The following is a 144,179-nucleotide window of genomic DNA, read 5'->3' on the forward strand; positions in this document are numbered from 1 at the left end:
AGAGAAGTCATCAACAATAACAAGAACATATTTCTTACCTCCAAGACTCTCAACTTGTATGGGACCCATCAGATCCATATGTAGTAACTCAAGAACTCTAGAGGTGGACAAGTGTTGCAACTTTTGGTGCGACGCTTTGGTTTGCTTCCCAATCTGACATTCACCACAGATATTGCCTTCCTGTATCTGCAAGATTGGTAGTCCTCTGACAGCTTCTTCTGATATGACTCTCTTCATGCTCTTCAGGTTAAGGTGTCCTAATTTTTGATGCCACAGCTTAACCTCTTCATTTTTAGTTAAGAGACATGTAGATACATTACCTTCTTCAAAAGGGATCCACAAGTAGCAGTTGTCTTTTGATCTAACACCCCTCATAAGGATGTCTCCTTCATTATTGCTGACCAGACATTCATTTTTTGTAAAGTTGACTTTCATGCCTTGATCACATAGTTGGCTTATACTGATTAGATTGGCAGTTAGTCCTTTTACAAGGAGAACATTTTCAAGTTTTGGTAGACCATGGTCAATAAGTCTTCCAATACCTTTGATTTCCCCCTTTGCTCCATCTCCAAATGTCACAAAACTTGTGGCATAAGATTTTACTTCCTTTAAATATTTTTCAACACCAGTCATGTGTCTGGAACAGCCACTATCAAAGTACCAATCTTCTTTTGATGATGCTCTGAGAGATGTATGGGCAATCAGACTTTTCCCACTGCTTTCAGCTGTATACTCCTTGGTATTGGTTGCATCATCTTTTTGCTTCCATTCCATCTTTGTTTTAGTGATGGATTGATCAGATTCTTGTGGAATTTCACTTGGATAACCATACAGTTTGTAGCAATAAGGCCTTATGTGCCCCTTTCTTCCACAGTGATGACATCTCCATGAATGGTACCTGCTACTTGGTCTAGGTATAAACCTAGGTCTCTGCCATCTTTGCTGATGTGGTGCCACATGTGGCAACACTTGTCTCTGCTGTCTAGGAGACAGGTGTGGCGACATCCTGTCATGCATTTTTGGAGACGGTTGTTTACTCAACTCAGGCAAAAATTTCCCTTCTTTGTTGTAATCCATAATCCTATTAACATTTTTGTATTCATACCCAATGCCTGTTTTGGATCTACTAGGGGCAGGCAAAGTTTCTAGGATTTCATCTAGATCACTTCCTTTGAATAGCCTAAGAACATGCTTCTTTAAATTCTCAAGATGAGAGTTTAATTCAGTTACCTCTTCATTCAGATGGGCTATCTCAGTCAGTTGTTTGATCTTGTCAGCTTCTAAGTTGATGATAGTTGCCTTCTGTTGCTCAATGATCTTTAAACTATCTTCCCATTTAGTACCAAATTCAGAGATTCTTGACAAATTAGCAGCTTTCTCAGTTTGCAACTTAGTGATTGTCTCTTTTTGCTCTTCAGAGACTCTGCAGACTTCTGCACTCTTCAGACACAGCTTTTTATATGATTCAGCAAGCTCATCAAAGGTTAGTTCTTCTTCACATGATTCAGTGTCAGATGTGCAAACACTTGTCAATACATGTATAGCTTTTGCAGTATCAGCTTCTCCTTCAGAATCTTCATCTGACCAAGTTACAGTTAACCCCTTCTTTTGTTTCTTCAGAAAGGTTCCACATTCACTTCTGATGTGACCAAACCCCTCACATTCATGGCATTGAACACCTTTATTTGGAGCTGATTTCTCATCTGTTACAGGTTTTCTGAAATTCCTGTAAGTGTTGCGACCAATGTCAGCTGCACCTGTCTTAGAGCGTTTGTCCATTCTCTTTAGCACCTTATTAAATTGTTTTCCCAGAAGAACCATTGCATCAGAGATGCTTTGTTCAGATTCTGTGTCACTCAGTTGATCTTCTTCTTCAGCATTTGAAACAAAAGCAATACTTTTGTTTTTCTTATCCATCTTTTCATTTGTGGCTACCTCATAGGTTTGTAATGAACCAACTAGTTCATCTAGCTTCATATCTGTGATATCCTTTGCTTCTTCTATAGCTGTGACTTTCATGTCAAACTTCTTAGGTAGAGACCTGAGCATTTTTCTTACCAGCTTTTCTTCAGGTATCTTTTCACCCAAGGCATCAAATTGATTGTCAAAATCAAGTATGGTCATGTGAAAATCCTGAATGGTTTCATCATCATTCATTCTTAGATTCTCAAACTTAGTTGTTAGGAGTTGTAGCTTAGACAGCTTCACTTTAGAGGTACCTTCATGAACAGTCTCAAGAATTGTCCAAGCTTCCTTAGCACAGACACACTTTTTGATGAGTCTGAATATGTGCTTGTCAACACCATTATATAGCGCATATAATGCTTTTGAGTTTGCAAGAGCAAGCTCATCTTCTTCTTTGGACCATTCTTCAGCAGATTTCAACTCAAGAGTTGGTTTACCATCTTTGTCCATCTTCACAGGTGGAGTCCATCCTCTCAGAATTGCCTTCCATGTCTTGCTATCAATTTGTTTTAGGAAGGCCATCATGCGGGACTTCCAATAGTCATAGTTTGAAGCGCCAACCAAGAGAGGTGGTCTGGTAACAAAACCTCCTTCTTTGTCCATCCTTGCCAGAAACAATTTCCCTGGAGCTCACCCTAAAATTCAGAACAGGGTGCCTGCTCTGATGCCAATTGAAATTCCTGGCACATAGTGGACAGGTGTTGCTCAAGGTGTAGCAACACTTGTCTGTTGTAGACAGATGTTGTTACTGGTGCGCCAACACTTGTCTATAAACAGAGCAAATAACATAAAACAATACAAACAGTAAAGTAAATAACACACAAGAGTTTTTAACCCAGTTCAGCCTAAAGCCTACTCTGGGGGATACCAATCCAGGAATGAAGTCCACTATCAGCAGTATTACTTCGAAGCTAAACTCACCCGTTTACAACTTCTCACTTAATCACTACCCAATGACCCTTCTACCTAGGAACTCCTAGATATGAGACCCCGTCCCAATTCCCACCTTAGCAACACAGACAGCGCTGCTATTCAATTTCACAAACACAACAGGTGGAGACACACTCCTAAGAAACTAGGATTCACTCTTGCTTAAAAGCTTGCGAGTAAACCACACAACACAATAGAACAATCTCCGTACTTCAAAGCTTAGGAGAAGTTCACACTTACAACTCAATAACACTCAGGTCCTAAGCTTGCATCAATGAGACACAAGATAGGCTCACAATTAACACTCTAAAATCCCTAAAAACTCACGCTTTGTAAGACTCGATTTTAGATGCTTGAAACCATATGCTTGCCTTCGTATTTATAGTAGTAGAACGACTTGGGCTTCAAGACAAAATTAGGGCTTCTAGAATTGCGGCAGCAGTGATATATTTCTGAAAATAATAGTTATATTTTTGAAACCGCAAAAATATATTTTCCAAAAATATAATTCCTTTGGAAAATAAAACTAGGGTTTGGCTGCCTCATGAAACACATTAAACACGTGCGCCTTCCTCTGTAAGAAACCTTGAAACAATTCTTCAAACAGATCTTCAAAAGATTGAGTAGAAAATAATAACATCCAGCTGGCGCGCGCAGAACAGAGTCAGGTTGTAACGACCCGATTTTTAGTAAATCGATATTTTATATATGTGCTTATATTTTGGGTTAGTGTTAAATATTTATTTACGCGACCTATTATTATTTATCGCGAACATAAGTTTGTGAGCGAAACCTTTGTCGTGTTAGTGGGCTTGGGCGTGTGATAGAGCTTAATGGGCTTAGGCTATTGGGCTTGGTTCATGACCATTGGAGAGTAGTATAAGTACCAAGTCAAACCAATGAATAGTCTCACAATTCATTTTGTTCATGAGAAGTTAGAATTTGTGAGCTTAGAAGCAAGAGCAAGAACAAGCTAAGCTAGGGTTTGGCTAGAAGAACACAAGCAAGGAGAAGAGATTTAGAGGCCAAGAATCATCATTCAATCTAAGGTGAGAGTGGTTAAGCATAAGCTTGGGTGATCCAAGAGAGGGGAGGTGTCTAGCCTCCATTCCTAAACTCTCTCATCCAATTTCTTTGGGGTTTGGGTGAAGTTTCTTTATCATAAACATGTCTTTTCATCTTAGTATGCTTAATGAACATCTAGGAGGGAATATGTATATGTTTGATGATGGTTTTGCATGTTTATGCAACTTTGCTTATTTTGCAAGAAATTGACATGATTTTGTATGTGTGATGTGTTTTGGTGTTTTTGAATGTTAATACATGTATATATGTATGGTATATACATGATTGATCACTTGTTATGCATTTATAACATGTTATAATGTATTTTGGATGGATTTGAATGTTAAACCGCCTTAGAAACTCAAGAACAGATATTTTCTGGTGTGGTTCGCTACCTGTTCGCTCAGCGAATAGTTCGCTACGAGTTCGCTACCTGTTCGCTATGTACCTGTCACCCTCTGATGTTGTTCGCTACCTGTTCGCTCAGCGAATAGTTCGCTACGGGTTCGCTACGGCTTCGCTCAGCGAACAGCTCTGTGACAGCAATTTTTGTTAATATTTGTAAAGTGTGTGTATCCATGTATTTGGTTTCGTTTTGGTTTGGAATTATTATATGTTTAATAATTGTGTTGTGTGATGGCATTTATATAAAATGTCAAAGAAGTATATGTGTTTTTGTATATCGGGTTGTCCGATAAAGAAGAATATCAGTTTGTCTGATAAAGAAGTTTAATGGATTATGTTATCCATGTAGTGAGCAGTAGCTTCGTGCTAAGTGATTATCATATGTTTGGTAAATGCATGGCATTCATAAATTCATGCATTATTTAGGGATATCAGACTTGTCTGATAAAGAAGGATATTGGACTTGTCCAATAAAGAAGGATATCAATGGTAAGTTCCTTGATAAAGAAGATGGTACCACATGCATTAGTCGTGTCTAGGTTGGCATGACATTGAATGTTTGGCATTAGTCGCATTTGAGTAAATGTGCAATTATGTGTTATGTGTTATGTGAGTTCTTGTGTTGTCCGAAACGACGTGAAACTATCTGGTTGTGTATTTGTGAGTATGTGTTATCTGGTGTATTGCTTATTGAGGCATGTGTGTGAGTTAGTAATACGTGATAGGTTGAATATAGGTGCGTTTCTATATTCGTATGTATGTGATTATGTTTACTAACTCTCTACCTATTTGTTATGTGCTGGACCTTTGGGGGTTCAGGTATTCAGGTCGAGGTTTCGATCGAGCTTTAGCTGTAGATCGTTTTGGTGTGGAGCACTTTTGGTGAGGAGCTAGTGTAGGCTACCTTTGTATAGCTTTGTTAAGTTAGTTTGGTTGTGATGTATATTAGTGCTCTGGTAGTTTGTAACATCGAGTCGGGGATCGTTTGTATTCCGTCGTATATCGATGTGAACATCTTAACTTATGTTTTATGTAAATGAATTATCTTTTGAACTATTATGTTCATTGCTTTGAAAATCCTTTATCTAATGTTTTCCGCTGCGACGTTTCGTGTCGTGTGCACGATCGTTTTATAAAAATGTTTTTCCGTAGCGCTCCGGCTACTTATCTTTAAAAAGTTTTTAAGATCACGTTTTTAAGGGTAGTTAGTTCGGGGTGTTACAATAGTTGGTATCAGAGCAGGTCGGTTCATGTGAGCCATTAGGATTTTCTTTCTCTTGTATGAAGCATGTGTTGGGTACACTGTTAATACATTCTAACGTCGAGTTGTGATTCGTTCAGGAATCATGGCTGCTGCTAGGACCAACGCTCAGATTGCACAAGCTTTGACTGCTTTGACTACATTGGTGGTAAGGGATAATGACCCGGGAAGGGATAGTGAGAAAAGATTGGAAAGGTTTATGTCGCATAAACCGACTCTGTTTATCGGGGGCTATAACCCGGAGGGGGCTATCAAGTGGTTAGATGAGGTGGAGATCATCTTTGAAGCAATGTGTTGTTCTGAGGAGAACAAGACTACTTTGGGAACTTATGCCCTTAGAGAGGAGGCAATCGTTTGGTGGAGGAATGTGAGACTCAGGATAGGAGTGGACGGTGTTGCTATCGTTTGGGAAACTTTCAAAAGGGAATTTTTAAGGAAGTACTTTCCGGCTGATGTGAAGAATAAGAAAGTGATCGAGTTCATGGAGCTCAAGCAAGGAAATTTATCAGTCGCCGAGTATTCGGCTAAGTTTGAAGCTTTGTGTGTGTTTAGTCCACACTACAACACGGTGGAAGCCGAAGAGGATAAGTGTGTCAAGTTTGAGAGTGGACTTCGTCCGGATATCAAGCTTTTGATTGGATTTTCTGAAATCAGGGATTTTCCGACCCTTATGACCAAGGCAAGGATTTGTGATGAAGATAGCAAAGCTAAGACCAACTACTATAAGGTTCTGAATGATAGGAAAGGAAAAGGTTTGGATCGTGGTAAGCCGTATGAGAACAAGGGCAATGGAAGTGGAAAGAAGAAGCAAGGAAGTGGAAGTTGTTACAAATGTGGAGAGCGGGGTCATATGTCATATGATTGCCCGAGGAAAAGCGACAAGTGTTTCAATTGTGGGCAGTTTGGGCACAAGGCCGATGTTTGTCGGGTGAAAGTGTTTTGTTTCAATTGTGGCGAGGAAGGTCACAAGAGTCCGGTATGCAAGAAACCGAAGATGCCGCGTTGAGGGTTCGTTCTCTGTTTTATCTCTTAGGTAATTTCGAGGGCGAAATTCTTTTAAGGGGGGTAGAGTTGTAACGACCCGATTTTTAGTAAATCGATATTTTATATATGTGCTTATATTTTGGGTTAGTGTTAAATATTTATTTACGCGACCTATTATTATTTATCGCGAACATAAGTTTGTGAGCGAAACCTTTGTCGTGTTAGTGGGCTTGGGCGTGTGATAGAGCTTAATGGGCTTAGGCTATTGGGCTTGGTTCATGACCATTGGAGAGTAGTATAAGTACCAAGTCAAACCAATGAATAGTCTCACAATTCATTTTGTTCATGAGAAGTTAGAATTTGTGAGCTTAGAAGCAAGAGCAAGAACAAGCTAAGCTAGGGTTTGGCTAGAAGAACACAAGCAAGGAGAAGAGATTTAGAGGCCAAGAATCATCATTCAATCTAAGGTGAGAGTGGTTAAGCATAAGCTTGGGTGATCCAAGAGAGGGGAGGTGTCTAGCCTCCATTCCTAAACTCTCTCATCCAATTTCTTTGGGGTTTGGGTGAAGTTTCTTTATCATAAACATGTCTTTTCATCTTAGTATGCTTAATGAACATCTAGGAGGGAATATGTATATGTTTGATGATGGTTTTGCATGTTTATGCAACTTTGCTTATTTTGCAAGAAATTGACATGATTTTGTATGTGTGATGTGTTTTGGTGTTTTTGAATGTTAATACATGTATATATGTATGGTATATACATGATTGATCACTTGTTATGCATTTATAACATGTTATAATGTATTTTGGATGGATTTGAATGTTAAACCGCCTTAGAAACTCAAGAACAGATATTTTCTGGTGTGGTTCGCTACCTGTTCGCTCAGCGAATAGTTCGCTACGAGTTCGCTACCTGTTCGCTATGTACCTGTCACCCTCTGATGTTGTTCGCTACCTGTTCGCTCAGCGAATAGTTCGCTACGGGTTCGCTACGGCTTCGCTCAGCGAACAGCTCTGTGACAGCAATTTTTGTTAATATTTGTAAAGTGTGTGTATCCATGTATTTGGTTTCGTTTTGGTTTGGAATTATTATATGTTTAATAATTGTGTTGTGTGATGGCATTTATATAAAATGTCAAAGAAGTATATGTGTTTTTGTATATCGGGTTGTCCGATAAAGAAGAATATCAGTTTGTCTGATAAAGAAGTTTAATGGATTATGTTATCCATGTAGTGAGCAGTAGCTTCGTGCTAAGTGATTATCATATGTTTGGTAAATGCATGGCATTCATAAATTCATGCATTATTTAGGGATATCAGACTTGTCTGATAAAGAAGGATATTGGACTTGTCCAATAAAGAAGGATATCAATGGTAAGTTCCTTGATAAAGAAGATGGTACCACATGCATTAGTCGTGTCTAGGTTGGCATGACATTGAATGTTTGGCATTAGTCGCATTTGAGTAAATGTGCAATTATGTGTTATGTGTTATGTGAGTTCTTGTGTTGTCCGAAACGACGTGAAACTATCTGGTTGTGTATTTGTGAGTATGTGTTATCTGGTGTATTGCTTATTGAGGCATGTGTGTGAGTTAGTAATACGTGATAGGTTGAATATAGGTGCGTTTCTATATTCGTATGTATGTGATTATGTTTACTAACTCTCTACCTATTTGTTATGTGCTGGACCTTTGGGGGTTCAGGTATTCAGGTCGAGGTTTCGATCGAGCTTTAGCTGTAGATCGTTTTGGTGTGGAGCACTTTTGGTGAGGAGCTAGTGTAGGCTACCTTTGTATAGCTTTGTTAAGTTAGTTTGGTTGTGATGTATATTAGTGCTCTGGTAGTTTGTAACATCGAGTCGGGGATCGTTTGTATTCCGTCGTATATCGATGTGAACATCTTAACTTATGTTTTATGTAAATGAATTATCTTTTGAACTATTATGTTCATTGCTTTGAAAATCCTTTATCTAATGTTTTCCGCTGCGACGTTTCGTGTCGTGTGCACGATCGTTTTATAAAAATGTTTTTCCGTAGCGCTCCGGCTACTTATCTTTAAAAAGTTTTTAAGATCACGTTTTTAAGGGTAGTTAGTTCGGGGTGTTACACAGGTGTTGTTCCAAAGTGTAACAACATTTGTCACAACACTTGGGGTCAGCACACTTGTCTCAACACTTGGCTAAAATATGTTTTTGCAAAATGTAGCCAATATACAAAAACCCAACAGGCATAATATCACAGGCTGTGGTAATGTTGGTGTACCAACAAGGCCAAAAAAAAGGAAATATGGACAAGCAGGTAATGTAACTGCTGAAAATGATACAAGTAATGTTGCTGAAGCTGCTACAGGTCCTAATGAAGGACAAACAGAGGTTGAGTTGACAGCATCTCAACCAACTACTGAGCCTTCATCTCAGCCCATTGGTCATGCTTTTGCTATGGGTCCTAGCTCTCAAGTAACTTCACATGCTGTTAACTCTAGTGAAGTATTCCAAGTTGGCTTTGGTCAAGGTACATTTGATGGAGGTTTAATAGGGGTTAGACCACCACCAATTAGGGGACCTGCAAATATGTATCATGTGCCATTCCCTAGAGGTGCTGCAAGTGGAAATCAAGGATTCATGACCTTCATGCCTACACCAAGAGGACCACCAAGAGGGCCACCAAGTGTTCCACCAAGAGGGCCTAACTGAAGATTAAATTATAAAGACATTTTTTGAAGGCAACTTTTGATGTTTGAAGCAATAGTTTGAATGTTTAGATGAAAGACATGTAATTGCCTTAGTTTATATCTATTATTATTATTATGAAGACATCTATTTGCCTTATGTTTGAAGGCTAGTTTTAAGAATGCTTATATTTGAAGACATATATGTACTTTATGTTTGAAGGTTATGTAATGAATGTTAAGTTTAATTAAAGTTTAAGTAAGGTTATGTTTGGCGGCGTCTTCCTTTAGCAATCTTCAATTTCTTCTTCAATTTCTTCCCTATCCTGCCAACAGATTTATATATATAATCGCGCCCGCGCCCAGCTCAGGGGGGGTCTGCGCCCGGCTCAGATGGCAGAGAGCAAGGCTTCATTTTTCTTCTTCTGCTGAGCCCAGCTCAGGCTTGCTGCGCCCAGCTCCAACACCAGATGCAAAACTCTGTTTTTCTGCTTAATTTGAAGGCATAATCCAACAAAGAGCACAAGATCTCTTAACTAGTTTAGCAACACCATTAGCACTCTCTATTGGAGTCATATGTGGAGCACAAATATGTTTTGGTTAAAGCTAAAATACATCACATTCACTAATCAATAACATTACACTCACTAATCAACAATATTACACTCACTAATTTCAATCACTAATCAACAACCCTACTTGTGAACAACCATATACAAAAGTTGAATCACAATACAAGCAAATACAAAGTATTTTATAAGCTTCATGTCAACAACCAACATATCCAACTTTGAGTTTACATCTCTCTTGAACTTATCATTTTCATAATTGTTGTCAACACTAGTTTTCATTTCATCATCTTTTACTCCTTCTTTTCTTTCTACTCTTCTTAAAGATTCATTTGCAAGATAGTCTTCCCACTCATCAACCCACATGAAGTATTTGCAATTTGCACTATCTTCCTGCAAATTAACATAACATAGCATCATACACAAGCACAAAACTATAAACAAACATAAATTAAACACAACCACAAAAATGACATACTTTGTTTAGTGGGCATGTGTAGAATTGTCTCCCTGGATTCTTCAATGTTTTTGCTCTAAGCATCACTGTCTTTCTCTCACAAAAACAGTCAGGCCTCCGATCAAAACGTGAGGATGATGATTGACTTCCAATTTGGTTAGTTGAAGCTTCTCTTTGTTGTGAAATTGGTGGAACTCCTTTCATCTTTCAACTAATCGAAAATGGTTATGGAGATGAGAAGAGGAAGAAGATGGAGATGAGAAGTGGAGATGAGAAGAGGAAGAAGATGGAGATGAGAAGAGGAAGAAATGGAGATTGATTTAGGGTTTATAATTGGGGGTTATTTTCTATTTTAGTCAATTTAGTCCCTCAACGGTCATCTACCTTTTTGATTTTTTTTTACCTTCAATTTCGTCCCTGCCTACGTGGCTTCAATTTTTAAAAAGAAATGACACGTATTGGTCAATAAAGTCAACAAAACGGCCACATCAGCACTACCAAACGGTTCTTTGACACAAACTAACGACGGGGACTATTCTGACTAACGGAAGTCACTTTCAGGGATCGTAAATTGTTTTTTGATGATTCGGGGACTATTATGACAGCGAGTGCCACTTTCAGGGACGAAAGTGACAGTTTACTCGAATTTTATTATAGTGAAGTCAATGAAGCCAACTCTATCTATAAAGACGTGGCTCATAATTTAAAATGGAAATTATGGTGTTTGTTGGAATTATATGAGACATTGTAAAGTGGTTGCACAGCTACCGACAGGGTTGCCATTACGAATGCAAAGTATTAAACAAACAAATCCTAACATTTTCAATCTCTTTGGATGTCACAAAATATTCTTCATAATACACCCAAATTAATTGACATCCAAGTTGTTGCCTAATAGTCAGTAAACAAAGTTATTGGCAATTTCCTTTGGTCCTTACCATTATGGAGAGGAGAGTTTAAAGGCTATGGAAGAACAAAAGCATAGAGCCCTTGTTCATTTCTTAAAGAGGTGTAACAAACGTATTGAATTTCTCTTCCAATGTATGGATCAAGCGGCCGATGAGTTGAAAGACTCTTACATGTCACTTGATACCGATTGGAAAAATGACACATCAAAATTCCTTCGAATGATGATTCTTGATGGTTGTTTTATTTTGGAGATTTTTTAGTTTGTATTCTTATAATTTCTTATTATTAGGATAAAAAACCAATGGAGCTGTTTCAATGGAGAGAAGGGGTTTTTAATTGAGAAAAAAATCCGCACAACATTGTTATTGGTTAAGGTTGAACTTTGAAAAGAAGACAACACCCATTAGTGACATAGGAAAACCCAAATCATAAATAAAAGGGAATATGAAGAACAACATAGAAAGAGAGAACATCGAGAGCAGAGAGATTAAATCATGGTTCACCATGGAGAACATACATATGCAGGGTTTTGAGAAGCTAGGTCAAGAAGAAATTGAGGACGGTGAAAATTCTGTGAATCATGAATCACCAGCAAGATGGTCACGTGAGAGATAAAAGGGAATATATTGGAACCATCGGATCAAAACAAATAGACGGATATGATTTGGTGTCAACGGATCCTACACCAAGGTGTCAAAATTTATTTGACACAAAATCTAATCCATTCATTTCATTTAATCCAATGGTTTAAAACTATCACCAAAATAACTAATGTACATCAATATCACCTAATTTAAAACAAATCTTTATCATCATAAATGCACAATAAAATATTCTCTATTATTTTTTTTTGGACGATAAAATATTCTCTATTTGTTTTCCCAAACTTTTTATTTTCTCATTAGCATGACAAACTAATATTTTTATCTATTCTATATCTATACTATATATAAAGAGAATATATGAGTTTTTGTGTGGACTTTTCATAATACCAACAATACCCTTGATAGTTTTTTAGTAGCAACAAAAATCTTTTATTAACAAACTCACCATAACATAAGACACATTTTTTATATTTTTTTAGCAGCAAAAATCTTTTATTAACAAATTCACCATAACATAAGGCATATCATTCTAAAGGTCAAATTATTTATGCTTCTTTGTATATTAATCTAATGTTAATTTTCTGATATTGATTATTAATTTGTATTTTTAGTTAATAATCTCTTGATTTGATTTCCTATAATGATTATTAATTTGTTCAAATATTTCAGCAGGAAAGATGTCCCAAGCTATTGATTTTATCAAACACATCAACGACTCTAAGGAAACATGGACACTTCAAGTGCGTATTGTTGATTTGTGGTCTGTTGTCAACCTATCCAAGGGAACTGAACATATTGAGATGGTTGTTATGGATTCGAAGGTAAAGACTTTAAGTTTAATTGCATATTTGGTCCCTTATGTTTATTTTAAGTTTCAATTTGGTCCCTTACATTTAAAAAAGTTTCAAGTTGGTCCTTTTAGTCAAATTTTTTTAACGTAAGGGACCAAATTAAAACCTAAATTAAACATAAGAACTAAATATGCAATTAAGCCTATTTTAAATTTTATACCCTTAAATTTTATTTTTAGTTAAAAGATACAAAACATAAAAATCTATTTCATCCTATCAATATACCAACAATAACAATATATTAAAAGTAATTACTATCGAGCTTACTGATTTGTCCTCATCAACTTTAATAATATTCCAAATTTTCTACCTTTTTAAGTCATTTTAATCATTTGAATTCACAAAGTCTATTATTGTATTCGACAATATTGACAAACAGAAAAAAGTCTCAAACAAGAGTTCTAAAGTCCAACAAACAACATGGGTTCTATTGATGGTTGTCCACGGTGGAGTGATACTTAAAAATCACCCGAATGGCGCTCCACATAAGTACAATTTCACAGTCTTTTTCACCCTTACGGTTGAGACCTGATTGGTTTATGTTCAGCAAAAATACACACAAATGAGTTGAGTTTGAGACATAAATATTCATTCTCGTGAGTATATTTTTGTTGATCTGTCATCGATCAGTTCATTGTTTCAACCATGAGGATGATGAGAAATGCGAGTTTCTATTTCCAGGTGATTTTTGTTGTCGTAGGAGTTTCAAACGATTTTCAAATACTAGTTCACCATAGTTCACCATAAAATTTACCGAAAAACAAATAAACGCTAACTCAGCTAGAGTGCTAGACTACTAGTAGTATATAGAAAAAGTACGTACTGATCAGTTCCGTAACTCCATCCTGCAATGGTGGTGACTTAGGACAAAGCTTCCTTCCACTGTTTTATCCTGTGAGGATAATCTTGAAACCTTTTTTCTAACTCCAACATGGCTTCGCCAAACATAACATACCACTATGACGCCTTACATCCATGAGATGCACTTTGTAAAAGATTGGCCAAACAAGTTGGTTTTTCATCTCCATACACTCAAGGATGTTCACAAGTTCATCGAGACAACGTGTGGATAATGCATAGATTTCGGAGATAACAACAATAGAAATCCTTGCTTCCTTAATTGCCTTGAGAATAGGAGGTGAAAGTTGAAGTTGGTCGTTATCATTATGATAATTTTGATTTTGATGTGGGTAGGAGAATGTCTTGATTCTCTTGTTGCGCAGAGCATGATAGAGATTACCTGTGAAGGTACCGTAAGTGTCCTCCTGCCCTCTAAAACAAGGACGGATCCAGAAACTTGTTATACCGGGGGTCGAAAATAAGAATATAAAATTAATCTATATATTTATAATATACAAGTATAAGAATAATTATATTGATCCTTTATAAATATGTTTTTTATTAGTCATTTTGACTCAAACGTATCTTCATTTGTAAGTTTAGTTCCCAAATGTGAACTTTGAACAACACTTTTTTTTTTTGGTCAAGCAACCTAGTGGCTAAAAATTTCATTTTAAATGTGAATAAGTGGAGTGTCCCGGATTCGAACCCGGGCTCCTGCACATATAGTGCGATGTTCCTACCAACCGAACTAAGCTCACGGGAACGTAAGCAGCGCTTTTTTACCAATGAGGGCGGCTATGCGAAATTCCTAACATTAACAATGGACAATATATTGTCATAAACATGTATACTATTTTTTTTTGGACTAAAACATGTATACTACTAGTCACCATGCCCGTGCGTTCGCACGGGTCAATAATTGTAAATCAAATATATTATACACTACTAGAAATATGACATTTGGTTAAGGGATTCCACTTCAGGTATTGGTATACCTGAAGTGAAAAAATTTGGACAAGGGATTCCACTTCAGTTTTTTGGTATAAGCATGGTGGCAGTGTCGTAATTAGGTGGAAGTTTTGTTCTAATAGATTTCACTTCGGATTTGTATTTCCACTGAAGTGAAATCTCCTTCCTTGAATTAAAATTTAGAAAAACGTTTTCTTTAAACCTGTTCTAACCTGTATGCACGTTCTTTATATGTGGATTCTTGATTGTATATGCATATTCTTCTTCTTCTTCTTCTTCTTCTTCTTCTCACACACACGCTCATGCCAAGAACCCTAAATCCCCTAATCGTTGAACCCTCCATCAACACAAACGGGTTTCTTCTTCCTACTCACTCACTCACGAACCCTTGAAACCCTTACGAACGAAACCCACAACCAAACAGACGAAATCATAACCACACAGATTGAAACCCTTCGCAAGCCAGTATCAAGCTCACGTTCCTCACTGTCTTGATTGCCGTCCTCCTTTGCCGTCCCGATTGTCGTCCTCCTTCGCCGTCTCAATCACGTTCCTTTCAAACATAAGGTAAGCGAGTCACAAAACCCCCTTTTTATAAGCACTTGTTAGGTTAGGGTTTTTGATTGTGATTTATTTGTTGTATATTTCGCGTTGATGAGAGAACAGAAGCAAACCCACGAACATGACCGCTCTTCCTCATTCTTCAATTTCGAAACCCTAACACCAAAATCGTTCTTCCTTCTTCAATTTTGAAACCCAGCGTGTGTGTTCTTTTACTGTATTCAATTTTCTCATTTTCTTTAGGCTTTCAAATTGTTCAGAAACTGTGTTTTTTTTCTTTTCTGAATGTATTGTAGTTTTGCACTTTCGCTTGAATTTATTTCGAATGATTTAACCTGTTTGTGATGGAAGTAAAGCACATCAATGATTAATCTAATTTATAAGTTAATCAGAAACTAAAATAGATTTTAATGCACTTAATCTGATTAATGGAGTGTGTTTGATATCATATCATCCATTTTGTGGTACTACATTGTAAAATATGTACCAGATTGATATGAAAAATGTCTAATATATGAAAGTAATTGTAAATGTTATTCAATCGGTGTCTTCCTGTTACGGAGGTGGTGGATTACATTCAGCGGCTATCGTGGCAATGGTTTATGAACAATATTGCGAAGGCGCCGTGTTGCCTTTATGAATGGGTGTGGGATCCGGGTGACTGTATGCTGAGATGAGGCGGCGGTTCCCTGTTTTTTGGGTTCTGTTGCATAGTTGCTGCTGTGTTTCTGGTCATGTGTTGGGAGGAGTGGATGGTGATTTGATTTCTTCTCCTTTTGTGTGGACTGTAAATCAGTATTCCTGTGTATTGTGTTTTGGTTTTGCTTTTGTTGCAGCGCAATTACGTTTTGCGTGGTTGTATTTTTTTGTTTTCTGCTGAGTAGCTTCCTGTGGAGCCTTGCTGTTTGGGTTGTTCCCATCTTTGTCTTTCTCTTTGGCCTTCGTGTACTTCTTGTGCATGTTAAGTGCCTTTAATAATCGATTTTTTTCCTGCATCTTTACTGATCGAATTGTTTTTAAGTTTCATGGATTAATGTTGTTTATTATATGCAGCTGTTCTTTCTTCGCGTTCTAACTTCAAGACCAGCGTTCTTTCTTTGCGTTTATTGTTCTTTCATCATCAAGACTAGAGTTCTAACTTCATCGTTTCAGGTATGCCCCTTCCCTTACCTTGCATTTCCAATTTTACATATGACCAGAATATGTTGTTTGCTTAATGGAAGTAACAACTTGTATTCTGCAGTAATAATAGTAGCGATGAAAATTATTAGTAAGAGGATTCACCCTTGACAGGGAAGGACATGTTGGCAGCTAGTTATTGCAACCAGGGAAGGACATGTTGGCAGCTGGTTATTGCATGTATGGAAGCTCTTGCACGGTATAATATTAATAAACTTGTATCCTTGTTATTGCTCATGACTTTTTATGTCTTAATTCTGAAATTACAATGCTTAATTACTCCATGACAATTTGAGATCTATTGATTTGCAGCTTGTGTTAAGCGCTGGCAGTGGTGTTAATGGTTTCACCCTTGACCCTTCTCTTGGCGAGTTCATCCTAACTCACCCTGATATTAAGGTATTACTCTGCTAACTTATGGATCACTATTATAAATTGTTGTGTTATTCTCTCTTGATGTTCTCTCCCACCTGCCTGTTCAGTTCTTATTATAGTCGGGACCTTCTTAATTTCCTATTTGATGGATCCGGTATTAATAGGCCATACAAACTTGCTCAAGTTATTTTGAGGTGGATTCTCCTCTTCTGTCTGAATATCACTTTAATCTTTGAGTTTACTTGCTCTCCTTTTCTTTTTATAGTGTTCAATTGTGCAAATTTCTTTGTTGAGTAGGAAAGGATTGATGTTTAGGGCATTGAATGTGAATTAGGGGTTTATGAGACATTCACTTGTTTCAAATAGTCATGACACTGAATTGATAGATTTTGATAACTAAGGGTTGTAGAGTAGTGTGAACTTGATCTCTCTTTGTATTATAATTTTATGGACTTAATGTAGCATACTTTAGAAACATTTATGTTGAACCATCATGACTATTTTGTGTTTAATATCATATTAAGTTCAGGTTGTGCTAATGTGGATAAATATTGAAAGAACATACATGGTAAACTAATATTGAAAGAGTATATATTAAAATTAAGTTTGCATTTTATTATGTAGTAGTAGTAATTTAGTCTTGACGTTGTTGCTATGACTGTGTGTAGGTGTGGTGTCAAGGATCACTATGTTGAGGGGTTGGTGCTATTTGGTTTTGTGCTTCTATTTTCAAAGTTAACGGGCAATGATCCGACACATCACGAGGACCCACCCAAAGAGAGCAATTTCCCCAAACCTCCAACCACTTCGTTGAAACAAGGATTCTATCAATCCGACTCATCGCTCTACCATTAGCATGATACCAAGTGAACCGATGACCCAAAAGAGGAAGATCAACCAGCTCAAGATCGTTCAAGAAAACTCTAAAATCTCTCATCTCCGCATTTAGAGACGACTCTACATTCACCCCCCTTCGCTCCCCCGGCTCCCTAACCGCATTAAAATCCCCAACCACACACCAATTCCCACCACCGAAACCAGCCTTAGACATTAAAATATTATTCCACAATCTCCTTTTTGACAAAATATCACACTTCGAATAGACATTCACTATAAAGCAAATATTCTTCAACACCCCCCATTCCAAACAAACACCAACAAAACCTTCTCCCATAAAAGTAAAGACTAGATTAGAATTTACCTTATTCCAAATAGAAAGAATCCCACCACTTGAGCCTTCCGATGGAAGAAAAGCCCAACTACAATCTACCGAACCAAACAAACTCTGGCAAAACTTCTCCGAAATATCCCCCATCTTCGTTTCTTGTAACGCCAAAAAATTGACCTTTTGATCCCGCACCAAATCTCTAATTCTTCTCCGTTTCACCATCCCCCCTAAGCCACAAATGTTATAGGACATAACAATCATTGATAACCATTTCTTTGCTCCCATTCTTGTTTCTTCAACCTATCTCTCTGTTCATCCTCTGCCAAAACTTTTACCACCACATCATCTGGCTCTTCATATCTAAACCCCACATTTTTCTGAATATATAGCAGCTTAGAAGCATCAGAATTCAACTGGGATCGATTTTGATTCACTTCTTCTGTGTCAGCTTCCAACAATAAATTCAATCCAGAAGTAGGTGTTGGTTCAATTCTGGGCAAGACCACTTCCAAAATAATACCTTCCGCTGTTTCAGCAACTACTGTATCTTCCTTATCCACATTATCTGAGCAACACATCTCCCCACTCCCACTATCCTTGTTACTAGATTGAGACATCACAGTCTCTTTCCCCTTCCTTTTGCAATACCGTTTTCCCCCACCCTCTCTAACAGCTTCAAGCAAGCGCAAGCATCTCGGAGCACCCCGATGTGATGATTTTGGACGACCCCCTCTCCTTCTAGATCTTCCACGTCGAACTCCATTACTGTTAGGAATAATCTGTGTGACGTTTTCTTCATCAGCTTCAGAAAAATGGACTCCACCTCTCCTAACATCAGTAAGAGAAAAAGAGTCACTTAGGTCCAGCCCAATGTCCACTTCTTGGCCCAAAATAAAATCGGGTCCACCCGACCCAAAAGGAGGAAGAGAGAAAGATCTGACCCGGGTCCCGCACCGTCTTGGCTCCCAAAAAGCAGACCGAGTTACAACTTTCCTAGAGTCACAATGTAAATAATGTGGCCCACTTGTACATAAATCTTTTTCCACCATGTGACAAGTCTCCCTCACACTGTACCCAGCTTCCACATCCTCTCCCACCCTATCACCTTTTACCACCTTTTCACCTAGTGTCCCACCTACTTCCACCTCGTCAACATCAAACATCACACCCTCAGACTCAGTGTCCTTTTGAGCATTTGTTTCCTTGTTATCATTCAAATTACTTTCTGCTAACAAAAAGATAGATTGACTCTTTCCAACAATATTCAAGGACACATCTCCATCACCAAGTACATATTCCCCATGTGCCTTATGCTGACCTGGTTGAAAGTCAACCTCATCTTCTTCCTCATCCTCCTCATCCTCCACTGCACCTCCATGAACACCACCTCGAACCTCCATCGCTTCACCGGGAAAGTTTGAGGACTCCACCCAACTACACTCCTGCTCTCCATTTAACTGTTGTTGGTGAAAAACGTGTTCTCTAATATTTTGTTCCACAATCTGTAGAGTGTAAAGAACCCCCAAGGCTTGAACAACCAAAGAATCATCGATGTTACCTCTAAAATTTGTTGAAATTTTAATTCTTGCAACATCTAGTTTGGCTCTAGATGCTGTGTTATTATCAAAATCAATAAACTCTCCGTATTTATTCCCAATAGCTTTGAATAAAGATTCACCCCAAACATGGAGTGGGATTCCATACACTTTCACCCAAGTTTTTCTCTTATCCACAAAGCTAGATGGAGACCAAGGTCTCACTTCTTTAAAGTAGTAAGTCAGCCAATCAGCTTTGGCTTTACACAAAGCCTCCACCTCCCCCACTTTAGGACTATACAACAAGACCATGTTTCTCCCCATCTCAGAGATCGAGATATGAGCTAAACCCTCCATGTAGAGAGTTGTTTTAATCCTTCTCACCTCCACATCTAACGCCAACTTCCCTACAAAACTCCTCTCTAACTCCTCAAGCACCCTTCCATCCACCTCCACCTGTAACACTTCCTCCAGATCTTCACCCTTCTTAGTAACAACCTCCTGCCTCCTAGATTGCTGGACCAAAGCTGCTTTGAATGAACGGTTTGGTTGAGAACTCCCTTCGCCATTATTTCGCACATTCGATTCACCTATTTCCACGTTCTTCCTTGCCTCCTCCTTCCTCTCAAAGCGAGATTGGTTGATTCGTAACTTGAAGGAACCAAGCCACACCTCCTTCATACTTTGACTTAACACTGAAACCTCCTTCACATCTCGAAACTTCACAAACGCAAATCTCCTTCCCCACTTGTCCACTTTGTTAGGAATGTAAAGATCACCCACTCTCCCATATCTAGCAAAAGCCTTCCAAAGGTCCTCCGATGTACTCTCCGCCGGAAAATTAGTGACAAAGAAGGAGATAGAATCTTGATCAACATTATGGACGTAGCCATGAGGCCGACGTCTAGTTGATGGAGCCCTAGACCTTCCCCTCCTACTACCTCCAGCTTCTCTCTCTACCCTCTCTCTCTCTCTCTCATGATTCTCTCTTTTAGTGCAAGTATTGGTTATTTGTCTAAATCGGTTGAAACCTTAGATTTTATCTTTTGTGATGGAATAATTTGTAATTAAATTTTACTTATTTTTCGTCCGAATAAAAATCAATCAAAGGAGAAAAAGGGAAAAAAAAATATGCGCAAATTCAAAATTGACTATCAATTACCTTCTCCATGTCGTTTTCAACCTTGATCAATGTATGCAGAACTGTGATAGGTATTTGATTTTCAAGCATAAGAGAGTTTATATTGCAGTCTAATATTCTTGGGATTGTAAAAAAAAAAAAAAGGTACAGTAATCAATAGACTATTGCTTATGCTTATGATCAAATATTGTCTTTCATTCCGGTCTTTTACACCTATAAATAGTTCGTCTATTGTTGGTTTCTATTCATCAAAACCAAAACAAACATAAATTGTTTTTTGCATCGACCTTATTTACAATTTATAATGGCTCCAACATATGATTATGTTGCTTCGATAAATGCTTCAAAAGAGAGTTGGAACTTGATGGTTCGAGTTGTAAAGCTATGGTGTGTTAATGATATTGCTTCCAAGAAATTACCATTTTCAATGGAAATGGTAATGATGGACAAGAATGTAAGTGTTTTTTCAAGCAAACTCTTTTTTTTATTGTTTAATTACATTAATTAACTATAATATTCGGTGCTTCTTATTATGTATATGATGTTTTCGCTTCATTGTTTTTTTTTTTAACACATGCGGTTTTTTCTGGATATACATGATTTTTTTAGGTATGGTTTAGATACAAACTTTTTTTTATATATATGTATAAATTGTAAGATTTGTTTACGTTGCTTCAGTGTTTTAGATATGATTACGTTACTAAGACATCGTTTGTATCTAGAAAAAGAAAATCATGTATATCTAAAATATGCATTCATATGTAGCTATATTTGTATCTACATCATATACCTAAAAACAATTATGCATATCTAAAAAAGAAGCGCATATGTTAAAAAAAACAAAAAAACAGTGAAGCAAAAACATCATAAACATAATGATGACGCTTAGTCATTACAAGTCAATCCAAGCTAATCCAAGGCAAAAACTAGGAAATTATGTAAGATTTTGGTCTAAATCATGGAAAATCGCATGCCATGAAGGATGGAGTGCTGAACAAGAAAAGTAGTATATGCTTGGTTGTGGACCTGCGCGCGGCGCAACTATAGCTGCGTCCGGCGCAATTATGCTACTTTAGCAGATGGTTTCTTGCTGCTCTATGCGTCCGTCGCAGGAAGGCTGCGTCCGGCGCAGCAAGTATGGCGTCCGGCGCAGGAGGTGCTGCGTCCGGCGCAATTCAAGGAAATAGAAAGCAGTTTTGTGGCTGTTGGCTGCATCCGGCGCAGCAGATCCTGCGTGCGGCGCAGTGGATCTGACAGGATGAAAACTATAAATAGGAACCTGATCAGCTGGGAAAAAGGTTACAAAATTTGGTGTACTTTTGAAGAATTAAAGCTCAGATCCAAGGATTTACTCCAAGATTCCATTGAAGCTTGAAGTTCTATCCACCATGCTTGCATCTTCATTTTTCATGGCAGTTTCTAGATCAATGATGTGTAACTAAACTCCATGATTGGAGCTTGAGGGGAGTCCATTCCACCTCAATTGAACAATGTGAATATTTGTTTCTTTCTATATGAATTTGTATTGAGTTTCATTGATTGTTCTTGATGTTTAAAGCTTCATAGTATTTGGCCAATGTTATGATGAATTGAATGATTAATTGTATCATGAGAATGGAAATTAGTCATGGATCTAAGAACAATTGAGCAATTAGTGGTGACTTTAGAGATATTGAACCATTGATTGTGAATTTAGGATTAAGAGTTCTTAAAACCTCACTAAATCACCAATTCACCTAAGAGATTAGAGATTAGTGATATAGTGAGAGGATTATGCATCAAGAAATTGAGCATAATCACTTTGTTAATCCAATTCTTGAAACAAATTACTTAATTCATAGATGATTGAACATGTTTACCAATTGAGTGTGTGAATGGATGATCCAAAAAGGTCCAATCGATTCTTTAACCTTCGATTTACCTCCAATTTCTACGATTGCTAAGTGTGTGATTGAAATTCTATGATCATTTTCCCCCAATTATGTTTCTTGTTTTTACACTAAGTAAACTCGATTGCGTTGTGGTTTAAGACAATCCTCGTGGACGATATTTGATTGTACTACTTGACGATTATTTCGTGCACTTGCGAAAAACCATCAAGTTTTTGGCGCCGTTGCCGGGGATTGTTGATTAATTTCAACAAGGCAATCGGAGTTTTGCTTAGTTTTAATTTTGTTCTTTAGAAATTCAAAAATATTAGTTCATAACTTTCTTTCTTTTGTCATTGTTTGGCTTGGATATTACTTGGTTTTGTTGTTGTTTCTTGTATGCTAGGTACACCATCGAGCTCTTGGCCATTTGATCCCGAGATCGAAAAGACCGCGAGAGCAAACCGGAAAAGGGTACGCCTAGCTAAAGAGGCCGCAAGAGTAGCTGAACTTGAGCAACGAGGAAGGGAAGAAGAAATTAGTGAAGAGGAAATTGAAGAAATGGCAGAAAATATTCAAAATCCACCACCTCCACCTCAACCAAGGAGAACACTCGGTGACTACGGGCAGAGAAACAACGGGGAAGTCACGAATCTTGGTTTTCAACCGGTGAATCCGGTAGCATTTGATATAAAGAATACGGTATTGAGTGCACTCAAAGAAGACCAATATTCTGGTTCCGAGTCCCAATGCCCGAATCTACATCTTAGCCACTTTTACGAAGCGTGTGACTATACCGACCCACCCGGTGTAAGTGAGTCGGATAAACGTCTTCGTCTCTTCAAACACTCTCTCACCGGTCGAGCAAAGGATTGGTTGGATACGATTCCACCCAACACTATCAACAATTGGAGAGAGCTTGAAAGGAAATTCTTGGACGGCTATTTTCCTATTCATAAGTTTTTGGAAAGGAGGTCGGAAATTAGCAACTTCGAACAAGGTGACAATGAGACTCTATATGATGCATGGGAAAGGTTCAAGTTGTGTCTTAAAAAGTGTCCAAATCACGGATTCGACGATCTTAGCCAAATGCAGATGTTCACTCAAGGGCTTAGACCTCAAACTCGCATGATTTTGGATGCCTCAGCTGGTGGTTCTTTGAAGAACCGTGATGAAACTCAAGCAAGGGAGCTCATTGAAACCATGGCCCAAAATGAGTACCGAGCTCAAAATGATCGGGGTGCCAAGAAGAAAGCTGGAATTCTAGAGCTTGATGCGCAAAGTGCGTTGTTAGCCCAATCAAAGCTAATGACGAATCAAATGGAGGCAATGCTCAAACTAATGACTAATGCTTCACCTCAACAAGCACAAGCTAATCAAGTTCAAGAGCCTAGGTGTGATTTTTGCTTACAAGGCCACACCAATGGAGGATGTTTCCCGGAAGGTTCCGAAGAGGCTAAGTACTTGGCTAATTTCCGGAAGTCTTATCCTAACAACAACCTTGGTTATGGATGGGGAAACACTCAAGGGCAAGGTGCAACTCAAAACCCCCCTCCACCTAGACCACCGTCAAGAATGGAGGAAACTTTAACTCAATTCATGCAAATGACTCAAGGAAATTTTGAAGCAATGAAGAAGAGTCAAGAGGTTTCCAACAAAAATCATGAGGCTTCAATCAAGAATCTAGAGGTTCAAATGGGGAAATTGTCAAGACAATTCTCAAGTTTGCAAAATAACGGCGGATTTGGAGGTAATACTCATGATAATCCAAAGAATGAAAGTTGCAAGGCAATTAACTTGAGAAGCCGTGAAGTGCCGGATCCGAAGGTGAGTGAGAAACTTAAGAAGAAAAATGTGAGTGAGGGTGAAGTTGAAAAGGTGAGGAATGGTGTAGTTGAAAATGAAAGTGAGATTGAAGAAGTAGTGGAGAGTGACCAAGAAGAAGTAGTTGAAAAACAGAGGGAGAAAAATAGTGAGTGTGAGCAAGGTGAGGATGCAAAGAAGGATGTGAACCAAGAGACTAAAGACAAGGGTAAAGGACAAGAAAGTCTACCTCATGTTAGGGTACCATACCCTAGGAAGAAGAAGGTGAAGACTAACCATACCCATTTCAAGAAATTCATGAAAATGTTCAATAGTCTACAAGTCAACATTCCCTTGGCGGAAGCCTTGGAGTAAATGCACATCTATGCGAAGTTTCTAAAAGAATTGCTCACAAAGAAGCGCAAACCATTGGATGATGACACAGTCGACATGACCGAAGAGTGTAGTGCACTTATCCAAAAGAAGCTTCCTCAAAAGAAGAAGGATCCGGGTAGCTTTACTATTCCGTGCTCTATTGGGAACTTGACCATAGCACGAGCCTTGTGTGATCTTGGAGCTAGCATTAATCTCATGCCTCTCTCCATGATGAAAAAGATACCCGAAGCCGTTGCAACACCAACTAAAATGCAGCTCTCCTTGGCGGATCGTTCTATAGTGCATCCATATGGGATTCTCCATGATGTTCTAGTCCGGGTGGCAGAATTCGTCTTCCCGGCGGACTTTGTTATTTTGGATATGGAGGAGGATCGTGAGGTGGATCCACTTCTACTTGGTAGACCGTTCTTAGCTACCGGTCGTGCTCTCATTGATGTGGAAATGGGAGAGTTGATGCTTCGGACTCATGGAGAGCAAATAATGTTTAATGTGTTTGAAGCAATGAAGCGACATGATGACGATCCGGAATGTTTCCGTGTTGAAGTTGTGGATGAGGTTATTGAGGATGTGTTTAAAGTACAAACCCCTTCCCCTCCTTTGGAAAGAGTGTTAGTGAATTCAATCGATGACCTTGAGGAGGAGTGGGAAAGAGAGATTGACACATGCCTCAAAAACTTAAATGCTTGCCGGGTGGATGAGAACCCGAAGTTGGAAGAGATCTTTGAAGTTAAGGCTAAAGAAGAGATCAAAGTGGAAAGCATGGTTCCGGAGCTCAAGCAACTCCCATCTCACTTGAAATATGTGTTTCTAGGAGATGATGCGTCTTATCCGGCGATTATTAGTAGTCCTCTTACAAGAGTGGAAGAGGAGAAACTTCTAAGGGTTTTGCGGTCTAACAAGGAAGCCATGGGTTGGAGAATTTCTGATTTGAAAGGCATAAGTCCCACATTCTGTATGCACAAAATCAAGTTAGAAGAGGAATTTAAGCCCGTGGTCCAACCACAAAGGCGATTAAACCCCACAATGAAGGAAGTTGTGAAAAAGGAGGTTCTTAAGCTTCTTGAAGCGGGCATGATCTACCCTATCTCGGATAGTGCATGGGTTTCACCGGTGCATGTGGTTCCCAAGAAAGGGGGGATGACGGTGATCCGGAATGAGAAGAATGAATTAATACCATCAAGGACCGTCACGGGTTGGCGTATGTGTATTGACTACCGGCGCTTGAACTCGGCTACTAGGAAGGACCATTTTCCCTTACCTTTCATGGATCAAATGTTGGAGCGACTAGCGGGGCAAGAATTCTATTGTTTTCTAGATGGCTACTCTGGATATAACCAAATCACAGTGGATCCGGAGGATCAAGAAAAAACTGCCTTCACTTGCCCATTCGGGGTGTTTGCTTATCGACGGATGCCGTTTGTGTTGTGTAATGCACCGGCAACATTTCAAAGGTGCATGCTAGCTATCTTCTCCGACATGATAGAGGATACTATGGAAGTCTTCATGGATGACTTCTCCGTGTTCGGTAAGTCCTTTGACTCATGCTTAGCAAATTTAAATTCTGTTTTGAAAAGGTGTAAAAGCACTAATCTTGTTTTAAATTGGGAAAAATGCCACTTCATGGTGAAAGAAGGCATTGTCCTTGGTCACAAAATCTCTTCTAAAGGGATTGAAGTGGACCAAGCAAAAGTGGAGGTGATCAAAGATTTACCCCCTCCCTTGAATGTAAAAGGGGTAAGGAGCTTTTTGCGACACGCCGGGTTTTACCGGCGGTTCATTAAAGATTTTTCAAAAATAGCAAAACCCTTATCCTCTTTACTTGTCAAGGATGTGGCCTTTGAATTTGATATTGATTGTTTGGATGCTTTTAATTGTTTGAAAGAGAAGTTGGTGACCGCTCCCGTCATAGTCGCACCGCAATGAGATCTTCCCTTTGAAATGATGTGTGATGCGAGCGACTACGCCGTAGGAGCGGTCCTAGGCCAACATCATGGGAAACTTTTCCATGTGATATACTATGCTAGTAAGGTCCTCAATGAGAACCAAGTAAACTATACCACCACCGAGAAGGAATTACTAGCAATTGTATTCGCATTGGAAAAGTTTCGGTCTTATTTGATTGGTTCCAAAGTGATTGTTTTTTCAGACCACTCGGCACTTAAGTACTTGCTCAACAAGGGTGATTCAAAGCCACAGCTTTTGAGATGGATTCTACTCCTACAAGAGTTTGACTTAGAAATCAAAGACAAGAAGGGAGTGGAAAACGTAGTGGCGGATCATTTGTCTAGGTTGAATAATCCAAAGGTGACCACCAAAGAGATGACAATTGATGCGGAGTTCCCGGATGAGCAAATTCTGGCCGTATTCGAGATTCCATGGTTTGGTGACATGGCAAACTTCAAGGCAAGTGGGTTGGTACCGGAAGACTACACTTATCAACAAAAGAAGAAGTTTTTTGCGGATTCTCGGCATTACTTTTGGGATGACCCCTACCTTTTCAAAGTGGGTCATGATGGCTTGATTCGGCGGTGTGTGGCCGATGAAGAAATCTGAAGCATAATGTGGCATTGCCACAACTCACCATGTGGAGGTCATCATAGTGGGCCTAGAACGGCGGCAAAGATACTTCAAAGTGGTTTCTTTTGGCCCACATTGTTTCAAGATTGTGTAGAATTTGTGAAGGCGTGCAATGAATGTCAACGAACGGGGAATATCTCCAAGCGGGATGATATGCCTCAACAAGGTATGGTAGAAGTAGAACCCTTCGACTGTTGGGGAATTGATTTCATGGGACCTTTCCCTTCTTCACACTCAAATTTGCACATTCTAGTGTGTGTTGATTATGTCACGAAGTGGGTAGAGGCTATGGCTTGCCAAGCCAATGATGCTTCAACCGTAGTGAAATTTTTAAAGAAGAACATTTTCACTCGGTTTGGCGTCCCAAGAGTGCTCATAAGTGACGGTGGTAAGCATTTCATCAATAAACATCTCGAGAATTTGCTTTTGAAGTACAATGTGAAGCATAAAGTTGCTACCCCATATCACCCACAACTAGTAGGCAAGTTGAGGTCTCAAATCGACAACTCAAGCAAATTCTCGAAAAAACTGTTTCATCTTCAAGAAAGGATTGGTCTCTCAAGTTGGACGATGCTTTATGGGCCTATAGGACAGCTTTCAAAACTCATTTAGGCTTCTCACCTTATCAACTTGTGTATGGAAAAGCGTGTCATTTGCCGGTAGAACTCGAGCACAAAGCCTATTGGGCTGTCAAACAATTGAATTTGGATGCTCATCTTGCCGGACAAGCACGGTTACTAAAGCTTCATGAGTTGGAGGAGTGGAGAGAACGTGCATATGAAAATGCCGTTCTTTTCAAAGCAAGGACTAAGAGGTACCATGATGCGAAACTTGTGCCTAAATCGTTTCATAAAGGACAACAAGTGCTATTGTTCAACTCAGAGTTGCGGCTCTTTCCCGGTAAACTCATGTCCCGTTGGTCGGGACCGTTTGTTATCAAAGAGGTCTTTCCACACGGGGCTGTGGAAGTGTTCAAATCGAGGGAGGAAGACAAGAGCTTCAAAGTGAATGGTCAGAGATTGAAAGTCTATAAGGGAGGAGAGTTGGTTCGCCACAAGGTGGCCTCCCGTCTTGAAGACCCATGATCGCATTGTTCGTCAAGCTAGTGACGTTAAACAAGCGCGTGACCTTTGGGTCACGGACCGTCAAGCCTCGGGACGTTAAACAAGCGCTTCTTGGGAGGCAACCCAAGCTTTATTTTGCTAATAATCTGTGTTTTGTTATGTGTTGAAGTAGGTGCAGGTCAAGCAACGGATTAGAGTTGGAGATACACAAGAATGGAAAAAAATAGGGTGATGAAGCTGTGAGCTGCGCGCGGTGCAGACACTACTGCGCGCGGTGCAATTGAAGGAGCAAAAAGAGGATTGGCAATTCTGGTTCCTGCGTGCGGCGCAGGACCTACTGCGCGCGGCGCAATTCGAAATAGAAATCTTGCTGGAAATTCTGGAGTCTGCGTGCGGCGCAGTATGTTCTTAAAAAAAAAAACAAAAAAAAAAGGGGCTGCGTGCGGCGCAGGAGTCCTGTGTGCGGCGCAATTTGAAAAGAAAAAGTTGCCCAAGGATCTGGTTCCTGCGCGCGGCGCAGGTATGTCTGCGTGCGGCGCAGGAATGTGGGAAGACGTAAATTCAGTTTTGAAAACTGAACCTTCCTTCTCTATTCCCAATTCACTCCTTCCTTCTCACCCTTTCCCCTTCTCTACCGGAAATTTAACTTTCAATTTCATTAACCTCCATTATCAAACCTCTCATTCCCTCTTTCTCTTCACCAATCTCTCCCCAAAACCTTCAATCCTCTCAACCCCAACTCAAAGTTCATCTTCCCAACTTCAATTTCTATCAAGTCCTCTGTTTCCCAACAAATTCCTTGACCCATTTTTCACCAAACCCCTACTCAAAATCCAACATGTCTTCAAGAATTACTAGACTCCTTGGGAAGGGGAAGAAATCAGACAACACTGATCCACCACAACAACCCCCAAAGAAGAAAAAACTCTCTAAGGGTGTTGGCTCCCAATCGGGTCATGGAGGCTCTTCACATGCACCACCACCTGCTCCGGTATTCAACATCGGTAGTTCTGACACTCCTCGGCCTTCGTTGTTGCAACCATTCAGCGACAAGTTTTTCTGTGAAGAACGAATGGCAAGGTATGTAAAGATTCGCGAATTTGGTTTTAATCGGGAGAAGGCATTTGATTATGATCTGTTGAATGGGGTCCCTGAAATTCATGAGCATCTTATTGCTAGAAAGTGGGAGAAATTGAATCATATATGTCAAAAGAAAAAGGATAGTGGGAATGCTACTTTGGTTAGAGAGTTTTACGCTAATGCAAGTAAATCACTTGGGGCTGGAAGCAATTTTGTGGTATATGTGCGTGGAAATGAAGTGGATTACTCTCCTGAGGCTCTCAACTCATTTTTAGGAGTCGCAGGAGTACCTGAGGGTGCTTTTAAGATAGAGAAGAAGGCAGTGAAAGTGGCGGATGAACCGGGGAGGAGAGTAGTCCGAGACTTTGTTGCTCTACCCGGTACCCCATGTTATAAGGGTGCACCCACCACTCTTCCTACAAAGATACAATTGAGAAATTTCAAGCCGGTGGCTCGTGCGTGGGCTGAATTCTTTGTGAGAAATATTGTTTCAAGGTTCTAGTGGAAAGGGAAGAAGCTGATGAAGAAGAAGAGGAGATGGATCAATTCGAGAGAGGGGTTCATCCGGATCAACAACAAGTGCCGGAGGAACCATAGGCTTCAGCCATGCCGCGTTACACTAACTCCATTAATGAGCTGGCCTCCCTCCTTCACAATATTGAGCTCTCTCGGCGAGCGGGGTTGCCAAACATGTACTATGACACGCAATCGTTGCTCTACACGGAGGCTATGGATTACCGGGAGTCATTTCCACCGTCGGCATTTGCTTCTCTCTATCCCACTCAAGAGGCGTGGGACGCTCATTTGATGGACGAGAGGAATGTGTTAGATGCTCAGCAGATCATCCACACCAGTCGATGGAGGGAGGAGATTCAAGCCCGTGACGCGAGGTATATGGCTGAGCAGGCGGCTGCAGCAGAAATGGAAAGGGAGCTATTCTCGGAACGTGAATTCTTTGGTATGGATGGATTTGATCCCAACACAACCACATCCTTCACCGACTACATGAGCACCGACCCTCCAGCGGATTCTTGAGCTTGATGATTCGATCGCTACAGCTCTCTATCTCTCTTCTCCTACTACTCTTACTTGACTGCTTAGTTGTTAGTTCTTATGCTTTTAGTTTGTAATAATTTGTTTTGAATTGCTTGGATGACTTTACCTATAATTTGACTTGCGTGCTTGTACTATGGAATTTTATTTAGCTTGTGGACTAGCCCAAATGTTTGACATTATCTTTGCTTGACTTACTTTATCAATTGTCTCTTATATGCTTGGATGGAGATTTGTGATACTTGTAACGCCCCAAAATTTATTATTCGTTATTTAATTATTTTATTTCGCGAGGGCGTAATTTATAATTAAATTATTAAGCGGCGAATAATTAATTAGCGCGAGCGTAAGTTAGGAGCGTTTCGCGAGCGAATCGTGCAAGTGGGCTTGAGGCCCAATGAGCCAAGTGACAAAGAATAGGGCGGTTTGGTGAGTGGTCAAGTGGGAGAAGATATTCCCACAATTTCTTGTTGGATAAGTTTGTAAGAAAAAAGTCATGAGAACTTAAGCAAGTGGCTTGAACTAGAGTAGAACCTTTGAACCATAGTTAGTTGTTTATGATTTCTTTAAATAGAAGACTTTGGCATGCTTTTAGACTTAACACAAAAATCATAATTCTTTCCTCTCTTCCTTCCTTGTGGCCGGCCATCATCATCATCATTCCTAACCTTCACCAAACTTTCATTTCTTGTCCAAATCATTCCATTTTAGGCTTGTTGGAAACATATGATTGCAAGGATCATATTCTCTAAGGTAACTAGTTCCTTTCCTTCCTCTTAGTTGGCTTTAATTCATAAGAGTTTGTTGGATAATAATTTATGTTCATCAGAAGGTTATGTTCATAAATGGTTTTTGTTCCTTAGAAGTTGTTCATGGGAGGTTAACTAGCATGTTTAGGCTTAGTTATTTTGTGTTCCATGAGTTGTTAAGATTTTCATAGTTTAGGGTTTTGATGAAAATTTCTAATTGATCAAGAACATGGAAAATGGTTTTAGTTTTTGTGTTTAATGTATTGTTTTGAAGCTTTTATAGAAATGGATGTTTGGAAAATAGTTTTGTTTTGAAAAACAAGAAATTTGTTCTTGGTGTTCATAAGAAAAACCTTTGAGAATTTTGGTTTGTGTTTTGAAAAGTGTTTGTTTGTGCAAATAAATGATTTTGGGAACTAAGTGATCAAGGCCATGGTGTTTAAAATGAAAAATTGTGGAAGCTAGCCTTGTTTCCTTATTCTGGCCGAACTGGACAGGGGTATTTTCGTCCCTTTAAAATTGTTTTCGTATCCTAGAAACTTAACCATTTGATCCGTCTTTTCGAGACGAAGAGTTTGGCGTATGGCTCGTCTCGATTGGATGAGAATTGAATGAGTTATGACAATTTTAGTTTGAAAATTGTTTTGTCGAAAATTGTGTTTAAAAGAGTTAAACAATTGTGAACTATTGTGAAAACGTTTTAGTTACATACGCACGAAAAGTATTTTGTTATAAGTCGGACGAGAAAGGTTTTGGTTCGGACTTGTTTGTTTAAAAGGATTTTGGAAACTTATAGTTTGAGGTATAAGTTATGTTTTGTTTTGAAAAAAGAATTGGTGTGAATTTTTGATCAATTAGGGAAGTCTCGAAATCACTATCCGAGAATGTTGGAAAGTCCCCTAAACCCCTCTAGAGTATTGAGGATAGGTTTCGTTTCGATAGGTTATGTGAGGAATATTTTATTGATTGTTCGCTCACTATTTTTAGGGCGCGCGAATTGTAGAATTGCGCGAGTATCGTTTTGTTTAAGGGCGAGAGCGACGGATGTTGTTTGCATAGTGTAAGTTGGTTGTCGGAAGCTTGCACGAGGTAAGGGCATCACTTTATTTCTATCTTTTCACTGAATATATATTGTTGTGGAAATTACATATCATGTAAGTTGTTGCATTAGTATGGATAGGAGTATCGCATGCTCATGCGTTCATAGTTGTTTCAGTCGGTATTCGACCTGTAGTGGTTGTATCGCAGTTGTTCTATTCGGTATTCGACCTGTAGTGGTTGTACCGCAGTTGTTCTAGTCGGTATTCGACCTGTAGTGGTTGTACCGCAGTTGTTCTGAGTGGCTTCGCCTGGGGTTTGGTATTTGTCGTCTTGTTTGGGGTTAGAGGGTTATGAAACAGTGATGGTTGTCATACACTCATTCATTAGAGGTTGCATTAGGCTATGTGTTTTAAAGAGCTTTCTCAGTTGGTATTTGTGGTATTTGGTAATTGTATACTCTCTCGCACCGGTTATATATATATATATATATATATATATATATATATATATATATATATATATATATATATATATATATATATATATATATATATATATATATATATATATATATATATATATATATATATATATACCTATATTTTGTGGTGACCCTTAATTTTGAATACATGAACGGGTTATCCCCCAGACGATGGTTTCCCGTCTGAGATTGTGGGTCGTGAGGACGGCGAGGACTTCGTGGAGTATGCGGAAGATTAGATTGTAGCTTTTGTTAGGCTTAAGGTCTAATTCATTCGGATGACTGTATTTTATACTCAGACATGTAATCTTGTTTTGTAAAATTATTTAGGTACACACTTGCTTTTCGGAAGCCCTGTAATACAATATTCAGTATTGTATATTATATCTGTTTGTGTGATATAATGATTGAGCTACCTAAGAGCATTCACGCATGCTCCTTTTTATTTAGCGTGTTGTTTTAAAGAAAAAAAAATAATACCCCTTTTTCGGTTTTAAAAATCGAGGTGTTACAATACTTGTAGTGCAACATATTTTTGCACTTAAAGGAATTGATAGGCAAGCTACGGACCTTTCACGATCTTGTGCTGCTCAATAATCCGGCCATTAAGCCATGAGGAATTGAGCCAAACACCGTGATTCTTGACTATGTGAGTTCCACTTCACTTCTCTTCTCTAGAACTTGTTTGCATTCTTTTAGTTGGTTGAGAGCTATGACTTATGCACCGAGGCAAGTTGTTTGTTAACTTGAGCCTTGTAGCCTACCCTTGAATATTATTAACCGTTGCTAGCCCCTTTGAGCCTTATGAAAAGAAATGTATGGTGATGCTACTTATTTTTGAAAACCCACAAAATTTTTACAAAACAAAGAAAAAAAGATGATTTTCTTGAAGCTATCACCTAACTTGTGATTAGAGCACAATGCTCATCATTAAGTTTGGGGTTGCTCTTGGGATTTGCAACCTATGAAGTTTGGGGTGGGGTACTAGAGAACTAAAGAAAAAAAAAAGAGATTTTTGAGAAGTCCCTCATGAAAGAAATGAAATGGTAAAAAAAAAAAAAAAAGCTAATGAATAAAGAGAATGCAAACGGCATTAGACCATGATAAAGAAACTATGTGTTGAGGGACTTATTTGTGAAAACAAAAAGAGACAAAGAACATTGAGCATGGATTGACTTCACGCCTTGTGAAGTCATTTGCATGAGGAAAATGATATTTTGAAAAAAATGAAGTTCTCTAGTATGAAAGTGATGAATTTTGGGGGGGGGGGGGGAGCTATCCACTTTGTTTGACATAGGTGATGTTACAAGCTTCAAGTTTTTCTACCTACTTTCCCAAAACCATCCACCCTTCAATAACCTAGCCCCGTTACAACCCGAAAGTCCTCAAAAGGTGCAAAGTCGTTGCTCGTTGATCGATTATTAGAATTCTTACAAGCTTATGGTTGAAAGGGTTGTGAGAGTGTTGATAAGAGTGAATACCCTTAAACAGTTGAGAGAAGGTGAGCGTGTGAAGTGATTATTGAGTTGGTACAAGATTGTGAAAAAGTCTAGTAATTGCCTTGATTGAACTTGAGGTAAAGAAAAGTTGCATTGCCGGTGGATCATTGAACTGTCCAGGTATGTTCTTAGTCAATTGTGACTTAAGTATTGCAAGGATGCTGTCAAATGTTTGTGTTTGTGCATAGGTTAAACATAGTTCCTTGAGGACAAGCAACGATTCAAGTTTGGGGTTGTGATGACGCTTAGTCATTACAAGTCAATCCAAGCTAATTCAAGGCAAAAACTAGGAAATTATGTAAGATTTTGGTCTAAATCATGGAAAATCGCATGCCATGAAGGATGGAGTGCTGAACAAGAAAAGTAGTATATGCTTGGTTGTGGACCTGCGCGCGGCGCAGCTATAGCTGCGTCCGGCGCAATTATGCTACTTTAGCAGATGGTTTCTTGCTGCTCTCTGCGTCCGGCGCAGGAAGGCTGCGTCCGGCGCAGCAAGTATGGCGTCCGGCGCAGGAGGTGCTGCGTCCGGCGCAATTCAAGGAAATAGAAAGCAGTTTTGTGGCTGTTGGCTGCGTCCGGCGCAGCAGATCCTGCGCGCGGCGCAGTGGATCTGACAGGATGAAAACTTTAAATAGGAACCTGATCAGCTGGGAAAAAGGTTACGAAATTTGGTGTACTTTTGAAGAATTAAAGCTCAGATCCAAGGATTTACTCCAAGATTCCATTGAAGCTTGAAGTTCTATCCACCATGCTTGCATCTTCATTTTTCATGGCAGTTTCTAGATCAATGATGTGTAACTAAACTCCATGATTGGAGCTTGAGGGGAGTCCATTCCACCTCAATTGAACAATGTGAATATTTGTTTCTTTCTATATGAATTTGTATTGAGTTTCATTGATTGTTCTTGATGTTTAAAGCTTCATAGTATTTGACCAATGTTATGATGAATTGAATGATTAATTGTATCATGAGAATGGAAATTAGTCATGGATCTAAGAACAATTGAGCAATTAGTGGTGACTTTAGAGATATTGAACCATCGATTGTGAATTTAGGATTAAGAGTTCTTAAAACCTCACTAAATCACCAATTCACCTAAGAGATTAGAGATTAGTGATATAGTGAGAGGATTATGCATCAAGAAATTGAGCATAATCACTTTGTTAATCCAATTCTTGAAACAAATTACTTAATTCATAGATGATTGAACATGTTTACCAATTGAGTGTGTGAATGGATGATCCGAAAAGGTCCAATCGATTCTTTAACCTTCGAATTACCTCCAATTTCTACGATTGCTAAGTGTGTGATTGAAATTCTATGATCATTTTCCCCCAATTATGTTTCTTGTTTCTACACTAAGTAAACTCGATTGCGTTGTGGTTTAAGACAATCCTCGTGGACGATATTCGATTGTACTACTTGACGATTATTTCGTGCACTTGCGAAAAACCATCACATAATAAGAAATACTGAATATTATAGTTGATTAATATAATCAAACAATAAAAAAAAAAAAGGAGTTTGCTTGAAAAAACACTTACATTCTTGTCCCTCGTTACCATTTCCATTGAAAATGGTAATTTCTTGGAAGCAAGATATTTAACATACCATAGTCTCACAACCCAAACCATCAAGTTCCACCTCTCTTTTGAAGCATTTATCAAAACAACAAAATCATATGTTGGAGCCATTATAAATTGTAAATAAAGTTGATGCAAAAAAGAATTTATGTTTGTTTTAGTTTTGATGAATAGAAACTAACAATAGATAGACTACTTATAGGTGTAAAAGACTAGAATAAAAGGCAATATTTGATTACATGCATAAATAATATTCTTTTCATTACTATTATTTTTTTGTACATTAATAATATTTTGAATATCAACTTTTTATTGTTTATTTTGTTGCAATTTTTATAGGAGAAAGCTAACATGTGTCCTTAAGGCACATGCTAAGAAACTAAATATAGAAATATTCGCCTAAAAATCCGTGCATTCAATTTTGTAAAAGTCAAAATACTACTATTTTCAATGCAAATTTTTCACTTTTGAATTCATTAACATGTGCCATAGCTCACATGTTAGCAAGAATCATTCTTATAATATTGCTTACTCCCTCTGTCCCAAAATATAAGATGAGAAAAAGTTGATGTATTTAGTCCAAATTTTTAACCAAATACATCAACTTTCTTTGACCAATTTTTCCTTATATTTTGAGACGAAGAGAGTATAATTTTACGATATACAAAGTTGTTGGTCAACTTTTATACGCGGCCATATCTCTTCAATTACACATGTGAAATTCCTGGCACACAGTAAACAGGTGTTGAGCAAAGTGTATCAACACTCGTCTGTCACGCAATAGACAGGTGTTGAGCAAAGTGTGTCTACACTTGTCTGCACACAGAACACAAATAACAAAGACAGTAAAATAAATAACACAAGAGAGTTGTTAACCCAGTTCGGTGCAACGTCACCTACTCTGAGGGATACCAATCCAGGAATGAATCCACTATAATAGTATTAGTTCAAAGCCCTCAGCAAACGCCCCGTTTACGACTTCTCGCCTAATCACTACCTGTGCTAATTCTACATAGGAACTCCTAGATATGAGACCCCGTCTTAATTCCCTCAACCTTACAACTAGTAAGGATTTTAATAACAACTCTAACAAACCAATGGTGGAGACACCCTCCTATGAAACTAGGATTTACTCTTGCTTAAAAGCTTACGAGCAAATCGAACACAACTTAAGAACTAACTCCGTACTTCAAAGCTTAGGAGAAGTTCACAACTACAACTCAATAAACTCAGGTCCTAAGCTTGCATCAATGAGACACAAGAAAGGCTCACAATAAAAACTCTAAAACCCTAAGAACACACACTTTATAATAACACAGTTTTTGATGCGCAAAACCACACACTTGTCTTCGTATTTATAGGTGTGAAACATCTTGGGCTCCAAGTCAGAATTAGGTCTTCAAAACCTTGTGGCAGCAGCAAACATATTTTTGAATCAAATAATATATTTTCTAAAATTATATTCCTTTTAAAAATAGAACTAGGGTTCGGCTGCCTTCAGAAACAAATAGACCACGTGCGCCTTGTTGTATAAGTAACCACGAAATAATTCTCCAAGCAAATCTTCAAAAGATTGGATATAAAATAATAATGCAAGCTGGCGCGCAGTCAGACTACACAGGTGTTGTTCCAATGTGTACCTACATCTGTCTCAGCACCTGATGTATGCACATATGTCTCAACACTTGGCTGACAGATGTTTTTGCAAAATGTAGCCAACATACAAAAACCCAACAATCTCCCCCTTTGGCAAATTTTGGCTAAAACACTATTAGACCAATATATAGAGAGATATAGTATCACCTTTCCTTCGAGTCAACATGATCACACAACTAGGAAAGAAAGTAACACATAGTAAGACTACTTCCAAGATAGGTAAGTAGCATCAAAGGCATGCAACAGCAGAAATGAACACAACTAGCCTCATGGAACAACACAAGGAAGAAATAAACTCCCAAAGTGGATTCAAAGATAGGAGAAATAAACTCCTATTAGTTAGAGCACATCCATTCAACATAAGATCATCAGGGAAAAATAAATTCCCAAATTTATCTGAGAAAAATAAATTCTCAGTCACAGTGAATAGTGGATTCTCATAGTCCAGATGCCATCACACTTGGCATGGCAGTTGTCATCATACATATTCAGGTACTCATAGTCCAGATGCCATCACACTTGGCATGGCACTTGTCATCATACATATTCAGGCAATCAAGAGATACAATCATTCACACTCCCCCTGAATTCATGCATACTAAAAACAGACAGAGAAAGAATTTTCGACTCCCCCTCAACACATGCATAGTAACATAGTAGATCATCACAGACATAAGCTACCACTACTACTACTACTAGCATGCACCACAACTGCTCCCCTTAAACTTCTTACTCCCCCTGAGTACACGCATGCACTTACTCCTAGATGTCAGTACACTTGTCCACACATCATGCACAGAAAACACAACACACAGATCACTACTCCCCCTTTTTAGCCACAAATTTTGACAAACATCATGCATTCATAGCAACCACAGAGTAGCAGACAAAAACAGAAATCTCAGAGTGCGCATATCACAGACAATTAGGCACACACAAGTGCTAGAATATCCAGGGCATAGCCCACAAAAGTAACAAAAGAAAAACCAAAAGTACATCAGAGAATAAGAAAACATCAGGCAGAAGAACTTTCATCAGAGTCCTCCTCCATCTTCTCAGTTTCACCATCAGTGCCACTATCCTCGTCCTCCTCATGTCCATCTTGCTCATCCTCAGCCTGATCAGCCTCTTCCTCAGCCTTGAGAGCAGCTATGACAAGATCAATCTGGTGTTTCCTTTCTTCAAGGGATCTGCTAGTCTCAGTCAATTCAGCTATCATCTGCTTCTTAGTGAGAGTGCCAGCCATTTGCTGAGCAGATGTACCTACACCAGCATCTACATGTGTCCCAGACAGTAACTTTTTACTAACAGTCAGCTCACTTGATCTTCTACAGGCACCATCAGCATCCACAAGAATATTTGGATGTTGGTCAAGTATAATACCACACAACAGGGTTGGAAATGCTATGGGCAGTTGCAGAGCAAAAGAAACAGCATGTTCCAAGGTAGCATCAAAAAAGTAAGCACCATAATCAAACCTGGCCTTTGTTCCAACAGCATAGATGAACCTACCCAATTCTTTGGCTACATTACTGGAATGAGTGGTAGGAACCCAATTAACAACAACAATCTTATTCAGAATTGCATATAAAGGAGATAGTTGAGATGCAGAAAGTTTAATTTGACTAGGCCATTGCTTCAGCCTATTCCCAGTGATTGTTCTACAGATTTCATTATCTGTGACTTCCAGCTCAGCTACTTCCTCATCACTCCTTCCCAAGTATTTGTTGATTATAGAGGGAGAGAAATGAACACACCTGCCTCTCACAAAAACCAGCCTGTCATAACAGTTGCCTAGATCAGACACTGTTTTCATCGAACCTGCATGTTTAATAACATCAGCAACATTTTTGCACTTAAAAACATTTTCCTTAAGATTCCTTTCAAGAGCCAATCTTCTGTGGTACACATACTTCCACCTTGCTGACCCATTTTCCAGATGAAAATAGATATTATCCAGAGGAGCATAAGGAACAGTCACATGTACCTTCCTTCCTTTCACACTTCTTCTAGATGTGCCACCAGATGTAGCTACACTTGTCTCCCTTTCAAAATCTGATTCACTAGAAGGGGCTTCTTTTCTTTTTAAATTCTTCTTTTTCACCTCAGAAGTTGGAATCACTTTGCTCTTGGTTCTAGGGGGTCCAGTCACAACCTTCTTTCCAGTCATTTTAGCAGACTTGTCTGGTTTAGACTTATGTACAGGTGTACTAGCAATTACCTCACTCTTACCAGCTCTGCTTCTTGTTCTTCCTGCAACACCAGTACTAGGTGCATTTTTTAGTGACCTGTCACCAGCCACTAAGTCATCCACAACAACCACTTCAGGACCTTTATTTTCATCCTTTTCAGCAGAAGCAATTTTCATACTCTCATCAGATTCAGAGTGTCCCACAATATTAGCACCAGAGTTACCAATAGTCATTCCAGGGGTATCCGGAAAATTCTTACCCACCACAGTATCAGGTGCCCCAAATGTAGCAACATTGGGCACAACACCAGTCTCAAGTCCCATAGGTGTAACCACATTTGGCACCACACCGGTCTCAAGAACAGTTTCACCCTGTTTATTCTCTCGGGCCAAAGATGTGTCAACATCTTGCACAACATCAGTCTCAAGAACAGTTTCCTTGAGCGAATCAATCACATAGTTAATCATGACTTTAACATTAACATATGCAGAAGAGTTCATATCACATTTCCCTTTATTAGCGTGCACCATATGTGAGAGGGGGGAGAAAATAATTGTTGCACGCTCCCCATGCAGTAACTGCTATTGATCTTCAAATAGGCAAACTCCCAATTTGCCCCTTAATTTTGCAGATTGAGCTTCTTCTTTCATATTCTTGGGTTTAAGTTTTGACACAAAACAAGAATTGGAAATTACATGTGTAGATCTTCTTATGGTAACTCTTTGGTCAGGATTTCTAATAAAGATTTCCTTTGAGTGGTTCTTCTGAACTCTGATTGGTGGACATTTGTTTGTTGGGACATTATCTAGTTCATAATTAAATACTTCAGAGATAGATACATCTAGCTGCTGGTCAGATGTTGCCGTAATAGTCTCTACATCTGTCACCTTATCAATTGCTGAGTCATCTATCATCACATTTATTGACTCCATCATAACATTTGTTTTTAAACAAGTAGAAGAATAAGTTGTTTTTATAGGAACCCACAAGTAACAGTTATCTTGGGACCTTACACCTCTCATCAACACTTCATCTTTATCATTAGTAACCAAACACTCAGATTTAGAGAAATTTACTTTCATACCTTGATCACATAACTGACTGATGCTGATCAGATTAGCAGACAATCCTTTCACAAGAAGAACATTGTCAAGTTTAGGTAGCTCATTGTCAATTAGCTTTCCTATACCTTTAATTTCTCCTTTTGCTCCGTCTCCAAAAGTCACAAAATTGGTTGCATAAGACTCTACATCTGTCAAATACCTTTCAATTCCAGTCATGTGTCTGGAACAACCACTATCAAAATACCAATCTTCTCTTGATGAGAATCTAAGAGAAGTATGAGCAATTAAACTTACCTCATTAATTTCAGTATCATCACCTTTGATGCAAGCTGTATCATTCTTCAGCTCTTCATTCTTTTGTTTCCACTCCTTCTTTGTATTAGTTATTGGAGGGTCAGGTTTATTTTGAATAGTTTCATTTGGGTACCCATACAACTTATAGCAGAAAGGCCTTATGTGCCCCTTTCTTCCACAGTAATGACATCTCCAGGAGCGGTATTTACTTTTATGCCTTGGTATAAATCTAGGATTCTGCTTTCTTTAACGATGTGCAGACATATGTGGTAACATCTGTCTCTGTCCTTTCACAGTTTCTGCAGACAGGTGTGGTGACACTATGCCATACATTGTGGGAAATGTTTGTCTAAGTGGTATGTATTTAGTGTCTTGGTTGTAATCCTTTGGTTTATTATCATGCTGATAATTATAGCCAATAGCTGCTTTTGCTTTGCCGGGAGAGGCTTGATTTTCCAGTATCTCATCCAACAATTCAGTTCCTTTATTTAACATTACTACATGTTTCTTCAGATTGTTAAGGTGAGAGTTTAGTTCGGTTACCTCTTTATTGAGCTCAGAGATTTTTGATAGATTATCATATCTCTCAGCCTGCAGTTAAGCAATAGTCTTCTTTTGCTTTTCTAGTGTTCTGCACACTTCTTCACTTTTGAGACAAAGCTCCTTGTAAGACTCAACAAGTTCATCAAAGGTTAGCTCCTCATCACATGACTCAGTGTCAGATGTGCATACACCTGTCAAAGCATTAATATGCTTTGCACTTTCTACCTCTCCTTCAGAGTCATCCTCATCAGACCAAGAAACAGTTAGCCCTTTCTTTTGTTTCTTTAAGTATGTTGCATATTCAGTCCTGATGTGACCAAATCCTTCACATTCATGACACTATACACCTTCATTTTGATTGAATTTCTCATATGTCCTAGGCTTTCTTTGGTTACTAAAATTTCTGTTGTTGTTGCGACTAGTGTCAGCTACACTTGTCCTTGGACGTTTGTCCATCCTTCTCAGTACCTCATTAAATTGCTTTCCTAGGATCACAATAGCATCAGAGATGTTATCCTCAGAGTCCATCTCATCCTGTTGTTCTTCATCTTCAGCATTAGAGACAAAAGCTATGCTCTTATTCTTCTTTTTTGTTCTTTCATTTACAGCCACTTCGTATGTCTGCAAGGATCCAACCAACTCATCCAGCTTCATATCAGAGATATCTTTAGCCTCTTCTATAGCAGTAACTTTCATATCAAATTTTTTAGGGAAAGACCTAAGCATTTTTCTTACTAGTTTCTCTTCAGATATCTTCTCTCCTAAGGCATCAAATTGATTGTCATAGTCAAGTATAGTCATGTGAAACTCATGAATACTTGAAGGTGTGAAAACACAAGAAGGGGGGGGGTTGAATTGTGTTTTAGCCAAGTTAAAACTTTTTCAAGTTCTTAACTCAACTACGTTAGCAGCGGATAAATAACACAAATAATAACAAGATAGAGAGAGAGAGATCACACAAGCAAATTATACTGGTTCCTCTCACAAAACGAGAGTAGTCCAGTCCCCTTGCACTTCCAAGGGATTTCACTATAATCACACAAGATTACACCTGCTCAAGCACACAAGCAAGAGACTTCTCAAAAATGCTCAAGCACACAAGCTCAAGACTTCACACTTAAGCACACAAGCTTAAGTTTCACACTTAAGCACACAAGCTTAAGTTTCCTCAAGTAATAGTAAAGTATATGAAGATATACAAATGCTCTTAGAAGAACCTAAAGAGAGCAAATACAAAGATTACAAAGTATTTGACTAAAGTGCAAAAACACTTGATAATAGGTTCAGAGCTTGTATACACAGAATTCAGAGTTTGTTCAGCGCACGTTCAATCCTTGATAATAATTGTTGTCTTTTTGCAGCTGATCCTTCTAGTATATATATATACCACTAGAAAAGAGTCGTTGCAAAAAAGAACCGTTGGAGTTGATAATCTTTTGTCTTCAAGCAGTCTGTCTTGATGCAGTTAGTTTGTATCTAAACTGAGTAAGAGTTTCAGATACTTTGACTACTGCAGAGTGGACTTTCCTTATTCAGCTAACAAGTCTGAAGACCCACGTTCTCAAGTGAGGATAGACAAAAACGAGAGTAGCTGAACTGATCAGGCTTGAAAGGTCCTTTTCTTCATTGGTAGAAGAGTTGACTTGCAAAGGGAATCTTCACAGATATCAAAGAGATCTTCAGAGGTTGATGAGGCTTTAGTCACTCAAGAAGTTCTGAAGACTTCATCATCTGAAGGTTGTAACTTCTGAAGTCCAACATCTTCTGAGCGCTTGTGAACTTCTGAATTCACATCCTCTGAGCTTCACTCAGAGCTTATCTGATGCTTATATCTGCGCACTTAAAATAAATTTTTAGTCCTTCCAATTGTTTATTAATACTTTGTTATCATCAAAACCTTAATAGATTTAGGGGCAAACATTTTTAAATCAATTTTGTTCCAACAATCTCCCCCTTTTTGATGATGACAAACATAAGTATTAATTGACAATTGTTGTTAAATTAACTTATCATGTTTCTCTTAGGTTTGTGAGGTTTGCAAGCTCCCCCTAAGATTGATACTCCTTAAAGCCAGAGCTTTAAGTTTTATCCATGATATTTTAATTTAGTATAAGATTAAGATAATTTGAAATAAAACAAATTTCATATCTTTCTTTAGAGTGAGAGGTTTGCAAGCTCTCCCCCTGAGTCTCATAAGGCTAAGTTAAAATTGCACTCTTAACTTATCCTTACTTATGAAATTTATTTCAGTTTCAACTAACTTAGTCTCCGTATTGAAATACGTAAAACAGCTTAAAAGTAACAACTTTTAACGAATAAAAGCGAAATAAAAGGCGTGGTTTCAGTTTTGAAACTTATCAGTTATCAATTAATGCGTAAACCTACTCCCCCTTTTGTCATTATCAAAAAGTAAAAAAATTTATAAAACCAAGACAGTCAAAGAAAAAGAGTGGTTGTTACAAAGGTGAATTAAGTTCAAAAAAAAAAAAAAAAAAAAAAAAAAAAAAAACAACGCGTTCAAAGGTTTATAAAAGGTGAACGAGTTAACATGCCTTCTTCACGTAAAAACAAGAATAAACGAGTAAATCAAGAGAGATTAGGAAGAATGAGAAGGTTTAGTTCACGCATTGCAGAGTTTCGTAGAAAGAAAGAAGAAGAAAAACGCGAAAAAGATGAGAAAGATAAAGAAGACAACAAGAAACCACAAGATGCTGAGATAATAATCATCTCATCAGATTCTGAAGCTGAAGAGAATGAAGATGATGCTAACTATGTTGAGTTCTTGGCTGGCTATGTTCCAGAAGAAGAACAAGAAGAAGAAGAAGAAGAACAAAACCCAGATCCCATAGAAATTTCATCAGAGGATGCTGAGGAGAAATCTGAGATTTCTTCTGAGTATTATCCATCTGATTATGATTAGGTTGTCTTTTTCTTTTTCTTTTTACCAATGTACTCAACATGGTTAGATCATTAATAAAAATTTTAGTTTAAAAGCATCTTGTGTTCTTATGTTCTTATTTATCTAAGAAAGTTTAGTATAAAAGGAAAATATAAAAACAAAACAACTTGAAATATATAAACCAGACAAATAAAATTGTTCAGAAGATAACAAGAAAACAAACAGCTTAAAAAACACGTGCATAGAATCCTAGGGTTTCTTAAGGAAAGCTAAGAGTTGGTCAAATTTGTCATTCAGCGATCCCACATTTGATACTAGACCATCCACTTTGGATTCCAGGTTGAGGTGAGCTGTCCTTTGCCTTTCCAAACCTTCTTGTTGCTCCCTCAGAGCTTCTTGAAAGATCTGCAACTGATTAACCACCACAGGAGCTTGATCTTCAATCAAAGGAGCTTGTTCTTCAACCAAAGGTGCCTTGCCTTTATCAGAGGGTTCACCTTCCTCTGGATACTCAATCATCAGGACATCATCTTGGTTCAGTACATTCAGCACATCCTCTTCTGTGGCATCCTCATGATGTAGCTCATTTGCCAACTGGGCAACCCTAGCAGCAGCTTCTTCCAGACGTTCCTTCTCAACCCTGTGAGCTTCAAGACTCTGAAATAGCTTGGAATCAACCCAGCAGACCTTGAAGGCAGATAAACATTGTTCAGCAGCAGCAAGGGCTTCAAGCTTAGCATGCTCAGATTCTTCATGATTGAAAAACGTTAACCTTTTCAACTCAGCCCTAGCCAAACTGACCTTCATGAAGCTTATAACATCCAGATCTCTTCTTCCAACGACAGCCTTAATCTCTTCAGCAGCATCATCCAAAGCATTGCAAATCCTTGCCTTAATGCTTGACACTTCTAGGTCCACATCAGAAGGACATACTAAAAACCTGTCCTTTAACAGAGATAATCTAACCAAGTCATCATGAAACTGAGTGGATAGATTACTAAAAGGGTTAGATGATGAGGGTGAAGGATTGGGAATGGTAGAGAGGTTTGGTGTTTCAGTAGCAGGGTTGTCAATAATGACAACTTCTGCCTCTGAAGGCTTGGGGGCACAAGTATGAATAAGCTCAGGAGAAGCATGTTCAGCACTTGGGTTAGGATAGGGTTCAGGAGTTGATTCAGATGATGAGATATCAGAGGTTGATTCAGGATAAATGTGTTCAGGAGATGGTTCAGGAGATTTATGTGGAGAGATTTGTTTGGTGGGAGAGGTTTGTTCAGCAGTTGGAATATCTGGTTGAGGTTCAGATGGTGGAATGTCAGATGACAGTTGTTGTGGTTGAGGTTGAGGTAAAGGTGATTTTGGTTTAGGAGGTGAGCTAGATTTGTGGGTTTCATGAGAAAGAGGTTGATTATTAAGAGGGTCAGGGCTGAGGTGTTTTTCTAGTTCAGAAAGTGGGTTATCGGAAGGTGAAATGATTGTGGGTTCAGGAAGTATAGTCCTAAGTGGTTTTGTATAACCTATTCCAATTTCAGCTTCATTAAAGATGAACTTAGTAGATTTACCTTTAGGATCAGGAACATGTTTCTGATGCATCCTAGTATTCAGAGTTTCTTCATCAGACTCAGTTTCTGAATCAGACTGAGATTCAGAGGAGTCACTATCTTCACTTTCTTCTTCATCATCAACAACAATAGGCTTCTTTGATGAAGTTGCAGCACCTTTTCCAATCAAAGCTTCATGTTTCCTCTTTGTTCTTTGCTCAGCAGCAGCTTCTTCTACCTTAACCTTCTTCTGAGCCAGAAGATCTGGTTTATCTTGTTCAGCTTTCCTCTTTGGTTTCCTCTTAGGATTATACATGTTTACAGGAGCTGGAGGGACCATACTCCTATCAACAGTATAACCTTCTTTTCTCAGAACTTCCAGATAGTCTTGGATGATGTGCTCAACATCCATTTCAGAGATTACTGGATATCCATCCACATACAGACGATCTTCAAGGCTGGCTGTAAACTCTTGTGGAGGTGGAACCACTTTTGATGAGATGAGACGCATCTTGGTGAGAAAGCTAGCATTCAGAATCTCAGGAGTGAATTTCTTTTCCACAAGTTCTGGATGGAACTTCTTCAGATTCTCAACAACATGACCTTGATATAGAAGGTCTGAGAGTAATCTTGGATAGGCTATAGCTGTCTTCCTCTGAGATTTGCTTAAGAAGATTGCCTCACAGATCCTCTCAAAGAAGTATTCTCCCAGATTCACTTTCATTTCTTTCAGAAGAAAGTAGATCAGATGACGATGAGTCCAGGAGATTGTATCAGTACCACCCACTCTTGGACTGATAGCAGCTAGTATGATCTTGAATAGCACTCTGCAGACGTCAGTCAAACCCTTGACTTTACCCTTCAGTTTCAAATCTGTACACATCAGAGCCAGAAGATCATCTCTGTACCTTGTGTCCTTCTCAAAAACATCCAACTCTATCCCAGAGTTATCTAGACCAAGCAACGCATTGAAATGAATAGGTGAGAAAGCTAGGTTCATACCACAGATGTTTGACCTAATCTGTTTTCCAGTGTATTCCAATAAACCCATTTCTTTCCTAGATTTACCTTTTAAACTAGGATTCCTCTCAATAGCTGCAAGCTCTTCCTTCTTAGCTTCATGCTTATCAAACACCTTTGCTTTCATCCAGAATTTCTTCAAGAGATCTGGGTAAATAGGACCATTTAACATGTTGAAGTACTTATCCCATCCTTGAGCGGAGAAGTAATGTTTTACATCGAACCCATTTGCCTTTAAACTGTCAAAGTCGATCATCTTTTCAGAAAGAAATATGAGCTCAGATTCTGGAAACTCCATCTCGTTCCCAACGATTTGAAGATTTTTGAACATAAACGGTGGAATCTTTGTTGACGAAGAAGATGAAGATCCGGCCATTGTTGGAGGTTAGGGTAGGGTTTGGAAACTAATGAGAGAGAAAGAAAGTTTGCTGAAGGTTTAGAGAGAAAATGAAAGTGTAGGTTGTGAGAGTGAGAAGTGTGCAAGTGTATTGTGGAAGTTTTATTTAAATGCACACAGTTAACACGAAAATAGCAAATTTGGGAAGTTACGCTAATTGACAGAAAGTTGAATATCAAAAGTCATCATTAACCACCCACTACCTGACACACGTAGACCACGTGCAGAAAATTACTCGGTAACTGCTATTTTAATGGACAACTGTTTAGTATCAAATACCAAGCGTTTTCCATTTAAATAGTTCAGAGCCTCTGAGATATTTAAAATTCTCTATCAGAGTTAAGTACTTCAGAGCTTGTGTTTCAGATGTTCTGAATCATAAGTTCTGATATACATAACCTCTTACACTTTAATAGCCAAAAAAAATTTCATTCAGAGATTGAAAACATGTTCAGATGTTTCTTTATAAAATCAAATCTTTCAACAGGTAAGGCTTTAGTAAATATGTCAGCCCATTGATTTTCAGTATCAACAAACTTAATATCTATAATGCCTCTCTGAACATAATCTCTGATAAAATGATGTTTAATTTCAATGTGTTTGGCTCTAGAGTGTAGGATAGGATTTTTAGATAAATGAATGGCTGCAGTATTATCACAATATAAAGGAATATTGTTACTGCTTACTTGATAATCTTCTAACTGTTATTTTAACCAGAGTAGTTGTGTGCAACACTTAGCTGCTGAAATGTATTCTGCTTCTGCTGTAGACAAAGCTATAGTAGTTTGTCTCTTACTGGCCCAGGAGATAAGGTTTTCACCAACAAATTGACAATTGCCACTTGTGGATTTTCTTTCAATTTTATCTCCAGCATAGTCAGCATCACAGAATCCATTTAGCACATAATCATTGGATTTCTTATAGAGAAGTCCAAGATTAGTTGTTCCTTTCAGATACCTAAAGATTCTCTTTACAGCAGTAAGATGAGATTCTCTAGGATCTGACTGGAATCTTGCACATAAGCAGACACTGAATAAAATATCTGGTCTAGAGGCTGTCAGATAGAGTAAGGAACCAATCATACCTCTGTAGACCTTTTGGTCTACTTTTCCTTCATCATCTGACTTGCTCATGTTGGTAGTTGAATGCATAGGAGTGTTCATTATCTTGCAGTCATCTAGATTGAATTTCTTCAGAAGTTCCTTGGTATATTTTGATTGATGAACATAAGTTCCTTCCTTCTTCTGATTGATTTGAATTCCAAGAAAGAATTTCAATTCTCCCATCATGCTCATTTCAAATTCATCCTGCATTATCTTAGAAAAATTCTTGCACAAGGAAGCATTAGTTGAACCAAAGATAATATCATCAACATAAATTTGAATGATTAAAATGTCTTCTTTGGTTGTTTTTCTAAAGAGTGTGCAGTCAACCTTCCCTTTTTCAAAACCTTTTTCAAGAAGGAAATTACTGAGTCTATCATACCAAGCTCTTGGAGCTTGTTTCAGACCATACAGTGATTTCTTCAATTTAAAAACATGTTCTGGGTTTGAGACATCTTCAAAACCAGGAGGTTGCTTAACATACACTTCTTCAGAAATAAAACCATTTAAGAAGGCACTCTTAACATCCATCTGATACAAGGTTATTCCATGATTAACAGCATAGGATAGAAGTAACCTGATTGCTTCAAGTCTAGCAACTGGTGCAAAGGTTTCAGTATAGTCAATCCCTTCTTGTTGACTATAACCTTGTGCAACCAATCTAGCCTTGTTTCTTACCACTTCACCTTGTTCATTCAGCTTGTTTCTGAATACCCATTTTGTTCCAATAATGTTCTTGTGTGAAGGTTTGGGCACTAGAGTCCATACATCATTCCTTTGAAATTGATTCAGCTCTTCTTGCATTGCTACAATCCAAGCATCATCCTTCAGAGCTTCATCAATCTTTGAAGGTTCCATCATTGAGATAAGACCAACTAAAGATTCCTCATTTCTTAGTTGAGATCTTGTCTTCCTTGGACTATCCTTGTTGCCTAGGATCAGTTCCTCTGGATGTGATGATTTGTATTTGAAGGTGTTTCTTGGGGGCTCATCATCTTCAGACTCATCAACATCAGGTTCAGCAGTTGCTTCAGTTCTTTGTTGTTCAGAGTCTGTAGGAACTGTTATGTTCAGAGGTTCTTCAGAGAATGGATGTTCTGAGTAGTTTGGAATATCTGAATATTGATCCTCTGATACCTGAAATCTAGACAAACCTTCCACAAGCTCTGACACTTGGTCAGGCTCTTTGTCATCAAATTTGACATGCATAGTTTCTTCTACAGTGTGTGTTTCAGAAATATACAGTCTGTATGCTTTTGAGCGTTCAGAATATCCTATAAAGATACCCTTATAACCTCTAGCATCAAATTTCTTTAGATGGACTTTGTTGTTTAAGATATAACATGTGCATCCAAACTGATGAAAATAAGAAATGTCAGGTTTTCTTCCTTTGAACAATTCATAAGCAGTTTTGTTCAATTTAGATCTGATATAGATTCTATTTTGAACATAACATGCTGTGTTTACAGCTTCTGCCCATAAAAATTTTGCTACATTAGTTTCATGCATCATGGTTCTGGCCATTTCTTGCAGAGTTCTATTCTTCCTTTCTACAACCCCATTTTGTTGAGGAGTTCTAGGAGAAGAGAATTCATGCAGAATGCCAAAAGTTTTCAAAAGGTTCATTTTCAAATTCTCCATCATGATCACTTCTAACTTTTAAAATGGTGTAGCCTTTTTCATTTTGAATTTGTTTGCAGAAGATGCTAAACTCATCATAAGCTTCATCTTTTGTTCTTAAGAATTTTACCCAAGTCCATCTACTGTAATCATCAACAATTACTAATCCATACTTCTTTCCATTGATAGAGGCAGTGTGAACTGGCCCAAAAAGATCAATGTGAAGAAGTTCCAATGGTCTTGAGGTAGAAACAATGTTTTTAGGTTTAAAAGATGATTTTGTAATTTTTCCTTTTTGACAAGAACCACAAAGTGTGTTTGAGTGATATTTGATTTTTGGTAAACCTCTGACAAGGTCAAGCTTGCTAAGCTTAGAGATTAACCTCCAGTTAGCATGGCCTAACCTCTTATGCCAGATCCATTTTTCTTCACTCAAAGTCAAAAGACACAACACTTTTTGTTCATTCAAATCAGAAAGATTAATTTTATAAACATTGTTTTTCCTCAGACCTTTGAATATAATGGAATTATCAGATTGTTTGGTTACAATACATGATTCCTTATTAAAAATGACTACATAACCATTGTCGCAAAATTGACTTATGCTCAATAGATTATGCTTAAGTCCATCAACTAACCAAACATCATTAATAGATAGGGAGGAATTACCTACTGTACCTGTACCTATTATTTTTCCTTTCTGATTTCCTCCAAAGCCAACTGATCCTCCTTCTTTCATAGTCAGCTTAGAAAATAGTTGTTTGTCACCAGTCATATGCCTTGAACATCCACTATCCAGATACCATGAATGATTCATGATACTTCTTTGAGTGGCAGGCTGTATGAGAAACAACTTTAATCATTGCGATAGAACTCTTCATCACAGTTAATGATAAAGTCATCCCAGTATTCTTCCTCTTCATTATTCAAGTTCTGATTGTTAACTCGAGAACTTGTCAGCCATTTGTCTAGGACATAAGCCCTTCTTCCTTTGCATAGGACTTGTTTCCATACTCTAGGTAGGACATATCCTTTCCTAGTTGGTAAATCTGAATGATACATTATTTCAGCTTTTGGTACCCATCTTCTGGGTCCACGCTTGTTAGTCCACAAATGCTTACTATGTTTTCTAGTGTTAGAGAAAGATCTTGGTTTGGAATAATAACCTTTTTGAAACCTTTTCTTTGTTTGAAATCTGTTATTGTTCCAAGATTTGGATTGTTTATGATTCCAGGATTTGTATTTATCATCAATCCCATGTTCTGATTGATTATATCTACTGACTCTAGAATCATAAATAATCTGAGTCTTGTACTTCATCTGAGATTTGGAGTTTGAATTTTTTCTTTTAAAAACTTCTGATGTTTTAGATTGACTAGCTTCAGGTACTGAAGTTCCTTTGAATCCAGAATTTGAAGTCTCAGATGTTGAAGCTTTCAGAACATCTGAACTAATGTTCTCAAGTTCTGAACAACTTCTATCTTCTGAACTTTTCTTTCCAGATCCTGAGGCACTTGGTTCCTCTGAGCTGTCAGCTTCTAAATCACTTAGATCATCATTGTCATTTTCAACACTACCAGAATTCTTTCCCTCTTCACTTGGTGGAACAACATAATAAACCCAAGATTTTCCAACCTTTTTGGCAAAGGTCTTCAGCTTTGAATATGTTCTACCATATTCATAGCCAAGTCCTTCTCCTCTATGTCTCAAAACATTATAAATTCTATTAGCAGCTTTGCTCTTCCCAAGGTTGAGATGCACAAACTGTTGAAGAGCTATTTCCTGCTCATCAATAGGTTTGTGACAAACAGCACAACCCTTTTCAAAGTCATTCACTCTATTCAGAGTTTCTTGATACAGACCTTGAAAATGTTCAGCTTGTTCAGTCAGAGTGTTAAGCTTTTCTTGTAAAACTTTTTGTTTACTTAACACTCTGAGATGTTTCTCAATGACCTTGTTAAGTGCAGTTATAAGCTGAGATTTAGAGCAGTCAGAAAATACCTCATCAGTTACTTCTGATTCTGATTCTGATTCATCTTCTGAGTCTGCATCTGAGTCAGTTGAAGCCATCAGGGCTAGATTTGCCTCTTCTTCTTCCTCAACTTCTTCCTCAGATGATAGCTCTTCAAAAGTAGCCATCAGACTCTTTTTCAATTTGCTCTTGAATTGTTGCTTCTTTGAGCTGTATCTTTTGCTTTTATCTTTAGCAGACATTTCTGGACAGTCAGCAATAAAGTGTCCTGGCTTCTTACAGTTGAAGCAGTTCTTCTGATCATCCTTTTTGCTGACAAAATTTCTGGAGCTGTTACCTCTGAAATTTCTTTTGTTAAATCTGTTCCATTGCTGAAACTTAGTAAATAAAGCAAACTCATCTTCACCCATTTCCTCCTCTTGACCATCAGCAGAAGATTCTTCTTCAATATCAAGAAGCTGAGTCTTAAGAGCCTTAGAAGTAGTCCTAGTTGACTGTAAAGCCACTGACTTGGACTTCTTCTTAGTTTCTGAGTCAGCATCCAGAACCATCTCATGGCTTCTGAGATTGCTTATCAGAGCTTCAAGACTCAGAGTCTTGAGATTTTGAGCTTCCTCTATTGCAGTGACCTTGGGTCTCCAAGCAATAGGAAGACTTCTCAGAATCTTCTGAACATGGTCATAGGTGGAATAACTTCTCTTAAGAGCTTTAAGACCAGATACAAGGATTTGAAACCTTGTAAACATAGTCTCAATGTTTTCATCTTGTTGCATAGTGAATAGTTCATATTGCCTTATCAAGAGACTAGCCTTAGCCTCTTGAACCTTTTCATTACCATCATAGGTAGCACACATAGAGTCAAAGATAGATTTAGCAGTAGACTTGTTCTCTATTCTGACATAATCCTCATGTCTAATAGCACCAACAACAATGTCTTTAACTCTATGATGCTTAGTGTAGGTTTTTAAGTTAGCTGGTGTGAGTAACTTTCTATGCTCAATGGACAATCTTCCATGTTCATTTAAGTTTTCAAAAGTTACTCCCAGCTCAACCAAATCCCACAACTCATGATCAATAGCAGTAATATTGCTATACAGTCTTTCCTTCCACCACTCAAATAATGATGCATCACCATTGAATATAGGGGCTTTTCTGTTGCCACTATGTTCATGTGATTCATTACTCAAGTAGTCAAAACCAAAAGCATTTCTAGGACCACCACCAGCACCACTGGCCTCACCGGCTTCACTGGTTGTTCTAGTGCTACTATCGTCTCCTCCAGACATAGTGTTCTCACAAGATCTTTACTGTCTCACTGTTAAGTGAAAGTAACAGACCAGAGCTCTAGATACCAATTGAAGGTGTGAAAACACAAGAAGGGGGGGGTTGAATTGTGTTTTAGCCAAGTTAAAACTTTTTCAAGTTCTTAACTCAACTACGTTAGCAGCGGATAAATAACACAAATAATAACAAGATAGAGAGAGAGAGATCACACAAGCAAATTATACTGGTTCCTCTCACAAAACGAGAGTAGTCCAGTCCCCTTGCACTTCCAAGGGATTTCACTATAATCACACAAGATTACACCTGCTCAAGCACACAAGCAAGAGACTTCTCAAAAATGCTCAAGCACACAAGCTCAAGACTTCACACTTAAGCACACAAGCTTAAGTTTCACACTTAAGCACACAAGCTTAAGTTTCCTCAAGTAATAGTAAAGTATATGAAGATATACAAATGCTCTTAGAAGAACCTAAAGAGAGCAAATACAAAGATTACAGAGTATTTGACTAAAGTGCAAAAACACTTGATAATAGGTTCAGAGCTTGTATACACAGAATTCAGAGTTTGTTCAGCGCACGTTCAATCCTTGATAATAATTGTTGTCTTTTTGCAGCTGATCCTTCTAGTATATATATATACCACCAGAAAAGAGTCGTTGCAAAAAAGAACCGTTGGAGTTGATAATCTTTTGTCTTCAAGCAGTCTGTCTTGATGCAGTTAGTTTGTATCTAAACTGAGTAAGAGTTTCAGATACTTTGACTACTGCAGAGTGGACTTTCCTTATTCAGCTAACAAGTCTGAAGACCCACGTTCTCAAGTGAGGATAGACAAAAATGAGAGTAGCTGAACTGATCAGGCTTGAAAGGTCCTTTTCTTCATTGGTAGAAGAGTTGACTTGCAAAGGGAATCTTCACAGATATCAAAGAGATCTTCAGAGGTTGATGAGGCTTTAGTCACTCAAGAAGTTCTGAAGACTTCATCATCTGAAGGTTGTAACTTCTGAAGTCCAACATCTTCTGAGCGCTTGTGAACTTCTGAATTCACATCCTCTGAGCTTCACTCAGAGCTTATCTGATGCTTATATCTGCGCACTTAAAATAAATTTTTAGTCCTTCCAATTGTTTATTAATACTTTGTTATCATCAAAACCTTAATAGATTTAGGGGCAAACATTTTTAAATCAATTTTGTTCCAACAATACTTTCATCATCCTTCATCCTTAGATTCTCAAACTTAGTGGTTGGAAGATGTAGCCTTGATATTTTCACCTTAGAAGTACCTTCATGTACTGTTTTGAGAATATCCCAAGCTTCCTTTGCAGAGGTGCATTTTTTTATGAGTTTGAACATATTTTTGTCAACTCCATTGTACAAGGCATTCAGTGCTTTAGAGTTTCCAAGAGCTAGTTCATCTTCTTCTTTGGACCAGTCCTCCTCAGGCTTCAATTCAGTTGTTGGTTTACCATCTTTGTCAACAATCACAGGATGATCCCAACCTTTCAGAACTGCTTTCCAAGTCTTGCTATCAATAGATTTTAGGAAGGCTGCCATGCGCGATTTCCAGTAGTCATAGTTAGAGTCACCAACCAGAAGTGGTGGTCTGTTAACAAGTCCTCCTTTGTCCATATTCGCCAGAAAAATCTCCCTGGAGCTCACCGTAAAAACCAGAACAGGGTGCCTGCTCTGATGCCAATTGAAATTCCTGGCACACAGTAAACAGGTGTTGAGCAAAGTGTATCAACACTCGTCTGTCACGCAATAGACAGGTGTTGAGCAAAGTGTGTCTACACTTGTCTGCACACATAACACAAATAACAAAGACAGTAAAATAAATAACACAAGAGAGTTGTTAACCCAGTTCGGTGCAACGTCACCTACTCTGGGGGATACCAATCCAAGAATGAATCCACTATAATAGTATTAGTTCAAAGCCCTCAGCAAACGCCCCGTTTACGACTTCTCGCCTAATCACTACCTGTGCTAATTCTACCTAGGAACTCCTAGATATGAGACCCCGTCTCAATTCCCTCAACCTTACAACCAGTAAGGATTTTAATAACAACTCTAACAAACCAATGGTGGAGACACCCTCCTATGAAACTAGGATTCACTCTTGCTTAAAAGCTTACGAGCAAATCGAACACAACTTAAGAACTAACTCCGTACTTCAAAGCTTAGGAGAAGTTCACAACTACAACTCAATAAACTCAGGTCCTAAGCTTGCATCAATGAGACACAAGAAAGGCTCACAATAAAAACTCTAAAACCCTAAGAACACACACTTTATAATAACACAGTTTTTGATGCGCAAAACCACACACTTGTCTTCGTATTTATAGGTGTGAAACATCTTGGGCTCCAAGTCAGAATTAGGTCTTCAAAACCTTGTGGCAGCAGCAGACATATTTTTGAATCAAATAATATATTTTCTAAAATTATATTCCTTTTAAAAATAGAACTAGGGTTCGGCTGCCTTCAGAAACAAATAGACCACGTGCGCCTTGTTGTATAAGTAACCACGAAATAATTCTCCAAGCAAATCTTCAAAAGATTGGATATAAAATAATAATGCAAGCTGGCGCGCAGTCAGACTACACAGGTGTTGTTCCAATGTGTACCTACATCTGTCTCGGCACCTGATGTATGCACATATGTCTCAACACTTGGCTGACAGATGTTTTTGCAAAATGTAGCCAACATACAAAAACCCAACAACATGGTCAAATGTTTTTACTAATTCTTGAAAATTTTGACTTTTTTAAGCATTTATATAGCGTACGGACCTTAACCTGGTTTTATTCATCCTTAACCTGCATTTATTAGGCGAATAGACCATTTCAACTTTTAGTCAAATCTTGTATTGGTGAAACCTTGCAGTATTATTTTATTAATTCTTTAATAATTTGGTTATGAGGGTTTATTGTCAAAACAATGTTAGAAGAGAATTCATTTGGTAGTATGCTAAAGGTCTAGTGGTGAGGGGTTTTGGTAGTATGTTAGAGATCTTGGGTAAAGCGGGTGGAAAAAATGCACAGGTGAAAAGCGCTCGCCAAACAGTAAAGTCACGATCGAAGTTTTATTTTTAAAAAGGGAAACGTCAATAAACCCCTTCAAGAACGAGAACAAGGTCATCGCAAATTTAATCGAAAGACGAATACTTTGAACGTAATTGAGACTGGGATTTCGCGTTCCGCATTTGGGGTCGGATGTCTACCGAATTTTTCCTTTTTTGGTCGAGTAAACTCCTATTGTTTACAATAATATAATATAATATTTACAAACTTACCCGTTTTCCCATCCTAACTTTTTGCTTACTTTTTTTTTAGGATACTTTTTGCTTACTTGACAATAATATAATATTTACAATACTAATATATATTTTGTTGAAATATATTATCTAAATAATTGTAAAATGTCAGCTAAAATTATTTAAGTATAAGTTATTGGTCATTAATTCTATAACTGAACAAATTAGAAAAAATAAAACAGAAAATAATTTTAAATGAGATATATAAATAAAAAGTCCTTCAATTATATTGCCTCGTCGTGCTAATTTCAACCTCAGCCAATATATAAAGAACCATCATTGGTATCTGATTCTCAAGCATAAGCATGTCACGCTTGACATATTGTATCACATGAAGTCTTCCGTGTTGATCAAACACGGGATCATTTTCATCATAGTCCGTCAAATTTTTAGAATGATAATTGACACTCAAAATCTCTAAAATAAAACAACCATCAAGAATCATCATTTGAAGGAATTTTGGTGTGTTGTCATTTGTTCAAATTAAATCTAATGGCTTATATACGAGTCTTTCGAATCGTGAGCCACCTAATCAAGCGTTAAAATAACAATTCAATGGGCTTTCCACACATCTCTTTAGAAAATGAACAAGGGCTCTATGTTTGTCGAGAACCTCATACATTCCCTCCATTTTTACACGTGTTACATACAACTTCAATTTTTTGAAATGTTCAACATCTATCATTGGGCGTTTTCTCCCTTTAATTTGCAGAGAAACAAGTTCTATAAATAAAAAGAAAATTGAAAATAATTTCATGCATGGGAATGGGGTCACTTGTTTGTCAATCCAATGTTTAGTGAGAACAACAATTTGATATAAAGTTACAATGACAAATCAAGTGTCAAATACATTATATTAGTATTCAAAATGAAAGCAAATTAGAAGTATAGATCAAATTATAAGTAGAGAAGAGAAGTTACAAGAAGCGGGCTAGGTAGTTGGATAAATTGCCGGGCATGGTGTGATTAATTATGGACGACGGTGAGGCCTCGGAGTAACCGGAAAACTAGGTGACTTGGTCGGGCTTGGACTTGGACTTGGGTTTTGATCAAATTGGCGAACCGTGTATATAGTTTGAATTATAGTAAGAGCAAAAAGAAAGATAGCAGCAACAAGCGACACTATAGCCCAAGGGTTCCTAAAATAAGCATGAATGAGACAAGCACGCCAATTTTTCCATGGTTTCTTACAATACAGATTCATACTATTCCGCACAATAACAAGATGTCCACCGCGTTCTACGGGGATTTCTTTGGACATTGAGTTGAATAATTTGGCAACAACTTTGTCATTCCCAAGAGCATTGATCAGGATCCCACTCCGGCTAAGAATTGGAACGTCCATAGCACTGTCGACAATAGTGTCCATTAAGAATATAAACGATGTTATCTCGTTACCTGCACCAACGTGGATACGCTCAAAGGCAATGAGGTTAAGGAACATGTATTCCGTGCCATCGTCTAATTTCAAAGCCGGGAGCCAAAGAACACCCCGATTGAAGGGAAAATCTTTTAGACTCCTTGTTTGCTTTTTTTGAAACGTATTCCAGCCTCTTGGAGCTCGATTGCGGATCGAATGATATGATCTATTTCACCTGCCTCTAAACATAAACAATTTTCTTTGGTTTTTTGGGGCTTGGGTGGTGGTGGTGCGTAGCTTGGTTCTTCTAGTATTAGACTTTTTCTATACAAGTCCAATACACGCATGCATTTCCCCAACTCTTTGATTTTCTCGTTCGAGGAGGTATCTTCCATGAATATTGGGTTTAACAACTTTATGATTTTCTTGTTTAACTCATAATCATCTTCCTGCAATGTTTCATATAAATTCTAGCTTTAGAATAATCAATCAACTTATCAACCAACATTTATATATAGCTATAAACGGAAAAATAGGGTTTGTCTAACATGTACAATATATCACATGTTAAAACAACCAAAAGTGATAACTTTTTATTGATTAACATTAGAGAATTGCTATATATGACGAGAGAAATTAATGTTCACGAAACGGTCACGAATTACTATCTAGCCAATTAAAAACGTTGCTGGGCGGAAAACATGGGATTGGTGTCATTATTAAATTTTTTGATGAAGCATCTGACGGACATCAAATTGCCAACTCATTCGCTAACCATTCACGAAACATACTTTCGCTATGTTCAGCATTCTCCTTAACATTATTACTATCTTTACACTAACATTTGGTCTTTATACATATTAGTAAAAAATTATTTATCAATATCTTCTACACTAACATTTAGTCTTTACATATTAGTAAAATGTTATGTCAAAGTAGATTTTGTGAATAGTTCATGTAGTCAAACTGTGACATTTATTTTAGAATGGAGGAGTAATATTTTCCGTAAAAATATATTATTTAAATAATTGTAAAATGTTAGCTACATTTATATTTAAGTATAGATCATTGGTCAATAATCTTAAAACTAAACAAATATAAAAAAAGGAAAATGTTAAACAGTGCCCCGGGGGCACTGTTTAAGGAAGCAAATATAGTAATATGACATTGGAGTTTGTGCAGTCAACTCCTCGAAAGTGTAAAAAGTATTATTTTCAATTTAAAATTTTCCTTTTTTGGTTTCCTTAACCAATGCCCCGGGGGCACCGGTTAACATGACCCATAAAAAAATACAAAAAAAAAACTTAAATGACGAACAAAAAATGGACCATTAATATTACCTCGTCAACCTCGGTTTCAACCTTAGTCAATATATGAAGAACCTTCATAGGTATTTGATTCACAAGCATGAGCATATCACGCTTGACATATGGCAACACAATATCATTCTCATCATAGTCGACAACCGAAATTTCAGGATCATTGACTCTCAAAATCTACAAAATAAAACAACCATCAAGAATCATCATTTGAAGGAATTTTGATATGTCATTTTTCCAATCGGTATCAAGTGGCATGTACGAGTCTTTCAACTCATCAGCCACTTGATCCATACATTGGAAGAGAAATTCAATACGTTTGTTACACCTCTTTAAGAAATGAACAAGGGCTCTATGCTTTTGTACTTCCATAGCCTTTAAACTCTCCTCTCCATAATGGTAAGGACCAAAGGAAATTGCCCGTGGTTTGTAGGCTTTTTTGTTCAAATCTGTGACTTGTGACTTGTGAGGGTATTTTGGAATAATCTTCTTTTTATAGAAAATTAAATAATTACTTTCAAAAAGAGAAGTTAAATAATTTAATGCAAAGAAATATATCTTAGTGTTGGAACAACTAGTAACAAAAGAAAATAAGAACGAATAAACGCAAACAATAATGAAAACATCAGAAGTTTATAACGAAGTTTTTCAAGTGGTGGGATGTCTCTCTGACAGTAGAATTCAGTATAGCACATTTTTGTTAGATGGATGAAAGAATTATGATTTCATTGTTACAAATGAGCCATATCCAACACTTAGATTTTATATATCCTTTCAATTCCTTCTATAAGTGCCATTTAATTAATCTTATATAAGAAGATTGAACAAAGTATACATATTCATTATTGATTGATTATGCCAAAAAATATTTATTATTAATGTGAAGAATCAAACGTGGCTAAGATGATTTTAAATTAAGGAGAATGTTAACATGTGCACCAAAGACACATGTTAAGAAGACAAATGTGGTAAACATTAAATGTTAAGTTGTGAATTCAACTCTTTAAACATTAAATAAGGGTCATGTTAACATGTGCACCAAGGGCACATGTTAAGCTACTTAAAAATAGAAATATAGCATTTAATGATACAAAATATTTAATATTTAATGTTTAAAGAGTTGAATTCACAACTTAACATTTAATGTTTACCACATTAATTTATCTTCTTAACATGTGCCTTTGGTGCACATGTTAACATTCTCCTATAATAAAAATGTAATCAAAACATAACAAAGAAAAACTGAGTCAATCCTCATGTATCTAAACTGAGGTTTGAGAAAGCAAAATACAGAAAGAAAATACGAAACCTGGGATAGGATCCTAAATCGCTAAAACTCTACCTCCCTATGCCTCCAACAAATCCCAACAGCAAAAGATGCGAGAAAACTAGGTTAAAAACACAATTTATAGTCTGCACTGCAGCAGGCTGTGGTCTAGAGCTGTTACGCACACAGTAAAACTGTGCACCCTCGCAGAGCTGATACGTGGCGCGATCTGACGCAATGGTACACTATAAGCTCGTGGACCCTCGGCACACAGGATTCCAGCGACTGATCAGCATCCTAAAGATAAAAATAAAATCATTAGTATTTTGTCTTTCTGCTATGAAGCATGGATACTCCATTTGAAGGAGAGTACCGATACCGAGTACGTATCAGGTATTAATACGTATCTGGTATATCATGGTACGCACCGAAACCGTATCAATATTTTTAATTTTTTTCTCATACCTAATATGTTGGGTCTCTCTGCATGAGTTAACATATATATATATATATTACTTAATTAGCTAGCTATATGCTAATTAAGTAGATAGTAACATATAATATTCAGAATCTTATCTGAAAATAAAGCTAAAATAAAATATTCACCTCATAAGTTGTAAAATTATCAACATCTAATTGGAATCTTCTTTTTTATATTACTTTGCAAAATAAATAATTAAAATTCGAATAATCTTCTTTTTATAGAAAATTAAATAATTACTTTCAAAAAGAGAGAAGTTAAATAATTTAATGCAAAGAAATATATCTTAGTGTTGGAACAACTAGTAACAAAAGAAAATAAGAACGAATAAACGCAAACAATAATGAAAACATCAAAAGTTTATAACGAAGTTTTCCAAATGGTGGGATGTCTTTCTGACAGTAGAATTCAGTATAGCACATTTTTGTTAGATGGATGAAAGAATTATGATTTCATTGTTACAAATAAGCCATATCCAACACTTAGATTTTATATATCCTTTCAATTCCTTCTATAAGTGCCATTTAATTAATCTTATATAAGAAGATTGAACAAAGTATATACATTCATTATTGATTGATTATGTAACACCCCGAACTAACTACCCTTAAAAACGTGATCTTAAAAACTTTTTAAAGATAAGTAGCCGGAGCGCTACGGAAAACATTTTCAAAACGATCGTGCACATGACACGAAACGTCGCAGCGGAAAACATAACATAAAGGATTTTCAAAGCTATGAACAAAATAGTTCCAAAGATAATTCATTAGCATAAAACATAAGTTAAGATGTTCGCATCGATATACGACGGAATACAAACGATCCCCGACTCGATGTTACAAACTACCAGAGCACTAATATACATCACACATACAAAATCATGTCAATTTCTTGCAAAATAAGCAAAGTTGCATAAACATGCAAAACCATCACCAAACATATACATATTCCCTCCTAGATGTTCATTAAGCATACTAAGATGAAAAGACATGTTTATGATAAAGAAACTTCACCCAAAACCCAAAGAAATTGGGTGAGAGAGTTTGGGAATGGAGGCTAGACACCTCCCCTCTCTTGGATCACCCAAGCTTATGCTTAACCACTCTCACCTTAGATTGAATGATGATTCTTGGCCTCTAAATCTCTTCTCCTTGCTCGTGTTCTTCTTCTTGCTCTCCTAGGGTTTGCTCTTGCTTCTAAGCTCACAAACTCTAACTTCTCATGAAAACAAATTGTGATACTATTCCTTAGTTTGACTTGCTACTTATACCACTCTCTATTGTCATGAACCAAGCCCAATGGCTTAGGCCCATTAAGCCCTATCACACGCCCCAAGCCCACTAACATGGCAAAGGTTTCGCTCACAAACTTATGTTCGCGATAAATAATTATACGTCGCGTAAATAAATATTTAACACTAACCCAAAATATATGCAAATATATAAAATATCGATTTACTAAAAATCGGGTCGTTACAGATTATGCCAAAAAATATTTATTATTAATGTGAAGAATCAAACGTGGCTAAGATGATTTTAAATTAAAATGCGGAAAGCAAAGCATAGCTTTATCTTTTTGTTAGTAAATAAAAAAGCTTTATTTTATTTTATTTTGTTTTGTATATATTGAACACCAGCTTTATTTTAATTAAGTGATAACTGAAGTGAAGTTTTGGATTAACGACTACAAGAAAATGCTTCTGTATGATCACGTGGTGATGGTGCTTTTATTCTTGTTCTTTTTCTTTTTCTTGTTTTGGCTTTCATTTTCATTTTTTTACTCTAAAGGTAGTTGGAGGCAAGTGATCTTCACGAGGATGAATATGACCATTCTGGAGGACTGAAATAAATATGTTATGGTGAAACTTGCGAAGCTACCTGAAAATTCTATGGTAGTTGGATATAAGATATTTAAGAAGACGGAAGATATTCTAACGGGTTGAAGAGAGGTGATTGTGATGAAATAATATAAATAATCATGTTTAATTAATATTTAATTTTTTTAATAAAAGTAAAATTGATAAGTTTGAAGCTTTGAGCTATAAAAAAGAGCTATGAGCTAAGTAAAATTAAAGACTTAATTGTATGTTGTGTTTCATATTTTTATTTTAAATTTTAAGTTGGTATTACTAATATATACTGTAATTTCATTCTTTCCATCAAATTTTCAATTAATTAATTTTCCTATCAAAAAAAAAATTCAATTAATTTGATCGAAAATTTCGACGTCACATTCTAAATTTCTACATTACACTCCAAATTAGACAAACGGATTTTAGTTATAGGCTGGCTTGCTATGCCCGGCTGCCCGCGAACCAAACCCTATAAAAGAAAATTTCAGAATTCCCGCTCCTCTCTCTTCTCTTGCGCCTTTTTTTCTGACACTGAAGAATTATTTTGCGCTTCTCTGTCAATTTTATTCCATACAAGGTTAGTTCGTTCATTTCATCCACAATTTATTGTTTTAGGGTTGCTGGTTGTATGTTTTATGATTCATGTTTTGATTTTTCGTTCTTGACATTTAACTCTTATTGAATCATGTTATCATTGCAAATTGCAAATGCTGCATATAGTTTCAAAATAATTATCATTACATTGAACAAAACTGTTTGAAATCACCCTTTTTGCAATTTTGTTTTTCTAAATTTATTTTTTTAATATTGTTTATATAATCAATATTGAGAAAAATAAACAGACATAGAAGTTTCATAGAAGTTCACATAAGTAGTTGATAAGAACTTGGAAAGAATCTGAATACGAAAAAATATACCATTACCATCTTGAGTTGAAAGCTTCATAGAAGTTTGAGGAAGTTTATCTTTCTCTTCTTCCTTCTTCTTAGTGTATCTAACATATATACAGATAACAAATAATACAAACCCGAACATTCCTGCTATAGATATACCAACCGCTGCGCCCTTAGCAAGACCTACGTAATATAGAACCAATTTTAATCTCACACCTCACACGAGGCATTAACCTTTTTTACTTTCTCATATTTTTTGTGCTAAAAATAATCATCATAATATGAATTTAGAAGGCCAAACCTGTTCTGCAAGAAGGAAAAAGAAAATGAAAGTTAGCAAGATTGAACCAAACATGGAGTAATATTTAATTCTATAAAAAATTCAACATGAAAAGTAAGATAATTAAAGTTACCTACCTAGGATATAAGGGAACATAATCTCCATTATGATCTGCAAAATTAAAATAGAAAAAAAAAAAAAAAACTTTGAGCAAATCATGGAAGAAGAATAAGAGTAATTTTACTATTGAATATACCCTATAGTTGAAACCAAATGGTTGGACTCAGGTGATTAATGAATTTTAGTAAAGTTCGAATCAATTGAGAGTACCTGAGTTCAAATCATGATTGAAATAATCATTGACCAAACTTTACTTACCTCTCGTTCAGATTATAAGTACCCCTTTTCCTAAGAAACTAGATGGTCAAGACCATAAAAATTCATATATCTCACTCATCCACATATTTTTCATCTGAACCACCAACTTCATCGAAAGTTTACGATAAAATTTATGTATAACCTACCAACTTTTTTATTTTAGACCTATCCAAGTTACACCAGGTGTGAGCGAAAGATCCAACTATTTGAGCCAACCGCAGTTAACACAATAACTTAGCCTTTGACTATATTTATACTAAATACTTTCGAACAAAACATCGAAAGAAACTAAAAATATACATACCTCTTCCTGGAAAGAATACTATCCCACTCTCTTTGCTGAAATCGACAATTTATAAAAAGAGTACATAAATTGTAGGATCTAGAATGGTTTTGGTATGTGATGTCTGAAAACCAAAATGATTTTTAATGGTTTCAGGTTGAATAATAATGATTCGGTGAAGACAGATTCAGTGAAGACACAAGCTGCTGATTCAGTAATGCAGGAGGAGAAGCATTTGGAACCTGACACAGAATTTGTTATAGAGTAAGAAGCAACCAATGTGACAATTCTACTTTAGAATTGATTAATTAAATTCTGAACAATAACAATATTAATTAAATTCTGCAAAATAACAATTATGTAATTTATTTGACAGGACAACTCTGTTAAGGTCGGTCTTACCAGATGAAATACTCGACTTGGGTAATGTGGAAACTGTGAAGACAAAGAAAAGAAATAAGCATGACATGCTTTATTCTGATAGCACATACCCTGAACGTAGAAGAGCTGTGAAGAAATCAAGGTACCTTACAAGCCCCTATGATGAAGCTGTCTACGAGTCGAATGCATCGAAGCTGCACAAGGATATATCAACATATGCATGGAGCATTTCACATGATGAGTAAGTGAAAACCATTTTAAAAGATTGTCATTAGAAATGTTAAAGTATGTGACCAAAGGCACATGTTAAGAAGATAAATTAATGTGGTAAACATTAAATGTTAAGTTGTGAATTCAACTCTTTAAACATTAAATATTTTGTATCATTAAATGCTATATTTCTACTTTTAGGTAGCTTAACATGTGCCCTTAGTGCACATGTTAACAGGACCCGGAGAATGTTAACATGTGCACCAAAGACACATGTTAAGAAGATAAATGTGATAAACATTAAATGTTAAGTTGTGAATTCAACTCTTTAAACATTAAATATTTTGTATCATTAAATGTTATATTTCTACTTTTAGGTAGCTTAACATGTGCCCTTGGTGCACATGTTAACAGGACCCTTTATTATACTATATATGAAGGTTTAATTTAATTTAGTTCACGAATTTCTTCACCTGCTTTATAATTTAAATCTAGTTGCAAATAGATGCATCACCAGCCTAGGATGTTAATAGCGGCGCTACAGCGGGATAGTGTAGCGGCAGACCCCTCCCCGCTATAATACATGTCTGCTTTCTGCTATAGCGGGATTGTGAGGTTATAAATTAATATCCAAATAAACTCATTCTTAAACATGACACAATAAATACATTATGTTGATGTTGAAATCAAACTTGGCTAAATACAATTTTTCTTAAAATGTTATTTTAAAACATTGGTGATTTCTCTGCATTGGTTAATTGACAGCAGAAAATCGGTGGAAGGCAGTGGTCATGGGTGACCCAACCTGCGGAGAAGAGGTTTTGTAAAAAAAAAAAAAACATTTAGAAAAATATTATACAGGCAAGTTTAGCATAAGCTCACTCGCCCACCGTGGGGACCACCCTAGAAGGCGCCCACTAGAAATAGGTGGTTTAACAGTAGGGACAAAAACTTCGTGCATAGTAATTTTTTACGACCAAAACATGCTACTTTTTTTATAGAGACCAAAAATAAAACTTGATAGTTAAATTGTAGTATCAATAATTGCTATTTTCATTTTTGTGCTAAAACCTTAAACAACAAACCTTTTAGAATGAACTATGTACTAATTTTGGTTTGATTTATTCTATCTGAGTGAGCGAAACTTATCGTCATTGGTTTGATTTATTCAGTTCTTGTATTGGTCTCAACAATGATCTTGGGAGCATGCACAGGGCTATCATGTTACCTCGCAGTAGCATCAGCTAAGCCTAACCCTATCAAGTCCAATGGCTCCTATGCAATTAGACACGATTTATGTTGTCCAATCGGCGGTTACAGCGGCGTATTATCAATGTCGACGTCAAAGAGGGGCAAGAACACGGTGGATGCTGGAGCAGGGGGCGAAAGTCTCACGTACAGGGGTGCCGGCGTTGATATCGACGCAGGTTCTGAACTCGTTCGAAGAATAGCGAAGATGGTGCCTGGGATTGGAGGCTTTGGCGGTTTTTTCCCTTCAGGTACTCTTTTTTTCATCTTCACTCGTGTTTTGTTCTTTCTTTTATTATATTTTGACCCACCTTTGCTTGTTGCCAGTATGGATGGTGTTGGAACGAAGCTGATGCTTGCACTCGAAACTGGCATTCTTGACACAATTGGGATTGATCTGGTGAACTTTGTGGAAACTGAATTTTAATTTTTAAACTTTTGGAAATGTGTTATGATGTTTGAATTTTTTGCATTGTTTCTGTTTAGGTTGCGATGAGTGTCAATGATGTTGTTACTTTGGAGACAAAGCCTTTGGGTTTCCTTGATTACTATGCCACTGGCCACCTTGATGTGGATGCTGCTGAGATGGTAATGGATGTGCATCTGATGTTATGGTTTGAGCTCTGGTTTGGACAAAGGTTTGACACAGGCAGGAAAGGAAGGAGCCCTGACATTTAACTCTCCTCGCAACAAGCACCTTTCATGGCTTTCACCTCCGTAAATCCTAAAATTGATTCATAAGACTTAAGAGGTCACTCATCATAATATTAGATTAAATTGTGATTATTTGTACGTTTAAAAAAAAGGATTATTTTTGTTGTTATCTCATTAAAGGCATGTTTAATTGTTTACACGGTATAAATTAAATCCTTAAACCTAAACCAAAATACCTTTCTCTCTCACAGTGTCACACTCTCACTAGTCTTCCTCTTAACCGCTTTGTATTGGTCTCAGCAATGATCCTGGGAGCTTGCACAGGGCTATCTTGTTACATTGCAGTAGCATCAGCTAAGCCTAACTCTAGCAAGTCCAATGGCTCCTCTGCAATCAGACACAGTTTATGCTATCTAACCGGCAGTTAGAGCGGCATATTATCAATGTCGACGTCGAAGAGGGGCAAGAACACAGTGTTTGCTGGAGAAGGGGACGAAGGTCTCACGTACAGTGGCGCCAGCAATGATATCAACGCAGGTTCGCAAACTCGTTCGAAGAATAGCGAAGATGGCGCCTGAGATTGGAGGCTTTGGCGGTTTTTTCCCTTCCGGTACTCTTTTTTCATCTTCGCTCGTGTTTTGTTCTTTCTTTTATTATATTTTGACCCACCTTTGCTTGTTGCCAGTATGGATGGTGTTGGAACGAAGCTGATGCTTGCACTCGAAACTGGCATTCTTGACACAATTGGGATTGATCTGGTGAACTTTGTGGAAACTGAATTTTAATTTTTAAACTTTTGGAAATGTGTTATGATGTTTGAATTTTTTGTATTATGAGCATCCTTGTTTCTGTTTAGGTTGCGATGAGTGTCAACAATGTTGTTACTTCGGGGACAAAGCCTTTGGGTTTCCTTGATTACAATTCTACTGGCCACCTTGATGTGGATGTTGCTGAGAAGGTAATGGATGTGCATTTGATGTTATGGTTTGAGCTCTGGGTGTATTGGTTAAATAGAGCTTATTGTGTTTCTCCCCGTGTTTCATTTCTTCTTCTTATTATTCAGGTTATCAAAGGCATTGTTGATGGCTGTAAGCAATCTGATTGTGCTCTTTTAGGAGGAGAGGTATTGAAATATATTCTAGTTTTTTATTTATTTATTTAAATAATTCTCCCTCCTACGCATATACCCAACCATCTGCAAATATGGTTGTTGATAAAGAGATAATATGGGTGACTTAGTTAATTTTACACTTACAGACTGCAAAGATGCCTGGTCTCTAGAGAGAAGGTGACTTTGATCTATGTGGTTGTGCTGTTGGCATTGCGAAGAAAGATTCTATAATTGATGGAAAGAACATTATTGCTGGTGATATTCTTATTGGTTTGCCATCTAGTGGAGCTCATTCTAATGACTTCTCACTTGTAAGAAGGTTGGTTTTGGTTTTGACGATGAGTAATCAAATCTATCAGTTTTGTTAAAGTTCGGCTTAAATATGATTTTGGTCCTTGCAAATATGACTCATTTTGATTTTAGTCTTGAATAACACCTAAGGAGTTCCTTGTCGTCGGAACTCCATTGACTGAGACCGCTGGTGTGTGGGCATCACTTTTGGCAGTTTCCACAACCACAATAACAACAACCACCACCATCAGACAACTGTCTCCCTTTTTTGTGTTGCTTCTTTATTATATGTCATACTCTTTTTTGATAAAAAACCGAAAAAAAATCCCATTTTTTTTGTGTTTGGCGTACCCCATGGTGTACCCTGTATGAGAAAAAAATTAAAAATATTGATACGGTTTCGGTGCGTACCATGATGTACCAGATACGTATTAATACCCGATACGTACTCGGTATCGGTACTCTCCTTCAAATGGAGTACCCATGCTTCATAGCCGTAAGACAAAATACTAATGATTTTATTTTTATCGTTATGATGCTGATCAGTCGCTGGAATCCTGTGTGCCGTGGGTCCACGAGCTTATAGTGTACCATCACGTCAGATCGCGCCACATAGCAGCTCTGCGAGGGTGCACAGTTTTACTGTGTGCGTAATAGCTCTAGATGACAGCCTGCTGCAGTGCAGACTATAAATTGTGTTTTTAACCTAGTTTTCTCGCATCTTTTGCTGTTGGGATTTGTTGGAGGCATAGGGAGGCAGAGTTTTAGCGATTTAGGATCCTATCCCAGGTTTCGTATTTTCTTTCTGTATTTTGCTTTCTCAAACCTCAGTTTAGATACATGAGGATTGACTCAGTTTTTCTTTGTTATGTTTTGATTACATTTTTATTATAGGAGAATGTTAACATGTGCACCAAAGGCACGTGTTAAGAAGATAAATGTGGTAAACATTAAATGTTAAGTTGTGAATTCAACTCTTTAAACATTAAATATTTCGTATCATTAAATGCTATATTTCTACTTTTAGGTAGCTTAACATGTGTCCTTGGTGCACATGTTAACATGACCCATAATATAAATAATCATGTTTAATTAATATTTAATTTTTTTAATAAAATAATAAAAGTAAGGAGAATGTTAACATGTGCACCAAATGCACATGTTAAGAAGATAAATGTGGTAAACATTAAATGTTAAGTTGTGAATTCAACTCTTTAAACATTAAATATTTTGTATCATTAAATGTTATATTTCTACTTTTAGGTAGCTTAACATGTGTCATTGGTGCACATGTTAACAGGACCCTTTATTATATTATATATGAAGGTTTAATTTAATTTAGTTCACGAATTTCTTCACCTGCTTTATAATTTAAATCTAGTTGCAAATAGATGCATCACCAGCCTAGGATGTTAATAGCGGCACTACAGCGGGATAGTGTAGCGGCAGACCCCTCCCCGCTATGATACTGGTCTGCTTTCCGCTATAGCGGGATTGTGAGGTTCTAAATTAATATCCAAATAAACTCATTCTTAAACATGACACAATAAATACATTATGTTGATGTTGAAATCAAACTTGGCTAAATACAATTTTTCTTAAAATGTTATTTTAAAACATTGGTGATTTCTCTGCATTGGTTAATTGACAATAGAAAATCGGTGGAAGGCAGTGGTCATGGGTGACCCAACCTACGGAGAAGAGGTTTTGTAAAAACAAACATTTAGAAAAATATTATACTGGCAAGTTTAGCATAATCTCACTCGCCCACCGTGGGGACCACCCTAGAAGGCGCCCACTAGAAATAGGTGGTTTAACAGTAGGGACAAAAACTTCGTGCATAGTAATTTTTTACGACCAAAACATGCTACTTTTTTTATAGAGACCAAAAATAAAACTTGATAGTTAAATTGTAGTATCAATAATTGCTATTTTCATTTTTGTGCTAAAACCTTAAACAACAAACCTTTTAGAATGAACTATGTACTAATTTTTGGTTTGATGTATTCTATCTGAGTGAGCGAAACTTATCGTCATTGGTTTGATTTATTCAGTTCTTGTATTGGTCTCAACAATGATCTTGGGAGCATGCACAGGGCTATCATGTTACCTTGCAGTAGCATCAGCTAAGCCTAACCCTATCAAGTCCAGTGCCTCCTCTGCAATCAGACACGATTTATGCTGTCCAATCGGCGGTTACAGCGGCGTATGAAGGTGTGAAAACACAAGAAGGGGGGGTTGAATTGTGTTTTAGCCAAGTTAAAACTTTTTCAAGATCTTAACTCAACTACGTTAGCAGCGGATAAATAACACAAACAAAAGCAAGATAGAGAGAGAGAAAGAACACACAAGCAATTTATACTGGTTCCTCTCACAAAACGAGAGTAGTCCAGTCCCCTTGCACTTCCAAGGGATTTCACTATAATCACACAAGATTACACCTGCTCAAGCACACAAGCAAGAGACTTCTCAACAATGCTTAAGCACACAAGCTTAAGACTTCACACTTAAGCACACAAGCTTAAGTTTCCTCAAGTAATAGTAAAGTATATAAAAATATACAAGTGCTCTTAAATGAACCTAAAGAGAGCAAATACAATTAGTACAGAGTATTTGACTAAAGTGCAAAAACACTTGATGAGAGGTTCAGAGCTTGTATACACAAAGTTCAGAGTTTGTTCAGCGCACGTTCAATCCTTGATAATTGTATATGTATTTCAGCTTATCCTTCTAGTATATATATATCACCAGAAAAGAGTCGTTGCAAAAAGAACCGTTGGAGTTGATAATCTTTTGTCTTCAAGCAGTCTGTCTTGATACAGTTTGGTTGTATCCAAAACTAAGAAAGAGTTTCAGGTACTTTGACTACTGCAGAGTGGACTTTCCTTATTCAGCTAACAAAACTGAAGACCCACGTTCTCAAGTTAGGACAGACAAAACGAGAGTAGCTGAACTGATCAGGCTTGAAGGGTCCTTTTCGTCATTGGTAGAAGAGTTGACTAGCAAAGGGAATCTTCACAGCTTTCAAAGAGATCTTCAGAGGTTGATGAAGCTTGTAGTCAGTCAAGAAGTTCTGAAGACTTCATCCTCTGAATGTTGTAACTTCTGAAGTCCAACATCTTCTGAGCGCTTATGAACTTCTGAATTCACATCCTCTGAGCTTCACTCAGAGCTTGTCTGATGCTTATATCTGCGCACTTAAAATAAATTTTTAGTCCTTCCAATTGTTTATTAATACTTTGTTATCATCAAAACCTTTATAGATTTAGGGGCTAATATTTTTAAATCAATTTTGTTCCAACAATCTCCCCCTTTTTGATGATGACAAACATAAGTATTAATTGACAATTGTTGTTAAATTAACTTATCATGTTTCTCTTAGGTTTATGAGGTTTGCAAGCTCCCCCTTAGATTGATACTCCTTAAAGCCAAAACTTTAAGTTTTATCCATGATATTTAATTTAGTATAAGATTAAGATAATTTGAAATAAAACAAGTTTCATATCTTTCTTCAGAGTGAGAGGTTTGCAAGCTCTCCCCCTAAGTCTCATAAGGCTAAGTTAAAATTGCACTCTTAACTTATCCTTACTTATGAAATTTATTTCAGTTTCAACTAACTTAGTCTCCACCTTGAAATACGTAAAACAACTTTAAAAGTAACAACTTTTAACTTAACGGATAAAAGCGAGATAAAAGCATAAAAGCGTGGTTTCAGTTTTGAACTTATCACTTATCAATTAATGCGTAACTACTCCCCCTTTTGTCATTATCAAAAAGTAAAACAAAGTTATATAACCAAGACAGTCAAAGAAAAAGAGTGGTTGTTACAAAGGTGAATTAATTTCAAAAACGAAAACCAACGCGCTCAAAGGTTTATAAAAAGGTGAACGAGTTAACATGCCTGCGTCACGTAAAAACAAGAATAAACAAGTGAAGCAAGAGAGATTGGGAATAATGAAAAGATTTAGTTTACGCATCGCAGAGTTTAAGAGAAAGAAAGACGACGAAAAACGCGAAGAAGATGAGAAGAATAAAGAAGACAACAAGAAACCACAAGACGCTGAGATAATAATCATCTCATCAGATTCTGAAGCTGAAGAGAATGAAGATGATGCTGACTATGTTGAGTTTCTGGCTAGCTAAGTTCCAGAAGAGGAACAAGAAGAAGAAGAACAAGAGCAAAACCCGGATCCCATAGAAATTTCATCAGATGATGCTGAGGAGAAATCAGAGATTTCTTCTGAGTTTTATCCATCAGATTAGGATTAGGTTGTCTTTTTCTTTTTCTTTTTACCAATGTACTCAACATTGTTAGATCATTAATAAAAATTTTCGGTTTAAAAAGCATCTTGTGTTCTTATGTTCTTATTTATCAAGAAAATATAAATATCAAGTGAACATGAAAGAAGTAATCAAGCAAAACATAAACAAAACAACTTGAAATAGATAAACCAGAAAAAGTGTTCAGAAGATAAACAAGAAAATAAAAAGAAAGCTTAAAACAAGGGCATAGAATCCTAGGGTTTCTTAAGAAAGGCTAAGAGCTGGTCGAATTTGTCATTCAGAGATCCCACGTTGGAAACCAGACCATCCACTTTGGATTCCAAGTTGAGGTGAGCTGTCCTTTGTCTTTCCAAACCTTCTTGCTGCTCCCTCAGAGCTTCTTGAAAGATCTGCAACTGATCAGCCACAACAGGAGCTTGATCTTGAACCAAAGGCGCTTGTTCTACAACCAAAGGTGCCTTGCCTTTATCAGAGGGTTCACCTTCCTCTGGGTAATCAATCATCAGGACATCATCCTGGTTCAGCACATTCAGTACATCCTCTTCTGTGGCATCCTCATTATGTAGCTCATTTGCCAACTCGGCAACTCTAGCAGCAGCTTCTTCCATACGTTCATTTTCAATCCGTTGATCCTCAAGACGTTGCAAAAAAGTAGAATCAACCCAGCAATCCTTGAATGCAGACAGACGCCTCACAGCAGCAGATATAGCGGCAAGCTTAGCACGCTCATGTTCTTCATGATTGAACGGCGTTAACCTCTTTACCTCAGCCCTAACCAAACTTTCCCTCATGAAGCTTATCACATCCAGATCCCTCTTACCAACAACAGCCTTAATTTCTTCAGCAGCATCATCCAAAGCATTGCAAATCCGTGCCTTAATGCTTGACACTTCTAGGTCCACATCAGAAGGACAAACTAAGAACCTGTCCTTTATCTTAGATAATCTACGTAAGTCATCATGAAACTGAGTGGATAGATTACAAAAAGGGTTAGATGATGAGGGTGAAGGATTGGGAATGGTAGAGAGATTAGGTGTTTCAGTAGCAGGGTTGTCAATAATCACAACTTCTGCATCTGAAGGCTTGGGAGCACAAGTGTGAATACGCTCAGGAGAAGCATGTTCAGCACTTGGGTTAGGATGGGGTTCAGGGGTTGGTTCAGATGATGAGATGTCAGAAGTTGATTCAGGGTAAATATGTTCAGGAGATGGTTCAGGAGATTTATGTTCAGGGGATGGTTCAGGAGCAGTTTGTTCAGGGGTTGGGTTAGGAGAGGGTTGTTTGAAAGGAGAGGTTGATTCAGCATTTGGAATATCTGGTTAAGGTTCAGATGGTGGAATGTCAGGTGATAGTTGTTGTGGTTGAGATAGAGGTGATTTTGGTTTAGGAGATGAGCTAGATTTGTGGGTTTTATGAGAAGGAGGTTGATTATTGAGAGGGTCAGGGCTCAGATGTTTTTCGAGTTCAGAAAGAGGGTTATCAGAGGTTGGAATAATTGTGGGTTCAGGAAGTATAGTCCTAAGTGGTTTAGTATAACCTATTCCAATTTCAGCTTCATTAAAGATGTACTTAGTAGACTTACCTTTACCTTTAGGAGTAGGAGCAGGTCTTTTCCTCAAACGAGCAGCCAGAGACTCTTCATCAGATTCAGTTTCTGATTCAGAGGATTCACTTTCTTCACTTTCCTCTTCATCATCAACAATGATAGGCTCCTTTGATGATGGTGCAGCAGCTTTTCCAGTCAAAGCTTCATGTTTCCTCTTTGTTCTTTGCTCAGCAGTAGCTTCTTCTACCTTAACCTTCTTCTGAGCCAGAAGATCTGGTTTTTCTTGTTCAGCTTTCCTCTTTGGTTTCCTCTTAGGATTATACATGTTTACAGGAGCTGGAGGGACCATACTTCTATCAACAACAAATCCTTCTTGTCTGAGCACTTCCAAATAGTCCTGAATGATGTGCTCAGCATCAGCTTCTGAGATAACTGGATATCCATCCACATACAGACGATCTTCAAGACTGGCTGTAAACTCTTGTGGAGGTGGAACCACTTTGGATGAAATGAGACGCATCTTGGTGAGGAAGCTGGCATTCAGAATTTCAGGAGTAAATTTCTTTTCAACAAGTTCCGGATGAAACTTCTTCAGATTCTCAACAACATGACCTTGATATAGAAGGTCTGAGAGTAATCTTGGATAGGCTATAGCTGTCTTCCTCTGAGATTTGCTTAAGAAGATTGCCTCACAGATCCTCTCAAAGAAATATTCTCCCAGATTCACCTTCATTTCTTTCAGAAGAAAGTAGATCAGATGACGATGAGTCCAGGAAATGGTATCAGTACCACCGACTCTTGGACTGATAGAAGCTAGTATGATCTTGAAAAGTACTCTGCAGACGTCAGTCAAACCCTTGACTTTACCCTTCAGTTTCAAATCTGTACACATCAGAGCCAGAAGATCATCTTTGTACCTAGTGTCCTTCTCAAAAACATCCAACTCTATCCCAGAGTTATCCAAACCAAGCAACGCATTAAAGTGAATAGGTGAGAAAGCTAGGTTCATACCACAGATGTTAGACCTAATTTGCTTTCCGGTGAATTCCAATAAACCCATTTCTTTCCTAGATTTATCTTTTAAACTAGGATTTCTCTCAATAGCAGCACGTTCTTCTTCCTTAGCTTCATACTTGTCAAAGACCTTAGCTTTCATCCAGAATTTCTTCAAGAGATCTGGGTAAATAGGACCATTTAACATGCTGAAGTACTTATCCCAACCTTGAGCGGAGAAGTAATGTTTCACATCAAACCCATTTGCCTTTATACTGTCGAAGTCGATCATCTTTTCAGAAAGAAATATGAGCTCAGATTCTGGAAACTCCATCTCGTTCCCAACGATTTGAAGATTTTTGAACATAAAAGGTGGAATCTTTGTTGACGACGAAGATCCAGCCATTGTTGAAAATAGGGTAGGGTTTGGAAACTAACGAGAGAGAAAGAAAGTTTGTTGGAGGTTTAGAGAGAAAATGAAAGTGTAGGTTGTGAAAGTGAGAGGTGTGCAAGTGTATTGTGTAAGTTTTATTTAAATGCACACAGTTAACACGAAAATAGCAAATTTGGGAAGTTACGCTAATTGACAGAAAGTTGAATACCAAAAGTCATCATTAACCACCCACTACCTGACACACGTAGACCACGTGCAGAAAATTTACTCGGTAACTGCTATTTTAATGGACAACTGTTCAGCAGTGAATACTAAACGTTTCCCACTTAAATAGTTCAGAGCCTCTGAGTTATTTAAAATTCTCTATCAGAGTCAAGTACTTCAGAGCTTGTGTTTCAGATGTTCTGAATCATAAGTTCTGATATACATAACCTCTTACACTTTAAAAGCCCAAAAAAAATTTTCATTCAGAGATTGAAAACATGTTCAGATGTTTTTTTATAAAATCAAATCTTTCAACAGGTAAGGCTTTAGTAAATATGTCAGCCCATTGATTTTCAGTATCAACAAACTTAATATCTATAATGCCTCTCTGAACATAATCTCTGATAAAATGGTGTTTAATTTCAATATGTTTGGCTCTAGAGTGTAGGATAGGATTTTTAGATAAATGAATGGCTGCAGTATTGTCACAATATAAAGGAATATTGTTACTGTTTACCTGATAATCTTCTAACTGATATTTTAACCAGAGTAGTTGTGTACAACACTTAGCTGCTGAAATGTATTCTGCTTCTGCTGTAGACAAAGCTATAGTAGTTTGTCTCTTACTAGCCCAGGAGATAAGGTTTTCACCAACAAATTGACAATTGCACTTGTGGATTTTCTTTCAATTTTATCTCCAGCATAGTCAGCATCACAGAATCCATTTAGCACATAATCATTGGATTTCTTATAGAGAAGTCCAAGATTAGTTGTTCCTTTCAGATACCTAAAGATTCTCTTTACAGCAGTAAGATGAGATTCTCTTGGATCTGACTGGAATCTTGCACATAAGCAAACACTGAATAAAATATCTGGTCTAGAGGCTGTCAGATAGAGTAAGGAACCAATCATACCTCTGTAGACCTTTTGATCTACTTTTCCTTCTTCTTCTGACTTGCTCATGTTGGTAGTTGGATGCATAGGAGTGTTCATTATCTTGCAATCATCTAGGTTGAATTTCTTCAGAAGTTCCTTGGTATACTTTGATTGATGAACATAAGTTCCTTCCTTCTTCTGATTGATTTGAATTCCAAGAAAGAATTTCAATTCTCCCATCATGCTCATTTCAAATTCATCCTGCATTATCTTAGAAAAATTCTTGCACAAGGAAGCATTAGTTGAACCAAAAATAATATCATCAACATAAATTTGAATGATTAAAATGTCTTCTTTAGTTGTTTTTCTAAAGAGTGTGCAGTCAACCTTCCCTTTTTCAAAACCCTTTTCAAGAAGGAAATTACTGAGTCTATCATACCAAGCTCTTGGAGCTTGTTTCAGACCATACAGTGATTTCTTCAATTTAAAAACATGTTCTGGGTTTGAGACATCTTCAAAACCAGGAGGTTGCTTAACATACACTTCTTCAGAAATAAAACCATTTAAGAAGGCACTTTTAACATCCATCTGATACAAGGTAATTCCATGATTAACAGCATAAGATAGAAGTAACCTGATTGCTTCAAGTCTAGCAACTGGTGCAAAGGTTTCAGTATAATCAATCCCCTCTTGTTGACTATAACCTTGTGCAACCAATCTAGCCTTGTTTCTTACCACTTCACCTTGTTCATTCAGCTTGTTTCTGAATACCCATTTTGTTCCAATAATGTTCTTGTGTGAAGGTTTAGGCACTAGAGTCCATACATCATTCCTTTGAAATTGATTCAGCTCTTCTTGCATTGCTACAATCCAAGCATCATCTTTCAGAGCTTCATCAATCTTTGAAGGTTCCATCATTGAGATAAGACCAACTAAAGATTCCTCATTTCTTAGTTGAGATCTTGTCTTCCTTGGACTATCCTTGTTGCCTAAGATCAGTTCCTCTGGATGTGATGATTTGTATTTGAAGGTATTTCTTGGGGGCTCATCATCTTCAGACTCATCAACATCAGGTTCAGCAGTTGCTTCAGTTCTTTGTTGTTCAGAGTCTGTAGGAACTGTTATATTCAGAGGTTCTTCAGAGAATGGATGTTCTGAGTAGTTTGGAATATCTGAATATTGATCCTCTGATACCTGAAATCTAGACAAACCTTCCACAAGCTCTGACACTTGGTCAGACTCTTTGTCATCAAATTTGACATGCATACTTTCTTCCACAGTGTGTGTTTCAGAAATATACAGTCTGTATGCTTTTGAGCGTTCAGAGTATCCTATAAAAATACCCTTATAACCTCTAGCATCAAATTTCTTTAGATGGACTTTGTTATTTAAGATGTAACACGTACATCCAAACTGATGAAAATAAGAAATATCAGGTTTTCTTCCTTTGAACAATTCATAAGCAGTTTTGTTCAATTTAGATTTGATATAGATTCTATTTTGAACATAACATGCTGTGTTTACAGCTTCTGCCCATAAAAATTTTGCTACATTAGTTTCATGCATCATGGTTCTGGCCATTTCTTGCAGAGTTCTATTCTTCCTTTCAACAACCCCATTTTGTTGAGGAGTTCTAGGAGAAGAGAATTCATGCAGAATGCCATATTTTTCACAAAAGTTTTCAAAAGGTTCATTTTCAAATTCTCCACCATAATCACTTCTAACTTTTAAAATAGTGTAGCCTTTTTCATTTTGAATTTGTTTGCAGAAGATGCTAAACTCATCATAAGCTTCATCTTTTGTTCTTAGGAATTTTACCCAAGTCCATCTACTGTAATCATCAACAATTACTAATCCATACTTCTTTCCATTGATAGAGGCAGTGTGAACTGGCCCAAAAAGATCAATGTGAAGAAGTTCCAATGGTCTTGAGGTAGAAACAATGTTTTTAGGTTTAAAAGAAGATTTTGTAATTTTTCCTTTTTGACAAGAACCACAAAGTGTGTTTGAGTGATATTTGATTTTTGGTAAACCTCTGACAAGGTCAAGCTTGCTAAGCTTAGAGATCAATCTCCAGTTAGCATGGCCTAACCTCTTATGCCAGACCCATTTTTCTTCACTCAAAGTCAAAAGACACATCACTTTTTGTTCATTCAAATCAGAAAGATTAATTTTATAAACATTGTTCTTTCTAAGACCCTTGAATATAATGGAATTATCAGATTGTTTGGTTACAGTACATGATTCCTTATTAAAAATGACTACATAACCATTGTCGCAAAATTGACTTATGCTCAATAGATTATGCTTAAGTCCATCAACTAACCAAACATCATTAATAGATAGGGAAGAATTACCTACTGTACCTGTACCTATTATCTTTCCTTTTTGATTACCTCCAAAGCCAACAGATCCTCCTTCTTTCATAGTCAGCTTAGAAAATAGTTGTTTGTCACCAGTCATATGCCTTGAACATCCACTATCCAAATACCATGAATGATTCATGATACTTCTTTGAGTGGCAGGCTGTATGAGAAACAACTTTAAACATTGCGATAGAACTCTTTATCAAGGTTAATGATAAAGTCATCCCAGTATTCTTCCTCTTCATTGTCCAAGTTCTGATTGTTAACTTGAGAACTTGTCAACCATGTGTCTAGGACATAAGCCCTTCTTCCTTTGCATAGGACTTGTTTCCATACTTTAGGTAAGACATATCCTTTCCTAGTTGGTAAATCTGAATGGTACATAATTTCAGCTTTTGGTACCCATCTTCTGGGTCCACGCTTGTTAGTCCACAAATGCTTATTATATTGTCTAGTGTTAGAGAAAGATCTTGGTTTGGAATAATAACCTTTTTGAAACCTTTTCTTTGTTTGAAATCTGTTATTGTTCCAAGATTTGGATTGTTTATGATTCCAGGGTTTGTTTTTATCATCAATCCCATGTTCTGATTGATTATATCTATTGACTCTAGAATCATAAATAATCTGAGTCTTGTACTTTATCTGAGATTTGGAGTTTGAATTTTTTCTTTTAAAAACTTCTGATGTTTTAGAATGACTAGCTTCAGGTACTGAAGTTCCTTTGAATCCAGAATTTGAAGTCTCAGATGTTGAAGCTTTCAGAACTTCTGAACTAATGTTCTCAGGTTCTGAACAACTTCTATCTTCTGAACTTTTCTTTCCAGATCCTGAGGAACTAGGTTCCTCTGAGCTGTCAGCTTCTAAATCACTCAGATCGTCATTGTCATTTTCAACAATACCAGGATTCTTTCCCTCTGCACTTGGTGGAACAACATAATAAACCCAAGATTTTCCAACCTTTTTGGCAAAGGTCTTCAGCTTTGAATATGTTCTACCATATTCATAGCCAAGTCCTTCTCCTCTATGTCTCAAGACATTATAAATTCTATTAGCAGCTTTGCTCTTCCCAAGGTTGAGATGCACAAACTGTTGAAGAGCTATTTCCTGCTCATCAATAGGTTTGTGACAAACAGCACAACCCTTTTCAAAGTCATTTACTCTATTCAGAGTTTCTTGATAAAGACCTTGAAAATGTTCTGCTTGTTCAGTCAGAGTGTTAAGCTTTTCTTGTAAAACTTTTTGTTTACTTAACACTCTGAGATGTTTCTCAATGACCTTGTTAAGTGCAGTTATAAGTTGAGATTTAGAGCAGTCAGAAAATACCTCATCAGTTACTTCTGAATCTGATTCTGATTCATCGTCTGAATCTATATCTGAGTCAGTTGAAGCCATCAGGGCTAGATTTGCCTCTTCTTCTTCCTCAACTTCTTCCTCAGATGATAGCTCTTCAAAGGTAGCCATCAGACTCTTTCTCAATTTACTCTTGAATTGTTGCTTCTTTGAGCTGTATCTTTTGCTTTTGTCTTTGGCAGACATTTCTGGACAATCAGCAATAAAGTGTCCTGGCTTCTTACAGTTGAAGCAGTTCTTCTGATCATCCTTTTTGCTGACAAAATTTCTGGAGCTGTTACCTCTGAAATTTCTTTTGTTAAATCTGTTCCATTGCTGAAACTTGGTGAATAAAGCAAACTCATCCTCATTCATCTCATCCTCTTGACCATCAGCAGAAGGTTCTTCTTCAATATCAAGAAGCTGAGTCTTAAGAGCCTTAGAAGTAGTCCTAGTTGACTGTAAAGCCACTGACTTGGACTTCTTCTTAGTTTCTGAGTCAGCATCCAGAACCATCTCATGGCTTCTGAGATTGCTTATCAGAGCTTCAAGACTCAGAGTCTTGAGATTTTGAGCTTCCTCTATTGCAGTGACTTTAGGTCTCCAAGCAATAGGAAGACTTCTCAGAATCTTCTGAACATGGTCATAGGTGGAATAACTTCTCTTAAGAGCTTTAAGACCAGATACAAGGATTTGAAACCTTGTAAACATAGTCTCAATGTTTTCATCTTGTTGCATAGTGAATAGTTCATATTGCCTTATCAAAAGACTAGCTTTAGCCTCTTGAACCTTTTCATTACCTTCATAGGTAGCACACATAGAATCAAAGATAGATTTAGCAGTAGACTTGTCCTCTATTCTGACATAATCTTCATGTGTAATAGCACCAACAACAATGTCCTTTACTCTATGATGCTTAGTGTAGGTTTTTAAGTTAGCTGGTGTGAGTAACTTTCTATGCTCAATGGACAACCTTCCATGTTCATTTAAGTTTTCAAAAGTTACTCCCAACTCAACCAAATCCCACAACTCATGATCAATAGCAGTAATATTGCTATACAATCTTTCTTTCCACCACTCAAATAATGAAGCATCACCATTGAATATAGGAGCTTTTCTATTGCCACTATGTTCATGTGATTCATTACTTAAGTAGTCATAACCAAAGGCATTTCTAGGACCACCACCAGCACCACTGGCCTCACCGGTTCTAGTGCTACTATCGTCTCCTCCAGACATAGTGTTCTCACAAGATCTTTACTGTCTCACTGTTAAGTGAAAGTAACAGACCAGAGCTCTAGATACCAATTGAAGGTGTGAAAACACAAGAAGGGGGGGGTTGAATTGTGTTTTAGCCAAGTTAAAACTTTTTCAAGATCTTAACTCAACTACGTTAGCAGCGGATAAATAACACAAACAAAAGCAAGATAGAGAGAGAGAAAGAACACACAAGCAATTTATACTGGTTCCTCTCACAAAACGAGAGTAGTCCAGTCCCCTTGCACTTCCAAGGGATTTCACTATAATCACACAAGATTACACCTGCTCAAGCACACAAGCAAGAGACTTCTCAACAATGCTTAAGCACACAAGCTTAAGACTTCACACTTAAGCACACAAGCTTAAGTTTCCTCAAGTAATAGTAAAGTATATAAAAATATACAAGTGCTCTTAAATGAACCTAAAGAGAGCAAATACAATTAGTACAGAGTATTTGACTAAAGTGCAAAAACACTTGATGAGAGGTTCAGAGCTTGTATACACAAAGTTCAGAGTTTGTTCAGCGCACGTTCAATCCTTGATAATTGTATATGTATTTCAGCTTATCCTTCTAGTATATATATATCACCAGAAAAGAGTCGTTGCAAAAAGAACCGTTGGAGTTGATAATCTTTTGTCTTCAAGCAGTCTGTCTTGATACAGTTTGGTTGTATCCAAAACTAAGAAAGAGTTTCAGGTACTTTGACTACTGCAGAGTGGACTTTCCTTATTCAGCTAACAAAACTGAAGACCCACGTTCTCAAGTTAGGACAGACAAAACGAGAGTAGCTGAACTGATCAGGCTTGAAGGGTCCTTTTCTTCATTGGTAGAAGAGTTGACTAGCAAAGGGAATCTTCACAGCTTTCAAAGAGATCTTCAGAGGTTGATGAAGCTTGTAGTCAGTCAAGAAGTTCTGAAGACTTCATCCTCTGAATGTTGTAACTTCTGAAGTCCAACATCTTCTGAGCGCTTATGAACTTCTGAATTCACATCCTCTGAGCTTCACTCAGAGCTTGTCTGATGCTTATATCTGCGCACTTAAAATAAATTTTTAGTCCTTCCAATTGTTTATTAATACTTTGTTATCATCAAAACCTTTATAGATTTAGGGGCTAATATTTTTAAATCAATTTTGTTCCAACAGCGTATTATCAATGTCGACGTCGAAGAGGGGCAAGAACACGGTGGTTGCTGGAGCAGGGGGCGAAAGTCTCACGTACAGGGGCGCCGGCGTTGATATCGACGCAGGTTATGAACTCGTTCGAAGAATAGCGAAGATGGCGCCTGGGATTGGAGGCTTTGGCGGTTTTTTCCCTTCAGGTACTCTTTTTTTCATCTTCACTCGTGTTTTGTTCTTTCTTTTATTATATTTTGACTCACCTTTGCTTTTGAGCAGATGATGGTTCGTACCTTGTTGCCAGTATGGATGGTGTTGGAACGAAGCTGATGCTTGCCCTCGAAACTGGCATTCTTAACACAATTGGGATTGATCTGGTGAACTTTGTGGAAACTGAATTTTAATTTTTAAACTTTTGGAAATGTGTTATGATGTTTGAATTTTTTGTATTATGAGCATCCTTGTTTCTGTTTAGGTTGCGATGAGTGTCAACAATGTTGTTACTTCGGGGACAAAACCTTTGGGTTTCCTTGATTACTATTCTACTGGCCACCTTGATGTGGATGTTGCTGAGAAGGTAATGGATGTGCATTTGATGTTATGGTTTGAGCTCTGGGTGTATTGGTTAAATAGAGCTTATTGTGTTTCTCCCCTTGTTTCATTTCTTCTTCTTATTATTCAGGTTATCAAAGGCATTGTTGATGGCTGTAAGCAATCTGATTGTGCTCTTTTAGGAGGAGAGGTATTGAAATATTTTCTAGTTTTTTATTTATTTAAATAGTTCTCCCTCCTACGCATATACCCAACCATCTGCAAATATGGTTGTTGATAAAGAGATAATATGGGTGACTTAGTTGATTTTACACTTACAGACTGCAGAGATGCCTGGTCTCTACAGAGAAGGTGACTTTGATCTATGTGGCTGTGTTGTTGGCATTGCGAAGAAAGATTCTGTAATTGATGGAAAGAACATTATTGCTGGTGATATTCTTATTGGTTTGCCATCTAGTGGAGTTCATTCTAATGGCTTCTCACTTGTAAGAAGGTTGGTTTTGGTTTTGACGATGAGTAATCAAATCTATCAATTTTGTTAAAATTAGGCTTAAATATGATTTTGGTTCATGCAAATATGACTCATTTTGATTTTAGTCTTGAATAACACCTAAGGAGTTCCTTGTCGTCGGAACTCCATTGACTAAGACCGCTGGAGTGTAGGCATCGCTTTTGGCAGTTTCCACAACCACAATAACAACAACCACCACCACCAGGCAACTGTCTCCCATCCACAACAACCGTGAGTTTCTCTCACTACCACTCTCACATCCACAACAAAGATCAATTTTGGCTTCAAGGAGTGTTTGGGTTTAATTATTTAACTGTATAAAACAAATTGGTTTAATAATTAATTAGTTTTACATTTTTAATTAATTGATTAAAAGAATTAATTAGAGATAACTATTAATTAAATAATTTAAAAGTGCCAAGTCAGCAACAGTTGTACAGTCAACATGTGCCACATTTTCCTAAATTTGGCCAAATCATCGAAAAATGTAGTTTAGGGATTTTTTTAAAACTTTTGTAATTTTTTTTTTTTTTGGTATCAAAGAGGGCAAAACGCCCAAAAGAAGAAATTACAAAGTAATTAACCTAGGGGTAGAGATCCCCATATTATCATAAGCGAGTATCGCACTAATTGATACTGGACAAACATCATAAAAGACTGTCATAATCAAGCGAGCACCCTAGATTAGCCAAGGTATCAGCACACTTGTTGGCCTCTCGGTAGATATGTGATATCTCTATGTTCGAATCCATATCCAATAGCTTCCATATTTGCTTTGCTAAAGCAGCTCCCAGTGGACTAGTTACACGCCTTTCCTTCAAAACTTTACAAGGGCATAAATATTTTTTACAGGGACTAAAATCAAAATGAATGATATTTGCAAAAACTAAAATCGTATTTAAGCTTTAAAATTATTGGTTACTGAAATGTATTGATATGTTAACAGTGTGCTTGAACAAAGTGGTCTATCATTGAAAGATAAACTTCCGGGTGGCGATATTACAATTGTTGAAGCTTTAATGCCTTAAGGTTTTGGGTGGAGATGTGGCGTCTCCCTCTCTTGTGGTCCTGGAGCATTGGCCCATGGTTTCTCCCGAGCTCCCCCGGACTCCCCAACAAGTGGTATCAGAGTCGTGGTTCGGCTTGGTGGGGGAGCGGGAGGGGATCCTGATATTGGATCAACTATAGGATGTGGGAACTCACACTTGGGGGGAGAATGTTGGGTTTCAAGTGTGAGTGATTAAGTCCCACATCGACTATGTATGGGAAGAATGTTGGATTTATAAGAGAGGTGACCCATTAACCTAATGCCTTAAGGTTTTGGGTGGAGATGTGGCGTCTCCCTCTCTTGTGGTCCTGGAGCATTGGCCCATTATTTCTCTCGAGCTCCCCCGGACTCCCCAACACCTACCTTCTCTTTAGATTTTGAAGATTTCTCATATTTTATCAACAGGTGCTTGACTTAGTTAGCAAAGGAGGGGTGAAGGGAATTGCCCATATCACAGGTGGTGGTTTCACAGAAAACATACCCCCTGTTTTTCCAGAAGGCCTTGGTGCCCTTATATACAAAGACTCATGGGAAGTCCCTATAGTGTTCAAATGGCTTCAGGAGGTAATACATGTTTCAATAACCAACTTCTGATACTTGCATATAATTGAATTCAATTTTCATTTTCAAAATCTTAAGTATAGTTCTGTATTAATAATCTCTCACATTAGGCTGGGAACATACAAGACTCCGAGATGAGACGAACATTTAATATGGGCATAGTGTTGAGAATAATGCCTAAATATCTTTTTTGAAGATTTTAGATTTAAATATAATTTAGATTTATATTTGAAATAAAATAATATTAGGGTTTATGATTTATATTTCTGTTTAGAATTTTAAGGATTTATTTAGAATTTATAGGATTAAGTTGTTATTTAAAATATATGATTTGTTTTTATGTAGCTCTATAAATAGAGCCATGTACTTATGAATAAAATATGAGAAAGAAAAATAAGAACATGAGAGTATTCTCCATGTAACAATATATTTTCTTCTCGGCATAAACACAAAAATATATCCCACCAAATTCCGCAATACCAAAAATACACAAAAAAAACCATATCACATAGGGATGGTCCTGGTAGTTAGTCCAGAGGCAGCTAATAGAATACTTGATGATGTTGAAAAAGCTTATCGCATTGGTGAAGTTATAAGCGACAACGACATGGGAGTTACCTATGGTTAATTTTGGTTTTTTCAGTCATGTTTTAACTCCTAATACTTTATTTCTTGTTTGGAAGAATTTGCAAATTTCTTAGTTCCATTTCAATTAACGTTTTAGTTAATTATATTATTTTTTCTGATGAGAACTAGATAATACTTAAATTGATAATCACTTGATGTCAGAACTGAACCTCGAACCAAATTAAACTGATGGTAAAAGCAAAAAAAAAAAATCATGAATGTATTTTTTTACCCTCCTTTCAAACAATTTCACAGAAAAGTGCAACAAAAAAAAATTCACTCGAGAATAGAAATCAACCGGGCCCTTAAAACTATCCATTCTCTTGTGATACATAATAATATAATATCAACCAGCCAAAGCTGAGCAAAGCAATATCAACTTGCCACTCTCAAAGATTCATGTAATTTGGAATTTGGATGTTATAATTTTGTATGTGTAATTGATTAATGTATTTACATGTTTAAATTCAAATAAGTTTTTTTTTTTCTTTCTAATTTTTAAGGATTTTATTAGGTATTTTTAGTGTTGATTTATTTTTAAGAAAAATTGAAATGTTAGTGGCCTATGACCAACTCGTTTATTCGCAGTGCGACGCGACTGCATATCACCTAAACGGAAGCTTGTTAAAATTTGGGTCTATGTGGGGCAGCCCTGCGTGGGAGACTCAAATCCTCTTGAAAGCCTGTCTCTTTCCCTATCCCTCCACTAAGAATTTGCCACATTAGTTAATGTTTACACGTGTATTTTGAAAGAAGATAAACGTTTTTTAAATGGATGCCCACATCATGAGAACTCGATGAGGGAAATGACGATCTTTCCTAATGCAGCGTCATCAGTGGGTGTGGAGACCCAGCCGCCCTGACGCACGGGGAAGTCATCGGTAATAACGCCGAAGAGGACATTTGATGAGGGCTACGAGGATTTTGCCTAACACGGCGGAGCGTGCAGAGTAGGAGGCCCTAACACATGGATATGTAGTCGTCGATAGCAAGATCGATGAGGTGGAGTTCTAGCAATTTTCGTTCTGCATGGCGAATACCACGATGCAGTCAATGACGTAGAAGAGGTCGCTTGACGACGAAGCTGTTGTTGCTAATGCAGGGGTGTTGAAGCAGATCGACAAGTTGTGGTGTATGGGTGCAGATACGCCGCTAGAACACACCATTATCCTACACAGCCTTGCACCACGGCTTTGTCATGCATGCACCCGACCATAATCGACGGATACAGGACCGTTTCATTAAACCCAAGTCTTTTGGTTGTAGTTTTTAACAAGAATCTTCATCATATTAATATTAGGCATCAGTAACATATGAATGCAGATAATAATGGCCTCCATGTATTACAATTTTTTTCCACTGACACCTTTCTTACAGACCATCCTCTTTATTATTAATTAAACTAATACCCCCTCCCTTGTTGTCTACAATTTTTGTTTGATAGCAGACAAAAAAAATGTCATTTGAATTTTGAAGGGCAAAATTAATAGCTAACTCCTAACTTCAGGCCGCTACTAGCTGTCTCATATTAATAGGAGAAGTGTAAGTTGAAGAACCATAGAAAATTTTGTCGACAAAGATACGCGAAGCTGCCTCCGTAGGATGAAATTGATCCCAAAAAACGTGGTCTTGTCCGTTGGGACAAAGGTTTGACATAGGGAGGCAAGGAGCCCTGGCATTTAACTCTCCTAGTCCACAACAAGCACCTTTCACCTCCGTAAATCCTGAAATGGATTCATAAACTATTTTAGTATCAAATTTCACAAAAAGTTATTATATAAAACTAATATGTGCGATCAATTTTGATTTGATAAAGTGGCTAGATGAAGTGCAACACAAGACTTCTTAAGAGGTCACTCATCATAATACTACTCTCGCACAAACACGTGTGGAGTTTTGATAAAAAATAACAATCACAATTCTCATGAAAAGAGAACATTGTAATACCGTAGGAAGCTGGACTTTGAATAAGGATGCTCATGGCGGAATAAGTGTCAAAATAGGAGTAGATTATGCCTTCATTCTTCGATTGCCATTCTTTCAACATAGATTGAAGACCTTTGTTATATTGAACTGACCAGTAATCGACTTCTACAACGCATTCCGTTTTGTTCTTGAGCCTGAACACAGGACAGCATCCAAGTGCCCCTACTCCCGCAATCTCAAATTTACGGCCACCGTTATCATATAATTGCTGCCGTATTAAAAAACATAAGTGATCGTACCTGATTCAGAGAGGTTGATCGACGGCCAGCTGCTTGACGTTCCTCGCGGTGGTTGACGGTTGACAACGGAGGGGGGTTTGTACCTGTTTACACTCCGACGCTCAAGTCAGTGAAAGGCACAAAAAGTATGAAGTTAAGAGTGAGAATGAGATACCTGAACCTCAACTGTGAGGTTGTATTTATAGCCCCCAGCGCGGGGCCAACGATTCCTTCTATTGTGCCGCCACAGGGCAGATCCAATAGGGGAACTGCTAGGGTTAGCGTGGTGTGCAAGAGAGTTTGTTGTAACAAACTCTTACCCTAGATTGGTGCGCAAGGCACGGAGATGATTTGGGCAAGTTTCCTTAATAGGAAACTTGCCCATTAAGACACGAAGGTGTGCTCGACATAGTTATTGAGGTGAGTTTTCAAGCGTGTGCTCGACATGTTGAACGCTGTTATATTCGACATGTCGAGCACGTCATGCGCGTTAGGAAATCTCTGGAAGAATGCTGAGCTGGATTGGAGGGCTAAGCGGGTCAAGATTTCGGACCCACGTACCCAAGCGGATTGGACCTGGAGCGGGCGGTGGGTTGCTAGGCCCAGTCCAGAACAATAAGTAATAGTTTATCCTCTTAGCAAGCATGACAGAATATAATAATGGCATTATTATTATGGTTCAACTATATGTACACCATTGTGTCAAGAAAAAAAAAAACTATATGTACACCATTTGATTAAAAAAAAAAACTATATGTACACCATCAATAAAAGTGCTGATGAAATGAAATACAGTAAACTTATACTAGCCTATTTCTTGCTTGAAATTTCATATTTATTGATAATGAGTTCAATAACGATAATATAATAGGAATTGGCTTATATTCATTGTTTGAAATATGTTGTGCTTTAACGGATTCAAAGTTGGACTATTTTGTGATGGTGAAGCCTAAGCCTCTATTTGGTTCTGCGGCTAGATTTATGCGTTTTCACAAAACCGCGGCCAAATTTCGACATTAAGATAGAAGCTCTATTTTGTAGCTTCTTGAAATCACGGCAAGATTGTATCCACAGATGCGCCTCTTAATACGAAAGGTGCAACCAAACACACTATCTTTAAAATATATTGTGGAAAATTTACCGATATCAAATGAAAATTAGCCACATTAAATTTGTAAGTGGTACCTACGAGTTTCACTTCACTTTCAATTTCAAATTTACTTATGTGATTAATTTTTATTGGATATTACACAATTCTTCAAAAGTAACTAAGAAAAAACCTTTTGGGGTTGGTGCAAGTTAAACATCCTTGTAATGTATGATAACTTAAGTAAAAACCTTCTGAATGACACATACAAACACGAACATAAGACACAATATTAATATTGACATGTCAACACCGATTACACTTTAAAATGAATTTTTTTTTATTATAATTATGTGTCGGCATTGTGTCGATGTCTCCATATCAAAATGTGTTAAACATTAGCCACACATTTAATTCGAAGTGTCGGTATTAACAATCTAAGTACAAGCTATATGAGTTGAGTTATGCGTTACCTGTAGTTGCAGTTTTAGTGAGAAAATCATGGAATCAACATATTGTTGTGGGCAGGGGCATCTCCGAGTTTTAGGAGACCCTGTGCAAAATATAAAAGTGGCCCCTTAATAAAAAAATATAATTTTTTTTAAAAAAAAAAATTGTCGATTTAAATTGCATATAATACAAAAAAAAAAATCATTCTTATTCTTGTAAACATATAAATTATCAATATTAAACCAATTGCATTAAATCAAATGGGACAAGAAATACAAAATAATTATCTTTGTATATAACGTCAAAAAGGAACATCATAATCTAAGATTAAATTTTATGCAAAGATTAAAATGAACTAGAACTATACTTACGAGTATAGATAACTAATCTATTGATACTCATATGATATTTTATGAACATTAACAATATATAACTATTATTTTAGGGCCTAAAAATTAATCTATTAATATACATCTGATATTTTATAGGTGTAAATAATATATAAGCAATATTATAGACCTCAAAATTTTGAGTTGAAGCCCTCAAAATTTTAAGGCCCGATGCCGTCGCACATCCCGCACATGTGTGCAGGCCGCCCCTGGTTGTGGGGTACTTTTCTTACGAAGTTCAGATGACTCAAAATATCCAAAGAGATCATTGCTTCCAATCACCACAGCAAAAATTGATTTTGAGAGATGCTTTTGTAAAGCACTTGCTCCAATTTCTTGTGTCAATTCCCCATACACAACAGTAGAGTAATAATCCACTTGTTTTGTCAACGGTAACGATTGTTTCTGAAAATATATAAACTAAGAACATAAGAATAACATCAAGCGGGGATAACTCAGTCGGGAGAGTGTCAGACTGAAGATCTGAAGGTCGTCTGTTCGATCCACGCTCACTGCAAAGCTTCACATTTTTTTGTTTTATGTTCTCTAAATATTTTGGGCCAACACAATGTGTTAAGAATATTGATTGTTAGCCAAAGCTCCCTTTAGTTAGTTACATTTACCATTAGGTGATTAGTTTGTTAGAGTTGATTAATAGTTGGTTAATCTCCAGATAGCTCTATATAGGAGCTACTATTGTACCAAACTCATTATCTTTTATCAAAATGAAATCTTACAATTTATATTCTCTCTCAAGCTTTCTAAGCTCTTATCGTGAATCTTCTCTTTTTTATCAACAACTTCAAAATCTTAACATGGTATCATCGCCTCAGTTGCGATCTACGGCATACCGTTCTTCTCATGCTTTCGCCGCCGTACTGGTACCGGAAAAATCAGAGCGATACCTTGATTATGATTCCGCTGATGAATATGAAGAAGATGCAACTTCTGTTGATGTTACTGATTCAGTTTTTGCCAACATTGTTCAAGCTCAAGATTCTGATTTTGCAGCCATGGAGGAAAGGAATTCTGAATTCCTTTTCGGCAGTTTCAGTCAAGATTCAGAATCTGAAATGGTGCAGATAATTCCTATTGAGACTATCAAACCTTCAATTGAAGGAAGATCCATCAAAATTGGCGAAATTGATTGCTTTCTATTGGCTTCTGAATCTGAATTGGTAGCAGAACGGAAAGAGCAAGGATTTGTTTTTGAAGATGACGAATTTGTTCCTTCTTGCAATGAAGAAAGCTTCATGGAGTATCAAGACGATACCACCTTTGGTAGCAAGAATTGGTTCAATTTGCCTCAGCTCGGTGCCTCCGATGACGATTATGCGATCACCAATTCAAGAACCACCATGTTCATCTTTCTTCCTCCGTATAAGGTTCGGTTCTCATCTTCTAAGCTTGAGAAATTGGTTTCAGCAACAACCACGCTGAAGCACATCAATTTCTTCTTCAACCTATGTGGTGTCTACATTGAAGTTTTTGATCCCGGTGGAATTATGTCAGTACTTTACAATTCTGCTATTATGCTCTCTACTCTGTTAATTTTCAATTCAATTTCACTTTTCCCTTTCGATCCCGGTGGAACTTCGGAAAACATTTTCTTTTCCCTTCGCATTATAGCCATCAATTTTCCCTTTCTCGGACATTTTGACAATTCAGCTACATATTATTTGTTCATGATTGAGTTTATTTTGGAAGTTGAATTGAATCTTGATAGAATACATGCGGTTGTTATTGTTACTCCATTCACAACTTTGTGATACAATGGCTGTTGTAATGTGGCATTTGCAAGAAAGAAACAAAATAGCAAGGCTCTTGTTCTGTTTTGACATTGATGAGTATTTGGAGTTCTTGAGATTCGGCCATTATGGTCTTATTTTCTGCAGTTAAGAAGTAGGATACTGATACAGTTTCTATAGTTGTGGAAATTGCAATCATTATTGTCCTTGCTGTTTTGGTTTTGTTTTCCAAACTCATACTAAGAATCCTCTTGCTATGAGTTTGAGGGAGGCTATTACAAATATAGGTCAATTCTGCAACATTGCTAAGTTTTGGTTCTGCAACATTGTTCAAGATTGATTGATGGTTAGTTACTGATGGCTTTCAATCAAATGGTTGATGAGGTTTGCAAATTCATACCTTTGGAAGCATGCTTGTGTGTTTTGTTGGAATCATGGTTAGTTGTTATTGCTGCCTCAATTGTGAGTTTAAATGAATGCTCAAAATCAATGAATTGGTGTAGACTTTGTTGCAAATGAAGTAAAATCACAGTTTCTTGTGGATTTCCATTTCATAGTTGATCCTTTATCCACTATGTTCTACTGCAACAATATCCTGTATGCTATTTGTGGCTTCTGGTACTACTACCCTTGCTAGAATAATATCATTGCTAGAATTAATTGGTACTTCACACTATTGTCAATTACTGAGCTGCAAGTTGCAGGGTGTTTGTGCCTATTCCAACATCATATTAGTGGTTTGGTGCTTCTCTGTGCAAGACTGGTTTATAGGTTCAAGACTTATGTGATTGTTCTATGTAAAAGTTTATGAAAGAGTGGACTTCGTGTTGAGAATGTCTCCATTGTGAATGTATTGCTTTTTGGTCTCAGTTTGCATCACTTCATACTAGATGGTCTTTATTTTTCTTGTGAACCATTTAAAGCTCTCAAATTATTTGTTGCTGCTACACTACAGAAGAGTTCTTGGTACAGTTCAAGCTTGTCCTTCAACCATAGAAAATGTTATGGAATAGATGTTTTTGAAACAGTCCCACCATTGTTATGTGTTCTGGATATTGTGATTCACTTGTGCCACCAAGGATTGAATATAACAGCTATGATATGGTAGATTGGGCTGATACGTTTCTGATTTCATCTGAGGCTACTCATTTGGTTCCTACCTCTCTTTGATTTTCATGATGTCTGTTGCTGCATTTTATGTCACTTTTGGAGGTTCAAAAATGGATACAGGTTTTAGTCTAATTGGAAGGTCACTTGCTACAGAATATGGAAGGTGTTATGAGGCTAGTTGCGCAGATTTTATGTTACTTGCTTGGGGTCTATGGTTTACATGACTGTATTACAAGCCAATATTCAATGCTTTGTTTGTCTTTAGTTTTGTAATTCAAACTCAAATTGGTGAATTTCCCGATGTTGAGTTTGAGGGAGACTGTTAAGAATATTGATTGTTAGCCAAAGCTCCCTTTAGTTAGTTACATTTACCATTAGGTGATTAGTTTGTTAGAGTTGATTAATAGTTGGTTAATCTCCAAATAGCTCTATATAAGAGCTACTATTGTACCAAACTCATTATCTTTTATCAAAATGAAATCTTACAATTTCTATTCTCTCTCAAGCTTTCTAAGCTCTTATCGTAAATCTTCTCTTTTTTATCAACAACTTCAAAATCTTAACACAATGGGTCGCTATCACTATTACAGGCCCACATCCCTCAGAAATGAATAAGATTATCCAAAACATCATTTAAATTATTATTTTTGGTATTAATCATCATTTAATTTTTTTGGGTTTATAGAATTCTTAATTTTCTTTTGAATTTGTAATGTCCCTTTTTTAAGTTTCCAATTCTACTCTTAATTTTTATTTTTATTTTGAAGAAGAATTCTACTCTTTATAATTGCTATACATAGAGAATACAGTATGAATTATTTGACTTTTTTTTTCAATTTTACTCAATAAAAATTAATTTTACAACTATTATTTTTCTAACAATTATCCTTCACATGGGTTTATTATTTTACCATTTTGGGAAATTAAAAAAGGAAATGAACTTTGTGACTTACATAACGTTCATCTGTACCATCAAATATCCCAGCACCTGCGGAGGCAAAGCTAACACCATTGATGAAGGATACATTTTTCTCATTTTTGTTGGCCTTTGATGTTAAAAAGAGGTAAGGTGGTGAAGTTGCCAAACCCAATTTCTCACCTGCAATCATACATTTCATTTAAGACAAACAAAAATAAATGACTTGGAAACTCTATTCTTGTCACCACACGTGTATAATATTTTACTAGTGTGTGCATCAACATAAAAGCCAAAAGACAATAATGATATTAACATTTGAATTGGATGTATATGTATCATGTATGTACTAATTTCCACATTAATTATAGGGAAGTAAAAAATAATTCACCACTAAAATTTATATACTTGTAAGGTCTCGATTTTAGGATGAATTAATATGTATGTCAAAATATCACGATCACTATTGTACATAAAAATAATGTTGGAGAAGTAATATTTTCTACCATTCTTGTTTTGTTTTTGGCCATAACCATATAATAGTATTTTTTTTTTTCGTTGTTAGTTCACCAAATCAACTCAATCACATGAGTTTCTTGGAAGAAAAAGCTTAGAATTGAAAAGAAATATACTTTGGCCACCAAAAATATCTATCCAACAGACTACTAATTGGAGATTACTAACATACATAGTTCTAATTAGTGTTATTAAAGTAACTGATTGTTAGTTGGTTCAGTGGTAATTGACGCTGGACTTAGTAGGGGAACCACGGTTCGATCTCCCACAACTGCGATCGAAAGGGGCTTGATGCCAAAACTGACCACCAAACCAGATTAGGAGGCCCAGTGGGCCGGATACTGATGGTGAAAACAAAAAAAAATGTTCATTAAAATGAGTTGATTAATTAGCAAGTTAATTATAATTTGTTATGTTTTCAAAATTAGGCATAACATATTCTCCCATTTGGAAAATAAAGAGGAAATAATGAGACCATAGAAATTAGAAAATAAGATTTGATGATTTTGGAATTTCCATAATAACAAAATATTTATCATCAAAGATATCATTAGTAGTATCTAACAATATATTTGAAGAGCCAAATAAGATAATTGAATATTGAATCACATACCAATAAAATCTGCAGCATTTTTGCCGTTGCTAAATCTCCCAGTTGGTTTATGATCAAGAAAATCAATACCATAATGACGATGATTAGCCTTAGCAATAGAAAGAGTCAAGTAATTGTTGTTTCCAACATCTACAAGTGAATATCCAAAATACATAAACAGCAGGAACCATTTGAGACATTGAAAAACCATAGCTTAAAATAAATACAAAAGAATACACAAAGAAAGCTTTGAAACCCATCTTGGAATAATATTACTACTATGTATGTGATTGCTTAATATTGAACTTGTTTTTGGTTTTAAAGCAATTCTAAAAATTTATCAATGAATGGTACACGTCAATTTACGCGTGAAAAGTAGAGAGATTTGATCGAATGGTTAGTGAAGCAAAGTGCACTCTTTAGAATATATTCTCCACCCACTTATAGTTGATATTTTATTTTTGTTATAATTTTTTTCTAACATAACTTAGATCTGTTATCCCGTAAGTATATCTTAATTGATAGAGACAATGGATATAAAATACAGAGATTGGGGTTCGAACTTTGATATTCCCACTATTCATCGAGTTAGTAATGAGATATTTGAGATAAACTACTTGACCAAAAAGAAACTTAGATCTTTTAAATTGGCTATAAAACTATTCATCGAGTTAGTAATGAGATATTTGAAAAAAAATTATTAGAGTCAACTCATTATAGTCGAGTTATATTTTTAGAGAAGAGATGTGTTGTCAACTCTCTGAATATCCGGTTAATATAATTGATAAAAAAAAAAAAAATCATGTTAATATTCTATGTTGACAAATGTTGTCATTGTCAAAAGTAAAATTCTTAAGATGGGCTTTGGAGCTAAATTGCAATGATCCAACTAGGACATCCTAATCTCTAATCTTTTAACATTTGTAAGCTTTATGATTTTAATTTTTTATGTAGCTGATAATCACGTGACATCCATATACAATAAATTAGTTGAATGAAAGCGAAAGCATTCAATATACACAAAAGTGTACTAGTATCTCAAATCTTCTATTCTTTATAGTTTGGTTTAATATATGTTTGTAAGCACATGAGGCTGACACATCAAAATCCTATGCAGGGTATATCCCACTAATAAAAGCTACATTAAGCGCAAAGAAAGCTTTTATACGTGTACTAAATAGATTATTTTGATCTCCATGAGTTTAGCTCAGTTGATTGGAACATTGCATTATATATATAGAGATCGAAATTCAAATTTCAAACATTCCATTTTTCTATTTTAAAGTATAATTTTTAGTCACTAGATTACTTAATAAAAAAAATTATTTTGTGTACAAATGCGGGAATTAATTAATTAAGTGTTTGAGACAGGTAGAATCATGTAAATGAACGTATTGAGGATGTGTAGGAAAAGCGACCGCACAGAGTCCTAAATTTTAAGGCACCAAAATAATTATTTTTCTTAGGTTAAAGTAAAAGACTTTACTTTGAGTCTGGTAAAGAGTCTTTCAAGAGAGTTAGAGAGAGCAATAGACTCAAAAGATTTGAGCAATAAAACACATGCAAAGATGTTTTTGGAATTTTGTTTATACTATTGAAAAACTTAGGTCATTTTCTAATGACAATTTGAAATTATCTAGCATAAATTTTTTTTGAAGGAATCTAGCATAAATCTTGAAACTTATTTGTAACATCATTCTTATAAAATTTGTTGTGAATTAAAATCAATTGAGAAGACCACGGTGGAATAAATAACAATAACAATATCATGTTATTATTCAAGGTATTTAGAATGAGTTTCTTTTGTACCAAAAAGTTTCTCAACTCTAGAATTTCACCTAAAAGGCGTGTTACACACACCTTTTTTAAATTGTTCTTTCTAATTCTAATAAGCAACTATTAGTTTTGGGTCTAACTCATCCTCACAAAACCGGCTTGTAAGGTGAGGATTGCCTCTTACTTATAAACACTTGTCTAGGTCATCTCACAACCGATGTGGGACTTCTCTTAACACACCCCCTCACGCTCAGCACTATTGGGCTTGGTGCGTGGATATAAACGGTGGGTGGCCCGATAACGGGTGACCCAACGGATCTCGGAGAGGCTCTGATACCATATTAGTTTTGGGTCTAACTCATCCTCACAAAACCGGCTTGTAAGGTGAGGATTGCCTCTTACTTATAAACACTTGTCCAGACTATCTCACAACCGATGTGGGACTTCTCTTAACAGCAACTGTTAAGTGCTTTGCTATTGGTGCACCCGAACCAATTAGGGTGACTTTTGAAAATGTCAGTCTAGTCAAGTTTCCTTACCGGGTAGCGTAAAGCATGAGATTCTCAATCTGGCACTTTTTCCTTAACTATTTTTCGCCTTTTTATCCATTTTAAGTGCTTCTCGCAACTGAGAGGTCTAAGCCCCGTCTATTTACATGGGATGGCTAACGATCATTCTTTTCCTGTACTTTACTAAATAATGAGTACTTTTGCACACTCACTTTTTCTTGTCCTGGTCTAAAAATACTAAAGCGTCCTTCCTTCTCAATGGTCGGACATCCATACAATACATTCTTTTTTATCTTGTGCCCAGCAAGAAAATGAATATGTGAACACGCAGCTTAATCCCTTGTTTATTCACTTTGCATAGGCCACACAACGGGTACACTTAACACCAAGTCAATCTTCAAGAAAAAAGTGAACTACACAACATACACAAATGTTTTTTTTTTTGAAGAAGCTAAATTAGTCCACCCAAATTGGCACCAGAGATAATCGAACCTGGGATCTTAAGGAGGAGCACACTCTCAAATCTCAAGCTAATACCACCAGACCAACCCAAGTGGGTTAACATACGCGAATGTTAATACACACTCACTCGCAACATGCACCTTGTGGTGTATTTTAACCACTTTTTAGTTATCATTTGCTAATACACACTTCCAAAAAATATGTGAGTGTATTATACCAAATGTCTATAGGAATTGTTATATTTGTGGTGACGTAGTCGTGTGTTTAACGTTTATTTTTGTGATTGAGAGCGAGCGAGAGCTTCCATGATTATTTCAGTCTCCCTAGTGCAAAACGTGACGTTTTATTTTACTCATGCGGGCGGATTTTGAGCACCAGTAGTCCAGTTCCCTCTCGCCGAACTCGCTCATACCAACTCAATCTAAACCAAATTTTTCAACCCATTTACCCGTTACCCATTTTAAACCATCCAAATCTCTAGGTTTTTTTTCAATTATTTTTTTGGTTGAGACGGGTCTCGATTTTTTGTCCAACTCTAAATATATTCATGTATTAAAATTTCGTTTATGTAATGTCTTTATCAATTGAATTAAACTCACAGAGACGTTACATTCAAAACTCAATCTCTATATATATAATTTAATATTTTAACAATTGAGCTTAGCTCACAAGTATTTTTTTTTTTTGTCACCTATTGACTAGAAATTTCATCTTACAAGTAAATAAATTAAGTGTGCAGGATTCCAACCTCGACTCCGGAAAAAATCATTTGCAATAGTATAGTATTTCATTTTATTTTGAAATCTAGTAAGTTTTTTTGGAGACAACAAGTCAGGTGTAGTGTCGTGTAGAATACAGTGTATTTTGATGGTTTGATTAAAATTACGTAAATGCGTACAATCACGTAATCAGTGGTTTGTGATGGTTTGATTAAAATTAAATGGCCTTAAATAAAAGTGTATTTTGATTTTTATTAATAATTAAATTAGGAAAATGCTAAACAGTGTCCCCGGACACTAGTTAAGCATATAAATATGAAAATTCTGTCTTGGAACTTGTGCATTCATTACATTGAAAATGTAAAAAATTATCTCATCAACATTAATTTTATTTTTTATTTCTATTTTTGGTATGCTTAACAAGTACCCGGGGGCACTGTTTAGCATGACCCATTAAATTATTGGTTTTAGACTTTAAATCGTACGATCTTAATCAAATGGAATTAGAAAACATTGATTGTGTGACTACACGAGATCAATATCCATAATACTATTAGTACTATACGTCTATACTATTGTAATAGAAATATGGAGTAAAATGTTCTCGTGAGCTTAACTCAGTTAGTAGGGACGTTGCATTATATATGCATAGAAGTCAGGGTTCAAATCTCAGTTATCTCACTTATCCACCTCAAAGGTGGAATTTCTAACCATTAAACTACTTAACCAAAAAAAAATTATGGAGTGAAATAAATTAGTGAATTGCAAATTTGCCTCATTTCCTTCCTATAATTTACGAATTAAATAAGCAAAACTACAAAAGTAATCGTTAAAAGAAAAATATTTACTTAGACACAACAACAAATTAGAGGTGTTAGGCGCATACACATAAGTAAAAAAAATTAAAGAAGAAATTATTAGAGTTATATTAATTAATGTGACTATTTTATTTTATTTTATTTTAATTTATTTTAATTGATGTGTGTGCGCCTAAGTGTTGCGCCTATATCATTGTACCTTGGAAAGAATGCCTCTCTTTAAAATTGAATGATGTCAAATAAATTGGTCAATTCGTTAACTTGTGTCATTAGGGAGGAGTATGATGTGGCACATTAGATGCATGTGTGACAATCTATGTAGAGATGTCAACGGGACAGGGAATGTGCGGAGGAAGCTTCCCTGTTCCCCGCTCCAAAGTGTCTGCGGGGAAGTTTTTGCCTCCATTCCCTTCTTCACGGGAGAATATTTGTCCCCATCCCCATCCCCACAGATCCCCACGGTACCCGCGGAGATCCACGGATATCGAATATTAACAAAATTTCTATATTTTTTGGTCAAAATTTTGACAGTAGTATGACGTTTTTTTTTCTATTTAATTTAAAAAAAACAAATATTTTGCATCTTTCTTTTAAAAAAAATAAAAATAACACATAATGCATTCATAACCAAAAAACATTGCAAAAGCATTTGGCTACTAATAATCATACAAAACCTAATAACCAAAATATTCCATAATGTATAGCAAAGTATGCATAATCATACAAAAATTCATAACCAAAATATCTCAAAATTATTGGTAATTGGTAAATATTCAACCAAATTAGACAAATAATAATAATATAGTTAAGTATTGGACGGATTCGGGGAATCCGCAGGGACGGATGCTTCGTCCCCGATCCCCGCCCCGAAGTGCCTACGGAGGAGTTTTTGCCTCCATCCCCGTCCCCACGGGAAAAAAATCTCCGTTTTCGGATCTCCAAACGGGGCAATTCCCACGGGGATCCGCTCTGACGGATGCAAATTGACATCCCTAAATCTATGTAGTTGACATTTTATGGCATAAGAACATAAGGACTCGTTTTAAGTAAAGACCAAAAATATATGAGAATTAAATAGCATAAGAGAGCGTGAGATTGATAGACAAATCGAGGAAAGAAAGTTATGAATTTTTAAAACAGTTACGAATTTTGGAGAAAATGGCATTTGTTACGGATATTTCATCTATGTGGAGTGTCATGTATATTGTTTTTCCGAAGAAGAGTGTCACATATATTGCTAATGTACCTCGACGGTGGCAAGTTGGTTGGGTTTCTCTCTTGTCCTTCCACATGAAGCCAATGCTCACGTTCTGCAATTTGGAGGATCGTTGCCTATCGGTTATGGGGTTAAAAATATTCTTTATTTGATTTGGCGACATGTTGTTGGTCTATTTGGAAGGAACGCAACAATCGTAATTTTAAGTTAAGCTTTGTCTACGGATCAACTGGGGGAGAATATTAAAATGGTCTTTTGGTGGTGGCTTAAAACTAGGAAAAAAGATTTTAGTTTTGATTGTCATCGGTGGTGGTCGAATCCTTCTGGTTGTCTGAGCATCTAATAGTTGGTTGTTATTACGTGGAGAAGGGAATGTAGTGCGTCTCAAGGGATTTCTACATTCTATGTTAGTGTAAAAAAGAAATTGTTGTATTCTTTTTCTTCAAAAATCAGGGTGTTTTGTCGCATTGCTAAAGATTTCTCATAGATCCTACGGTCTTCCTTCTCCCCTCAAGCTTGAATGTCACCTTGACTTGTGTTCGCTTTTGTTTAAACGCTTTACATCTTATTTTGGACATTTTTGTGCCTTATTTAATACTCCAAAATCTCTCACTAGTAGAATTAAAATAAACAAATTGTTATGTTTAATTAATAGTCCAAATTTGTTAGAATAAGAATGAGACCATATATAACATATATTAGTCAAAAAAAAATAGTATATAACATTCCACACACAATCTTGCCCCTCTCCCATGTGTGTGACTGCATGTGCTTGACCTCTACCACTGTGACATTGTTGAATACTACCTCCTGGAAGTCTTGAATCTTGATGCTAATATTACAAGTAGGAACTTTTTATAGATCTTTTGGTCATAGTGATTTTAATGCTAAAATTGGAAATAAAGTTTTGGTTGAAAGAGAACTGTTATGTTTTTCTTGTCAATGATGAATATATAAACATGTTATGGTAAAGTCACGGGTGGTGAGGGGTTTGGACAGTACGCTATAAGTACTGGTTCGATCCCCAGCTCATTGTAAAAAAAAAACAAAAATGTTGTGGTCATTATTTTATGGAAAATTCTATGGTAAAGTCATGTTTTGGACTTTTTTAGTGAAGACATTAATTTGGCCAATGAAAAAACAATGTTGACTTAGTCAATGTCACATAGAGTTATGTGGCACATATCATTTATATGGTCCTTACCATGTATCTTTATATTTATTAATATTGTAACCAAATCCCTACTATAAAAAAAGTTACAAAATTATCCCAATCTTTATATTATTTTTTTAATTTTAATTGTTATTATGAAAATCAATTAAAACAACATCAAGTTACTGTCAAAATCAATTCAAACAACATCACAACATCATTGTCGTGTTGAAAGAAATCTCTTCTTCCATTCCTATCGAAAGAAAAAAAAAAAACTTTTCTTTTATCATCATAATCGCTGATTTATGAAAAAAAAACATAACAAAAAGTTACAAAAATGATAGATCTGAGTTCATTATCAATCAGTTGACTTAGAAAATAACATATTTGGATTTAAAGTTGCAAAATAAGAACAAACGTACCACTTCATCAACAAATCAAATGAAACAAATTTGTTGATGTTTGGGTAATTGCCTTGCTGAACTGTTTTCAAGTTTTTGAAAATTTGAATTTTAGGTTTTTTTTGTTTTAGACCATTAGAATCAAAATTAAAATCATAAATGTATTGTAAATGATTTTTGTCATATATCTGAATAATTAATTGTTATTTTCGACGTTTAATTGGACCTGAAACCGTCGGGTTTCATGCTGGTATCGCGGGTTTGAAACCGGGTCGAAGTGACCCGGCTGAAGGTTGAAGATGAAGATTAATATAAATATAAATTTATCATATAAATAATACATAACGCAACATTTTAACGTCGTGGGTTCGATTCCAGTTTGCTTCATTTGAAGATTTATTTTTTCTTTTTGAACAGCCATGCAAATAAAAATAAAAATCACATTACTTCTACAAGCCATATTCGAACACAGGACTTGTAGTAGTTAAAGACGTCACCTAACCACTGGGCTGTGATCAATTTCTGATTATTTGTGCTGTTAGGATTAATACAGAGTTTCTGTGATTTTAATCATATAATTATATAAATTAAAATTAATTACTTACTGTTTACACAATTTAATTATTCTGAATTAAATATCAATATGATTTTTATAATTTTAATTGATTAGGGAGCAGTCGCAGCATCTTTAATTAAGTAAAATTATTCTAAAGTACTATTAATATTGGTCTTTGACTCGTGGTTATAATCCGGTTGAAGTTAATGACTTGAAAATTATATAAATAATTTAAAATTTAAAAATAAAGTATAATTTAACTTAAGATTATACTTTGGTTTAACTGAAGCATTATTAACTTTAGTCTTTGATTGAAGATTATACTTCGATTCAACTGAAACACTATTAACCTTAGTTTTTGACCGAAGGATATACTCTGGTTGAAGTTAATGCCTTAAAAATTATATAAATCAAGTATAATTTTACTTAAGATTATACTCCAGTTCAACTTAAGCACTATTAACCCTAATCTTTTACAGAGGGTTATACTCGGTTGAAGTTAACGACTTAAAAATTATATAAATAAAGTAAAAATTAAAAATATAATATAATTTGACTTAAGATTATACTCTAATTCAACTAAAACATTATTAACCATAGTCTTTGATTGAGAATTTTACTCCGGTTGAAGTTAATGAAATAAAAATTATAAAAATAAAGTAAAATTTAAAAATAAAATATAATTTGACTCAATATCATACTCCGTTTCAACTAAAACACTATTAACCATAGTTTTTGTCTGATGATTATACTCCGGTTTAACTGAAGCTGTATTAACTTTAGTCTTTGACTGAGGGTTATACTCCGATTGAAGTTAATGACTTAAAAATTATATAAATAAAATAAAATTTAAAAATAAAGTATAATTTGACATAAAATTATACTCTGGTTCAAATTAAACACTATTAACCTAATCTTTGACTAAGTGTAATATTTTAGCTAAAGTTAATGACTTTAAAATTATATAAATAAAGTATAATTTAACTTAAGATTATACTCCGGTTCAAATTAAACACTATTAACCCTACTCTCTATTTGAGAATTATACTTCGGTTCAACTGAAGCATCATTAATCATTGTCTTTGACTGAGGGTTATACTCCGGTTGAAGTTAATGACTTAAAAATTATATAAATAAAGTAAAATTTAAAAATAAAGTATAGTTTGACTTAAAATTATACTCTAGTTCAAATTAAACACTATTATTATTATAAAAAAAAATTAAACACTATTAACCGCAATATTTGATTGAAGGTTATACTCCGGTTGAAGATTGCACTCTGATTCAACTGAAGCACCATATATTAACCCTATTCTTTGACTGAAAGTTATATTCCGATTGAAGTTAATGAGTTGACAATTATATAAATAAAGTATAATTTAACTTAAAATTATACTTCGATTCAAATTAAGCAGTATTAACCCTAGTCTTTGACTGAGAATTATACTCTTGTTCAACTAAAGCACCATTAACCATTGTCTTTGATTGAGGGTTATACTTCAGTTGAAGTTAATGATTTAAAAATTATATAAATAAAGTAAAAAAAATTTAAAAAGAAAAAGAAGTATAATTTGACTTAAGATTATACTCCGGTTCATTTTAAACACTAATAACACTAGTCTCTGATTGAGGATAATACTCCGGTTCAACTGTAGCACTATTAACCCTAATATTTGACTGAAGGTTATACTTCGGTTGAAGTTAATAATTTAAAAATTATATAAATAAAGTATAATTTGACATAAGATTATACTCCGGTTCAAATTAAACGCTATTAACCCTAATCTCTAACTGAATATTGTACTCGGGTTCAACTAAAGCACCGTTAATCCTGTTATTTGACTGAGGGTTATATTCCGATTGAAGTTAATGATTTAAAATTTATATAAATAAAGTATAATTTTAAAATAAAGTATAATTTAACTTAAGATTATACTCCAGTTTAAATTAAGCACTATTAACCATGTTCTGGTAAAAACAAGGGGGTTTATATTATTGATTAAATGGTGTGATTACACTCAGTTCAATCCCAACAACCCTGGGAGTTTTATAAGTCAGAATTCGATCCCTTTACAAATGAAAATGTGAAACTATTTATAGACCATTAAAGCCTTCTTCTCCAAGCTAGGGTTCCTACAAATCCGGTCTTCAGCGCCTTTTCCGGTGATGCAGCGTGAAAGTAGGAATAAAACCTTGGTCTCCAAGCCATGGCAGTTTCAAGGAGTTGGTTTCTTCATTCCCAAGTTAATCGCTAAGGCAGGGAAGGATGAAGATATTTTATTATCGTATGCAAATCCGTCTTATGGGCGTTATCCGTCATCACCTACCTCGCCAAGGTCTTATATCGCCAAATGGACGTTTAGAATTTAATTGTTTTGGGCCTGTTTCCTTTCTCATATTAATTGGGCTAGTTTGATTTTGCCTTTAAGCCCATTGCCCAGTCCACAGCCCCCCAAGCATGAGATCCGTAGGAATGAAATGCTTAAGTACAATTCGAATTTCCCTCCATAATTCTTGGCGCGTGATATACCACGTTTCTCTCCCACTCTCTGGCGCACGTTCTTACGTTCATGAGCAACTCTCATTAACCGTTTCCCCACCTGCTGCTGCCATGATGAGATTCTTCGTCTATAAAAGTGGGACTTTGATGAAATAATCAGTTCATCCCTTCTTACCTGCAAAATTCTAAGCTTTCCTTTCAGAGTTATGTCTCCCAAAAATCCTTCTTTCGAATGTGGTCAATCCCCGGCTTCCCCCGTCATTAAGCGGCTCCGGCGTATGTTGACCCTAAGCACGGAGGACTTGATGGATGATTTTGGTGAGTTCTCAGAGTTCGTCAAAGAGCTGAACGATTATTGCTAGAGGCTAACCAAGGAGGAGAAACGCTTTCTTGATAGTGTGTTACGTTTGGAGAAGGAACTGAAGGATAGTGCATCCTTTGTGATTGCTGTGGAAAATGTGAAGGAGTGCCATGCTGAAGTCACTGAAGCTGTTGACAGCCAGATAGAAATTACGAAAGAGACTATGGGTGTGCAGGAGGAAATCTTGGGAATATGCTTTAATGAGGAGCGGAGAGTGGACGATCGTTTGGCGCTGCTGAACAAGGAGATGAAGCCGCTTGTGAAGAGGAAGAGGGCTCTTCAAGGCGAGATTAGGGATGATGTTGCTAAGTTGATTTCCAGGCGCCACTCTTTGGTGGACCTTTTGGACAAGCAGAGCGAGCTGAGAGAGGACCTGAAGCCTATTGAAGAAAACATGGTGAAGGCGAAGAGGGTGAAACGGGCATTGGAGGAAATGCACCGTATCGCCGTTGCCGATGCTGGCGAATTAGGGAGCTCTACTGTTGTGAATTCGTCTTAAAATCACACCAATGAATAACTTGATGTGTGGAGCAATAGAACGGCAACCAATAATTAAGCGGAATAAGCAATAATAATAATAACCGATAAAAGATAAAGGAGAAGAAAGAACACGATAATTTGTTTACCCAGTTCGGTCCAATAATGACCTAGTCTGGGGGAGAGAGCAGCCCCTCCGTTCCACTATATCAAAGAGTAACGCTACAAAGAAATTCCCAATTGGGTTACAAGAATTAATCCTAATTCTACCCAAATCCCGAATCTCTTCCCGTGGCCAAGAGACTCAATTTGATAAGTGTTTCCCAAGGTGTAACAATCCCCTTTGCCCAACCCTAGAGTTATACCAAGAGACAACCCCTCTTGTTTCTCTCTAAAACCCTAGCCTTTTGTCGGCGGCAAATCCTAATTGATTCCCTACATCTCTACTCTCTTTTCTCTCTCTCTCTCTCTCAATTTTTCTATGAATAAAGCACTCCCTATTTATAGAAAAATAATATGCCAAAAAATTAGTAACAAATCTGTTTTAAAATAAAACAAATCCAAGTCAAAGTATCTTCCAAGAAAATATATTTTTTTCCCAAAAAATCTTCAAAACATCAAAGATGCAAAAAGATTCAACAAAGATTTTTTTTGACTTCTTGTAACTGAGATTTCAAGGCATATCCAACAATTCTCCACCTTGCCTTTAAATCGATGGTGATCCGATCAACCACCGTGCTGCTCTCTCCATCTTGAACCTCTATTCAAGATCACCGGATCGTACCTCCCTCTTCATCCTCGGAATGCCTTCCGCTCTCATGAAGATCTTGCATCCCACTACCATAGGATTTTAGGTAGCCCCACAAGATTCACCGCACCCTCTTCAGACTCCGAAGTGGTCAACTTCGTACCTCCCTGAAGAAACGCTTGCTCCTAACTATCATCAGAATTTTAGATAGCTCAACAAGCTCCACCATCCCTCTTCAGCCCCCGGATTGTGCCTTTTCCGTCCTCCTGAAGAATCGCTTGCCTCTGACTATCCATGGATTTTTGCGATAGCCCTACAAGCCTTCACCACTCTTCGACCCCGGAATGCCTTCCGTACTCTCGAAGTTTTGCTTGGCTCCAAACCAACCTTGGAATTTTAGGCGGTTCCACAAGCTGCAACATCAAACTCTCCTTGTATCCAACTACCTCCAGCAGTCTCACAAGTTACCAAGTCTGATCACCTGTTGCTTTCAATTGCCTCCCTGAAGATCCTCTCAAGGTCTTGCACTTCTTCAGCCACAATTGAAACATAACTCACAAGGTCTTCATGGTCATCCCCCTTTGGTTCAACAATACCACTCTCCTCCCTATCTCTGATTAGATAGCCAAGAGCTAATGTTGACTGTCTACCACTATTGGAAGACTCCACCTCAAACTGAGTTTCCACCAAAGTATACCCACCATGATTTCCACCTTGTAACACGCAAGACCTCTTCAATTCCTCTGAAACATACTTCAAGCTATTGTTAGTCTCCAACAATTCCAGTTCAGTTCAACACCTAGTAAACCTTGTTCACTAGTCCAACTAAACTCATGTCACTAACAGGTCCACCCGAAGTCCCACAACTCAACCACATTATGAGAGTCACCACTAGTTATAGATACATGACCAACTATCTTTGCATCTAAGTTCAGAAACATACCTCACATCGTGTAAAGAAACTCACGATTGTCAAACTTCGTAAGACAAACTAAACCCATACCTTGAACCTTCAAGCTTTCCGTTTTCAAGATGAACAACTCCACCTTCAACTAGCTCTAGAGCCTCAAAGTATTCATTCTTTGACCACACGTGATAGGAGCATCCAACGTCCATGACTCAACACTCCACCGAATCTCAACTTCCACTAGCACCTCCGCATAATAAAGTTGTTGTTTCAGAAGTAACCCGAGTATTCTTAGCACCGCCTCTCCAGGCTGATGTTGAGTATTATTACCACCGCCTCTCCAGGCCGACCTTCTTCGCCATCTCCATTAACTCGTTATCTTCGAGGCACCGAATATCAACACTCCATGTTTTACCCATCATCCCGAACATTAAAATTGCTTCCATCTTCACTTTCCACAGTTCCAAATTGCTTTTGGAAAGTCCCTCGATATCCGACTTAGAACCCATGGTGCTCACTTCAAATTGTTCCGATGCCCCACGGTGGGCGCCAATTGTTGTGAATTCGTCTTAAAATCACACCAATGAATAACTTGATGTGTGGAGCAATAGAACGGCAACCAATAATTAAGCGGAATAAGCAATAATAATAATAACCGATAAAAGATAAAGGAGAAGAAAGAACACGATAATTTGTTTACCCAGTTCGGTCCAATAATGACCTAGTCTGGGGGAGAGAGCAGCCCCTCCGTTCCACTATATCAAAGAGTAACGCTACAAAGAAATTCCCAATTGGGTTACAAGAATTAATCCTAATTCTACCCAAATCCCGAATCTCTTCCCGTGGCCAAGAGACTCAATTTGATAAGTGTTTCCCAAGGTGTAATCAATCCCCTTTGCCCAACCCTAGAGTTATACCAAGAGACAACCCCTCTTGTTTCTCTCTAAAACCCTAGCCTTTTGTCGGCGGCAAATCCTAATTGATTCCCTACATCTCTACTCTCTTCTCTCTCTCTCTCTCTCTCTCTCTCAATTTTTCTATGAATAAAGCACTCCCTATTTATAGAAAAATAATATGCCAAAAAATTAGTAACAAATCTGTTTTAAAATAAAACTAATCCAAGTCAAAGTATCTTCCAAGAAAATATATTTTTTTCCCAAAAAATCTTCAAAACATCAAAGATGCAAAAAGATTCAACAAAGATTTTTTTTGACTTCTTGTAACTGAGATTTCAAGGCATATCCAACATCTACCATGCCATGAAGTCTTCTGTTTGCTCATCTTTCCGTTTTGTGTTTTTCTTTCTAGTACTTGTAATTTGCTTCGCCTTTTGGGATCTTTGTTGTTTTTCTTTCTGTCCTTTCGTTTACGTTGTATCAAAATTTGAATTTTAAGCAGTTTCTTTTCCTTATGCGCTGCTCTTTTTATTTCTGCTCGTGTCGCCTCCTTTTTTTTTGCAGTTTTTCGGTAACTTAAGTGGGTCAAATTTTGACTCCTTGGAAACATAAGAGTGATATTTCCCGAGATAGTCAAAGTTTGGTGGTTGCAACCGTCCAAGCATTTATGACTACCGTTAATAACGATGTTAAAAAAATTGGCTATAAATATCACCCGCTAAAACTCGAATTTCTATTAACTTGTTTTGAATCCTCTCAATGGGAAAGAACAATGCCAAAATACCTGCTGCTGAGAAGTCCCAAACTCAGCGAAGGAAGAAAAGGGTAGAGGGGTCTACCTCTAACTCCACTCGCTCCCGAAGGTCCAAAGAGGTCAAAAAGGTGGAGGTTATCGTTCTTTCCTCAGATACCTCCGATTCTGGTAGTGGTGATGAGGATTATGTTTCGTTTCTGGAGACGTATGTTCCTCCCGAGCTTTCTTCTCGAGCTTCTTCGTCGGGTGAAGAAGATGGATCCCGGATTACCGTGGAATCCAAGATGACGCTTCCTGAGCCTGTGCAGAAGGATTCGGAGTCCGAGTGATGGGATTTTTAGGACTAGTTTTTCTTTGTAACTTTGTTTTATATCATTGTATCTTTATTTTTCGAAATTAATAAAGATCTCTTTTTTGGTCTAGGACTGAATTTATTGTTCTTGTGTTTTGCTTTCTCCTTAATCTTGAATCTCTTCCCATTTGGGCGTTTTTCCTTTTTGGTCTCGTACTTTTGGCGTGGTTATTCCAGAGGCGCGTTGTGCTTCGAGGCGACTTCAAGTTCGCCTTTAGGATGATAACTATTTGACGATAAATCTTCCAAAACTTACTCTCGGGATACACGCTTTTTGACACGTATTTAATCCGACGACGCATGCGATACTTCTTACTTCGACTTCAGGACTTCAACCAGTCGAAAAGGTTTCCCTCGTTATAAGTAGTATCTCCGTTTTCTCTTTTCCCTTTACTTATTTCTTCTCGCGAATCAGTATTCTTTTCCGCATATCCTTCTTCGATCTTCCAGCAAGCCTTTGTTCAACGCTTCGTGTTAGGACGCTTCCAGTTTATTTCTCCAAGCTTTGTCAATTTCTTTGAGGTATTCTTTCTTTTATACCTTACTCCTTTTCGCCGATTTGGTCTGTCTTGAGTAGGAACCCTAGTTTTCTGATTAGGTTTGGATAGATGGTTATTTTGAGGGAGTTAGATGATAATGAGGGGAGGGTTCCTATTTCTTCTCCTAGTTATCTCGAATGGGCGCAACAAGTTCGCGCCCACTATACTAGGGCTAACGGCGTCCTTAATAGCCGAGGGTTTTACTCGGAATTATGGGGTTTTGATGTTGGGAGTAGTAGTAGTGATAGTGATAGCAGTAGTGATAGTGGTAATGACAGTGATTGTGTCATAATCTCCCCTTCCTCTTTCACAGGAAAGCGGAAGAATCCTTGTCGAGATCTGGTCGTTGCTGATTACACTCCAGTCACCATGGAAGTTCCTTCGAAGTATACTAGTGTGGAAATGGTGAGGAGCTTTAGGAAAGCCGTCAAACTTTCTGACTCTCGACATGAAGATTCTATTATTACCGAACCTGTCAGAGAGGATGAGTTTGTATTTTCTAAGAATGACAAACCGCCGCATTATTTCTATCTTTATACTGGCGTGATCCAACCCCTCAATATTTGGCTGCCCTTTACTCCTTTTGAGGCGGAGATGTTGAAGGTTCTTAACGTCGCCCCTACCCAACTTCATCCCAATAGTTGGGCCTTTGTCAAAGCCTTCGAGGTGATGTGCTTAGGTTTCGAACTGAAACCCTCAATTGGCGTCTTTTTCTCTTTCTACCACATTAAAAACTTAAAACCTCAAGCATTAGTCTCCCTTAGCAGTCAACCTAATCGCCGCCTCCTGAGTTTATACGCTTCCAACTTCAAGAACTTTAAGAACTCTTTCTTCCAGGTTCGCTGTGGCGATCAATTCCCGGATTTGATGTATGATGAAGTAGAAGATCCTTTATTTCCCTTCTACTGGACCGATAACCCTAGGCTTATCAAGGGAGCCGTCTTTGAGGCCTTGAGTGATTTTGAACAAGATACCGTCAACTTCCTTGACTCCTATGCTCTTATGGATACCGCCGACATTCTTAGGTGTGAGGGTAATAGTGAAGCCCTGACAGAGTATTTACGTAAGTAGTGCATTTGGTATTTTTTTACTTCTGTTCAATGTTGATCTCGCCTTATTACTAACTTGTGTTTTTGTCTCTTTATTTTTGCAGAGAGAATGAGGACTATCTCTAATGAGGAGAGACTGGCATTCTTGGCTAAGGCTCGCCAGCAAAAAGCCAATCCTGCTGTCGCTGTGGTCGACCCATTGAAGCAGCTACAAGTGGAGGAAGCTGCTGCCAAAGAAGGGCGAAGTAAAAAGAAGCACGAAGGGCGGATCCGTGTCGAGATCCTGGGGAAAACAACTCCTGGAGCCAAGGAAACCGAGGGTGTCGCTCCTCCTCCTCCTAAAAAGCAGAGGGTCGAGAGTACTACCCAAACTGTCAAGGACGCCTCCAAAGGTAAAGGCGTGGCTTCCAGTTCTTCTCAGCCTCCCTCTCAAGACGCCGATGCCGGTGCTTCCCTTACTTGGAGCTCTTTTGACCCTTTCGAATTCATTGAAAGAGGAGTGACTATGGTTGGCGATATGACTCGCTTCACCAACACTCCTACTGAGGACCTAAGGAAAAAGGCTTTGGAGTATGAGGTTAAGGGCACTCTTCTCAACTATTTGCTGACTAATCGCCAAGAACAAGAGGTCCAAGAGGCGAAGCAAAAGGTGAAGACCGTTGATGATAATCTGGCTGATATTGAGAAGAGGTATACTGAGACCAAGACTAAGCTGGAGGCAGATATTAAGAAGCTGAAGGAAGAACAGGAAAGCGAGGCGGAGAGGTTGAGGAAGGAGTATGAGGAGAAGCTGGCCAAGATTAAAGAAAGCTATGCCGCTTCTGAGGCCAAGCTTAAAGAGAATGCTGCTGCTCAGGACGAGAAACTTTCTAAGCTTTCCAAGGAGAAGGATGAGGCGGTACTGTCTGTTGGGACCTTGGCTGATGAGAAGGTTAGGTTGGAGAACGACATCAACGAGCTTCAACTCTGTGCAGCCAATCAATATGATGAGGGTTTCGCCTTTGCGATCGAGCAGGTTAAGCTGCTCTTTCCTGATTTAGATGCTGCGCGCCTAGGCGAGGCTGATGCAATGAAGCAGATAGTTGATGGCAAGCTCGTTCCTTACGTTCCTCCTCAATGAATGTTTTATTCTCCTGTTGTAATAGATTGAATCTTGCCCTTATGTGGCTTTTGTAGCTATTTGTATGCCCCTTCGTGGCTTGAACAATTTACCCTTTATTGGGCCTCTATTAATTCCTTTATTTGCAATGATCCTTTTTCTTCATAATTTTGCGGATGAATTTTGCATTACGTTTTGAGGTAACGCCTTCTGTCATTCTCACCTTGGAAACTTTGTCCCTGTTGTCATTTGGCGTTACAATGAATCGCCTTGCTTTGGTTGTGTGTACGCTTCTTCTGGCGGTGTTGATAATCTCGCCTTTCTTTGCTGTATCTTTTTCTGACGCACCCAACTCGTAAGACTTACAGGTAACGCCAAGGCCTTGCAACCTTGTTTTATTTTTCTTTTTCTGACGTACCCAACTCGTAAGACTTACAGGTAACGCCAAGGCCTTGCAACCTTGTTTTATTTTTCTTTTTCTGACGTACCCAACTCGTAAGACTTACAGGTAACGCCAAGGCCTTGCAACCTTGTTTTATTTTTCTTTTTCTGACGTACCCAACTCGTAAGACTTACAGGTAACGCCAAGGCCTTGCAACCTTGTTTTATTTTTCTTTTTCTGACGTACCCAACTCGTAAGACTTACAGGTAACGCCAAGGCCTTGCAACCTTGTTTTATTTTTCTTTTTCTGACGTACCCAACTCGTAAGACTTACAGGTAACGCCAAGGCCTTGCAACCTTGTTTTATTTTTCTTTTTCTGACGTACCCAACTCGTAAGACTTACAGGTAACGCCAAGGCCTTGCAACCTTGTTTTATTTTTCTTTTTCTGACGTACCCAACTCGTAAGACTTACAGGTAACGCCAAGGCCTTGCAACCTTGTTTTATTTTTCTTTTTCTGACGTACCCAACTCGTAAGACTTACAGGTAACGCCAAGGCCTTGCAACCTTGTTTTATTTTTCTTTTTCTGACGTACCCAACTCGTAAGACTTACAGGTAACGCCAAGGCCTTGCAACCTTGTTTTATTTTTCTTTTTCTGACGTACCCAACTCGTAAGACTTACAGGTAACGCCAAGGCCTTGCAACCTTGTTTTATTTTTCTTTTTCTGACGTACCCAACTCGTAAGACTTACAGGTAACGCCAAGGCCTTGCAACCTTGTTTTATTTTTCTTTTTCTGACGTACCCAACTCGTAAGACTTACAGGTAACGCCAAGGCCTTGCAACCTTGTTTTATTTTTCTTTTTCTGACGTACCCAACTCGTAAGACTTACAGGTAACGCCAAGGCCTTGCAACCTTGTTTTATTTTTCTTTTTCTGACGTACCCAACTCGTAAGACTTACAGGTAACGCCAAGGCCTTGCAACCTTGTTTTATTTTTCTTTTTCTGACGTACCCAACTCGTAAGACTTACAGGTAACGCCAAGGCCTTGCAACCTTGTTTTATTTTTCTTTTTCTGACGTACCCAACTCGTAAGACTTACAGGTAACGCCAAGGCCTTGCAACCTTGTTTTATTTTTCTTTTTCTGACGTACCCAACTCGTAAGACTTACAGGTAACGCCAAGGCCTTGCAACCTTGTTTTATGGTTCAGCGCTCACATCTGAGTTGATCTTTAATAAAGATTCAGAGCTCAAGTTTGAGATAACCATTTTTGTTGGTTCAGAGCCCGTAACTTAATCAAGTTGACGCAAATATTTTGACATATGCAAAAAGATATAAACTACTAGAATTTTGAAATTCAATGAGCCTCGATAAAAACCCCAGTTGAAACAGGGGAAAAGAGTGTCTCATTGTCTTTTTATTCATTTATGAAAATGGTTCTTATACATCATTAAAAATATTGCTAAAAGGAGAGAATGATTTTACTTATTCTTCCACCAGTAACGTGATGCCCCGCGACTAGCTGTAGTAGAACTTTAAATTTGCTACGTTCCACGTCCTGGGGAGGGTTCTTCCTTCCATGGTCTCTAGACGATATGCTCCTCCTTCGAAAGCTTCTTGCACCCGAAAAGGGCCTTCCCAGTTTGCCGCGAACTTTCCTCCTTTATCCTTTCCCATAGGTCTTTTCAGCACTAGATCGCCCTCTTGAAAACTCCTTTGTTTGACTCTCGTATTATAACGCCTAGCGGCCCTTTGCTTTATGGCGAATTCTCTGAAATGCGCTCTTTCTCTTCTTTCCTCGATCATGTCTAGGTTTTCTTCCAAAGCTCTGTCGTTCTCTTCCTGCGTTGTGGTTTCTCTGCGCCAACTAGGAGGATTTATTTCCACCGGGATCATCGCGTCTGAACCATAAACCATTGTAAATGGCGCTTCTCCTGTCGAGGATTGGGGAGTGGTGTGGTACGACCAGAGGATGGGTGAGATGTGAGCTACCCAAGCCTCGCCTTTGCTATCTAGCCTCCTTTTTAAGGCTCTTAGTATCACCTTATTTTCTGACTCTGCTTGTCCGTTAGCTTGTGGATGCTCCACTGATATAAAGGTGTTTTTGATTCCTTTGCTTCGACAGAACTCTACGACCTTTTCGCTGGCGAACTGTGTACTGTTGTCGGATACGATATACTTGGGCAGTCCAAATCTGCAGATGATTTTCTTCCAATAAAAGATTTTTACCTGCTCCGCCGAGATGCTGGATACCGGCTCTGCTTCAATCCATTTTGTAAAGTAGTCCACGGCGACGATGATCCATCGCGCTTGTTTATAGCCAACCGGGAATGGACCAACGATATCTACACCCCACATGAAAAAGGGCCATGGGGATAATACTGACTTTAGTGGCTCCCCCAGAACGTGATGCAGGTTGGCGTGTCTTTGGCATTTGTCACAGTTTCTTACATACATGGCGGTATCATCATGTATATCTGGCCTGTTGGTGTTTTGATTGGCTACATTTTGCAAAAGCCAACCAGGCAAATGCTGGACTGAGATGCTGTAGCATTATAGTACAGCATACTGAAGCTCTGTTTTCGTGCAGAATTTTTATTTCAAATCTGAGTCAAGATTTGCTTCAATTATATATTCAGGCACGTGCGTCTAGGCAAGACGAGACTTACTCAGCAAGTTTTATTGAAGTCGGTCAAAGGAAAGTGATTTAAAACAAAAATATAATTATATTATATTTTTGCGTTTTTTTTTGTTTGGAACAACAGGAATTATATTTCTGAAAATAATATAGGGTTGGCCGCAATTTCTACAGCTGTATCAGTCTGAAGACCTAACTTGCCCATCAAGACAATTGAAGACTATAAATATGTGAAGCCTCAAGCTATTATTCTTGCGATTTCTAAACCTTGTATTACAAATAGCGTGCGTTTTAAGGTTTAGTGTGTGTGTTTTTGTGAGCCTTTCTTGTATCGTTTTGATGCAAGTTTAGGACTGGGTTTGTGTTGTTTATTGTCAACTGCTCCTAAGCTTTTAAGCACGGAGTTAGTTTGTGTGATTCACTCATAAGCTTTTAAGCAAGAGTGTGGTCTAGTTTCTAGGAGAGTGTCTCCATCCTGATTATTATTATTGACAGCAACATAGTACGTGTTGTTAGAGGGAATTTGGGACAGGGTCTCATTATCTAAGAGGTTCTTAGATAGGATTGCATTGGTAGTGTCTAGGTGATAAGTCAAGTACCGGGTGTTGGTCGAGGGCTTTGAACTAGAGCTATTATAGTGGATTCATTCCTGGATTGGTATCCCCCAGAGTAGGTGACGTTGCACTGAACTGGGTTAACAATTTCCTGTCTTATTTATTGTTCTGCAATTTATTTATTTATTTACTGTGTTCTGCGACTGTCTTGCTGCAACGTGTGCTATAGCATCTTGTGCAGCATTGTGTTCACTGCGTGCCAGATTTCAATTGGCATCAGAGCAGGCACCCTTTCTGGTTATAGGGTGAGCTCCAGGGAAAATGTCTGGCAACATTGAAAAGGAAGGAGGGCTTGTAAGCAGACCACCGCTTCTAGTTGGTGTCTCCAACTATGATTATTGGAAATCACGCATGATTGCTTTCCTAAAATCTATGGATAGCAAAACTTGGAAGGCTGTTCTGAAAGGATGGGACCCCCCCGTGGTCATTGACAAGGATGGAAAGCCAACACTTAAACTAAAAGCTGAGGAGGACTGGTCTAAAGAAGAAGATGAGCTTGCCTTGGGAAACTCAAAAGCATTATATGCATTATACAATGGGGTAGATAAACACATCTTCAAACTAATCAAAAAATGTGTCTCAGCAAAGGAAGCTTGGAAGATTCTTGAAAATGTTCATGAAGGTACTCCTCAGGTAAAAATGTCTAAATTACAGATTCTTACTACTCAGTTTGAAAACTTACGTATGAAGGAGGAGGAAACAATTCAAGATTTTCATATGACTATTCTAGACTATGATAATCAATTTGATGCTTTGGGGGAGAAAATTCCCGAAGAAAAGTTAGTAAGAAAAATGCTTAGGTCACTTCCAAAGAAATTTGATATGAAAGTCACAGCTATGGAAGAAGCCAAAAACATATCTGAGATGAAGCTGGATGAACTGGTTGGATCACTCCAAACTTATGAAAGTGTTGCAAATGGAAGAAGTGAAAAGAAAAATAAGAGCATTGCCTTCTCATCTAAAAATAATGAAGAAGAACTGGAGGATGAAGAAGAATCTAATGAGAGTATCTCTGAGGCCATGGTGTTATTGGGAAAACAATTCAACAAAGTCCTGAAACGAATGGATAAGAGACCCAGATCAAATTTCAAAAACAATGCTCCAAGCACTATGCGCAGCAATGAAAGTCAAGGAAAACCAAAAGGTGATGAAAAATCAAACTTAAACAGAAACATTCGATGTCACGAATGTGAAGGATATGGTCACATCAGACCTGAGTGCCCAACATATCAGAAGAGAGCAAAGAAAGGGCTAACTGTCAGTTGGTCTGAGGATGATGACTCAGAAGATGATACAGCATCTGTAACTGCTAAACATATCTCAGTCCTAACAGGTATTGTTACATCTGATACAGAATCTGATGATGGAGAGGTAACCTATGAAGAGCTTGCTGCATCCGACAAGGAACTTTGTCTTAAAAGTGAAGAAATCTGCAGGGTTATTGAGAAACAAAAGGTAACCATCAATGAGCTAAAAGCAGAAAAATTTGAGAATATCTCAAAGATGGAGGAACTTCAAAAGAAGGTAAATTATCTATCCTCTGATCTTGAAGAAGCTAAAGGAGTCATTGAAAAATTAAATACTGACATTTGGCGGCTGAGAAAATTCTCTGACATGTTGTATAAAGATGACGAGCATCTTGACAAACTTCATAAGGCTGATGGACAACTGGAGGAAATCTTAGAGAAAAATGTTCGAAAGCCTAGAAATATTGGGCTTAGCTATGAGAATGTCAATAAATTCAAAAATTACAGTCCTGACGTCATGTACATGGAGCCTAAAGAAACTCAAAAACAAAGGATGCCTTATCAGAAGCCGCAGCATCATCAGCAGCATCCCATGTCAAGAAATAGAAGAAAGCACCATGCTTGGAGATGTCATTACTGTGGTAGAAAAGGGCACATAAGGCCCTACTGCTACAAGCTATATGGGTACCCTAACAGACGTCCTCAGCACAAACCTGTTTCCACAACTGCTCCTACTCAACAAGAATGGAAACCTAAAGAAGAAAATGAGAAGAAAAGTGAAACAACTCAACCTGAAGAAGAGATTACTGCTCTGATTGCTCACACATCACTTAGAGCTTCATCAAGGGAAGACTGGTACTTCGATAGTGGCTGTTCAAGACACATGACCGGAATAAGTAAATTTCTTGTCGGAATAAAGTCTTACTCAACTAGTTTTGTTACCTTTGGTGATGGTGCAAAAGGAGAAATTGTTGGGATAGGGGAGCTCAGAAGTAATAGCTTGCCTAAACTAAACAATGTATTGTTAGTAAGAGGATTGACTGCAAACTTGATAAGTATTAGTCAACTATGCGACCAAGGAATGAAAGTAAACTTCACCAAATCTGAATGTCTGGTTACAAATAACGAAGGTGAGATTTTGATGAAAGGTGTCAGATCAAAAGACAACTGCTATCTATGGGTTCCCCAAGAAGGAGAAAATATGTCAACATGCTTAACCACTAAAGAAGATGAAGTAAAACTATGGCACCAAAAGCTTGGTCATCTTAATCTAAGAAGCATGAAGAAAGCAATATCCAAAGAAGCCATCAGAGGACTGCCAAATCTCAAAATTGAAGAAGGTAGCATATGTGGAGATTGTCAGATTGGAAAGCAAACCAAGATGCCACATCCAAAGCTGCAGCATCTGACCACTACCAGAGTTCTTGAACTTCTACACATGGACTTGATGGGTCCTATGCAAACAGAAAGCTTGGGAGGAAAAAGGTACGCATATGTTGTTGTTGATGACTTTTCTAGATACACCTGGATAAATTTTATTAGAAAGAAATCAGAAACCTTTGATGTGTTCAAAGATCTATGTGTTCAACTTCAAAGGGAGAAAAACAATGTGGTATTAAGGATCAGAAGTGATCATGGTAAGGAGTTTGAGAACTCCAGTTTCTCTGACTTCTGTGCCTCTGAAGGCATCATACATGAATTCTCATCTCCCATTACACCACAACAAAATGGTGTAGTAGAAAGGAAAAATAGAACTATACAAGAGTCTGCAAGGGTAATGTTACATGCAAAGAAGCTTTCACATGGTTTTTGGGCAGAAGCTATGAATACTGCCTGCTATATTCATAATCGTGTCACCCTGAGATCTGGAACAACAACTACTCTATACGAATTATGGAAGGAAAGGAAACCTACTGTTAAGCACTTCCATATGTTTGGTAGTAAATGCTACATCTTGTCTGATAGAGAACCAAGAACCAAAATGGATCCTAAAAGTGATGAGGGCATATTCTTGGGATACTCAACAAATAGTAGAGCCTACAGAGTATATAATAATAGAACCAAAACCATGATGGAGTCTATAAATGTGGTAATAGATGACACCTCAAGTGAAACTGCTGAAGATGATGCAGAAGATGCTACAGCATCTATAACAGGTGATGTAGATTGTGAAACTACTAATGAATCAAAGAATGATACAGAGGTTACTGCATCTGACCAAATCTCTGCTACTCCAAAGAAAGGACCTTCTACTCGTACTCAAAAGAATCATCCTACAGACCTGATTATTGGTAATCCCAATCAAGGAATTGCTACTAGAAGGACACTTGACATAGTTTCTAATGCTTGTTTTGTGTCTAAATTTGAGCCAAAAAATGTGAAGGAAGCTCTGACTGACGAGTTCTGGATAAATGCTATGCAAGAAGAGCTAAATCAGTTTAAGAGGAATGAAGTTTGGGACTTGGTTCCTAGACCTGAAAATGCAAATGTAATTGGTACCAAATGGGTCTACAAAAACAAGTCTGATGAAAGTGGAACTGTGACCAGAAACAAGGCAAGGCTGGTTGCACAAGGATACTCACAGATTGAAGGGATTGATTTTGATGAGACTTTTGCTCCGGTTGCTCGTCTTGAATCCATTAGGTTACTTCTAGGAGTGGCATGTATTCTAAAATTCAAGTTATTTCAAATGGATGTAAAAAGTGCCTTCCTCAATGGGTACTTAAATGAAGAAGTATATGTGGAACAACCAAAGGGGTTTGTTGATCCAAGCTTTCCAAATCATGTTTACAAATTAAAGAAAGCTCTTTATGGATTAAAACAAGCACCTCGAGCATGGTATGAAAGATTGACTGAGTTCCTTATTAGTCAAGGCTACAGGAAAGGAGGAAATGACAAGACTCTATTTGTGAAAGAAGATCAAGGCAAATTTCTAATAGCACAAATTTATGTTGATGACATTGTATTTGGAGGAATGTCTAGTGAGATGGTACAGCATTTCGTGCAGCAAATGCAGTCTGAGTTTGAGATGAGTCTTGTAGGTGAACTAACCTACTTTCTTGGGCTCCAAGTAAAGCAGATGGAAGATACTATCTTTATTTCTCAAAGTAAGTATGCAAGAAATATAGTGAAAAAGTTTGGAATGGAAAGTGCTGCTCATAAAAGAACACCTGCAGCAACCCATTTAAAGCTTACCAAAGATGAAAAGGGAGTTGATGTAGATCAAAGCCTTTATAGAAGCATGATAGGAAGCTTATTATACCTTACAGCCAGCAGGCCTGATATTACTTTTGCTGTAGGAGTATGTGCTAGGTACCAAGCTGAGCCAAAGATGAGTCATCTTGCTCAAGTGAAAAGAATTTTGAAGTATGTGAATGGTACATGTGATTATGGGATCTTGTATACTCATGGTGAGAACTCTATGCTAGTAGGATACTGTGATGCTGATTGGGCAGGTTGTGCAGATGATAGAAAAAGCACCTCAGGAGCTTTTTCTTTTTGGGCAACAACCTTATATCCTGGTTCAGCAAGAAACAGAATTGTGTATCTTTATCTACAGCTGAAGCAGAGTACATAGCTGCCGGTAGCAGCTGCTCCCAGCTATTATGGATGAAACAAATGTTGCTGGAGTACAATGTGGTACAAGATGCTATGGCATTGTACTGTGACAATCTTAGTGCCATCAATATTTCAAAGAATCCTATCCAACATAGCAGGACGAAGCATATTGATATTAGGCACCATTTTATTAGAGATCTAGTTGAAGAAGGTATTGTAACTCTTGAGCATATTGCAACTGAAGAACAACTGGCTGATATATTTACTAAGGCTCTAGACGCAGTTCAATTTGAAAAATTGCGAGGCAAACTTGGTATTTGCCTGTTTGAAGATTTGTAGCAGTTACAGCATAAAAGGCGTGCAGTTGAAGTGTCTCTCCTCACTTCATTCATTGGTGCACGCAAATCAAGGGAAGTAATCAAAAACTTCCATAACTTCTTGTTTCACGCGCTACAACCTCTTTACTCTCTCCATCACACTATCTCTCTCCATTCTCTCTTTTCAACAACCTCTCAACTTCTTCCATTAATCACCATCACCAAAAACCTCCATCAAAATCCAACAAACATCATGTCAAGTTCTCAAACTTCTTCTCCTGCAAAGAACGACGACACCACACCTTCATATAACTCTCTTCCTCAACAAATAACAATCGCCTATCCACTTTCAACGGTGTTTCCTGATGATATAGTGAAGACGAAGAGGACCACACCGAAGAAAAGCTCTAAACGAAGTCAATCGACTTCTCGTGTGCCGTCTGAATCGAAGAAAGGGGGTAAGTGTTCTAAATCTAAATCTACTCTTAAAACGGTTCATACAATGCGTGAATTGTATCTTGATAATCCTGCTACTGCAAATGTTGATGTGAATGTTGAAGCATCTGATTCTAGTAAGAAGAATTTAAGTTTGGAATTGGATTTAACTGAAACCCTAGGATTAGAAAAACCTAGGTCTGCTGAGAAATTGGGGGAAACCGCCTTGGAAAACCCTGATGTTGTTGTTGATGATATTGGCGCTAACTCTAAGGCCAATCTTGTGTCTGAGATGACAGTTGATGAGAATGCAGGTTCTTGGATAGATGCTGCAAATGATGCTACAGCATCTGAAGCACATGTTGATATTAGTGCCTCTATAGTCCCTGATTCACCAAACTCTCCTGTGGTTCCTGTTAATGAAAAAGGTACTGAAACCACCATCCCTGCTGATGTCATTACTCAGGATAAGGGTAAAACTGCAAGTATGCCTGATACAAGTGAGGCAAATGTAATTGATGTTGAAAGCCTCCAATTCAAGAGTACTCCTAGGGCTGGTATAACTAGGAGGCTGAGAAGTAATACAGGAAAGGATATAGCTACTCCTTCTGAAGCCACCAAAACTACAATTGGGCCTAAGAAACGGTGGAGCAAAGTCAGTGTACCCTCTGAAAGTAAGAAGAAGATTGTGAAGAGAAAAACTGTCTCTTCTAGTGACTCTGATTATGAGGAAGTGTTGGAGTAAGCCCTAAGAGCCAATCTATTTTCATAGTATTTGCTTTAGGAGTTTGAATATAAATATGGCATTTCTTTATTATATTTGTAAGGTTGCAAAATAATGAAGTCCCTAGAATAGAAAGTCCGTTTAATAATTAAGTGTGACTTAATCATGAGATAATATTAAACATAAGGACACTATTCTTAAAGTATCCGTAGTCGAGCTTTAAGGTAAAGGGGATAACCTTAAAGCATAAAGACTATTATGAAGATAGACTGATGATCACATCTCATGGATCATGGGATAAGGAGTTATCAAGTCTTGACGTAGGTATAAATATTAGGAGTAATATTTATACTGGATTGACCCGCTATGAGAGTACTACATGCAAAGTTATGCAAAGTGTCATAAGTTACTCTCATGGTGATAATGGTGTAAACCGCCCTTAGACCTGAAACCACTTTGTACCCTAGATGTGGAGTCAAGTACTTTGTTGCTGATCTAACGTTATCCGTAACAGGATAACCATAAAGGCAGTTGATGGGTACTTCACAAAGCATGCTGAGGGACAGTAGTGACCTAGATGGAATTTGCCAATCCTGCATAACAGGATAAATGTCATGGGCCCAATATTGAACTGGACAAAGATGATACCAAGTATGTTTTGTGTTCAATATAGACATAAAGGGCAAAGGGGTAATTATACACACTGATATTATCACAAGAGGTTATGTTTAGATCACATGTTAATTTCTCGTAACTTGAGTAGCAGTGATGTGTTGCTAGATACCGCTCACTGTTTATTGTAATAAATAGTGATTTATTATAATTGTCAATGTTACGGAAACCTACAGGGTCACACACATAAGAACAATCTAGTGAGATTGGAACACCGTAAGGTACGGTGCACCTTGGAGAAATAAGGAAATATGATAAGGGTATTATGGTAATTAAAATGAGCATTACATCATATGGTATGATGTATCAAGAAGGGGGTGCAAATATGTACTAGACATATTTACATGAGAATGGCGCCCACTATAGCCCATTTAGTTAAAAGGGCTTTAGTGTAATTTTGCCATGGCAAGTGGTTCTATAAATAGAACCCTTGTGGTAAGGAGAAAAAGACACACACTTTTGTTACTCATTCTCATGAGCCTTTGTTCTCTCCTCTCTTGAGAAACCCTAATCACCTTTCTAGAGTTTTTGTGAAAAACCCTAATCCTTATTTTGTGCCTCCTTTCTCCTAACCCTTCAAACCATTGGAGCTAGCACTCCATTGAAGGTTGTTGTTCGTGTGGACTGGCTAGAGGCGTTATACCTTTAACGCTTGTGATCAAATTCGTTGGTGACTTGGTGGTGACCTTGTTCATGACGGTTCGAGGTTCTTGTTCGTGACCTTGTTCGTGATTCGAAGTGTTCGATAGCCGTTCGTGATTTAAAGGGAGTTTTCGAACCAAAAGGTAAAACTCTAAACACAATTCATGACCATTCGTAAGGATCACAAAAGGAAAATTTTAAAATTCCGCTGCTTTTATCGTATCAATTTTCCTTCAGTGGTATCAGAGCCACTTACGAAACCATGAATTGATGTTTGTTTAAATTCATGAATTCAGTTTTAATATGATTAAAACAGTTAATAAAAGATTAAAATCGAGTAATTAAAATTTGACGGTTGTTTGTGTATAAATTGGATGATTAACATTGAAACGGCTCCGGAATCCGACACTTGTATGGTGGAGCATGCGATATGTTGACTGTCCTAAGGTTACACGAACAAGAACGGTCAATACTTACATGTGATGTAAGTTTTGTGTATGAATTGGGTAATTAACATTGAAACGGCTTCGGAATCCGACACTTGTATGGTGAAGCATGCGATATGTTAATTGTCCTAAGGTTACACAATCAAGAACGGCCATAAACTTATATATGATATAAGTAACTGTAATGCAAAATGGTGTATGTGATATACCGTTAGTAATTTCGTTAAAATTATTATGAAAGTTATTCAATTAAAGCGAGCCGTGTTCATTTGTTTCGGAATCCGACATTTGTATGGTGAAACAATGACATGTTGATCAATTGGATTGAATTTGGTCATAAGGAATTTTGACGGCATGAAAGGGTTGCACAAATGTTGTGTCATTAAAATTAGGATTTGCAAAACGTATCAAGTGTTGATGCGAAAAGTAGATGATAAATATATTTAATTTTGAAATCGTTTCAAAATTCTAGAAATATCTTTTAAAATTGTTTTAAAAGATAATATCATCAATTTTGGAAATATTTTATTCAAAAGGGTTTTGATTAAATAATTTTCCATATTTGACAAATATATTTAATTATGAAATCGTTTCAAATCTCTAGAAATATCTTTTAAAATTGTTTTAAAAGATAATATTGCCAATTTTGGAAATATTTTATTCAAAAAGGTTTTGATTAAATAATTTTCCATATTTGGAGAATTGTCAAAAGATTTAATTCTACTTTAAAATAATGTTATTTATTTTAGCAAATTTTGATTCGAAATATTTAATTGTGAATTAAATATTTGAATCAAACTTACCTGATTTGATCAATCGCCGGATTTAATTAATTATGAGACTTTAATAATAATAAAGTTTGTTTGTTATTATTATATTTGATGATCGGTTATGGCCTTAGTTTATTTATTTTATTGCATTTGGTTTTTAAATACGGCCTGCGTGTCGTGCCTTATCTCTATTCTCTATATTCTCTTCTCATCCACTCCCTCGTATGTAAAACAAGTATTCTTTTATATTATTATGTAATATTATGAAGAAGAAGAACAATGGAGGTCAACCTTGGAGATCATGCTTGGAGAAGTATAGATCGTTTTAGGTTAGATTAGGTTCTCTCATTGGCTTGGGAGAACAAATGCGCTATGGGCCATAACTGTTTCATTTTATTATATTATGTATGTTGATGCATGTTATGAATGGAGTGACGTCATTGTATGTAAGCCGTTGTAAGGTGAGATCAAATTAATTATAAAAGCCCTCAAATGAATTAATATTAAGTTTTATTGCTTTCCAACGAATAGCGCCCTTCAAGATCAATATCGATCAATGTAGGTTTTGCCAACGCGAAGTGCATTGTCAATATTGATAAGTTGCGGTGAGGTAATTTATTTATCCGATCGCTATTTAATGGGTCTAACTTAACTAAAGAAAATATAATAAGATTATATGACTTTAGAAGCAAGTATTGGGTCATTCCATGTGATGGATTAGAATAAGCGTTATTCACCCAATAGAAAGGATATGAGAGTTGTATGAGATACAATTGGAAAGGAGTTTCCTACCTAAATAACTAAGTTTTGTGTAATCAGCCCAACGCTGACTTAAAACGAAGTGAAATATGGATCTCATTCTCACTAGAAAATCTTCCAACGGGATTTTCCGAATCAAATGTCGAGGGTCATTTGTTTTGAGTAAAATAGTGAGAGAGCGTATTTAATTAAAGACCAAATTAAATATGATTTAGTCATAATATCTTACATATCTTTGTAATTAGAATTTCGAAATACAATACATATTAAGTTGTCCTTATGAAGGACAAGATTTTCAGAAAGGAGTTTCTGTATTGGTACAAATTGAGAATTGTTCTCAAATGCGAGAAAACTATAAGTCTTGAACTATAAACTGTGAACAACCTACCATAACTAGATTGAAAAGGGATACTTGTTAGAAGCATCAAGTTGACGTCTAGATATAGAATATATAATAAATGATGTGATCATTTAATCTCAAGTAAGATCCTTTTGAAAGAACTTTAGAGTATGATAAATTTCTCAATGGATCAAAAGTTGGTCATAGGATCAATCTAACAAATTATAATGGAATAGATATAGACAAAATTGTTTTGAATATCTACCGGAATTTGTTGAGTTGAATGAGAATTAATTTGCACTATCAAAGATTTGAGATATAATATAAATAAGATTTATATTCCTCTTATTTGAATAGTACAAAATGGTTGTCAAAGTAGAACGGCTATGGTTAGACCATTAAATAAAAATGACGTAAATAGTTCTTGGAAGAGTCAAACCAAAAGTATGAAGTGAGACTTCAATAATGCACATATTGTTATAGAAAGTCAAAATTTCTATTTCTACATCAAAAGTATATGATACAAGATGTTGAATCTCAATTTTTCGAAAATAGAGATGCTTAAAGAATTAGAACATTGGCTATAATTTTAAGTCAACCCATATCTAGAATGAAAATTGTTTCATTGATAATGAGAGCTTATGCAATGACTTAAAATCGAGTTTGAAATGGAACACAATAATTGTTATTGAATTCCATCTAGTAATAGAAGTAGCAATTGTATATCTTGTATTGACAATATATGAATTGTAGCCTTAAATGATAAGACAAGTAATGGTCCTATCATTTAAGCAAAGTTTTCTATACTATTACTCCAAGTCAAGTAATGGACTAGGGTTCCGTGGTCTTGATAGGGTTATCTATAACAATCGTGATAAGAGCCAAATATGATTTGGACCTTAAATATATCAAGAGCATTGTTGTTTAGTACAAATATTCGATGTGTCAATAAAATAACGCATGACCTATTTGAACAATATACATAAGATGTATGTCGACCACTAAACATATTTTGTATATTGAGTTTATTTTACTTCATTAACATTGATGATTAAAATCATTAGATGTTGGTAGGTGTATGACACCAATTAGAAATCTTTGAATTTGTCAAAGAAATTCAACAATGAAGAAAATAGAACTCGACAAAAGTATTTAAGTTATATGAATGAGTCATATCAGTAAATACTTAATTAAAAGACTATAATAACTATTTTATCACATCATGTTTGACATGATTTAAGGATAGTTTAATTATATATTGACTCTTTCTATAAATCTCTTTACTTATAATTAATCTTCACCCACAATTAGTTCCCTTTTAAAATGATCATAAAGACACCATATGCGATATGGAGGTAAGAGTACCAAGTTTGTCTTTATGAGAATTTTGGATTAAAATTTATTAGATAAATCTAATTCCAAATGAATGAATGAATAAGTGGAAATATCCTAAAGAAAGGGATATTGGTCCTATATCACTCTTAAGGACAAAAGGTTGTTTTATTGCTAGGTTTGAAACATTCCTCTAGTGGGAGTGTGTCTCTAAAAGAGACAGTGGGAGTGATATAGAACTTGAATAAATTCAAGTACCACAAAACATATTTATTTAAAAGGGAATGCAAACCGGTTCCTCAAGGTTGTTGAAGAACCATTGTTTTAAAGTTGCACAAATCCAAGATAAGTCTAACATATCACATATGGCTACAAGGTATGGTTTTATCATGACTCAGCAATGTGATATGATTCTCATGGAAGATGAGTCTTTGACTTTCTAAAAGGTCGTAAGACGATCTAGATTATGAGAAGTGGCTAAATGCCATGAAATCTCATACAGAATCCATATACACTAACCTTATGTAGATAATGGTTATGTCTTCAAGATGAGTAAGACTCATACGATGAAAGTGAGTATTCTTTTTGAACACTGATATGGATGGTATTAAGAATACCTTATAATATTTGATTGCTTCTGCTAAATGTTGTACTACATGTTTTGGTAGATGGATAACAAAGTTGCATTCCTTAATTGGAATGACCTCATATATATGCGTTGGACATATACGTAAGGGTTTTGTTGATCCAAATGATGCTAGAAAGGTATATAACTTGTAGCTATCTAATTTTGATTAGATAGAGTTCTCAGAAAATTAAATTATTGTTTGTTCCTTTTATGAAGTTTTATGAAAACAAATTAACAAGGACAAACCTATCTAACTTTGATTAGATCGAATAAATTTGAATATTTGTTCCTTTTGAAAGTTTTGTGGAAAACAAATGAAGGACAAATATAAATCTTGTGCATACAAAGTTTTAGTGGGAGTGATAATATCTGATATCATATTAATCATCAAGACATTTTTCTTATACATGTGAGACATGACTAAGAAAATAACTCTTGATGAAACACTTAGGCAAGAATTCCTAAAGAGTTAGGAATAACCTATGTACCAAAATTGAAATTAGTGTTTGACACTAACTTACCTTCAAGAATATCCCTAAGGACCTTAAAGGAACTAAGGCCTATTTCTTGAAATAGATAGGTATGGGAAGGATCATTATAAGGAAGTTATAATGAAGGAAGTTTCCATACCAATGTATTGTATATCATGGCTGAATACAAGCATTGAAAGCTATAAGATAAGCTTCGTAATATGTTTGTTTCAGTTAAATAAGTTGAGTATTTAAGATTGGATCATTTGGCTCATGATTGAGCTAAAGATATGTTTCCGGTGTTACAAGTCACATTAATCACATTAGTGATGGTAATAGTTTAATCTTGCAAGAACACTTGAAAATAGATCTCACCGACGATTCATGAATATACTTAGACACTTATATATTTCGATAGAGATCGAAATAGAACGTTGGAAGATACGTAAGATACCAACATAGGAAATAGTTCCTTATCCACTAACAAAGCCTCTTGCGCAGTTGAAGCGTGATGGGCATACTAAGTCTATAGGTATTAAGAGAAACCTAGATTGGCTTTAGTGCTAGTGGGAGATTGTTGGAGTAAGCCCTAAGAGCCAATCTATTTTCATAGTATTTGCTTTAGGAGTTTGAATATAAATATGGCATTTCTTTATTATATTTGTAAGGTTGCAAAATAATGAAGTCCCTAGAATAGAAAGTCCGTTTAATAATTAAGTGTGACTTAATCATGAGATAATATTAAACATAAGGACACTATTCTTAAAGTATCCGTAGTCGAGCTTTAAGGTAAAGGGGATAACCTTAAAGCATAAAGACTATTATGAAGATAGACTGATGATCACATCTCATGGATCATGGGATAAGGAGTTATCAAGTCTTGACGTAGGTATAAATATTAGGAGTAATATTTATACTGGATTGACCCGCTATGAGAGTACTACATGCAAAGTTATGCAAAGTGTCATAAGTTACTCTCATGGTGATAATGGTGTAAACCGCCCTTAGACCTGAAACCACTTTGTACCCTAGATGTGGAGTCAAGTACTTTGTTGCTGATCTAACGTTATCCGTAACAGGATAACCATAAAGGCAGTTGATGGGTACTTCACAAAGCATGCTGAGGGACAGTAGTGACCTAGATGGAATTTGCCAATCCTGCATAACAGGATAAATGTCATGGGCCCAATATTGAACTGGACAAAGATGACACCAAGTATGTTTTGTGTTCAATATAGACATAAAGGGCAAAGGGGTAATTATACACACTGATATTATCACAAGAGGTTATGTTTAGATCACATGTTAATTTCTCGTAACTTGAGTAGCAGTGATGTGTTGCTAGATACCGCTCACTGTTTATTGTAATAAATAGTGATTTATTATAATTGTCAATGTTACGGAAACCTACAGGGTCACACACATAAGAACAATCTAGTGAGATTGGAACACCGTAAGGTACGGTGCACCTTGGAGAAATAAGGAAATATGATAAGGGTATTATGGTAATTAAAATGAGCATTACATCATATGGTATGATGTATCAAGAAGGGGGTGCAAATATGTACTAGACATATTTACATGAGAATGGCGCCCACTATAGCCCATTTAGTTAAAAGGGCTTTAGTGTAATTTTGCCATGGCAAGTGGTTCTATAAATAGAACCCTTGTGGTAAGGAGAAAAAGACACACACTTTTGTTACTCATTCTCATGAGCCTTTGTTCTCTCCTCTCTTGAGAAACCCTAATCACCTTTCTAGAGTTTTTGTGAAAAACCCTAATCCTTATTTTGTGCCTCCTTTCTCCTAACCCTTCAAACCATTGGAGCTAGCACTCCATTGAAGGTTGTTGTTCGTGTGGACTGGCTAGAGGCGTTATACCTTTAACGCTTGTGATCAAATTCGTTGGTGACTTGGTGGTGACCTTGTTCGTGACGGTTCGAGGTTCTTGTTCGTGACCTTGTTCGTGATTCGAAGTGTTCGATAGCCGTTCGTGATTTAAAGGGAGTTTTCGAACCAAAAGGTAAAACTCTAAACACAATTCATGACCATTCGTAAGGATCACAAAAGGAAAATTTTAAAATTCCGCTGCTTTTATCGTATCAATTTTCCTTCAGGAAGATCAAGATGCTGGAGCATCTCCTGAAGCATCTCCTCTGAGATCTGCCAAGAGAAAGAGAATGGCACCTAATGTTCCATCTGTACCAATTGACAATGTCTCCTTCCACTGTGTTGAGAATGTTAACAGGTGGAAATTTGTGGTGAAAAGAAGAATAGCCATTGAAAGGAACCTTAATGAGGAATTCTTGAAATGTGAAGATATTATGAATCTAATTGAGCAAGCAGGGCTAATGAAAACTGTGTCTGAACTGGGAAAATGCTATGAAAAGCTGACAAGAGAATTCTTGGTGAACATCCCATCTGACTGTGATGATCCTTTGAGCCCTGAATACTTAAAGGTATATGTGAGGGGCAAATGTGTGGATTTCTCACCAGTTGTCATCAACGAATATCTGGGAAGAAGTACTGCTCCTGCAGCTGAATTAGAGACATCTATGAATGAGATATGCAGGACCATCACTGGTGACAAAGTGAAAGCATGGCCAAGGGCTGGCAAACTTTCTGCTGCTAAATTAACCACAAAATATGCTCTGCTAAACAAAATTGGTGCAGCAAACTGGGTCCCCACTACACACTCCAACAGTGTAGCTACAGGTTTGGCCAAGTTGATCTATGCCATAGGCACTGGTACTGTTTTTGATTATGGCACTCATATTTTTAATGCAACAATTCTCCATGGCTCTTCTACTGCTGTAAAAATGTCAATAGCCTTTCCCACTCTGATCTGTGGTATTATCTTGTCTCAACATCCTGACATCTGCACTAACTCTGATGTGCCTGTCTCTAGACCCTCAGCTTTAACCATGGATTTTAGATTATTGGAAGGAAAACATGCTGCAGACATTGCTGTAGCATCTTTGAAGACACCAGCTGTAGGTATGACCAAGAGACAGATGATTGCTAATCTCAGGGAGGTTAGTAATATGCTAGGTGAGAAGAAGGAGCTGGTGGATGGTGTAATCCAAGCCTTGGAGCTTGAGCAGTCACAGGCAAATGAGGATGGAGTTGGTCCTTCCCATGGTGCTTCTCATGATGATGATCTTGCAGGTGGTGACACTGTAGAAGAGGAGATGGCCTCTGATGAAAGTCCCTCAATATGATCTGTTTCCTTCTGTAACTTTTTCTTATTTTGGATGTTATTTTTTTTGAAGGCTTAGTCCTTATGGTTTGTAACATGTACTATGTGGTTCCTTATGTTCTGACATCTTGTGACTTGGTATTCTATGGTTCTTTGTTTTGCTCCTATTCTATGCTCCTGTTTGTCAGAATTTATGGCTAAAAAGGGGGAGTAAAATGTGTTTATGTGCATGGCATCTATGTGCATGATGTGATGAAGAATGCTATAGCATCTAGTATAGCATGTTTGGTTTACATGCATGTTTTGAGGGGGAGTGAAAGTTTATGCATATATTGAGGGGGAGTAGGTAGAATTTATTTTTCTACTACTTATGATACTTATGATATGCATGTCTGAAGTGTTTTCATAGGAATTTATTTTTCCTATTCTCTGTGGCGTTGCTTAATTATTAAGGAGTTTATTTCTCCTATCTTGAATCCACAATGTGAGAATTTATTTCTCTCTATCTGTACTTTGAGGCTAAGATGTGTTATGTTCCGCTGTTGCATGCCTCTGATGCTTACGTGCTAGCTATCTATTCATCTGATGAATTTCTTTACTCTCTTTCCTAGTTGTGTGCGTATGTTGACTCGAAGGAAAGTTTAAATAGCTGAGCATCGTTCTACTTTCTTTCCTAGTTGTGTGCTTATGTTGACTCGAAGGAAAGTTTAGACTGTATCTCTCTATGCACTGGCCTAAGGTTGTTTTAGCCAAAATTTGCCAAAGGGGGAGATTGTTGGTGTTTTGATTGGCTACATTTTGCAAAAGCCAACCAGGCAAATGCTGGACTGAGATGCTGTAGCATTATAGTACAGCATACTGAAGCTCTGTTTTCGTGCAGAATTTTTATTTCAAATCTGAGTCAAGATTTGCTTCAATTATATATTCAGGCACGTGCGTCTAGGCAAGACGAGACTTACTCAGCAAGTTTTATTGAAGTCGGTCAAAGGAAAGTGATTTAAAACAAAAATATAATTATATTATATTTTTGCGTTTTTTTTTGTTTAGAACAACAGGAATTATATTTCTGAAAATAATATAGGGTTGGCCGCAATTTCTACAGCTGTATCAGTCTGAAGACCTAACTTGCCCATCAAGACAATTGAAGACTATAAATATGTGAAGCCTCAAGCTATTATTCTTGCGATTTCTAAACCTTGTATTACAAATAGCGTGCGTTTTAAGGTTTAGTGTGTGTGTTTTTGTGAGCCTTTCTTGTATCGTTTTGATGCAAGTTTAGGACTGGGTTTGTGTTGTTTATTGTCAACTGCTCCTAAGCTTTTAAGCACGGAGTTAGTTTGTGTGATTCACTCATAAGCTTTTAAGCAAGAGTGTGGTCTAGTTTCTAGGAGAGTGTCTCCATCCTGATTATTATTATTGACAGCAACATAGTACGTGTTGTTAGAGGGAATTTGGGACAGGGTCTCATTATCTAAGAGGTTCTTAGATAGGATTGCATTGGTAGTGTCTAGGTGATAAGTCAAGTACCGGGTGTTGGTCGAGGGCTTTGAACTAGAGCTATTATAGTGGATTCATTCCTGGATTGGTATCCCCCAGAGTAGGTGACGTTGCACTGAACTGGGTTAACAATTTCCTGTCTTATTTATTGTTCTGCAATTTATTTATTTATTTACTGTGTTCTGCGACTGTCTTGCTGCAACGTGTGCTATAGCATCTTGTGCAGCATTGTGTTCACTGCGTGCCAGATTTCATGGCCAATAAAATCCTGCTCTTAATATCTTTCCTGCTAATGCTCTTGAACCGATATGACTACCACACGATCCCTCGTGTACTTCAGACATGATGCGCTTGGCTTCTTCGGTACTGACGCATAAAAGGAGGGGGGACGCAAATCCCCTTTTGTATAGCTTATCCCCTACCATTGAATACCATGCCGCCATTTTCTTCAATTTAAAAGCCTTTTCCCTTTCTTTCGGGAGCTCATCCTTTTGGAGGTACCGGATAATGGGCGATCTCTAGTCTTCTTCTTCTATTACCATCACCACCTCTTCCCCGCTGATGCTGGGAGTTTTTATAGTCTCCTGGATAACGGTTTTGTGGCTTCCTGGTTTTTTGGTGCTCGCCAGCTTTGACAATAGATCTGCTCTCATGTTTTGTTCGCGGGGAACGTAAACTAATTCGAAAGAATCGAAATGCTTAGCTAGGTTTTGAACTCTTTCCACGTATTTGATTAACTGCGGCTCCTTCGTTTGAAACTTCCCTGATACTTGGTTGGTTACCAGCTGGGAATCACTCATGGCCCTTAACTCTTTTACCTCCATATCGCTTGCTAACTTCATTCCTGCTATCAAAGCTTCGTATTCCGCTTGGTTGTTGCTGGCTTTGAAGGCGAAACGTAGTGATTGTTCTATCATAACGCCATCTGGTCCTTCCAGTACTATTCCGGCTCCACTTCCTCGCACATTGGAGGCCCCGTCAACTGAGAGTGTCCAAGACGCCGTTTTCTCTGTTGTTGGCGGAGTAGACATTTCCAATACAAAATCAGCTAGTCTTTGTGACTTAATGGCCCCTCTAGGTGAGAAGGTGATGTCAAACTCTGATAATTCCACGGACCACGCTACCATCCTTCCTGCCAAGTCTGGCTTTCGGAGGACGTTCTTGATAGGGTAATCTGTTCTAACAACTACCTGGTGGCTTTGAAAGTACTGCCTTAATTTTCTGGCTGTGACAACTACCGCGAGAGATAACCTCTCTATTCTTTGATACCTTGTTTCTGCTCCCCTTAGGGTTCTACTTACAAAATATATAGGTTTTTCTTCGCCCTCTATTTCCTGAACTAGAGCTGAACTCAAAGCTCTATCCGAAACTGCGAGATATAGGTAAAGGGTGTTACCTGGTAATGGGCGTGTCAAGATGGGCGGTGATGCTAGGAACTCTTTTAGTTGTCTGAAGGCTTCTTCACATTCTGGTGTCCAGGAGAATCTCTCATTTTTTCTAAGGGATGCGAAGAAGTGGAAACCCTTTTCGCCCGCATATGATAGAAATCTGGATAGTGCCGCTATTCTGCCTGTCAAGGTTTGTACTTCTTTCACGGATGTAGGGCTCCTCATGTCTATGATGGCTTGGCATTTTTCGGGGTTAGCCTCTATTCCTCTGCTGGTGAGCATAAACCCTAAGAACTTCCCGGCTTGTACTCCAAAGGAACACTTTGCTGGGTTTAGTCTCATGTTGTACTTTCTTATTGATCCCATGATGTCCAACAGATCATCATCATGGCGACTTCCCACGGAAGTTTTTACTACCATGTCGTCGATATATACCTCTAAGTTCTTCCCTATTTGCTCGGCAAAAACCCTGTCCATCAACCTTTGGTATGTTGCTCCCGCATTCTTCAATCCAAAAGGCATGACGTTGTAAAAATAATTGCAGGTGTTCGACATAAAGGCTGTATGGCAGGCGTCTGAGGGGTTCATCTTTATTTGATTGTATCCGGAGTAGGCGTCCATGAAACTCAGCATCTTGCACCCCGAGGCGCCATCAATTAACCTGTCTATGTTGGGTAGGGGATATGGATCTTTGGGACACGCCTTGTTTAAATCTGTGAAGTCCACGCACATTCTCCACTTTCCGTTGGCCTTTTTCACCATGACGACATTTGCCAACCATGAGGGGTATTTTATTTCTTCGATGAATCCGGCTTCCTTTAGCTTCTCTACTTCTTCCGCTATAGCGACTCGTCTTTCTTCTCCCACCTTCCTTTTTCTTTGGGAGACTGGTTTTGTGCTGGGTGATATTGAAAGTTTATGTGTTATCACCCCTTCGTCAATCCCTGGCATATCTGAAGGCTTCCATGCGAATAGATCAGCGTTATCCTTCAAGATTTTGATGATTCGTCTCCTCTCCTCGCTGGGCAATGCTGTTCCCAAGCTGGTTGTCTGGTGTGGGTGATCGCCAATTTGAACCTGCTCCAGGTCTTCTATAGGGCTTACCCTTCGATCTTGAAATTCCTCCCTCAGATCCATATCTGCGCTCTCTATGATGTTTATGCCGCCTGGAATTGCAGCTTGTCTTCTTTCGAATTTTCCGTTTGCGCTGGAAGTTCGGTGTCGTATCTTTAAGCTAGATTCGTAGCATTTCTTGGCGAGAATCTGATCGCCCCTTACTGTTCCTACTCCCCCATTATCAAGGGGGTATTTTATTGCTAGGTATAAAGTGGACATGGCCGCCCCCAATGTGTTAAAGGCGGGCCTACCTATAATAATATTATAGGAGGTAAAAGGAGTTTTAACTACCAGGTATCGCACCTTGATAGTTTTGGCATTGCTGCCTTCTCCAAACGTGGTAAGAAGGGAGGCGTAGCCCATTACATCCACTTGTTCGCCAGAGAACCCAACCAGGGTTCCTGAGTAGGGTTGCAATTGTTCTTCTGCCAATTGCATGGCCTTGAAAGCTTCCCAGTACATAATGTCCGCTGAACTTCCTGAATCTATCAGTACTCTCTTTACATCGCAGTTCAAAATTTGGACTTGTATCACTAAAGGATCATCGTCATGAGGCGCTACCTCCAGCCCATCCTTTGCAGTGAACGCCAAATCTGGTACCTCTAATGGTTGGGGTTGTCTTACGAGGTATATTTCCGAGATGGCTCGGCGTACATACCTTTTCCTTGCTGAGCTTGATTCACCCCCGCCTGAGAATCCTCCCGCTATTGTATTCACGGAGATTCTCCCCTTGGGAGGCTCCCTATTTGGCCCAGGGGGGTCCCGTGGCTCCTGTCGGGGGACTTTTGGCACGACAACCCGCCCTTGGGCGGCATCGTCAATGAATTTGCGGAGGTGTCCGCTTTTTATTAGCTCTTCGATTAAATCTCTTAAGCGGAAGCATTTTTCTGTGCAGTGACCTCTACACCTGTGGTATGCGCACCAGGCATTATCGTCAAGCCCCATGGGAATGTTACTGGTTCTCCTTGGGGGGAGGCTTGCCAAACCAGTGGCCAGAATTTCGTTTAAGACGTAAACCTTTGAGGCATTTAATGGCATGAGGTCTTCATTGGCGGGATGGTTCCTGAATTCTCTTCTGGGCGGTTGGTGGTAGGGCTTACCGTGATGCCTATGCCATGGGTCTCCTTGGTGGCCTCCCGCTTTTAGTCGTGGGTGTTCAGGCGCTCTGGTGGCGCGGCCCACGTATTCCTTCTCCTTAACGTCTCTTTGTCTTTTTTCGGCGTTACTTTCCTCGCCCTTTATATAACACTCCGCCCTCTTATTTACCTCTTGCATTGACGAGGCTGGCTTTTGGGCTAAGGACTCGTTGAAATGTCCTGCTCTTAGCCCATTGTGGAAGGCTGCCACAAACATCTCCTGATTGGGATTTGAGACCTTGATGGTGGCTTCGCTGAATCTGGCTAGGAAACTACGCAATGACTCGCCATGGTTTTGGCGGATGGAGAAGAGACTGGTTGACGTGACTTTCACGTGTTTCGACCCAGCGAACTGGTGGATGAATTTTTTATGAAAGTCAGCATAACTCTCAATTGAGTTCTTTGGAAGGTTCATGTACCAACGTAGGGCGACATCCTTGAAGGTGCCGGCTAGTAGTTTACACTTTAGATGCTCCGGAGCATTGATTATGGCGGTTTGTGTTCCAATTGCCATCAGGTGCTCCCTTGGATCCGTCTTTCCGTCGAAGGTAGGAAGGTGAGGAACCTTGATTGTTTCCACCACTTGGGCATCCCACAAGTGTTGTGCTAAAGGCTGTACGTCCATGACGCCCTCTCCCTCCTCCTCCTCCGAAATCAATTTCGCTTTCTCTTTCTCATTAGTTCTTTCGGCTTCGATGGCCGCAATCTGAGTTTGTAAGCGCCGTATTTCTACGACGGCGGCTTGCAGGGTGTTAACGCTAGAGTTATCGTTGTTTCCATGTTCTCCAGCCATGTGAAGATGTTTGATTTTTTGTCTAGTTGCTGTGATAGGCTGGGATCAAATGATTTTACCGCAGCCCCACGGTGGGCGCCAAAATGTTCTGGTAAAAACAAGGGGGTTTATATTATTGATTAAATGGTGTGATTACACTCAGTTCAATCCCAACAACCCTGGGAGTTTTATAAGTCAGAATTCGATCCCTTTACAAATGAAAATGTGAAACTATTTATAGACCATTAAAGCCTTCCTCTCCAAGCTAGGGTTCCTACAAATCCGGTCTTCAGCGCCTTTTCCGGTGATGCAGCGTGAAAGTAGGAATAAAACCTTGGTCTCCAAGCCATGGCAGTTTCAAGGAGTTGGTTTCTTCATTCCCAAGTTAATCGCTAAGGCAGGGAAGGATGAAGATATTTTATTATCGTATGCAAATCCGTCTTATGGGCGTTATCCGTCATCACCTACCTCGCCAAGGTCTTATATCGCCAAATGGACGTTTAGAATTTAATTGTTTTGGGCCTGTTTCCTTTCTCATATTAATTGGGCTAGTTTGATTTTGCCTTTAAACCCATTGCTCAGTCCAAACCATAATCTCTGACTTGAAATTATACTTCATTTCAACTGAAGCACCACAATAAATTAAGCACAATAAGATGAGTTTCAACTGGAATGTGTAAAAAAAATTTAAAGTGTTAGTCCACTAAACTCGTTTGTTAATTACTTTTTTAGAAGTTATAATAGAGTCCATTAATTTTTTTGACGCATAATAGAGTTAAATAATTATAAATATAAAAAAAATTGTTTTTTTTTACGCTATAGAAAATTGTTATAATATATATTACCGTGTAAAGTGATTGTTTTTGAATAATATATAGAGTGAATTATAAATCACTTTTTACGAAAATATATGGAGTATTTAAGCTCTCGTTTGCAACTATGTTATTCTAAAAATATATATATATCAAACAAGTTTTATACTTTTTTTTTTTTTTTTTTTTTGGTCAGGTAGCCTAGTGGCTTGAAATTCCACCTTTAAAGATGGATAAGTGGAAGTGGAGTGTCCAGGGTTCGAACCCTGGCTCCTGCATATAAAATGCTGATGTCCCAACCAATTGAGCTAAGCTCATGGGGACAACAAGTTTTATACTTTATTGTTTTCAAAACATATTCTAGAAATCATTATAAAAAAAATTATTCTAGAAATAAATTGACCAAGCAATTGTTTTTCATTTTTTCGTTTTTAAAACTTGTTTTTAGAAATAGACTTACCAAACTGAGTTTTATTACTTTGGTAAAATCCACAGATTATGGCATTTATGGGTGTGTATTGGGAAGGTAGGAAATAGTAATCAATTGGCTTAATGAACAGCTGACTAGTTTCCAAAGGCAATTAATGTAGCTGTAAAGGCAAAATAAAAAACGTAGTATTTTTTACGGTTTCCCAAAAGTTGGGCCGGGTTTTTCAGAAACGGGTCACGGATCTGGCCGCGCCTACCAAAAAACGATTTTGGTAATTATCTAGCAAGTCAAAGGGTGGCAAGATCGTGAATTGATTTATTAACATGGCATGAGCTTTTGTTGTTGCTGGAGTGGTAGAATAAGAACCTTTGGTTTTGGCGGTTGCCTCTTCAGAAAATAAAAAAGATCTAAACAAACCAAAATTTGAAACTTCTTTGGATGAGAAAATTAAATAATCATCACAAAACGATTAACAAAAAAAAGGGCATAAAAGAACATATAAATTAAAGATTAAACTCAGAACTCAAAAACAAGCTTAATGCAAAACCCAGAAAAATCAAACCCACTTTGTTGTTGTTAATAAGAATCTTCATCTTCTTTTAGTTCTTTAATGGAGATGAAGAAATTTTGAGAAGTTGATGAAGTCACAAGTAGTTTTGGTTGGTGATGATGATGGATGATGGATGATGGTGAGTTTGGTGATGATAATTTATTTTCTAGAAATATGATTTAAATCCAAATTAATAAAATAAGTTTTAATTATTAAATAAATTTTAACTAATAAAAGGACTTATATGCAATAAGTAAAAGTTTCTTAAAAAAAAGAGACTCACCATATACTTGCACTGACGTGGCATAAGTTGATATTCTATTGGTCAATTAAAGTGACTTTACCAAAAAAGTCAAATGCATGAATTCACCATAGAATCTCCCTTATTTTATTGGTTTTAAACATAACGTGATCATGAGTCATGACAAGGTTCATCCATGCTCAAGTGGTTTTGAATGAGAATGATAATGTGGAGATAACGATGATGTTGATGTTTTACATAAATCTTAGTATATATTTGTTTACGTTGGAATTTGGTAAACAACCGCTAGTTTAAGTGTTTAAACTCGCGAGATCAACTAGTAAATCTCAGGACAATTTTGTGTTTATTCGCTTTAAGAAAATTGTTTGAATGTTCGTTTTAATAAGGAAACAAACACTTAGGAAAAATATTTTAAAGCATACAAGAGAAACTAATTCGAATCGCCTCGAAGTAGCAATTTCTCGAGCAAGTATCTGGATTTAAACTTGGAGAAGATTACTGGAAAAACAAATTGCATTGAATGAAAAACAATTACAAATAAAGATGGTTCACAAAACATACATTTCTCCTCCGAATTCCGTTCGTTCGATCGCTGAGTACTTAGAATTTTTAGAGAGAGTGTTTGTATAAATTTTGTGACCTCGGTTCTGAATGAAAAACTACTATAAATACTACTACAAAGTGGTAACTGTTTCTTGATCATCTGGACGCTCCTCGATTTGCCACGTCGACCACGTTCTCCACTTTCATCTTCCATTCCTTCAGCGCGCGCCAATGCCTTTTGGGCCGCTCGTTGCTTCGTCTTTGGGCTTGGCCCAACTCTCTATCAGTTTGATTTCGTGCTTTCGATAGCCTTCTGACAAAACCAAAACTGGACGCGTTGTCCATATCTCTCGAAGCGCTCTTTGGCTTCGACCCAGTTGGCTTTCGACGCCAACTTTGAAAGTTTTATTTTAACAATATCACCTCCAAATAAATATTGGACCCACCAATTATATTTAATTGATAAATACCAAATTTATATCCAACAAATTGCCCCCCAAAAATGCCATTTTCGACTATGTCTATCGCAAGAGGAAGTGGCGTTTTTGAAAGTATTAATGGATATCTTTCTTTTCCATTTATCTCTCCTATCGTTTAGACTGCCATTCAAAACTTTGGATTGGCTCCAAAACTTGTTTTTCTTTCCACCTGTCAAGGGGTTTGGACATTTGTCAACAAGGGAGTTGAAAAATTTGTTATTTTCAACAGACCGCGTGCCTCTATAAATAGCTATATCCTCCCTTTATTGCGTTTTCTCCAATTTTTTGCTCTGTCAACTGTTCATCTTCTTCTTCATCTTCCGCGATTCTTTCTTGAATTCTTGTTTCCAAAAGACTTCTTGTTTTCACTTTTCTGCTTATCACCCAGTCATCAACTTTCTTTTCACTCGGATTTTCCTCAACTGTTTCAAACAACCTGTGATTCCCAAATTTAACCCTAATCACCATTCTTTTACGCCATCTTTATACCTTCATCAATGGCGTCAGGTTCAGGTGTCGGAAAATTCCTTCCTTACGCCGGTAAGTGGACCGCCGCCACTCTTTCCTCTTACGACACGGATGTGGTTCCAGAACCATCATTGCGTCTAGACTTACAAAAGTTTTGGGAAAATCAATTAATCTTTCCTTATTCTGTTGATAACCTTGTGCATGCGTTTGGGGGACCCAAACCAAGTGATAAAAGTCGGAATTCCAAGGTTCTGTCTATTTTTCCTGTTTATAAACCTTGTGCTTCTAGGGTTTTCATTAGTGAACCCTATAATTTTAGCTATATCAAGGCGCCTAACAGAGTGTTTCGATCAGCTCCTTCTTTGAATGATCAATACCTTGGCTGGTTAGACAGGGTACAACGTGACAAAGCTGACATTTGGCAAGCTTGTGGCATTTATGACCTTATTCAACTTTCTCGGACCGGCCTTAAATACCAGCAAGAGATGATTATTGCTGCTTTACACTTCTTTGAGTCTTCCACCAACACTTTCCACTTCGAATGTGGCATGATGACTCCTACACTGCTGGATGTTGCTGCCATTACTGGCTTATCGCCTCTTGGCGACACTTATGATCCTTGCAAAGCTTCCGACACCATCAAATTTGACTTTCGAAACAAGTCTTACTCTAAATACATCGTGGAGAATCGAAAGACTAGTGATGAAGTAAGTGACGAAGAACACATCGCTTTCTTAACCTTATGGCTATCGCAGTATGTTTTCTGCACTCAATCTCTCCAAGTGGCCAAGAAATTCATCCCTATGGCTATTCAACTACATGAATGTCAGCAATTCAACTTCGCTCGACTTATCCTTGGATGTCTTTACGAATCCATGAGGGATGCTTGTGAACACCTTAAAAGAACAGGCGATGGATCCACCTTTTTAGGTGCTGGCCCCTTCTGGTTACTGCAATTATGGCTAACTGCCACTTTTCATGCTGAACTTGACCTTTTCTTGCCTGAGCCATACTATGAGGAATCAAGAACGCGCCAGGTCGAAGGCACAAGGCTAGCAAGGATGGTTCCCAGGGAAAGAGGCCTTGGTTATGATGTGGCTTTCCAACAGTATTTTAATACTTTTCTCAACCTGAAGAAGTTCAAGCCTAGCTTTGCTCCCTTTGTGGATAGACCACTTGGTCCTTCTTGGTTTACTCACAGATTTCCTTCTCCACCAGAATTTGAGATGGTAACCAACAGCATTTGGAATGCTTATTTGATGCCTACAGTCTTGTCTTGTCGAATTGGTTTGACTTCTGGAGATTTTGGGTTAGTTGGCTATTTTCCAAACCTGGTGTCTCGCCAATTTGGCTTAACTCAAATACTCCCTAAGAGCCTATACCTGGAAGAGAGGGAGGTTTGTTTAGGCAAGCATGGCATGACAGAACCACAGTTCCATTCATTCTTGAACCACTTCAATCAGCCTTCTTATGAGCTTACCCCATTCGACTTCGCTCCCTCACATGCCTGCACTAGGGAATTCTTTACCTGGTGGTCTCGACACTATGAAGGACGCCTGGTTGACAAGACTGCCTTGCTTGCTGCTATCTCTACTGGGTTCGACTCATCTATTTTGAACAAGATTAAGTCGACACTGAACGCCAGAGGTATTCTTTTGGTTTCACTTTTACTTACATAATTTTCCCTTGCGTGCTTTTCTCTTATGCGCACTTCTCCAATGCAGGGAGTAAGTCGAAGGCAGGTTCTAGCAATTCTAGCAAACCTCTTCTTCTACCACCTAAAGTCGAACTAAAGGTAAGCTTTGCCTTTTTACGGCTTCTCACACTTTTGTAAGATTTCCATATTAACTTTAATATGCTCTTTCCAGATTGCTTCACGCAAAAGGCCTCATTCAACTGAAACTCCTTCTGTTTCGAAAAAACAAAAGCCTGTTCCAGCCACTTGTTCGAGTGCTCCAGATGAGGTATCCATTTATCTAAAGACTTCTCTTTCTCTTGGCTTAAATGCGAACTTACTGAACTGTGGCCTGTAGGATACCCCTGTTCTCTCGACCATCCCTGAGCAAACTACCGTTGCCAACACTCAAGATCTCCCTCATAATGCTGAACCCATTACTGATGGGAAAAAGAAAAAGAAGAAGAAAAGGAAAGAACACCAACCCAACCCAGAAGGGGCTCTTGAACACAAGTCCTCTGAGATTGAGGCACAACCTGATACTCCGGCATCACCTGAGGACCCTCCTTTAGAGCAATCGGAGAAGAAGAAGAAAAAGAAAAAGAAACAGAAACAATCTCCTGCTGCAGCTACTGTTGTCGAGGCTTCTGCTACTGCAAAAGAAACAACTTCACAGCCTGAAGCTTCTGCTCCCCCTCAAACCCAAGTAGGCCATTCTTACTTCTTGTTACTTCTTCAGCTTTTGATTGCATTACTCATTCTTTCATGGTTTCATCCAATCGATTCTGCTCAAGATATTCCTCAAGATGAGCCTGCTCCTAGCAAAGCGACTAAAGGAGTGGTCGAAGGACCAAGTGGTACGCATCCTGAAGACATAGCAGAAAAACCTCCATCTCCTCAGCCTGTCGAAACGGCCATACTTACCGAAACCTCATCACCACCCCAAGCTCCTGGTTCGCCTCATCGCGCTTTCGAAGATGATATCCTTAAGCCTGACCATGAAGAAAACCAACTCGATCAAAGCCTACCACAACAGAATCCTTTAACAAACTCTGCCCAAGTATTGGCTGATAATGATCCTCCAACCAACTTTCCAGCTGACCCTATTGCTAATACTGAACAAAGGCCAACGGTTGATGGAGAACACTCCACTACCAATCCACCACAACCAAGTGGGTCAAACCATGAGTCTAGTTCACCTAGTGCTGGCACTTTCGACTCTGATGATGGGAACTCCTACATTGGTGATTCATTTGGTGAAGAGGGAACTTCTGTGTCGAAGCCACTTCCTACTGTTATCTTGCCAGCTGAACTTGCCAAAGAGTTAAAAGATTTAACTCCAGTAGACGCACTCAACAAGCTTTT

The 144,179-nt window shown here is 37.4% G+C and overlaps 4 protein-coding genes, 1 long non-coding RNA gene, 1 other non-coding gene and 2 pseudogenes across 10 annotated transcripts; 5 read left to right on the plus strand and 3 right to left on the minus strand.

Moving 5' to 3' along the window:
- Positions 1-9,976: 9,976 nt before the first annotated feature.
- On the minus strand, positions 9,977-10,782 carry LOC123890677 (uncharacterized protein At4g04775-like). The gene is made up of 2 exons (XM_045940333.1): positions 10,329-10,782; positions 9,977-10,243 (listed from the first exon to the last, which is right to left on the minus strand). The coding sequence occupies exons 1-2, from the start codon at positions 10,509-10,511 to the stop codon at positions 9,977-9,979; spliced, it is 450 nt and encodes a 149-aa protein (XP_045796289.1). The 5' UTR covers positions 10,512-10,782.
- A 20,083-nt stretch (positions 10,783-30,865) lies between these two features.
- Positions 30,866-68,233, plus strand: LOC123910082 (phosphoribosylformylglycinamidine cyclo-ligase, chloroplastic/mitochondrial-like). Of its 5 annotated transcripts, XM_045961129.1 has the most exons (9): positions 30,866-31,037; positions 32,021-32,122; positions 64,799-64,906; positions 65,019-65,264; positions 66,406-66,881; positions 66,968-67,745; positions 67,821-67,893; positions 67,992-68,093; positions 68,199-68,233. In XM_045961129.1, the coding sequence occupies exons 4-6, from the start codon at positions 65,183-65,185 to the stop codon at positions 67,157-67,159; spliced, it is 750 nt and encodes a 249-aa protein (XP_045817085.1). In that variant the 5' UTR covers positions 30,866-31,037; positions 32,021-32,122; positions 64,799-64,906; positions 65,019-65,182; the 3' UTR covers positions 67,160-67,745; positions 67,821-67,893; positions 67,992-68,093; positions 68,199-68,233. The 5 variants fall into 5 exon arrangements, 1 of the variants encoding a protein (XP_045817085.1); XR_006810128.1 differs by lacking the exons at positions 64,799-64,906; positions 65,019-65,264; positions 66,406-66,881; ... (2 more) ...; positions 67,992-68,093; positions 68,199-68,233 and adding an exon at positions 62,744-62,917; XR_006810127.1 differs by lacking the exons at positions 64,799-64,906; positions 65,019-65,264; positions 66,406-66,881; ... (2 more) ...; positions 67,992-68,093; positions 68,199-68,233 and adding an exon at positions 32,724-34,949.
- LOC123910117 lies at positions 63,676-65,307 on the minus strand. The gene is made up of 6 exons (XR_006810137.1): positions 65,170-65,307; positions 65,045-65,077; positions 64,664-64,884; positions 64,119-64,152; positions 64,003-64,007; positions 63,676-63,884 (listed from the first exon to the last, which is right to left on the minus strand). It is a non-coding gene; the product is annotated as an uncharacterized LOC123910117 (long non-coding RNA).
- On the plus strand, positions 67,822-68,614 carry LOC123890691 (phosphoribosylformylglycinamidine cyclo-ligase, chloroplastic/mitochondrial-like). Its single transcript, XM_045940351.1, has 4 exons — positions 67,822-67,893; positions 67,992-68,093; positions 68,199-68,258; positions 68,417-68,614. The coding sequence occupies exons 1-4, from the start codon at positions 67,822-67,824 to the stop codon at positions 68,612-68,614; spliced, it is 432 nt and encodes a 143-aa protein (XP_045796307.1).
- A 14,438-nt stretch (positions 68,615-83,052) lies between these two features.
- On the plus strand, positions 83,053-86,239 carry LOC123910112 (annotated as a pseudogene).
- Positions 86,240-87,502: 1,263 nt separating this feature from the next.
- Positions 87,503-95,587, minus strand: LOC123910102 (annotated as a pseudogene).
- TRNAF-GAA lies at positions 90,781-90,853 on the plus strand. Its single transcript has one exon. It is a non-coding gene; the product is annotated as a tRNA-Phe (tRNA).
- Positions 95,588-130,667: 35,080 nt separating the features above from the next.
- Positions 130,668-131,708, plus strand: LOC123890702. The gene has a single exon (XM_045940360.1). It carries the CDS (start codon positions 130,668-130,670, stop codon positions 131,706-131,708), a length of 1,041 nt encoding a protein of 346 aa, XP_045796316.1.
- The last annotated feature ends 12,471 nt before the right edge of the window (positions 131,709-144,179 follow it).

The sequence above is a fragment of the Trifolium pratense genome, linkage group LG1 (assembly GCF_020283565.1).
Source record: "Trifolium pratense cultivar HEN17-A07 linkage group LG1, ARS_RC_1.1, whole genome shotgun sequence".
NCBI classification, from domain to species: Eukaryota; Viridiplantae; Streptophyta; class Magnoliopsida; order Fabales; family Fabaceae; genus Trifolium; species Trifolium pratense.

Excerpts from the sequence above, each read along its gene's own strand:
- LOC123890677 (XM_045940333.1), bottom strand. The coding sequence starts at position 10,511 with ATGAAAGGAGTTCCACCAATTTCACAACAAAGAGAAGCTTCAACTAAC. Across the intron at positions 10,244-10,328 it reads ACACATGCCCACTAAACAAA|GAAGATAGTGCAAATTGCAA; the intron begins GTATGTCATTTT and ends GTTAATTTGCAG.
- LOC123910082 (XM_045961129.1), top strand. The coding sequence starts at position 65,183 with ATGATGAAGCTGTCTACGAGTCGAATGCATCGAAGCTGCACAAGGATA. Across the intron at positions 65,265-66,405 it reads TGGAGCATTTCACATGATGA|TTCTTGTATTGGTCTCAACA; the intron begins GTAAGTGAAAAC and ends TGATTTATTCAG. Across the intron at positions 66,882-66,967 it reads ACACAATTGGGATTGATCTG|GTTGCGATGAGTGTCAATGA; the intron begins GTGAACTTTGTG and ends GTTTCTGTTTAG.
- LOC123890691 (XM_045940351.1), top strand. The coding sequence starts at position 67,822 with ATGGATGGTGTTGGAACGAAGCTGATGCTTGCACTCGAAACTGGCATT. Across the intron at positions 67,894-67,991 it reads ACACAATTGGGATTGATCTG|GTTGCGATGAGTGTCAACAA; the intron begins GTGAACTTTGTG and ends GTTTCTGTTTAG. Across the intron at positions 68,094-68,198 it reads ATGTGGATGTTGCTGAGAAG|GTTATCAAAGGCATTGTTGA; the intron begins GTAATGGATGTG and ends CTTATTATTCAG.
- LOC123890702 (XM_045940360.1), top strand. The coding sequence starts at position 130,668 with ATGGCACCTAATGTTCCATCTGTACCAATTGACAATGTCTCCTTCCAC.